Source organism: Daldinia decipiens, assembly GCF_022478715.1.
Source record: "Daldinia decipiens strain CBS 113046 unplaced genomic scaffold F4813scaffold_63, whole genome shotgun sequence".
NCBI lineage: Eukaryota > Fungi > Ascomycota > Sordariomycetes > Xylariales > Hypoxylaceae > Daldinia > Daldinia decipiens.
This window is the reverse complement of record NW_026054606.1, coordinates 1-114,763: the sequence shown is the minus strand read 5'-3', so window position 1 is coordinate 114,763 and position 114,763 is coordinate 1. Positions and strand designations below refer to the sequence as shown.

At 43.5% G+C, this 114,763-nt stretch overlaps 34 protein-coding genes across 34 annotated transcripts; 15 read left to right on the top strand and 19 right to left on the bottom strand.

Annotated features, from left to right (window-relative positions):
* The first annotated feature begins 9,065 nt into the window (after positions 1-9,065).
* F4813DRAFT_377466 (uncharacterized protein) lies at positions 9,066-10,349 on the top strand. Its single transcript, XM_049245237.1, has 2 exons — positions 9,066-9,686; positions 9,755-10,349. Exons 1-2 carry the CDS (start codon positions 9,256-9,258, stop codon positions 10,089-10,091), a joined length of 768 nt encoding a protein of 255 aa, XP_049094601.1. The 5' UTR covers positions 9,066-9,255; the 3' UTR covers positions 10,092-10,349.
* Positions 10,350-10,379: 30 nt separating this feature from the next.
* On the bottom strand, positions 10,380-12,886 carry F4813DRAFT_305295 (tannase-domain-containing protein). The gene is made up of 2 exons (XM_049240814.1): positions 10,922-12,886; positions 10,380-10,814 (listed from the first exon to the last, which is right to left on the bottom strand). Exons 1-2 carry the CDS (start codon positions 12,649-12,651, stop codon positions 10,721-10,723), a joined length of 1,824 nt encoding a protein of 607 aa, XP_049094600.1. The 5' UTR covers positions 12,652-12,886; the 3' UTR covers positions 10,380-10,720.
* Positions 12,887-13,507: 621 nt separating this feature from the next.
* F4813DRAFT_305293 (MFS general substrate transporter) lies at positions 13,508-15,550 on the bottom strand. Its single transcript, XM_049240813.1, has 4 exons — positions 15,318-15,550; positions 14,804-15,241; positions 14,210-14,690; positions 13,508-14,159 (listed from the first exon to the last, which is right to left on the bottom strand). Exons 1-4 carry the CDS (start codon positions 15,399-15,401, stop codon positions 13,690-13,692), a joined length of 1,473 nt encoding a protein of 490 aa, XP_049094599.1. The 5' UTR covers positions 15,402-15,550; the 3' UTR covers positions 13,508-13,689.
* A 2,126-nt stretch (positions 15,551-17,676) lies between these two features.
* On the top strand, positions 17,677-18,803 carry F4813DRAFT_305238 (uncharacterized protein). The gene is made up of 2 exons (XM_049240812.1): positions 17,677-17,988; positions 18,051-18,803. Exons 1-2 carry the CDS (start codon positions 17,840-17,842, stop codon positions 18,373-18,375), a joined length of 474 nt encoding a protein of 157 aa, XP_049094598.1. The 5' UTR covers positions 17,677-17,839; the 3' UTR covers positions 18,376-18,803.
* On the bottom strand, positions 18,591-22,021 carry F4813DRAFT_377461 (uncharacterized protein). The gene is made up of 8 exons (XM_049245236.1): positions 20,768-22,021; positions 20,648-20,713; positions 20,399-20,591; positions 20,171-20,343; positions 19,962-20,110; positions 19,559-19,909; positions 19,254-19,488; positions 18,591-19,168 (listed from the first exon to the last, which is right to left on the bottom strand). The coding sequence occupies exons 1-8, from the start codon at positions 21,525-21,527 to the stop codon at positions 18,864-18,866; spliced, it is 2,232 nt and encodes a 743-aa protein (XP_049094597.1). The 5' UTR covers positions 21,528-22,021; the 3' UTR covers positions 18,591-18,863.
* Positions 22,022-22,362: 341 nt separating this feature from the next.
* On the bottom strand, positions 22,363-25,067 carry F4813DRAFT_305147 (uncharacterized protein). Its single transcript, XM_049240810.1, has one exon. The coding sequence runs from the start codon at positions 24,817-24,819 to the stop codon at positions 22,627-22,629; it is 2,193 nt and encodes a 730-aa protein (XP_049094596.1). The 5' UTR covers positions 24,820-25,067; the 3' UTR covers positions 22,363-22,626.
* F4813DRAFT_305184 (uncharacterized protein) lies at positions 25,067-26,002 on the top strand. Its single transcript, XM_049240811.1, has one exon. It carries the CDS (start codon positions 25,315-25,317, stop codon positions 25,855-25,857), a length of 543 nt encoding a protein of 180 aa, XP_049094595.1. The 5' UTR covers positions 25,067-25,314; the 3' UTR covers positions 25,858-26,002.
* On the bottom strand, positions 25,997-27,532 carry F4813DRAFT_400903 (S-adenosyl-L-methionine-dependent methyltransferase; the record flags this gene model as incomplete). Its single annotated transcript, XM_049248329.1, has 1 exon — positions 25,997-27,532. The coding sequence occupies one exon, from the start codon at positions 27,530-27,532 to the stop codon at positions 26,321-26,323; it is 1,212 nt and encodes a 403-aa protein (XP_049094594.1). The 3' UTR covers positions 25,997-26,320.
* Positions 27,533-34,808: 7,276 nt separating this feature from the next.
* F4813DRAFT_377452 (Homocysteine S-methyltransferase) lies at positions 34,809-36,685 on the bottom strand. Its single transcript, XM_049245235.1, has one exon. The coding sequence runs from the start codon at positions 36,414-36,416 to the stop codon at positions 35,412-35,414; it is 1,005 nt and encodes a 334-aa protein (XP_049094593.1). The 5' UTR covers positions 36,417-36,685; the 3' UTR covers positions 34,809-35,411.
* Positions 36,686-37,332: 647 nt separating this feature from the next.
* Positions 37,333-40,192, top strand: F4813DRAFT_304987 (uncharacterized protein). The gene is made up of 3 exons (XM_049240809.1): positions 37,333-39,746; positions 39,796-39,839; positions 39,939-40,192. Exon 1 carries the CDS (start codon positions 37,600-37,602, stop codon positions 39,490-39,492), a length of 1,893 nt encoding a protein of 630 aa, XP_049094592.1. The 5' UTR covers positions 37,333-37,599; the 3' UTR covers positions 39,493-39,746; positions 39,796-39,839; positions 39,939-40,192.
* Positions 40,193-41,439: 1,247 nt separating this feature from the next.
* On the top strand, positions 41,440-42,777 carry F4813DRAFT_400901 (uncharacterized protein; the record flags this gene model as incomplete). Its single annotated transcript, XM_049248328.1, has 1 exon — positions 41,440-42,777. One exon carries the CDS (start codon positions 41,440-41,442, stop codon positions 42,715-42,717), a length of 1,278 nt encoding a protein of 425 aa, XP_049094591.1. The 3' UTR covers positions 42,718-42,777.
* Positions 42,778-43,307: 530 nt separating this feature from the next.
* Positions 43,308-43,700, bottom strand: F4813DRAFT_383880 (uncharacterized protein; the record flags this gene model as incomplete). Its single annotated transcript, XM_049245994.1, has 1 exon — positions 43,308-43,700. One exon carries the CDS (start codon positions 43,698-43,700, stop codon positions 43,308-43,310), a length of 393 nt encoding a protein of 130 aa, XP_049094590.1.
* Positions 43,701-45,802: 2,102 nt separating this feature from the next.
* Positions 45,803-46,720, top strand: F4813DRAFT_304958 (ADP-ribosylation). Its single transcript, XM_049240808.1, has one exon. The coding sequence runs from the start codon at positions 45,925-45,927 to the stop codon at positions 46,435-46,437; it is 513 nt and encodes a 170-aa protein (XP_049094589.1). The 5' UTR covers positions 45,803-45,924; the 3' UTR covers positions 46,438-46,720.
* A 284-nt stretch (positions 46,721-47,004) lies between these two features.
* On the bottom strand, positions 47,005-47,580 carry F4813DRAFT_383878 (uncharacterized protein; the record flags this gene model as incomplete). The annotated part of the gene is made up of 1 exon (XM_049245993.1): positions 47,005-47,580. One exon carries the CDS (start codon positions 47,578-47,580, stop codon positions 47,005-47,007), a length of 576 nt encoding a protein of 191 aa, XP_049094588.1.
* Positions 47,581-50,274: 2,694 nt separating this feature from the next.
* F4813DRAFT_394512 (uncharacterized protein) lies at positions 50,275-51,260 on the top strand (the record flags this gene model as incomplete). Its single annotated transcript, XM_049247577.1, has 4 exons — positions 50,275-50,374; positions 50,431-50,784; positions 50,839-50,962; positions 51,020-51,260. The coding sequence occupies 4 exons, from the start codon at positions 50,275-50,277 to the stop codon at positions 51,258-51,260; spliced, it is 819 nt and encodes a 272-aa protein (XP_049094587.1).
* Positions 51,261-53,096: 1,836 nt separating this feature from the next.
* Positions 53,097-54,694, bottom strand: F4813DRAFT_383877 (cyclin-domain-containing protein; the record flags this gene model as incomplete). Its single annotated transcript, XM_049245992.1, has 3 exons — positions 53,097-53,273; positions 53,423-54,507; positions 54,544-54,694. 3 exons carry the CDS (start codon positions 54,692-54,694, stop codon positions 53,097-53,099), a joined length of 1,413 nt encoding a protein of 470 aa, XP_049094586.1.
* Positions 54,695-59,013: 4,319 nt separating this feature from the next.
* F4813DRAFT_394510 (proteasome A-type and B-type) lies at positions 59,014-60,067 on the bottom strand (the record flags this gene model as incomplete). The annotated part of the gene is made up of 6 exons (XM_049247576.1): positions 59,014-59,332; positions 59,412-59,652; positions 59,732-59,766; positions 59,826-59,840; positions 59,900-59,945; positions 60,034-60,067. The coding sequence occupies 6 exons, from the start codon at positions 60,065-60,067 to the stop codon at positions 59,014-59,016; spliced, it is 690 nt and encodes a 229-aa protein (XP_049094585.1).
* Positions 60,068-60,370: 303 nt separating this feature from the next.
* Positions 60,371-61,922, bottom strand: F4813DRAFT_377428 (ERV/ALR sulfhydryl oxidase domain-containing protein). The gene is made up of 4 exons (XM_049245234.1): positions 61,882-61,922; positions 61,222-61,826; positions 60,749-61,114; positions 60,371-60,686 (listed from the first exon to the last, which is right to left on the bottom strand). Exons 2-4 carry the CDS (start codon positions 61,551-61,553, stop codon positions 60,668-60,670), a joined length of 717 nt encoding a protein of 238 aa, XP_049094584.1. The 5' UTR covers positions 61,554-61,826; positions 61,882-61,922; the 3' UTR covers positions 60,371-60,667.
* Positions 61,923-63,159: 1,237 nt separating this feature from the next.
* Positions 63,160-65,187, bottom strand: F4813DRAFT_400889 (subtilisin-like protein; the record flags this gene model as incomplete). Its single annotated transcript, XM_049248327.1, has 6 exons — positions 63,160-63,925; positions 63,985-64,022; positions 64,077-64,458; positions 64,524-64,616; positions 64,668-64,853; positions 64,912-65,187. The coding sequence occupies 6 exons, from the start codon at positions 65,185-65,187 to the stop codon at positions 63,734-63,736; spliced, it is 1,167 nt and encodes a 388-aa protein (XP_049094583.1). The 3' UTR covers positions 63,160-63,733.
* A 3,233-nt stretch (positions 65,188-68,420) lies between these two features.
* F4813DRAFT_304548 (uncharacterized protein) lies at positions 68,421-69,860 on the top strand. The gene has a single exon (XM_049240807.1). The coding sequence runs from the start codon at positions 68,854-68,856 to the stop codon at positions 69,352-69,354; it is 501 nt and encodes a 166-aa protein (XP_049094582.1). The 5' UTR covers positions 68,421-68,853; the 3' UTR covers positions 69,355-69,860.
* Positions 69,861-71,441: 1,581 nt separating this feature from the next.
* On the top strand, positions 71,442-72,446 carry F4813DRAFT_394506 (uncharacterized protein; the record flags this gene model as incomplete). The annotated part of the gene is made up of 1 exon (XM_049247575.1): positions 71,442-72,446. The coding sequence occupies one exon, from the start codon at positions 71,442-71,444 to the stop codon at positions 72,444-72,446; it is 1,005 nt and encodes a 334-aa protein (XP_049094581.1).
* A 295-nt stretch (positions 72,447-72,741) lies between these two features.
* F4813DRAFT_400884 (WSC-domain-containing protein) lies at positions 72,742-75,240 on the bottom strand (the record flags this gene model as incomplete). Its single annotated transcript, XM_049248326.1, has 1 exon — positions 72,742-75,240. One exon carries the CDS (start codon positions 75,238-75,240, stop codon positions 72,742-72,744), a length of 2,499 nt encoding a protein of 832 aa, XP_049094580.1.
* A 2,125-nt stretch (positions 75,241-77,365) lies between these two features.
* Positions 77,366-79,115, top strand: F4813DRAFT_377413 (uncharacterized protein). Its single transcript, XM_049245233.1, has one exon. The coding sequence runs from the start codon at positions 77,404-77,406 to the stop codon at positions 78,952-78,954; it is 1,551 nt and encodes a 516-aa protein (XP_049094579.1). The 5' UTR covers positions 77,366-77,403; the 3' UTR covers positions 78,955-79,115.
* Positions 79,116-79,209: 94 nt separating this feature from the next.
* Positions 79,210-81,279, bottom strand: F4813DRAFT_377411 (Dihydroorotase). Its single transcript, XM_049245232.1, has 10 exons — positions 81,048-81,279; positions 80,976-80,988; positions 80,871-80,897; positions 80,748-80,813; positions 80,603-80,681; positions 80,469-80,552; positions 80,241-80,359; positions 80,118-80,181; positions 79,913-80,057; positions 79,210-79,842 (listed from the first exon to the last, which is right to left on the bottom strand). Exons 1-10 carry the CDS (start codon positions 81,176-81,178, stop codon positions 79,485-79,487), a joined length of 1,086 nt encoding a protein of 361 aa, XP_049094578.1. The 5' UTR covers positions 81,179-81,279; the 3' UTR covers positions 79,210-79,484.
* A 506-nt stretch (positions 81,280-81,785) lies between these two features.
* F4813DRAFT_400882 (sulfate permease) lies at positions 81,786-84,431 on the top strand (the record flags this gene model as incomplete). Its single annotated transcript, XM_049248325.1, has 5 exons — positions 81,786-82,107; positions 82,162-82,307; positions 82,370-82,913; positions 82,968-83,824; positions 83,880-84,431. Exons 1-5 carry the CDS (start codon positions 81,825-81,827, stop codon positions 84,429-84,431), a joined length of 2,382 nt encoding a protein of 793 aa, XP_049094577.1. The 5' UTR covers positions 81,786-81,824.
* Positions 84,432-85,155: 724 nt separating this feature from the next.
* On the top strand, positions 85,156-86,241 carry F4813DRAFT_383868 (POZ domain-containing protein; the record flags this gene model as incomplete). The annotated part of the gene is made up of 5 exons (XM_049245991.1): positions 85,156-85,217; positions 85,287-85,327; positions 85,358-85,413; positions 85,558-85,612; positions 85,670-86,241. The coding sequence occupies 5 exons, from the start codon at positions 85,156-85,158 to the stop codon at positions 86,239-86,241; spliced, it is 786 nt and encodes a 261-aa protein (XP_049094576.1).
* A 420-nt stretch (positions 86,242-86,661) lies between these two features.
* On the bottom strand, positions 86,662-88,394 carry F4813DRAFT_394500 (ankyrin; the record flags this gene model as incomplete). Its single annotated transcript, XM_049247574.1, has 5 exons — positions 86,662-86,768; positions 86,828-86,935; positions 86,997-87,395; positions 87,458-87,683; positions 87,744-88,394. The coding sequence occupies 5 exons, from the start codon at positions 88,392-88,394 to the stop codon at positions 86,662-86,664; spliced, it is 1,491 nt and encodes a 496-aa protein (XP_049094575.1).
* A 639-nt stretch (positions 88,395-89,033) lies between these two features.
* Positions 89,034-90,188, bottom strand: F4813DRAFT_304438 (uncharacterized protein). Its single transcript, XM_049240806.1, has 3 exons — positions 90,134-90,188; positions 89,772-89,987; positions 89,034-89,672 (listed from the first exon to the last, which is right to left on the bottom strand). The coding sequence occupies exons 2-3, from the start codon at positions 89,884-89,886 to the stop codon at positions 89,542-89,544; spliced, it is 246 nt and encodes an 81-aa protein (XP_049094574.1). The 5' UTR covers positions 89,887-89,987; positions 90,134-90,188; the 3' UTR covers positions 89,034-89,541.
* Positions 90,189-90,999: 811 nt separating this feature from the next.
* Positions 91,000-92,175, bottom strand: F4813DRAFT_383866 (uncharacterized protein; the record flags this gene model as incomplete). Its single annotated transcript, XM_049245990.1, has 2 exons — positions 91,000-91,839; positions 92,017-92,175. The coding sequence occupies 2 exons, from the start codon at positions 92,173-92,175 to the stop codon at positions 91,000-91,002; spliced, it is 999 nt and encodes a 332-aa protein (XP_049094573.1).
* Positions 92,176-92,982: 807 nt separating this feature from the next.
* On the top strand, positions 92,983-94,688 carry F4813DRAFT_377399 (putative D-lactate dehydrogenase). Its single transcript, XM_049245231.1, has one exon. It carries the CDS (start codon positions 93,460-93,462, stop codon positions 94,513-94,515), a length of 1,056 nt encoding a protein of 351 aa, XP_049094572.1. The 5' UTR covers positions 92,983-93,459; the 3' UTR covers positions 94,516-94,688.
* On the bottom strand, positions 94,674-97,703 carry F4813DRAFT_304401 (uncharacterized protein). The gene is made up of 4 exons (XM_049240805.1): positions 97,578-97,703; positions 97,246-97,460; positions 96,450-97,171; positions 94,674-96,385 (listed from the first exon to the last, which is right to left on the bottom strand). The coding sequence occupies exons 2-4, from the start codon at positions 97,268-97,270 to the stop codon at positions 94,832-94,834; spliced, it is 2,301 nt and encodes a 766-aa protein (XP_049094571.1). The 5' UTR covers positions 97,271-97,460; positions 97,578-97,703; the 3' UTR covers positions 94,674-94,831.
* A 3,434-nt stretch (positions 97,704-101,137) lies between these two features.
* On the top strand, positions 101,138-103,591 carry F4813DRAFT_304305 (MFS general substrate transporter). The gene is made up of 5 exons (XM_049240804.1): positions 101,138-101,568; positions 101,641-101,685; positions 101,744-101,952; positions 102,015-102,177; positions 102,238-103,591. The coding sequence occupies exons 1-5, from the start codon at positions 101,446-101,448 to the stop codon at positions 103,198-103,200; spliced, it is 1,503 nt and encodes a 500-aa protein (XP_049094570.1). The 5' UTR covers positions 101,138-101,445; the 3' UTR covers positions 103,201-103,591.
* A 3,071-nt stretch (positions 103,592-106,662) lies between these two features.
* F4813DRAFT_304273 (uncharacterized protein) lies at positions 106,663-109,202 on the top strand. The gene is made up of 4 exons (XM_049240803.1): positions 106,663-107,380; positions 107,467-107,668; positions 107,737-107,937; positions 108,004-109,202. The coding sequence occupies exons 1-4, from the start codon at positions 107,070-107,072 to the stop codon at positions 108,757-108,759; spliced, it is 1,470 nt and encodes a 489-aa protein (XP_049094569.1). The 5' UTR covers positions 106,663-107,069; the 3' UTR covers positions 108,760-109,202.
* An 87-nt stretch (positions 109,203-109,289) lies between these two features.
* Positions 109,290-113,358, bottom strand: F4813DRAFT_377382 (phosphoribosyl transferase domain protein). Its single transcript, XM_049245230.1, has one exon. The coding sequence runs from the start codon at positions 113,131-113,133 to the stop codon at positions 109,699-109,701; it is 3,435 nt and encodes a 1,144-aa protein (XP_049094568.1). The 5' UTR covers positions 113,134-113,358; the 3' UTR covers positions 109,290-109,698.
* Between the last annotated feature and the right edge of the window lie 1,405 nt (positions 113,359-114,763).

Below are 114,763 nucleotides of genomic sequence, written 5' to 3'. Positions count from 1 at the left end.
TATTTTAAACATTTAAAATAACCTTTCTTATAAAAGAATTAAATTTTAAATAAATAGTATTAATTAATATTAGATTTTTTATAAGTTTTTTTACCTTAAAAAAATATTAAAAAATCTTTAAAAAACCTTAAATTCCATACCTAAAAACTTTAATTTATTTTTATTTATAATATTAACTTACCTTTATTTAAAATATAAAAAAAATTATATTTAAGTAAAATCAATTTTATAAGTAGTTATAAATTAAATATATTATTTTTAATTATATATAAGTTAAAAAAAGTTAATTAATGTAATAAATAAAAAAAATATAAATATTTATAAAAGTTTATATTTATAGTTATTAAATATATAAATATAATATTTAAATAAATTTTTATTATAGTTATTATAATTAAAATCTTTTTAATAATTAAAAAGTTAATTTTGGAAATAATAAAAGTATATTTTATTTTTAAAAATAATATGTTAAAATTTAATATAATAATATAAAATAATTTTTATAAAATTAATTAAATTATTAACCGAAGAAATATTTTATTTTAAAAGATGGTTAATAAAGGTAGTTATAACCATAAATATGGTAAAAACTTACTTAATAAATTAATCGAAATAATAAAGATAATTAAAATTAATAATAATATAGTACGGCGTTTACTAATTTAAACTTTATAAAATTTATTATTAATATAATATTTTAAACCTTAAAAAAAGGATTTAATAATTAATAACATATTAAAATTTAAACTTTTAATTTTATAAATTAATAAATTAATAATTTAATCAATAATTTTAATTTAAAAAATTAAAACATTAATTAATTATTTAATATTACTATTAAGACTTATTATAAGATTTAAAAATAAAGATGTAATTATAAAATAATATAATTTAAAATAAATATAATATACATTAATAATATTTAAAAATTAAAATTATAAAACCTTATTATAATAAAATATTATAAAAAAAATAATTAAAATATAAAAAAAATAATTAAAATATAAAAAAAATAATTAAAATATAAAAAAAATAATTAAAATAAAAAGGTAAAATTAAATATAAAATTAAATATAAAAAAAGGTTATAAAAAAAATTATAAGAAATATTTTAAAAAAAAATCCCATATTTATATAAATATTTAAATTAAATAATAATAAAACCATTTTTATAATAATATAAATATTATTTATAATAAATTAAGAAATTTAATATATTATTAAAATATTGGCATAAATAAACCTTAAAAATATAAATAAATCCATTTTTCTTATATATATACGATTTTTATACGGGTTAAAAAATATAGCTTTATATTTAATACGGGTATAAATTTATATTTTAAAATATATAAACCTGTAAATTATAAATATAAATATCTTTATAACGTAATAATATTATAATACTAATATATAAATTACCTTATAAAAAATAAGTACGGAAATATAAGATATAATCCTTACTTAAAAGGTATATTACATAATATATAAACTCCACAACTGTAAGTATAATATAACCGCCATACCGGTTATAAATAATTAAAACATTAATTACTTTTATTATATAAATATTAATTATAAAAGAGATATATTTTTCACATCTTATATTAAAAAAAGATAAATCTTTTAATAATACTTAAATTATTATATATGTTTAAATAACATTAATAACTCTTTAACATTATATTAATTATTTCGAAAATATTTTAATTAATAAATTTTAAAATTAGTTTAATAATTCATTTATTATTTTTAAAATTTATAAATATTTAATATCTTTAATTATTTTAAATAAATAATTTCAATTTATTTTTTATTATATTCTTTTATATTTTATTTTTTCTTAAGTTTTTTATAATATATTTATTTAAATTAAAGATATTATTAATTAAATAAAATTTTTATTAATTATATTATAATTAACGTTTTTAAAATATATTAATATATTTAAAAATATTATATAAAAATATTAAATTATTAATTTTTAAAATTTTTTTTCTTATTTTATAAATATTTTATTAATTATTCTTTATAATTATTACTTATTATTTTTTAATAATAATTTATATAATACGGTTAATATTAATTAAATCTTTAAAAATTTTAATTTTTTTTAATTTAATATTTTAATTAAAAAATTTAAACATTTATTATATATAATCTTATATAAATTAAATTTATTAAATTTAATTATAATTTTATTAACTTATATTATTATATTTAAATATTATATTTAATTTTTATTAATTTTATTAATTATCTTTATAAATTTAAATTTAATTAATTTATAATTAATTTTAATTTAACCTTAAATTTATAAAAAATAAAATAATTTTATTATTTTTTTAATCTTTAATTCTTTATAAATTTTTATAATTTTATTTTTAAATTTTAAACTTTTATTTACTTTAATTTTTAATAATTAACTATATTATAAGATTATTTTTTTTATAAATTTTATTACATTTATTAATTTTATTATTTTTAAAAAAGTTATTTTTAAATAATTTAATAATTATTTTTTAATTTTAATAATTATTTTATATTTATAATTATTAAATATATATTATATATTTAAAATTTAATAAATTAAAACAATATTTAAATTTAAATAATTTATTTTATTTAATAATTTATTTTAATTTATTTTTTAATATTAAATATAAATTTTTATTACATTTATAATATATTAAACTAGTGCTGGTGTATCAGGTGACCTTGACCTTGATCATGTGATCATATTCTTAGTATAAGTACCATTTATGGTCGCACACACCCATTTTACATAATATCATTTACTTTTAATATAAGTCATTCTTTTCTTTCATCATTATCATTTAAAAGTCCTTGATATCAGGTTTAATAAAACTTGATCCAAGGCTAAAACGTTTAAGTTTTATGCAATAATATTATTATAATTAATAAAAGAAATTTAATAATTAATAAAAAAACTATTTAATTATTTAAATATTAAAATATTTTTATTATAAAACTATTAAACCAAAATTATTAATATTATTAATAATAAACTATTTAATTACTTATATTACCTTATTAAATAAAAAATAAATAAACTATAATTAAATTTACATAATAAAACAAATTAAACCAAATATAATATAAAATTAACTAAAAAAGCTTAACTTATAAAATTTATAATAAAACTTTTTTTTAACATTATTATTATTATTATTATTTTAACCTATAAAATCTTTATTATTATTTATTAAATTATTTATTAAATTAATTTAAACATTATATTTTAAAATAAATAAATTTACCAAAACCATTAAACTTACCAACTCTTTTTTATTTATTATAAAATTTATATTTATCCTTTTATTTTTATTATTTTTTATAAAATTATTTATACCATTATTTATATAACTTATATTATTATTTATATTTTTTATTATATTACCACTTACATCTTTTATTATAATATTATTATTATTATTATTTTTATCGCTATTAATATAACTATTACCTTTAAAAACCTTATTTAATTTCTTTTTTAATTCTTTTTTTAATTCTTTTTTATTAATATTTTAAATATTTAAAATAACCTCTTTTATAAAAAAACCAAATTTTAAATAAATAACGTTAATTAATACCAAATCTTTTATAAATTCCTTTACTTTAAAAAAATATTAAAAAATCTTTAAAAAATTTTAAACTTTATATTTAAAAACCTTAATTTATTTTTATTTATAACATTAATTTACTTTTATTTAAAATATAAAAAAAAACGTACTTAAATAAAATTAATTTTATAAATAATTATAGATTAAATATACCATTTTTTAATTATATATTGTTGGATTGACTATATATTACGTAATAATATAAAAGGGAATGCAAATAACGATTGTGTTTTAATTGGTTGTATTAAGGTAAGAGAAAAAGGGTTTCCCCGAGTGGGGAAGGATATTTATTGTACAAATGCGTGGGCTGTGCGTGGGCGGTGTGTGTGGGCATAACCCTGGTCATGTGACCGTTATCCCAACATATATAAATTAAAAAAATAAGTAACATAATAAATGAAAAAAAATATAAATATTTATAAAAATTAATATTTATAATTATTAAATATATAAATATAATATTTAAATAAAATTTTATTATAATTATTATAATTAAAACTTTTTTAATAATTAAAAAACTAATTTTAAAAATAATAAAAATATATTTTACCTTTATAAATAATATTTTAAAATTTAATATAATAATATAAAATAGTTTTTATAAAATTAATTAAACCATTAATTAAAAAACACTTTATTTTAAAAAATAATTAATAAAAATAATTATAATTATAAATATAATAAAAACTTACTTAATAAATTAATTAAAATAATAAAAATAATTAATATTAATAATAATATAATATAACATTTATTAACTTAAACCTTATAAAATTTATTATTAACATAACATTTTAAATTTTAAAATAAAAATCTAATAACTAATAATATATTAAAATTTAAACCTTTAATATTATAAATTAATAACTTAATTAATAATTTTAACTTAAAAAATTAAAACATTAATTAATTATTTAATATTACTATTAAAACCTATTATAAAACTTAAAAATAAAAATATAACCATAAAATAATATAATTTAAAATAAATATAACACATATTAATAATATTTAAAAATTAAAATTATAAGATTTTATTATAATAAAATATTATAAAAAATAATTAAAATATAAAAAAATAATTAAAATAAAAAAACAAAATTAAATATAAAATTAAATATAAAAAAAAGTTATAAAAAAAAATTATAAAAAAAATTTTAAAAAAAAACTTTATATTTATATAAATATTTAAATTAAATAATAACGAAATTATTTTTACGGCAATATAAATATTATTTATAATAAATTAAAAAATTTAATATATTATCGAGATATTAACGTAAATAAATTTTAAAAATATAAACAAACCCACTTTTTTTATATATATACGATTTTTTATATAAGTCGGAAGGTACGGCCCCATTTTTAACATAAGTATAAATTTATATTCTAAAATACATAAACTTATAAGTTGTGGGTATAAATACCTTTATAATATAATAATATCATAATACCAACGCATAAACTACCTTGTAAAAGGTAAATACGGAAATATAAGATATTATCCTTACTTAAAAGGTATATCGTATGATATATAAACTTTATAATTATAAATATAACGTAACCGTTATATCGGCTATAAACAATTAAAGCGTTAACCATTTTTATTATATAAATATTAACTATAAAAAGAATATATTTCTTACATTTTATATTAAAAAAATAAACCTTTTAATAATACTTAAGTTATTATATATATTTAAACAATATTAATAACTTTTTAAGATATATTTATAAAATATATTTTTAATTTATTAAATTAATTTTAAAATTATAAAAGATTTTTTTTAATAATTTAAGGATTTTTTTTATTTATTTTATAATTATAAAATTTTTAATTCATTTAATTATTTAATTAATGATTTATTATATTTAAATTATTTTTAAAAAATTTAAAATTATAATATTTTTTTTAATTTTTAAAATTTTATAAATATATTTATTTTTATATAATATTTATTATTAAAAAGATTATTTAATTAATTTTATTTTTTAATATATATTTATTAAAAATAATAATAATAATTTTCTTATAATCTTATAATAATTAATAAATTAATAAATTAAAAATACATTTTAATTTTATATAAAATATTAATTATTAAAATAAAATTATTATTAATATATTTTATTTTAATAAATATAATAATTTCTTTTTTAATTATTTTTTAAATATATTATATTATTTAATTTATTATTAAAGTGTTAACTATTCTTTTTATTTAAATAATTATATATTATTTTAAAACTTTATTAAAATTTTTATTTAATGCGGTAATATTTAAGATTATAATATTAAAATTTTAAATATTTTTAAGAAATATATTATTATTTTGGTAAATAACTTTAATTTGTTTAAATGTATTTATTTTATTTTATTTTTAATATTTAATATAAGTAATTATACTTAATATTTAAAAGGATTATAAAAGTTAAAAAGATGGTTTTAAATGAATCTTTGCCGTATAAATTTATTATAATAATATAAAAATGGAATAATTATTTTAATAATTTTATAATAAAAGAAAAAATAAAATAAATATTTATATTTGTTATTTATATAATTATAATAAAGCTTAAATGTAAATTAAGTTTATAATTATTAAATAATTATTTATATTATTTAAATATATATAATAATTTAAATATTATTAAAAAATTTATTTTTTTAATATGAAATATATTTTATACATTTTTTTTATAATTAATATTTATATAATAAAAATAATTAACGCTTTAATTACTGATAATTAATATAACAATTATATTATATTTATAATTATAAAACTTATACATTATACAATAATATATTATTATAATAAAAATTTTTAAATTATTATAATAATAATCTTTTAAATTTTATTAATTAATATTAATAAATACATATATATAATAAAATAAATAATAAAATAATAATTAAAAAATTAATATTATTAAAACAATATATTAAAAATATAATTTATTTATATACACATATTTTTTTTAATAATAAAAATAAAAGTTTTTATAAATCATTATATAATTATTCATAAATTATTAAAGTTAAAAACAACGCCGTAATTAATTTTAAATAATTACCTTTTATATATTATATAACATACTTTTTAAATAAACATATAATAAAATTACTTAAATCGTAATATTTAACATTTTTAAAGTTTTTTTATAATATTAGTTTATTTTAATCTTATTAGTTTTTAAATAAAATTTAATTGTAAATAATTATTAGTTATTAATTAAACGTATTTTTATTTATTGTTAAACAAGAGTTGGTATTTTTTATAAAGTATAACATATTACTTTAACGTTTAAATCCTTGTAAAAAGCTTTAAACAGCTGATAATAATATTATATTTTAAAAGAATTATAAAGATTTATTAATCGGATAAGATATATATAATAAATATGTAAAATAAAACCATAAGTTATAAATATAAAAAAATAACGAATATATTTATATTAAATGCATAATTAAATGATAATAATTGTGGTTATTTAATTAAAAAAATATAACGAATATTAAACTTTTATATAACTTATGATTTAAGATTACATAATAATACCCTTGCTTTTAACGATGTAGCATTATATTAATTTATTACGATGGTTTTTTTTAATTTATTAAAATGCGTGGTATTATATAATATTTTTAATTTAATTTAAACTTTACGGTTTACTGTTAATATTAATTTAATTTTAAAGCTTTTTGTTTAAATTTAACGTAATTGTTAAATATAAAGAATTATAAACGTTTTTATTATATTTATTAAGCTTATAATTGTTAAAGTTAAAAATAACGCCGTAATCGTTTTTAAATAATTACGTTTTATATATTATATAATATAAACCTTTTTAAACTTAACCCCACGCACGTGGTAACACGTGACTAAATTATATAATTAATTATTTTTTATATTTTAATAAAAACCTTATAATTTCAACTTTTAAACATTATTAATACACGTTATATTTATTTTAGAATACATTATTTTATAATTATACTTTTATTTTTAAATTTTATAATAAATTTTATAAAAATTAAATCGATAAATATTATATTATATTACCGTTAATATTAACCGCTTTTACCGCTTTAATTAATTTATTAAATAAAATTCTTTTCATTTATATTTATAATTATTTTTATTAATTACTTTTTAAAATAATTTTTTTAATTAATAATTTAATTATTTTTATAAAAAAAATTTTATATTATTATATTAAATTTTTATATATTACTTTTAAAAAAATTTTATTTTTAAAATTAACTTTTTAACTATTAAAAAATAATATATTTAATTTATAATTATTTATACAATTAATTTTATTAAAATAAAATTAAATTAAAATTTTTATATATAAAATTTAAAATATCTTAAAGACTTTTTAATATTATATTAAAATAAAAAGGTTTATAAAGAATTTAATATTAATTAAAACTATTCTTTTTAATAATTTAATTTATTAAGGTAAAATCGTGGGAACGCATGTTATACCGTTATTTTACATGAGACTAAGGATTTTCAGGTTACCTGACATGGCTGACTAATCTGACAGTTACCTGGTATGGCTGATTAGGTAATCTGATAAGAATGAAGTACGAAGTAAGTCTGCCGCCCCTCAATCCGCATCTATCTGACCTTCCAGGTTAATAGCAAAGCAAATCCAACTTACCTACACCATTCCTTCAAGACCCCGGTTAGAAAATGCTAGGCCTTGTTGGGGCTTTCTGTACGCTTGGGTAACACAAAGCCCTTTTGCGATTGAGTAAAAACTTATTCATCCAAGACATGCATGAAATAGTTGCAGCCTGTGGCGGCGGACATCTCGTAATGTAGTATTAATGATTGCTATCTACGGAAGCATTGACCACGGGCCTACAGCCTTACACGCCCTAGGCTTACATGCCTAGGGAGCTGAGCCGGAGCTATATTGGTTGAGTAAATCATGACTCGATCGTGGCTCCTTGGATCGTGAACAGGCTAAGTAGGTTAGGTAGTATTAAAGATATCTCAAGACGGCTACATGAGCGAGGCACCTATGTTTCAAATCTCGGTAACATCAAGTGACTTGTATTTTTCAGGCCCTTACATAACTAGTGGACGCCACACAGAGCTGACGAGCTGTCTCGGAAAATAGGCCGAAGGATTCTGTTCGACCATCATGTATTTTGATTAACCCCTGAAACAGGTCGAAGGATTCTTCCGTATAGAACCGCAGGTGACCCAAACAGCGGGATCTTCAAAATCTGCGGACAGATTACCTACAGTACGCCCAATGAGATGAGCAAGCCTTTACAAGAGAAGCCAGTGCCGATAAGTCCTCGGCTGCCTAGGAACCTGGGGTTATGGGCTTTGGTTTTCTAGTTTGAAGATTGGGGGCCCGATGACAGGGGCTGCTGTGGTATCGAATTCTCAATTAGGGAATTCAGGAGCGAAAACAGTAAGTCTACACACATCTGATGTGACACAAACAGCAGAGCGGATCCTTCATACCTTTTCTTTTTCCTGTATATTTCCGTTTGTGCTCTCCTCAAATGTCAACTATATGTTAACCAACTTCCACCGGTGAGGTAGATACAGAGTCATCTATATCATCATAAGCTAGAGGGCATGATGTCGCCCAACAATATCCAAGACGAACCTGCTGGTTTAGAAGTTGCTCCAGTGTCAGATTTGCCATATGTAGTGGAAGGACCGACTATCATAGAAAAGCCACACCACGGCACTCAGTATGTGTACGATCAGCAAATACCGGGTTTTCAGGGTATGGCTCAGCAGAATGCCTACTCGAACGGGCTATATTCCTCCCAAGGGTATCCTATTCATAGCCAGGGTCAGCCACACTGGGGAGGTTCTCAAGATGGGACATACCTCACCGACAGGACTCTTCCTATAGCATCGAGTAGTAAAAGAATATGTGGATTAAGAGTGAAGACTTTCTGGTTGATAGTTGGCCCGCTCATTGCCATCATTATTATTGGTCTGGCAGTCGGCTTAGGTGTGGGATTGGCTACTTCACACAATTCGAGTTCGAATTCTGAGTAAGCGATACCGATCAATCCCTTCATAATATCATGATATTATGATACTTGTACTAATACGCAAGCAGCGCAACTCCTACATCGTCACACCCCTCAAGCACGACCGGATCGGCGTCAATCGCGTGTCCGCAGTCAAACGGGACGACATACGAAGGGGCCGGTAACGACCCGTTCCTAGTTCTCTGCAACGTGGACTACAACGGCAACTGGGAAGGCAGCGGAACAACAGACATTGGCAACGAAGAGACAAGTTCCGTCGAGGACTGTATTGATATGTGCGCGGGAAACTCGACTTGTGCCGGCGCAGGCTGGGGTAACTACAATGGACATTATGTCTGTTGGATGAAGGGAAAGTTGGGCTCACCGCAGGAGTCCCCGAATTGGTTCTTCGTGATTAGACAATGAGTCGTCAGGGTTTAGGGAATTAACTACTAGGGAAAGTATCTAGTAATGGGCGTCTAAACGGGCTGATGGGATGGGTGGTAGCGCTGGATTCGTTTCGTATTATAATATGGTCTATATTCGGTTTCTATCTATTTTCTTGTATTTATTATATATACCCTCAAAGATACCCTCGACAGGGACTTAATGCTAAGTAAAACTCCTGGCATATAGAACCTAAGATCTGATACGCCACATTTATCTACACATTGATTTTTGAGGCCCCTAATGATGTTTCGAATAGCGTTTGATCCTTCTGCTTACACCTACGGCCATACCAAACATGTCTTATATGTAGGTAGGTGTGTATCTCATTGGACAATTCGATATATGTAGGTAACGCAAGGTAAACTTACCACAAATATGGGCAACTGGTCTAACACATCCTTCACGAGTATATTCAAGCAACAAGAGACAGACCAGTCCGTGAATAAGGGCTACGAGTATGACCAAGCTATGACATGTTACTTACTGCAAATGCTCATCCTCTAAGTACCTAAGCTACATACATCTTTATGTCGCCTATATGCAATCAGACCATAGCATCCTCACTGGATTTAGACTAACTAAACGTGTAATTATGACCTCAAAGTTCAGTCCCCGAGTAACATATCTACGATGACCGAAAAGGGGTTCGTATATGCTAGCGAACCCGCGCTGTTCGCTACGTGGCTAGAGTTATCACCACTAGAGGTATAGTTAGCAAACAGAGCTAGAGGGGAGTGAAAAGGCATGAAGGGGAGAGAGAGGGAGAGAGAAAATAAAGAAGAAAGAACACCAAGAAAACCACTAACCCACAACTCCAGCTCGCAGCCTCGTCTATATTCCCCGTCCCATCCCACTGCGCCGTATCGGGATACGCACAAATCGGCCGCTGCCTCAGCACTCCCGACGACGGCTCCTTCTGGCTATTCCACGTCGTAGCAATAACCTGATCAACCGGATTCCCATTCTCAACCCAGTCTACAAGCGCGAGCAAGACGTCGTGTTGCGAGTCCGCGAACCCAGGCACCGAGTACGTGTCGTTTCCCAGCGAAGCAGCCTGGCTAGCGCCGCCGAAAGCCCACGGCGCGTCGACCTCTGTTAACCCGCAGTGTTGCATCCCCGGGATCTCGAGGCGGCGGAAGAATTCGCGCGCGGCGTTTACGTCGCCGCCGCTCGTCGTGTCTACCGCGCGTTTGTAGTACAAGCTTCCGGCTGTGGTGGGGACCAGGCCGTCCGAGGCTCCGTGGTATATCAGCATCTTGCCGCCGCGGTCGCGGAACGTTGTTAGGTTGTAGTTGTTGGCCGTGGCATTACCTGGATCCAACAGCTCGGCTAGCTGGAGTATCGAGTCGTTGTACTGCGATGCTTCCCACAGCGGGTTATCTAAGAGGAAGTATCGGATATATCCTAGGCCGTACGGGCTTGCGTCCGAGTAGTTGAGTACCGTGTACATCTGGTTCTCAGACCCGGGGAGTAGCCCGGGCATCACGCGCTCGCCGGTCGAGTCGAGTGTAAATCCCGTGTACAATTGTTTCAACGTGTCGATCTGCGCGTCGTTCAGACAGTTGTCGGAATTGGCAAAGTTGGATGCGGCGGTACTGATGCCATTGCTGCATCGCAGGGCGTCGTAGTTTACGTTACACTGTTCTGGTAGGCTGATGATGCCGTCGGAGACTCCGTCGATGTCATCACACTGGCGTACGACCTCGGCACCGATAGGCGGTAGCGTTTCCCAGTCGATATGCTTAGGGTCGTCGGCGGGCCAGTTATATGTAGCAATCTTGCCAATCCAAGTATTGAGGTGGCTTGTGTACCAAGCCGGAGCACCAACAAGTACTCCGTCAAAGCTACCGGGGGAAATCTGTACCTCCTTGAGCCCTTGTCGACCGCCCGTCGAGCACCCGCTATAGTATGAATGGCCGATGGGCTTTGCGTAGTAGGCTGTGACGAGGTTTTTGCCTAATAGAACGGTACCATGCAGGGAACGCCAGCCCCAATCTTCCTTCATCTCGGGGTTATTGAGGGCCCAGTAGATATCGCCAGTCGTTGAGTTATGGCCCGTATCCGTTGACACAACGGCAAAGCCATACCTGACACCGGCGCCCATATCCAGCCAGTTGATACCGCCTCCGAATCCTCCATTTCCGACAGTGAGGAAACGACCATTCCACTCTGCCGGTAGGAATATTCCGAATCTATATGATGAAACCGGCGAGGAAACGACGGATATGATAACAGCGCATAATTCTGGTAAGTTTGTTGGCGGGATCGGGTACATGAGATCCGTCAAAGGCTCGCCGAATGTGCCTCCGGCGCTGACGTACTCGACCTTCTCTACTTTGGTCGCGATCGGAAGCAAATTAGCGAAGGCCGCGACGTTGCAGTTCACGCCGCTAACCTGCCTACGGCCGTTGTCGTTATTATTGCTGTCAGCATCACTCCTCGCTAACGTGGAAGAAGCGAGAGTAGCAGCTAAAGCGGTCACCGCAAGGGTTCTAACAGAGAATTGGAGAAGGCCCGAGCACATCATCGCGAGCATACCATGTTTCCACACTGATTTGCAATAAAAACTGCTCGTTTGGGGAGCGAGCGATTAGGCGTGCTACTTCAGGCTCAGGTTGAGATAATATATGTGCCACTGGGAACACACACCTATCAATATGCGTTGTCTACCTACCTATGTACCTATATACTCGTCTTCGTACACCTGCTGGCCACGCATGACCAAGCTCATGGGCCACCTTGGCATGAAAGAAGCTGTGCAAGGGAGGTTGGGGGTACAAGTCATATATATAAGACCTTGGCTCAGCGTGGCATCCCTGTGTGATCATATAACTGACCATATCACTGGTGCCGCAAGTCCCGACCTAGCGAGATATTATCTGGGGTAGACTGGGTAGACTTAGAGATCTATATCCGCCCGAACGGTATACCCCCCGGGGAATATAGTAGTGGAATGGTCTAGTTTACCTGGCCCTGGCTAGACAGGGCTGTTTCTCCAAGTCGCTTATGACCTCGTGCCCTTGCTTGCATATTTGTATCTATTGTCAAGTGCGGGGTTTCTTACCCGCGGGAACAATAAAGATTGCATTCCAACCCCGGCTAGAATCTCAGTATTTACCAGGGTATTTGCTTAACTCCGAGCTACTAACCGGGCGTTTCCGAATGCAGGTCCCAGCTAGACATGGCGTCTGTCATCATAGGTATGTCTAGCATAACCCTTCGCGGGATTCCCCATAATTTCCGACGATTGGCCAGGCCAGAAAAGCTTGTTAAGAAGCAAAAAGCAATGTAGCTTGTGTAGCTGGATGTCGTAAATATTGTCGCTAGTTTGGAAAGTGGCTTGGCATGATAGACCCTATTTAGCTCGAGGAGACTGATGTTGATAAAGTATAGGTACCCAAGGTAGCTTATGGTCTAGATTTTCTGAGGAAATTAATTTAGATGCCTATATATTCTCTTGGTGCAAGGTTCCTACGATTAAAAATGATATAAATATACTCCCTCATACTAATCTGAGAGCTACCACTAACGTTCAAAATGAAATAAACAGCTAACAGTATTTCATAAGCGCACATCACAACTTGTATAGTCTGGGAGTTACGCCCTCAGCGGCTCCATTTAGTAGAGTGCGATTCTTTCGCCCGTAGTAGTATCTCAATCCGAGAGCACCAAAAGCTACGAAGAAAAGCATGGCACAGTTCACACCATGACCAGTTGGGTAGCCTTTCGATGCTTCCTCGGCCTTGTATATCCATACTCCTGGAATCTGTCCGAGACCCGCGCCAATACTGACATTGAGCGCCACGGCTAATCCAATGGACGCCGTGCTCCACATGTTCGAGGTCAGCCAGCCAAGCATCGGCGGAATGCATCCGAACGCTCCAGCGGTCCCGACGATCAAGCAGCCATATCGATGAGTGTAAGCATCGGGCGGTAGCACAGCAGAAGCCAGGAAGCCCGCTGCACCGATTAATGAGGCAATAGCACAATGATAACCTCTAGCGTTAAAATGATCCGCCGACCATGAGAGGAGAATTTGGAATACTGCTTGGTTAGCATCGAGCACTTTTACATGTCTCACATAGGAGACTTACCATAAGCAGCGGCCCATGGAGGCACTGTCATTAATTGAGCCTCTAGATCGTGGAAGCCTAGACCAGCGACGATCGAAGGTGAGAATAATGAGAGAGAACTAAATGGCAATGAGACCGCGAAGTAGATAGCGTAGTGCCCGCATAGCCGCCAGTCTGTAAGCGTGTCTTTGACATCGCTCCATGTCATAGAAGAAGCTGAGCCTTTAGCGCCTTCAAGATACAATCGCTGCGCGGCCAAATCCTTCTCGGTTTCTGAGAGCCAGGAAGCTCTCTCCGGGTAGTCTGGTAGGAAGAACCATACGAGAATTCCTGATAGACATGAAGGGATACCTTCGAGCATAAAAAGCCACCTCCAAGCAGACAAGCCGCGCGTCTGGTTCATGTGGCCGACTCCATAAGCGATTGCTCCGCCGAAGGCACCGGCAAGAGTGGCGCTTGCGAGGATGAAAGCTACTCGAACACTACGCTCGTCGCTCTTATACTATAAGGAAGCTTGAAGTTAGTAATTGCATCTGAAAACTGATTATACACACTTAAGGAAGAAAAGCTGTTCGTGATTTTCATCCTGTCTTAGGGGTTCTGGTGAGAACGTACCCAAAATGTTAAATAATACACTAGCCCGGGGAAAAGACCGGCTTCGAAGGCGCCTAGTAGGAAACGGACGCCGGTCATCTGGGCATAGTTGTGGACACCGCCCATGCCAATGGTAATAACACCCCAAGAACACATAAGGAAGGCAAGCCATCTAGACGGGCGAAGCTTCTTGAGTAGAATATTTGACGGGACTTCGAATAAGAAGTAGCCGATCAGGAAGATCATGAGCGCGATGTTGAACTCGTAATTCGAAGTATCAGTCTCGGACTGCATATCATTATGGCTCGCTGAATTGAGGACTTTGGCGTTGCCGATGTTGGAACGGTCTAAATAGCAGAGGAAGTAGATACCCGCGGCCAGGGGCACGATGCGCTTGTCTTGCCTCCATAGCAAATTTCGCTCGGGGGCGGAAGAAGCGAGGGCGGTATTAGCTACCTCCTAGTGGCTGTGAGAAACTGTGTAGTATAACTGGGGTTTATCTGTTTGCTTGTTTGTTTATTTGCTTGCTACTTACATCCTTCAAGTGTCCCTCTTCGATCTCCTTGGCCTCGGGGCCGTTGTTCTTCTCCAAGTCGCTATGAGTGTTTTCGGTGGCCATTGCGAATAGCTAAGCTCCTTGAGACGAAATAGCCAGGTGGAGAAAAGTTCCAAGTGGGGAGTGGAGTATAGAAGAAGGATTGGAGAGGCCTTCGATGCGTGCTGGGGGCAGATATGGGGTTAGATATGGGGTCAGATATGGGGTATGGGGATGAGGACACTCTTGTAAGCACTAGTCTAGGTCTGGAGAACAAAGGATAGCAGTAAGCTCGATATAATCCATACAAGCCAAACAGATTAAACAGGCCGGGGAAGTATTGCCCAACGCGGGGAAAGCCTCGCCATCGTGACCAGAAAAATCAAAGACATCCCACCATATTAGGGCATTTTCTACGTAGCAGACGGCTCCCCACGGCTGCTGAAGCTCTCCATAGGACCGAGAATCTAGATCCGTGTAACGTAAGCGCTTTGTGTTGGACGTTCGAAATCATATCACACAGCAATACCACCACAAAGGGTAAGAAGCTCGGGCTAGTCGGAGCATGGAATCTCATTAGTATCTCCGAATAGGGACTACCAATGGGCGGGTACCGTGCCACATTCTCGCATAGGTGTTGCGGGGGAGACACAAAGATAATGGCAAAGAATATTCGTGGCCCATATTCGGATTGGAGCAAGTAATCATCTCGAAAGCCAGATAAGCCAGGTAAGCCAGGTAAGCCAGGGAGGACTAATCAAAAGGGGCGTAGACTACAGTCTAAACTCGGCAGATAATATTTCGGCCGAGACGAAAAAGTTGAGGCTTATTTGAGCTCGAAGCTACCGGCTATCAACCGTTCCCTAGTGACATCTCGAGCAGTAGCGTTGAGCTAACAAGTGAAGCTAACAACCTAGTGATCGATGCAACGATCATCTCTTTTCCCCACAGGGGTTGTATTGCGGCTCCGAAATGTACGAGACGACGGCCTCAAGTTTCTCGCAACGAAGTCTCTTTCTTGTCGTGGTAGAAAGCTAACCGATCATCTATGGAGCTTAGTAATGTGAAATTGTAAGGACACTAGTCAGTCAGCCACGCGATCGCCTCGTATAGACAGCAATTTAGCGGACGCCACATATTGTTAGTAATGGTACCTAGGTAGAGACAAAGCTGATACTACCTGGTAATACTTCAATACATAGGTACATATGTAGGTAGGTAGGTAGGCAGGTTCGTTTTGCCTCTTTGATTACCTAGGTACATATCGCATGTATCTTCGAGAGTAAACCAACTAAAGACGCAATCTTAGGCGGAAATTAAGCAAGTCAGAAGTGACTATGGTTTTCGAACGATAAAAAGAAGATGCGAAAAGAAACAAGGGCGAATTTACATAGACATCTAAATAAATGAGTTCGAGAATAAAAGTCGTATAAAACTTGCCATTACATCAAGTAAACAATCATCATGTTATGCAAACCAGAAGACAAGATCTGATTGATGAGAATATACGACGTAGAGGCAAATGCCGGCGCCATCAATTCAATCCCAAAACTCGTGATTCCTACTCGTAATAAAATAATAAGGTGATTGATTGGTCTAGGCAATGCTTAGTAACAAGCAAGGGGGTATCAACACGAGATGCCTTATTTTTAGCAGTGCTAAAGAGAAGATGAGGGGACGTTTTAGGGCGTTTCATTGGTGCTGTAGCCCCGGCTGAGCTGCGCTACTGCCGACTCCAATTCCACGTGCTGCAGCCCTACAGGAACTACCCTAACTAAAGTCCCCTAACCTAGTTAAGTCTTAGCTAAACTACGTGTACCTAACAGCTCCCTTCACCTTACGTACGTAAATTCATTTCTTCTCGAGCAAACTGCTGATGCCATCGGTATGGACATCACAAGGTTATTTAGTTGGATGACTTTACGAGTCACTGCTGAACTGGTAGAGGGATTGTTTGCTACGTTTAGGAAAACTTGAACGAAGTAAGGGAGTAAAACTAGGTACCTAACCTAGGTAAAGACCACACTCTTGTCTATCCAGTATCGTCAAATATCCTGCTCCTCACCGAGCTTAATATCAAAGCGAAATTCGCAGCAGCAGTTCCGGCGCCGACAACATGGGAATTAGACACAGAATCATAACCTAAAGCTACCCGTGCGGAACCCCAGAATGGCCGTAGGATCAGAATTGCGGCGCTTGTGCTATGTGGCATGACTTCATTCCACAGTCTCACTACGCCGCCAAGCCAAGGAATAAGCATCGTAAGCCAGTCAGCGAATAAGGGATTGTGAGGCATTGTGAGGCACTGTAAGATATAGCAGCACTGCCACGAGAGGTGCGGTGAGGTAGACGTATATATAATAATAGGGTTCATTGCTGTTCTTGTCGAGGAAATAATTCCATCAATCTACCAACTAACAACAATATCAGAGACACACAATCTTCTTCTTCATCACTCTTAATAACTTAGGTACCCACTCACGTACACTATAAGCGCCATCACCAACCAATCAAAAGCAAACATGAAGTCTGTCTCTGTTCTCTCATCTCTCCTCCTTGGAGCCGCCTCCGTCTTTGGAGCTCCCGTGACCGAGAGACAAGTCGAAGCTCCGACTGAGTTCGACATCACCAAGTTCAGCGCCAACACCTTGCCCCACGGCACCGGAGCCTTGTAAGCCCCCTTTTCAACCCCTTATAAACCACCTACAACACCAATACTAACACTCCCACCAGCATCTCCTTCGATGTCGCCATCCCCAACACCTCCGTCTCCACGACTTGCGGGTACTCGGACCAATCATCCGTCTCGAAGCTCCCTTCGGTATCTCTCCGAGCTTGTGATGACCCGGCCTTCGAGTGGCAGTTCCACCAGGACCCGTCGCAGCCTGGAACCGAGGGCCGCTACCGCGTCCTCGTGACCTACGCCTACGACAGCCCCAAGAAGGTCGCCGGCTTCCACGAGTGGCCTGCTACCGAGTTCCCCTTGGAGAACTTCGGCTCCACCGTAGCTACCTTCTACCGCGGCGAGCCCGACTTCGTCATCACCAACGTCTCTTAAAGTCAAAGCCCAGTTGAGGCGTCGAGAATTAATTCCTGCTTGTTTCGTCGGATCACTTTTCTTGATAGAGTATATATAAGCATAGACACGCTCAGGCTACATATAGATCTTCATCTGCTCAGAGCTAATAAGGGGGTTGCTTTGAAGAGGAAATCTTAGGGAATGGTACTGTTCAACTTTACAGCATTAGCAATTAATAATAAATACCTAGTCCCTTTTTTGCTACTATAAAACTTATCAATTGAATGTACGACTAAGCATCTACGAAGTTTCTCCTCTGTGGTGTACTATGCAATAGCTATGTACATCTTTACGGCATGAGCCCCTGTTCTAGCCATAGTTTCGTCTGTCATCATGGTAGACGTTTGTGCAACGGCATGCATTCAGTACCTGTAACTCCTCGAAACTCAGTGGACATAATATCAACTCGACCGATAGCTGATATCAATGAGCTAGTCCTAACTTCGTGAAATCTCAAACCTTCAAACTTATCCACATAAATCTCCAGGTACTATTGTAACGTGAACAGTAGCATCGGTGTATAGCCTGTTCGTAGCAGTACACTCAGCACCTGGCCTGATTCTGATCATACCATTAGGGCCCATCGAAAAGTCTTGGCCGTGAATAGATATCTGCAGTTTGCCTGACGCTACCGAACATAGTCGGAGCTTATTGGCGCTAGAACCCCAAAAGTGAACTGTCCCAGGCTTGATGGTAATGACCTGGAAAGAAATATCGCGGCCAATCCGGACGGCTTGGTTTTGGGTCAAGTACGAATTCGAAAACGCAAAATCTGGGGGCTAGTTAGCAATGTACCTAAAATATAACACGAGCCCTCGAGATTGGCTACTCTAGGATGGAGATGTTTAGTGACATACTATCGACCGCTTCACTCTGCTCGTCACGAATTCGACCTGGTGCAATCTCCCACGTCTCTAGTTCAAGGGCTTGTGCTGGATTCATGGTACTTGTATGTGCTCGGCTCGCAGTATGGTCTCCATTTTGGGCATTTGCAACAATGTTAGGTTGACGGGGAGAGTCGGATCGCGGAGAGCCGCGCGGTGTAACACTTTTCTCCTTTGGAAAAGTACGCGTTGCTGGTTTCTCCAACTGCTTCTTACTGTTAGCTAATCCAAGCTGACCTGGTTCTGCTTCATCAAGTGTCGCATGAAAAGAGACTAACCTCGAGACCAACCTCCGGCTGCGAGTTCTTCTTACGTGAATTTATCCTTGGGCTATCCTCTCTCGTGGGAGCTTCCGTGCCCAACATGCTGAAGGTAGATAGAGTTCTACTCGACCTTCGGGCCTTTGTAAGTCCGTCTCTATTATCATCCGATTGGGAAGAAGATGGAGTAACAGATTTGGACAGTTTCAGGTAAGAATTGAGAGAGGGTTCCTTCAGAGGTTCGGTGGGATCCAATGGTTTGTGAGACACTACCTCAGCAGGCATAGCCACACCGACTGCCTTCAATTTCCTAATGATAGATAAGGTGCCGTCCCCGTTGTCGTTAAGGAGTGAGGCTCTGTGGCCACGCTATAGTCGAAGTGAGCTTCATCAAGCTAGCCCCCCAATCTAGGGTACTCACATTGAAGTGGGCCCCAAGACCTTCAAGTTTTGAGAACAGCACGCGACACGAGCGTATCGGGCATATCCACGGAGCATCAGGATTATCATGAAGTGCATAGCCCCGGGGCAGCAATGCACCAGAAGTGACCTGGGTTTCTCCAGATGGAACTAGTTAAATTACCTAGTTAACGTCTTTGTAAAGACTATGCGGCAACCGAAACAACTTACAGGTCCAGATATGGTAGTCCCAACCAGTCTTAGTTGCTTTGGCTGGGTTGATAAGTTTTCTAAGTGGAATGTCATCATCTGTCTCATTTCTATCCTCATCAATTAGTGGCCGCCGGTGACGTGCTAAATGATTATGGTTGACACTAGAGACCACATCAGTATCATTCGACAAGCTGTTAGAAGAGTTAGTGGGATTGTATGTTGAGTCTTTAGAATGGCTGTGTGTACCTAGATTCTCCAAGTCTGACAACATCTTTTGAGCGTCGTTTCTGGGATCCTTTCAATATGCTGCGTTCATGATTTGCAGGCACCAGTTCTTTCTCGGAATACGTCTTAGATGACGCGGCGTCAATCGTTTCGGAAGGAGTATTTGTAGGGTTAGCCTTGCGGCTCTTTTGAATGTGTGAATCCCGGGAGGCTCCTTCGTGCTAATTGTGAGTTGGATTTAACTTTCTAGGTGGGTTATTCAAGTCTAACCTGGTGGAGGGGAATCATCTCGCTTCCTCTTAAGACCTTTCTCTTGCTCGTCGGAAATGCCAGGACCTATGTCTTTCGTTAGTAGTTTCCAATATGCCCCCACTTATGTCTAAACTTTACCGTGTGGGTGACCATTGCCCAGTTGAGGAATTGTCTGTGGTGCTGCTAGGGGTGGTCTTAGTTGAGATTTTATTATAGGGGGCTCCTTAGCATCTTCCCCTTGTTTTGAAGCATCAGACAGCAAGTGATTTCCTTCAAGAGTCTGTAGAATATCGCTAACAATCCTAGTTGGTTCAGGGCTGATGGGAGAGGCCGAGATTACTGGCTTATTACCGAATGGCTCTGATGACTTTTGGGTCGGATTGGGTTTGGAAATCAAGTGAGGAGGAAGTGTCCGCTTAGCGGTGAATACCCGTTTAGCTGGGGCTATGGAGGTTAAACTCTTTGTCGGAAGCTCGTCTTTTACCAATAGGCTAGGTGCTTTACGCTTGTCCGCGATTTGCATTGGTGTTGTGGTAGTTTTACTACCTTTAGAAGCCACCGTAGACCCGGGCAATCCAGTAAGGTGACATTGCCCACTTGATTGGGGACTCTTGTGCTTGCCATCACGGCTAGCTGTAGGCGTAAGTGTCGATGTAGTCTTGTTTGTCAGTATAACTGGTGATTCGACAAAAAGTTGCGAACGGAGTTGGGACGACATCTGGGCTTTGCGGATAAAGAGATGGACTTCATCTTGGGTTGCCACCTGTAGTAGATCTTGTCGTAGCTTCTCTGAACTCAAAAGTCTCTCTTCAAGTGCAGGGGGTATAACTCTTTTTGTGAACGCCTGCCTTAACTCATCCATATCATCCAAGCCATCTGGCTTTAATGAGTGACCCATCTTGTATAATAATACGAGTGATTCACCACCATAAAACGAGAACGCATCACATAGAAGGTCAAGAGAGTTGAAGAAGAGGGTATTGAACACTCTATGTGTTACCGCAGTATTCTTTGCTGGCTTCAAGACTCTTGAAACCGGTACAAATAGTTAGCCTGATCAAACGTATCACGCCTTGAACATTTGCTTGCGTCCTTTCTTGGCCAAATAAACCAGGCTTGAAGTCGGATAGTTGTCTCATCCAGTGATCTCTCGAATTAAGAGAAGAAGAAAAAGGCACAAATATTCACGACGACGGAAAGCGCAGTGAAGAAGACAAAACAAAAAGGAGAGAATTAGGGCTAGGTAGATGCGATCCCTTGAAACGTGCCTTATCGTTGAGGGCGAACCACGTAGAATAGGTGCCAACCCATAAAGATTAAGAAGCGAAATGAAATAGTTGTGTGAATAAAAGTTGTAAAAGTTGTGCCGGCAGTGACGTAAATGCTATTTCTAAGGCGCTGAAGGCCTAAGCGTTGCTGGACAACGCGTGAATAGTAGCGCGTTTGCAACATACGATAAGCCTCTTATCGGTATAAAAGGCATGAACGATACGGGAGCCTACAGTGCAAATTCAATGTTATATGTCACTAAGAACCCCTCTAAATTCAGCTCCACCATAGAAGATCCATGGATGTTTAACTTCGTTCAGGAGGTACCTACATTAGGTAGTCTAACGTTTGGCAACCGCAACGCAGAACCAACCATCAACCATAAGAGAACCCAAATGGGAATTCGATAAGATACATATCTTCAAAATAATGTAGGTACCGATTAGATACCTTAGGTACCTTTAGGCTAGTGAAGCTTCCTATTGAATCAATTGTTTGACTATTAACTTAACTAGGTTAATACTTATTATCATTTATTATATAAGTAGTACTATATAAGTAGTACTCCCGATATAGCATTTCATCGGGATGTGTCTCAAGCTATTCTCAGCTTCGTGTATCAAACCAAACTATTAAGCCTAGGATAACTCAGTCATCAAGACCATTTGTCGGCAGGATAGCCTTCGTCAAACGATATTTGCTCCTCGGAGAGACTTTTTCTTTGTCGTTTACTTTTTCCCTTTTCCCTCGGCCGCCGCATTTGCAAGTGTTAAATATAGCAATCCCGGAGAAGTTTTCTCTCGGAAAATTGAAGACCGCTTCTTCTCGGCATCTACGCTACCTTCAGCCTCTTCTTTACCTTGCTGCGGTATACAAGCTATAGTAATATCATCGACGATGGGATCTACCGGACTAGACTCCAGAGAATGAAGGGTTTTCTCGATAGATTGCTCACGGGTGTCGCTCTCGTTGTCATCCTCTTCTTTCTTGTCAACTTCTTGCAAGCCATGCTTGGCATTTTCTGTTAAGAGGGACAGAGGTAAACTGAATGGCCTTAGGCCTTTTGAATCGTTATCTCGTCTCTCGAATGACCTCAGCCTCTCCCTCCAAGGGGGATCTTTCACCGGGCTCATTTGCGGAGTTGTATCCTGGTTATCATTCGATATGCGTTGGACGAGTAACGGTCTGTGAAAGTACTTCCTCCCTCTCTCACTCTCCGAGAGCCATCTTTCAATGCCTACACGCTTGGCTTCATGTGCTTCATCCTCGCTATTTCCCTTGGCGGATCTCCCCAAATCTTCTTCCACTCCAATGATGCCTTGTATCTGTGCCTCTGCTACTGCTGAAAAATTATCCTTGTTCACTCTCACCATGTCACCCTCTTCTGATCCCACGTGGATAGCTGACTCCCAGTTTACATCATTCAGCAATTCTGAGAAATGTCTTCCCTTCAGCAGTTTTTTGCTGAGTGCCGCTCTATACGGACTATAAGTTTTGTGAGGACGGTTCTGGGCGGGTGGCTGCAGGTGTGACTCTGGCATGAGGTTTAAGTCAGAAACATCTTGTTGTTTCTGATCGCTGGGTAATTTCGGATCGAACGTTCGTTTGTTCTGTGGAGGTCTTTGCCAGCGTTGGCAGCGAACCACCAGCGCGGCTATGTGTTTCTCAGATGCGTTCTTCTCAACTGCAGTCCACAGCGCCCACCAATCCTTCGCCCTGGCATAGCTCTTCATGTGCTTCCTAAGCATCGCCTTCCATTGCTCATCTTCTTTGCAATAACAGAAATGTATCGCCACGTACTCGGCCCAAATTGGGAGGCATGCAGCATTATCAAACCCTAGAATAGCGGAAACTCTCCCGTTGTGAATCAGAATGTTGGCAGTGGACAAATCACCATGGGTAAAGACGCAAGGTGCTGATTCTGGCATATAGTCTTTCAAAATCTGAATCAAGTCCTCGCTAACGTTTTTGCTCTCCAGTCGTCTATTAACGGCACTCCATACTTGTTCATCAGACCTGAACGGTCCAAATCCTTCCTGCGACGGACCGAAAAGATGACCATGGCGTCTCACAGGACCACCGCCAAGAGTCGAAATCCTGTCTGATGTCATTCGTCTCCATTGATCCATGTGCCGTCCAACCTCTTTTGCAATCGTTTCCTTTTGATCGTCTCGTAAGTCCCACCAGATATCATAAAGCCGCTGACCAGGAACCCTCTCGGTGATGGTGATTACCTTCCGGTTCTCCTTCCAACCAGCTATTATGCTCGGCACGGGCACTCTTGTCGCTTTCCTGATAAGCTCCGTCGCTAGGGTTAGAGTAACGTCTGCTTCTTCTGACCATTCGTCGTCTATTTCCTCGGTCATAACATACTTGTCGCCGATGAGCCAAGTATGCGTCTCTGGGTCGTTATATCCGAGCTTCAGACTGCTTTTAAACGGCAGGGAGTCGAGAGCCTGACAGTATGGTGTCGTGCAGGCGGGGCAGATATCCTTGACATCGGAGATGTCAAAAAAATCCTCTTCGATTAATCGCTTTCCGTTGAAATGCACCTCGCCTGCCTCCCTCAAACTATTCTTACCCACATTGCCAGCTGCGGATAACCATTTGGCCGATGGTTGATCTTCTTGTATTATTACGTTTCGGCCCATGATCCAGTCAACGATCCGGTGCACTTGAGGAAGACTTTTAAGTCCCGCTTGGCTGGGATTCTTCCATTGAAGTTTAAGCGGCAGGATAAGATTTTCAGGTTCTGTAGCAGCTGACAGGTTGACGAGCGGGGGAGCTTCAATCTCCTCAAAGGGAAAATAGTCGAAAAGAGATTCGCCGCCCATCGATGGCGTTTTCGGCTCTTCGTCATCGCTAATGAAACCCTCCAGGGGCTCGATAAATTTTAGACCTCTCTCTCCCGTCATGGACATAATAGATAGGTGTGTAGGTGAATCGATATAGTAGTAGCTATTACTTAGAGCAGGGGTTTGATGAGTTAAACCCTATTAGATAATTATTTTTAAAACTTGGAGGGGTTGCAGGCTCGACTCGACGGCTTGCAGAGCGAGGATAAATCCGAGTAAGGAAGTATAAGGAAGTATTACAAGAGCAAGCCGTAACGGTTCAGGAACCAAACAGCTTTCGAAGCTTAGAAAGGCTATGAGAAGGCGTCCGGGTTTTTTTTTCTCTTTCTCTTTAGGCGAGCTTTCGATAACTAGCTAGGTACCTAGTGTCATCTGCACATTTTCTGCTCTATCTCCGCTTTCCTTTCTCGACTCCGGTTGTGCGCCGCAGATGTGGTCCCCATACGTCTGCGGACCCCTCCTGGAATGCCGCCACCACTCCACAACAAAGGACGTCGGCGGCCGCAAACGGGGGCGGATCCATGACGATTGAATCGCACGGATGGGGAAGAGGAGTAATATATGGGGGGTTGGGTATCAACTGAAATTGACCCGTCAATGATTTTCAGGTCATTTGCACAATTTGTGGACTTTCCGGTCCAGATTTTGCCCCTCTTGCAAGCGAGATTTTTTTTTCTTCCGGTCAGCTGTGAATACATAATAGGAAGTATGTTTGTGAGCGCCTCTTCGGTCATAAGGTCAATTATGCAGTATATCCGTGTAAAAATAGCGAAACGCGGAACTAAGACCTTCTTCGAGGAATATCTAGGTAAATATCAATTATTATTATATATGCAAGGTACGACGGACCGGAAAATTGTTCAAGGGCCTATTCCCAATATTATGCATGACGAACGAAATGTTGAGAAATATTTGTTGGATTCACTACCACTATCGCCTATGTACTCTTGTCGTGTTAAAGCGAAGCGAATACCACGACGCTCTCTATCAGTTGAAAATGAATTTGAACTCCGGCTGCACTTGGTATTCAGGAGTCAAAGAGAAACCAACTCCCACCTGCCCCTCTTGCTCCAATGGCCACCTTTATTCGTGAACGTAGAATAAAACTGTCCTGTGTAGTGCGTAGCGTATTAGATATAAGGCAAAGGCGATGAAGCAGAACAAAACTCCCCCTCCCCTCCTCTCCCAATAAAAAGCAACGCAATATGCAGAATGCTATTAAGGATAAAAATGCCGATCAATGCTTTGCCAGAATCTAAAAATTGCTTTAGGGATAGAAAATCGAATGGAAGGCTAATGATGAAGGATATTGCTATTTGTCGTGATGGAATGGTGGAGGTTCGAGTCGCCTATAAATAACTTCTGCCCCTCTCCGAGAAGAATACCTAGGATAGATGGAGTGTTGTATGTGTGTGTGTGTGTGGATTATGACGTTCAAGTTTGGAGAGCCCCATACCAAGAAAAATGGACGGATCCTTCCGACTGCCGATGACTGCGCCTCAAACCTGCCTGATAAAATTGAGAACGTCATTTGGCCCCTTTCTATTGTACCTATTCTCCAATCTCATCATACTGACGGCTTTTCCGCAATGATCCGATATGTCGTAGTAATTAATCGCATGTTGTCCATCTTTACGAATGCTTGGCCGTCAAGACATAATCTATCGATGAGGACTTTGAAATGAGGAGGTAGAGCGCGTACGCGAACGAGCCCGTGAATGACGCGCCTGACGGAGCGAAAGTATATATCGACTTTGTCAATGAGCGGAGCCTGTAGGCCGCCTATACTGGGGTTGTCCGATCTTGAAACGGAAAACCCAGCATCAGTGAGAGCCTTCTCAAAACTGGCCGGTGTCGGAGTGCCGACAGCGCCGACCAGAGGCTTCACGCGACGCATGAGTCCCGCGTGAACAGGATCCTCCGGGTTATATGGCGGCAGGCTAACCCAATCTAGCAGTGAGAATTTGGCGCCGGGCTTCAGTACGCGATAAATCTCTTTAAAGGAAGCCGAAGGGTCCTTGCATAAACTGAGCGCTTGGATCTCGTAGAAAGCATCGAATGATTCGTCGGCAAAAGGTAGAGGCAAGTCATTTTGATCGTGGACGACGAACTCGTTGCTGAAACCGCACTGATCGTTCCATTCCTTTGCCTGTGCAATTTGGTTCGCATCGATGTTTAGGCCGGTTACATGAGCTCCGCTGAAGCTCGTCATATGCGCAGCAACACGCCCACGTCCGCACCCAAGATCCAATACCTTCATCCCCGGTTTCAATCCGATATCCCTCGCGACAGACTCCTCGTAAAGTAGCTGATTGTCGAGGACTGACGCCTTCTTATCCATCAGCGGTGGGATGTACATCTTCTCCACATCGCCGAGACTACAAAGATGGTTCAGCACCGAGTAGTAGGCACAAAGGCAATCTCCGACACGCTGTTGGTAATTGGGACCAAAGGCCTTGACCATCTCCTCTTCGTTGGCCCAATCCAAATTGTAGATCTCATAAGACGCCATGAAATCATCTACTTCCTTGGGAGTCAAGTTGTGAATGTGCTTGAAGGCCTTGATGAATGTCTTCCACCTCTTGGGCGAAACAGAGCGGTCGACCTGGCCTTGACCGTCATGACTACTGCGTTGTTTTGGTAGCGATGACGTATGGAGCGAGGAGGCGAGTTTGACCTTTTCGGTACTCGTCTGGCTGGAGCGAGAACTATCACTGCTGTCGTTCCGATCCGGTATCGCAGGAGTGATAGCAGGCTGAGAGACAGTTACGGTGGCCATTGATATCTAGCTCACCACGACTACTTGGTATATGTACTCTAAAGCAAAGAGACGAGGTAAATAAACTTTGGACGGATGTTGTACGGAAATGGATGGAGGGGACTTGTACCCGTACCTGCGTTCGTGGGTGCGGTTTGATGTGTGTAGTGGAGTATAAGGTTAGGTACGCGTTAAGACGGGTTAGGTATAAGTGAGAAGGGCGAAGGGGGAAAGGGAGTGTTTGTGTTGTCCAGGTATTGCGTGTGTATTTCTGTCTGTTTGCGCAGTCTAGTAGAGATTGCCAACGAGAAGTAATGTATGAGTGTTGGTTTTCACATAAAACACGGACGCGCTGCGAGATCTTTTGAAATGACGACTATGAGTCAAGCCTGTTATTTTTTTTTCTTTCGCGGGATCCCAGTTAGTAGATCACCGTTCGAATGTTAAGGGTCTCCCTGTCGTATGATTGGGAGATGGTTCGCTCCGGACGACCCGAAGGAATATTATGTAGGTTTAGGTATTAGGGTATGTCAGTAGAAGAGATTAGGTATCGAACTGCAGGTGAGCTAAGGGGGAACTAGGGGAAAAGATGTAATAATAATGGAAATAGGGAAAAAAAGGGGGATTATTAAGTTCTTGAAAAGCTCAAAGTGGATGTAAAGGACAATGCATCCGGGTTTACTTGAGATAATGCAGGGCCAGCTACGTCGATTTGCATGTAGGCCTGTACGTGTATGTCATATACATGTCAACTACCTCCTAAGGTAGGTACATAGGTTATCTCAAGTTTTAAAGTTGAATTAATGCAGGCAGGCAATCCAGGTTAATAAAGTGATTGGGGCAAGTCGGTGACTTGTATTAAGCGGCTAGCAACAACATACATGTAACATACGGTATATACATATATAGATATACATGTAATGTGGTGACCCAAAATGAGGTCAGCATGTACAATACATGCTGAACTAAAGGCGGCTCCAAACAGGGCATGTACCGTACCTAGGTATCCATCGAATTCAAGTTACTGCCTCCCAACCCCCTACCCTTCCGGCCGGTTCCTTACCCACCCCCACCTGCCACCTCGGACAGGTCGGAGCTGCTCGCTTTTGCGACCAGAGGTAATTATTTCCGGCTCGAACGGTATCACCAGTTCAGCTAAGTGCAGGTGCATATTGGAATTTGCCTCTACATAATGTATTGGTTAAGATTATGTACCCCCCTAGGTAACCATTGTATTTATTTATTGTAATACATAGGTAGGTACCAGGTAGGTAGGTACCTACATAACCTACATATGTGCATACATCATGTACAAGAGGATACCTGCAGCAACAGAAGGGAACACTTAGCGGCCACATGGGAAGATCGAACCGAACCGCCAATCCTTTCTAATCCCCCAATTCAGACTCGATTCCACCTTTCCCTTTTCCCTTTCCATGTTAATCCATAATTCCATGTTCCCGTTCAGGCATCGCACCGAACAACAATCAACAAATCAACAAATCAACAATAAACAATCAGACCGTTTTCCCCGATGCGCCATTTCTTACTTCAATAAGGTTCTTATGTTCTTATGTTCTTACGCCGGACTAAGTCAACTGACCGATTCTTCCCTTTGTTTTCCCTGCTTTTTTCCCTTTATCCTCGCCTTCCCACTATTTCTTCTATTGTTCCTGGACTCTTCCTTTCCCTCCTCTTGTAGTTCCGCCTATTCGCACCTATCATATCTCCACCGAACCTCGGCCATGCGACATGACATAGCTTATAAATCAAAATATTTTTTTTCTTCGTCTCGTGCTTCGGTAGAGTAGTTCACGAGCCGTGATGCATACATAATTAACCGTGTTCGTTTTCGTTCAATGCAGAGTAGCTGATGTTATTACTCATTCGGCATTCATGCAGAGAGTTGCGGCATTTCGTATCGCGTACAACTAACATCATGAACAATTTCAATGCCGATCGTAGTAGATCCTACAACTCCATTTGACACTCCCGATCTCGTCATTCTGACCGCAGGACGACTGATCGTTTCCGTGTTGGATGGTGTAAACCGAAGTTGAACCGTACATCCAGTCTAGAATTGCTGACCTTCTGTTACACCTTCGTCTTGATCTCTCTTCACCTTTTATTAAATGAATTTGGGTGCGTGTAGCTAGATAGGTAAGAATTAAACCTATCTTTGTCTAAACTACCTACCTACCTAGTTCATATTATTTGTTTACGCTTCGCGAGATTTCAACCATCCAGCCTAAAACTCGACGAATATGGCACATCTTCGATTATCCACCTTACATACCAATTAAGTAATCAAGAACCTCCTCAAAGCCCTCGTTTGAGCATGCGGCTCTTGAGTAGTGCTATAATATACGTCGAATTAAACTTTTGGTTGCATTGCTACAGTTCCAGTGACCCATCCCCAATCTTGGCTACGTATTACTGTATCGAACCCAGATCGGCACCCTAGATGCGAGATATGCCGCTGCAAGATGGGCATAGGCCGCGTGGCAAGTAGAGGGAACTGCCGAGAGGCTTAGAGAGGCTTAGCTAACAAGGTAGAGGGGGGGATCTCGAGCCAGTTTCTAGAATACACGGAACAGGGAAAGCGACGATAGGTTTCCATTGGAAGATAGAGTCAAGTTTTGATAACGTGCTGCACGTCATAGGTCCTGAGGATCGATCTCCATTAGAACCTCTCGTACTAAACTCTTAGTAAATGCCACGAGCAACTGCATGGTTCCAGTCTACTTAGAGTAGGTATATACCTAGTAAAGTAAGTAAGAGATAGATCCTATGCTTATATATATCTAAAGTATTGGCCCCCGAAGAATAATAAGCTTAATTGATAATATGCGTACATGTTCCCCGGGCTTATAGCTTGTTTCCCAGGAAACACGATTAAAGATTTATTAGCTACTTATTAGCTACTTACATTCCTTGTGAACGCTATAAATTGGCCATGTCCGATATCGTATGATCATGCTGATATGGGCTATTTTCGAGCTCTTGAGAAGCCCTACCTTCTGACACCCCCTAAACCTGGGGATAGAACAGGTCACAAGGACACCAGATACCCTTCAGGGGGGTTATTTAGCGAATTTAGGGTTAAGTGTTCCTTTAAAAGACCCTTTAGCTACTATAAGGCCGTAGATCGCTACTGTTTCCGCTGCAATGTTCCCTTTCTTAGTGAGCAATGTATTTGGGGGGTTTTATACTCGAGTATTAATACTATCCATATACCACAGTTGCATAACCCCTTATCCTATATTAGAATAGATCTTGCATATATATACCTTCTAGTACGAAAGTAAGGTACATAGGTTCTTACTCCTCAAACATCCAACTTACACGAGTGCAAAACCGCTAATACCATTCCAACAATTGATGCCCCTATTTTCCGCACGGCCATATCACACACATGCGAATGCTAGTGATACGAGAATACTATTACTTGTTGATATTATACAGTTCTTTGTGACACTTGATTTGCACTTAGCAGTTGTAGCCTTAGACCCATTCACAGACATACGGCGATCCCGTAAATGATGTCTCCTTTTTTACCGCAGCATATATACGATACTATTGTTGACTTGCAACTAGGCTTTGAAATTGCTCTAATATTATAGTATAGCTTATAGTAGTCGACATCCATAGGAACAGCCATTGGCAAACATAACAGGTAAGTTCAACTTAAAACGAGGTTTGCTACCTTACATCCTATTTTAAACTTGATCATATATTTAGATAAATTATTTTTAACAACTGAGAAAGGATCTAATCTTTATATACTTGCAGTAATTACTTTTATCATTATCCCTTCGAGAATTCTGGATAGTTATATGCGATACAACCCCGTGCTCACATCAATTCTGATTTCCCACAACTCGAGATCAGTATATGAAACGACGCAAAAGAATCTACTAAGATCATGGCATTTGATGGCTGATTAGAATCGGGTTAAACAATAGCTTAGACTAATAATTTGCCACTGAAAAAAAAATTCGTGTAAACCCACAAGTACCTACTAAATATGACCTAATGTTTCCTGTAGATTATCACTTTCGCTTCAATCAAATACCTGATGTAAAGCTTTGGGAAGTACATTATAGACTAAGTAGGGTTTGATCGAGGGAATAGAGAATGATATTACGAGAAATTAAGGGGTGTGCTACACATGAGCTTACGGTGGATAAATACTATTTCAAATAAGGTCGCATCATGTTCATTCCATTTAATTGTTAAATCTATTCAAACGAATCACGCCAAAATGGAAATCCTTAAATGGCATACGACAAAAGAGCGACCAGTTGGTTGTTGTGAAGTAATAAATTATTTACATTATCAAGTTAACATTAAAGGTCATGCAAGAGGGCCCGAGCTTCTCAGAGCAATTCATAGCTTGGAGCTGGCAACATCATCTCTTGCAGAGAGAATAAGAGTACAACTATAATTGTATTCTGCATGAATATAATCCCGTCATTTCAATACCGTGATACGCATAGTAACATGACCACATCACCTCGTCATTAATAATCCAAGTCCTGTTTAAAAGAGACCAAAAAAGACGGCGGCAAAAGCGACCAGGGCACCGGTAGCACTTGATCCTGTGATGGCAGCACCGGCGGTAGGGATAGCAGTGGGGGCAGGAGGGATGGTAGTGGAGGCCGGGTAGGTCGAAGAGGCCTCTCCAGTAGGGTATCCAGCAGTCTGGCTCGGGACACTGAAAGTTGTGTTGCCATAGACAGTGGATAGAGTTGCGGGGCTGGTAGAGAGAGCAGGGTAAGTAGCGGCCGGCTGGGTGCTGCCTTCGGTAGTGTACGCAGGAGTCTCGGCCGGGGAAGAAGGGGTATCAGCAGGGTAAGACGGGCTTCCAGCAGGATAAGAAGGAGAGCCAGCAGGGGACGAAGGTGTTTCGGCGGGGGAAGAGGGAGTTTCAGTCGGGTAAGAGGGAGTCTCCACGGGGGAGGAAGGATATCCCGCGGGCGACGAGGGAGCCTCTGCGGGATATGAGGGAGCCGGTTGGCTGTTACCCTGAGTAGGGTATTTAGGAGTCTCAGCCGGAGAAGAGGGAGTCTCGGTGGGGTAAGACGGGCTTCCCGCAGGATAAGAGGGAGATCCTGCGGGATATGAGGGAGAAGCGGCAGGGTAGGTTGCCGACGGGTAGGGAACAACAATAGTGATAGCTGATCCAACCGGGCAGTCGGTGACACTGGGGGCGCACGAGGTGATCGTGGAGATCAGGGTTGTGTACTTGGTCAAGGTTGAGTCACCAGGATAAGTGTTGATACCGGTGGTCGGGTAACCGGGAGCGGAAGCGCTCTTAGATCCAGTAGGGTACGAGGGAACGGAAGCATTCTCAGACCCAGTAGGGTAAACGGGATAAGAACTGCCCTTAGACTGGCTGCCAGTCGGGTATGAGGGCGTAGAGATACTCTCAGACTGACCACCTGTTGGGTAAGAAGGGATAGAGACACTTTCAGACTTGCCGCCGGTGGGGTAGGGGGGAGCAGGAGCACTCTTAGACCCGGTAGGGTAGACAGGGTAAGAGGGAGTAGAGACGCTCAGGGTCGGGTAGCCGGTGCCGAAAGAGACCGTGGGGTAGCCAGTGGCGCTGTAGGACTCGGACTCGGTCTCCGGGGGGCAGTCATCCTCCTCAGAGCTGGTCGACGAGGCAACCGGGTATCCGGCTGAGGAAGAGGGAGTGATGACGGGGTACCCTCCGGCGGAAGAAGAATTGGTAGGGTAAGGAGCCGAGGTAGCGCTGTAGGACTCGGTCTCAGAATCAGGAGGACAGTCGTCCTCCTCGGGGTAAGAGGTCGTAGCATAGTTGGCGTTTACGGAAGCGACCAGCAGGGCACCGGCGCTAGCATACTTTAATAGGCGAACCATCTTGACTGTCTAATTTTTCTTCTTCACGTACAAGCGAATGACTGAAGTTGGACTGATCAAGTGATTGATATGCTCAAAAGAGGAGGCGATATAGCGTGTGATGGGAGAGGAAGAGGAAGCAGGAAACGGTGCAGGTTGGACAACATGAGCTTTATAAAAGAAAAAGTATTGCTAGACTCTTGGAGTCAGCTATTATCTTCTTTCATACCGTTCCGGCAACCTGGTTCGTTTGCCAAGATCTCCTCTTCGCGGGTCCCTCTTTCGGACCATTGCAGTTTATTTAGAACAACATGCAGGGATTGACAATGCAGACATAGCCAATGTCAATTTCGGCTAGGACTGGACCGCGAGAGAAAGAACTCCACGAGGCGTGATATACAGGCACCGGTTAGGGGTGAGTACGACGATGAAAGAAACCCGATGTATCATGTACATGCGACCTAGTTGGGCAAGTCAGGCTGAGAAACCGGTCTCGCCATATCTTTCGATCTAGAAGGAAAATACCCGCATTTATGGAATAGTGTATTTTGAAGATATCGTCTTATTGGCGGAATCGTAGATAAACTAGCTGGTTATCCACGCTGCTCAAGCCCGCCTCGCGCTATTGACATTAATGTCCTTGGCTTAACAAGCTTCCCCTCTATGTACAAAGGTTAGGTTAGATAGGTACGTACGGAGAGCTACATCTTAGCTACATCAGTAGAGGGCCTCGGTTGTACACAAAAGACTGTGCAGAGAAATGTTAGCCACTGATATCTCGTTGTCTAAAGAGGAAGCTGGTATCCAAAATGGAAATAAAATACATACATTACATACCTCCATGTACATCACCCATCTGTGTACTCACATGCCTGTACACTATGTAGGATGGCAAGATGGATGACACATAGATATCGTGATCTTGATTCGTAAATCTTGTTTATTACCCCTGGCCTAATGCAGGTCTCTTCTAGCTAACGCATTTACATAGAGTCTTCGTCATGGCTTATCCGGAATTTACGAGGAGCAGACGGATATGGGTTAGTCTAAGACGTGGGGAAAATGTGTACACCGAAGCCCGAAGCTGAATATTGATAAAAATTCGACGCCAATTTCAAGTCGGGGAATAATAGCAGCCTAAGAGAAGAGATTTACCATTGATTAGTGTTAGCATTAGTGTTGGTACATCAACTAAGTCGTAGAAGTGATGGAAGACTACGTCCAATATCACATAAATGCGGAGCTGCGGGTACGGGCTTGATACTTGACTGGCGGACTGGCCTCGATCAGAAAAAACAAAAACATGGTGTTTCACAGTACCTATTTACATTGTTCTAGACGACTTATCAAGATCGAAACCCGGAAGCAGAAGCTCATAACCGGTAAAACATATCGTAACAAAAAGAAACATAAGGAAATACTCAGGCACGTACCGAATAAGATAAGTTGTCTTAAATCATGAATTGTCGATCAGTAACGGCATATCGGGATATGGAATATACCTATCCAGCACGATTGAAGTTCTTATGATGGTCAGTAGCCGTCGGCTATCTGTTCGCTTTGTCTAAAAAAACATAAAGCCGACAAAGAACAAGGGCATGCGCGGTCTTGGTAGTGTTCCATGCGGTATGCATGGCAACTTTCTCGTCCGTACAAGGTGACACATGGTTTAATATATCTCGAGGAAAATAGCCGTTACCAGTTGATTGGATTGCGGCTCTGTACCGGCTCCGCCCTCTTTCCTTGGATAGAAAACGAGGGGGAAATATAGCAATCCCGATGTTCATAATATTTATTAACAATGCGCATAACGGAACATAGCCGAATGGCAAATGAGGGTTTTGATTGGGGTCGCTTTGATGATACTAATTAGGTACCGCGAATAATGGCACGAAGCCTTCTAATATTGTCATGGTTGGCCTTGCAACAACCGCCAACCACGATGGAACTCCAACACTGTCGACTTCGAGCGTGAACGACCACGTCGGCAACTTGGTGCTCCCACGAGGACTAAATCAATGATTAGCCCCCTTGCTTAGGACTGCATAATCATGCTTCTGGTGGCACTTACCATGGGAAGTGGTTGGCTAGCTGGTGCGCGCCAAGTTTTTGTTGTGGTGTCGTACACTTCACCCTTGGTTCCATCAGGATAAAGAACCAGGCTGGGTTGGGTTTTGAGTTTGCCAGTACTTGTCAATCGAGAAACAGCACTTTCATACATATTAACCAGCTCGGCGACCTTGGCCACTTTTGTGCAATTGATGCCAATTCCCCACGGGGTAATATCCGAATAGTCTGAGCTTAGGAGCACATCCACCACTTGATCGACAAAACTACCATCAGGAAGAGTGTATCTATCACCGGGAAATACACAAGATACCCAAAATGGGATATTCCCATGGAGAAGTGAGGGTGTATTAAAACCACTTGGTGAAGCACGCGTGAAGAGCTTTCTGATAGCTTTGATTTCGTCTAGTCTGGGGACAGTTTCGAATGCGATGAATCCAATACGAGATCCAATGCGATCGATCTGGTCGAATAATCGAATGCGGTCCCTATGCCAACCGACAAGCTTTTCTAGTGAGTCATGTTCCGTATCGTATTTACCACCATATTCTTGACTCGGAACCATGGTTGCCCCATATGGCCCAAGACTAAGAGCAATATGAGCATTGGGCACCTTGACTTCTTCGGCAATGGAAACAGCAACATCAAGGAAAGGTACAATATCATCGCGGGAAATACCCAGCGGGTGATCGGGAGTTTTAGTTCGTGCAAAGGCCTCCGCAGATACTTGATATGTTGCTGTTAGCAATATATCGACGGGGATACTGCCAAAATCTCCCTGGCATAAACGGAGGGTCTCGGGATCATCAATAAGAAGATGAGACGACCATAATGGGGTATTTTCATCAAACTTGACGCCGCACTTATCCTCGAGAGATGTCCCTAACCCTCCATCGAGGAGCAAAACGGGTGCAAGCTTGTTCTGTGCCATCTTGTTATTTTCCGTGCGGAACTCTTCCCATAGATATGTCATGTATAGCGTTCAAATTGGGTAAGCTGAGAAGAGAAGTTAGTCTACTATTGGCGATGTAAGCGAAGACTAGACAGCGAATAAGCTAATTCATAACGAATTATCAACTTTAAATAGTAAGGCTAGCAATATTCATAAGTTAGACGCGTAAGACACACATGATGTAGACATCACGTGTATATTGTCCTCATTAAACAAGTTGATGTGTGAAGGTCAACTTTGACGATTTAACCTAGCGATTTAGCGATTTGACAAGAGATCGGAAGGTCGGCATAGCGGGGGGGGGAGGGGGGGCTTGGAAGGTGCAGGGCCTCATCTGGGCACCTGCAGCCCTGGAAGCGGGCATTCACATCGGCAGGGAACACCCAGAAACGCCATATGGATGCAGCTGAAAGCATTGAGTTTTCGGAGAGGATCAACGGAATTCCCGGTACTAGACATGGATCTTGATCAGATCATTACGAATGAATTGGTCTGATTTGCCCAAAAGCTTCCGCTAAGCTTTAGTTATCCGTTAGCTTATGACCTATGTCGCAATCTTCACAGCCACAGCAACCCGCATACAATTACGATATATGGGTTAGGTACATGTCAGATGCTCAGATGCTGATGGACAGAACCCAACCGGCAAAGCGGCATTGCTACATATAATTCCGAGAAAGAGAGAAAAAACACATTTGACGCGCTGTCGCGCAAATGAATTCAATTTTCCAATTTCCCAATTCCATCTCCTCTTCTCTCTAATTGGAATCACATTAATTTCATGTCACGCGTTTTGTCGTCCAGCGTCATCTTCATTCGCCATAACCATTATCTATCATTGCCAAGCCTGCTGGCAAGGTAAGGCGACCCGGAAATAAGCTCCCTTTACTTTTTGTTTATCAGTTCCTGCTCCTCTGTCATTTGAGTCGCATCACTGCTTGTGTGGAGAAGCGCAAGCCTACATACCGTCACTACCAAGCAATTCTCCAAACTACCACCGCCGCCTTGGCATCCATGATTGCCCTTTTCCAGAATTTCGAACCAACGAACCATAACAAGGATCTTGCGAATTCCACTAACGAACAGGACGGTTTCGTCCGCCTTCGCTCCTATCTTCGGAACCTGCAGATAAACCGACAGGAAGTACTGCTCTTGACATCATTCGGCATTACGTGCTTGGCATTTAGCCATTCTGTTGCCCGACATGTCTGCTCGCGTCGGAGAAGAGGCCGATTCGACGCCTCGTAGCCAAGACCCGGTGTCGCAAGAGGGCGCTAACGGGGTCAATGATGAGAAAAATGTTCGACAGGTCTCCGACGACCATCCAACCCCTGAAGACGGAGCTCATCCGCGTCCTGACGCCGATAATGAGAAGCCAGACGGTCCTTTTCCTCGTAGCAGCACACTCAAGCACAAATTTAAGGAGCAAAAGGAGAAGATCAAGACTAAAACTAAGCCTCCCGGTGGCTTTGATCCTACCCCGATCCCTGATGCTCCCCCGGGTTATACCGTGAAGTTTACATTTCATCGCGCCGAGAATCTTCCTGCTGCCGACCTTAGTACAGGGTCGTCGGATCCCTTTCTAACTGCCACCTTAACAACTTCACTACCCAAGAGACATAAGGAAGACCCGGACCTCGTCTACCGGACGCGCACGGTTAGGAAGACACTTGAACCTCAATGGGAACAGGAATGGATTGTAGCCAATATCCCATCATCTGGATTCAAGTTGAAATGCCGTTTATACGACGAGGACTGGCCGGACCACAACGATAGACTAGGCAACGTAACAATTCTAGTCAATCGCGTCAGTGAGGATTGGGAGGGCTTTGGACTCGAACCCAAAGAATTTGAGGTCAAGAAGCGCAGCGGTAGCAAGCGTGCCTACATTCTTAAGGCCTGCATGAGCGCATTCGCTAAAGATGTCTCATTGACTCCGAGGCTATATATAAGTGCTGTTGTTTTGGGCAAGTCGGATCCGCCTTACGGCCAGATATACACCGTCGGCCCAACCTATTACTTCAAACACTTCTCACCCATGATAGGCCGAATGATGGGCATAAAAGTGAATAAAGACGAGACTAGCGACTCACATGAATCTGATGCGAATGCGGCGACATCTGTGTCTCAGGAAAATAGCAAGGAGGCGGAAAGGAGGGCTCAAAAGTACGACTTCCAGGCCAACGAAATCCAGCTTGCCGGTCCGGTCCCGGAAAAACTATACCATAGATATGTCGAATTTACGCCCATCATTGGCCTCTTGTTTAGGAGTAGGGGGCTACGCGGTAAGATTTTGAACAAGGCTCTTCACCACCAGCACCACCGCATATACAATTTCGATAGGGGTACGCTATTTGGTACTTTCGAGCCGTGCTCAGAGGAAGCTAGCCTTCAATTCCTGAAGATGGCACACTACGACGAAGGTGGGCGGATATTCACGTATGTCATTACACTAGATGGAATCATGAGGTTCACAGAAACTGGAAAGGAATTTAGTATCGACCTTCTCAGTAAACACACCATGCATAGTGACGCCGCCATATATATCGCTTGCTCCGGAGAGTTCTTTATCCGTAGGCTGAAAAAACCTAGGGTAACCGAGGATCCTGAACCTGGCGAGTCTACTCACCCGGAGGAGCTCATACAGGGCGGACCACCCAAAGAGCCTCCACCGATTAGGCCCGAGTATTACCAGTTGATCATTGACAACGATAGCGGTACTTATCGACCTGATAAGTCGGTGCTGCCAGATCTAAAGAAGCTGCTAGAACGTAACTTCCCCGGTTTAGATATCGTGGCACTAGCGTGCGATGATCCGGAAGACCAGAAATTGAAGGCGGCTCAGGCCAAGGTGAAGAAGAGGGAAGGCCGCACGATTAATATGGTGCTAAACCGTAGCCCTAGCGCGAGCTCGTTCAGCTCCGATGACATCAGCGACCTTGAGGATATGGAACGATCTGGAGAAATAGGACGTAGGAGTAAAAGGGAGAGAGCGTGGGACCTGCTTGAGGAGCCGAGGCGGATCAAGGAGTTGGCAGGTAAAAAGCACGCAGATGCGGTATCAAGTGGACCGAGCGGCAGTGGTGCGGCCACTTAACGAGTCGACCTCTTTTTTTTTGTATCCCAACTTTTCTTGAATTTGTTCCCTTTCGATTTTCCGTGGGGGAATCGGCAACCGGCCGCTTGGCATTTCGAGTACGATGGACGGCTGATCTGGCTCTAGTCACTAAAAAAGTCTGACTGGTCACTTTTTATGACGATCTTCTGTACGAATTTTGATTCCCCAGTTATTTTCTCTCATCAGATGGAACGCGTCTCATGATGTGGGCGTATTAACACCTATGATGCTTTGTAATACCTATTCATACTCGTTCCCATTCTCATTCTCATACTGAATTAGGTGAATAATGAACCAATGAAAATTTCCTCTGTTTACCTACATAGGTACCTACCTATCCGTCTATTTCTAGTATTCCTCATTCCCATTCTGTACTATCGGAATCTAGACTCTGTGGACCTTCATGCGTCGCTAACGAATTTCAGCTCCCCACTTGGTCAGGGGACAACAGACATCTACTACATACATAGGCTCTAGCAACATTCGAGACCGCAACATTGAACTAGCAATGTGCCGCGTCGTTCCACCACGTGTCGGATACTATTTACGTGGTTCCAGACGGTGCGTAGCCGAGTCGTCAGCGATGAAATGCCCCTATAAGACGGATTTTCCATGTTACGCGTCAATAATAGGTTAAATAACGCTATGTTCTAAAATCCATCCGCCTGAAGTTCTACATGGCGATTGCCTATAGCATCCTTAATCATTAACTAGCATTTTAGCTCAACTTGCTATGAAGGGATTGTATGAGCACATTAGCCTTGTTCCGTTCTGCCGTAACAGCCTGTTAATCTCGAGCCGAATAAAAATATCCACGGAGGAATTGTAGTAGGGATGCTAAGGACCCCTCGTACTTGCATGCTTGTTATGCGACCTCTTGTTCCCCTTTCACCCCGTACGCTTAAGTTGATATGTTTACCAAAAGGGGTCACATTATAGGCTGATAATTGAGGTTCTATTAGCTGTCATCCTAAACATGAGACAACATTGCCAATATTCGCACACCTTTGGATACATAGTAACTCGCCAGTTGTGATCTAATCTACCCTGATATATGAATTTAGGGATAGCCTTGTGCTCGACGTCTCAGTCGCCGATTTGAATAACGAGAAGAGTAATCTAAATCATAATTTACCATGCGTTCTACCCAATCGTCGGACAATTGCCACTACACAACCAGCACATAGCTTCGCAGTTTCTGGGTGTGGACCTATCATAGCAGGTTGGTTGCTACAATGCAAGAACGATATAAAGTATTATCTTCGCATATTTACGAAAAGCTACAAACGTCAGTTGAGATATAACTTCTAGTATACATGAGGATCTAACACCTTACTCATTTGTCATAGGGTAGGACTTCTCATCTTCTGATATTCTAGTGCTGGAGGGCTTGGCCTTCTCTCTTCGTCACGCTATGGTTTTCCGATTTATTCCTAGAGACGAAATAAGCAACGCCTAGGGCATTGATATGTATTACAAGAAACTCTGGCCATCTTTAACCCTTTTGGAAAACTGGATGAAAGTGCCTATGTTTGAATACCTAAGTAATACCTCCTCCTACCTGAATATCTGATTATCAACTCACTTGTTATATATACGTGTCATGACATTCAGATGCGAGCATTTATTTATTTATTTAGATAAATATTCGGTGGTCTCTAGTCATGTTTTCTGAGTTGTTATGTTTGATAATCAAGGTGACTCGGAAAATACTCATGACGTGTATCGCATTACTGTTGGTACCACTGTGGCCGGAATGGATATCTGGGTTGAATACAGCGCACGTCTCGGGAACTACACAAGTACGCATTTGCATTTGATTACCCAAAAAACCCTTTGGCCCGGAGTATTCTTTAAGTTGCAGTTAATATACTACATTTTACCAATTCTGTGTTCGCATCTTCATTCAACATTTATCCCTAAGCTATGGGCGAGAAGTTCGCACATGCCCGCGAGGCCATTGTCTTCGCCCGCGAAAATTCGACGTATTACAAGAGTCTATACCAATTGGTTCAGCAGGATGAGCCAGATCTCGAGGACGTGCCAATAATATACCCAGATGACTACTGGAACTCAGCAAGAACTGATCTTTCTAGTGTCATGACCGGACCATTCACCACTGGGAATATTTATTGTATAAGTGGCCCTGACAACAATCTTGAGATTGTGCAACTATCAAAAGGAGAGGAATTCAAGCTCTCCAGGGCTAAGTCTATCTTATGGCAAGGAATTCTTGACCCTGAGAAAGTAGAGCGAGTTGCAAATATTATGAGTCCCCATGACCTCCATCTCAGCTTTTGGGATACGGTAAACACATCCAATGGAATGCTTGTCCCAGAGTTAGGAGTTCAGCTATTTATATCGAATGAAAAGACAGTGGACAGGATTATAGAGGAAGTTGAAAGATTCCAACCCAGCGTCGTATTCGGATCGCTACCCGACATATTTCGGCTTAGCGAGTATCTTAGCGAAGGGCATAGCACATTGCCATCGGTACGAGCCATTCTATACCTTGGAGAGGCCGTACCCAGGGATGTTACCTGGTCGTTGCATTCTGGATTCCCGAATGCCAGGCTGTATGCGCCGCTCTACGAAAAACCTCAGCTAGGCCCCCTGGGGTTTCCAGGTGCCATTTCGACTATGATTGACCGGGATATTAACCCAATATACAGGGTATGCGATTATGTTGCGGTCATGGAAATAGTGACGGACGATGGTGCCGTTATTAAACAAAGTGGTGTTAAAGGAAACATTATCATCACGCATCTGATACGTCGCTTGCAACCTCTAATACGATACCCTATCGGCGACGTTGCGGAATGGGTGGACTATGGCTCTCGAATTTTCAAGTACTGCGGCAAAGCATCGACCAAGATCAGGATTGCCAACACCATCTTGGACTGGTCTACATTGAAGGATATCACCAGCGACGTCATGAAGACCGATGTTAGTGGGCGATTCCAGTGTGTTCTACGCCTTCAAGATGGCTGTCAAAAGCTTGTTCTCCGGCTGGCATATCCGAGACCGTCAGAAGCGGGAGAATTTCGCCATAATATTGAAAAGACGCTATGGAAAACATCCTCAACATGGAAAGGTGATCGTCAGGCAGGTGCTATTTTATGCCTTCGCTTGGAGTGGGTCGACAATATATTACTTTGTGTTGGAGAAACTGGAGAATTACTCGATGTAGTGGATGAGCGTTAGGAAATATCCGAGAAGTAAATCCTAGCAGTCGAACCCACCAGATATAAGTGGTAAATTAGGGCATATGTACAATTAGTCTAGGGAGCACAATGAATAGTCTCAGATACGATGCTTATTGTGTATAAATATTTCAATTTTTGATTCCCAAGTTTTATGAATATCACTTTAGTTAGAAGTTGCGTCCTTACACAAGGTATAGCACTAGATCTTCCCAGGCACTTCTATATAAGGAAATACAATGAATCACAACAGAGAGAATGAGGTACTGTCATCTGTGCTACAAATTTCAACGATATAGTAACAAACTTCCAATAAAAAATGAAAATAAAAGGGGTTCGAAGAAAATCTATTGTAACCCTAACTAAAAAAGATGCTCTCATATACTTGCTACACTATAAACACATGAACCGGAAGAGTGAAGGGAACGCTTCGTGGAGACGCCACAAAAAGACGAGAGTTGAATTCTTTCCGCCAAAACCCAACGCCATCGATGAATTGTCTTTGTGGCATCTCAACCCAGACAAAAATCCTCCTACGTTCGAATGTCGCCCAGTTGCTGACGATGGTAGGTTTATGCGACCAGATCCGGCCTACGCGCCAGTGACTATAACACACGTGCCGTGCTTGATAATATCGTGGAGGCCATCGTGGCAGTTGATCTTGTTGTTGTCGTTAGCGGAGCATCCGCCGATCTGGAGGCCGCCGGAGTCAAGAATGGCGGTGGGGGCGCCGCTGTCGCCGGAGCAGCCGGTGAAGGTATACATAACCTCACCGAGGCTGAACGCCTGGTTACAAGGGGATTTTGTGAGAACATCTAGGACTTGCATGCCGGGGCATGCATGTTCGCCCTCGACCCAAGTGACCCAGTGATTGGTCTGGTCGTTGTTCTGGAGTTGCTGGCCGAAGGCGACTGCTTGGGCACTCGCAAGGCTGGTAAAGGCGGCGATGCCTAGAAGGACGAGAGATCCGACGTTTAACTGCATGATGGAGTAATAATGGGATTAATAGCGTGGGTTGTTGACGCGAGCTGTGAGGCAGAATAAAACGATTTGATGATTATAGTGGTGTGAGGGAGCTGAATGAAGAGCTTTGGCGGTGATGATGATGATGATGATGATGAGGGAATTGAATCATGGAAGCTGGAGAGACACGACCTTTATATTGATATTTCGAATGGAGGCAGGTAATCCATTGCACCTCGTCTTGACTAGGCTCGCCGTGGTTTGTCATAACGAGAACGTTTCCGCCAAGCGTAGAGTAAAGTAGCTTGTCTTAGGATTTCGAAACCAGTCGAGTATGGCACTTGCTCTAGCACCACTGACGTGATGTCGATTGTCTCCGTATGGTTGTATGATCCTGCTGAGCCGTAATAATAGCTATCGTGAGATGGCGCCGGGTTGCCATGACGATGCCGACCTTGGCGTCCCTCGCATGATGGTGGCACTGTTTGCGATCAACGAAACATAGACCCAAAAAAGCACAGAATAGGAATCCATCGATACGTCGATCTTGTATCGTTGCAAAGTGGTGGAGGCCCGAGCGGTAAAAATAGCAATTGACGGACCAGTGACTATAGGTATTGTGATGGACCTTTATTCCCAGATCTGCTAGATATTCCTACTACCTAACTGTGCCACCTCAGCTGTATTCCTCTACGCCCCTGCCTTACATCACGGGCCGTCACCACATCATGGTCGATGTGCTTAATTCAACGTCTCTCGACAGAAGTCAGAGAAGTCAGAGAGGTCATACACATGAATGAGAACATACATGCAACACCTATTTTGATTCAATAACCAATGAGACAATTTCCCACGGCTCAAGATTGAGGTTTTGTGATTGAGATATTCTGTAGAGTTTACTCAAACCGTGTTACGCGGTCCAAGCTTGTCTATAATAGACAGAAAATGGAAATTATATTCTATTCCATGATGTAATATTACTATATTGTTTGCGACCCTATTAACTTTGCTCTCGCGCTCGATATTCCTTCACGAGCGGCAACAAGGCCGGCGTGTATCGAGTAGCAAGAGCTGAGGCCGTCTCTCCCCGTGAGGCGATATTATAAGTGGGCACATCCGTTCGAGCCTTACGCCCGTGGGGGGGTAAGGCGAGCATGCGAAGGGAACCGAGATTCCGGGCGACCCCTGGCGGAATGGGGCAGCTTGACGGTCGACAGGGGTGAGCAATCGACTGCATTGGGGAAAGGGGGCAGGCCGAAATCCTCCAAGGGCGCGCTAATATCGAAATGCCCGTGATCGACGACGACTACGCTGATCAGTACAATAAAAAAACACTAAACGAACACAGGCTCGCATAATCCTTATCAGACGCTTCAAGTACTTACAATATATATATAAATTTTATGCATTTCAAAGCATTAAAGTGTATAGTCAGTACCGAGGTTGGCTTCACTGCACACCCTAAACCCCAGAGCCTCATTATATGAGATCTGCAGACTTATTCTTGGTAGCCAATGAGCGAGGGATCCTCCATTCCGCGCTACTCCTCCAGGAAACGCCGGAACTCTTCAACCGCATTGCCGGTGCACGCTTAGTTGAGCTGCTATATACGCGGGTGCTGGAATTTTGGCCTGTGCAATTCCCTGCTGCATGGCCTCTTTCTGCTGATCAGCAGCTGGATCAGCCAACCTGGGATAAGGCTGAATACACAACCCATTGTCTTATACGAAAGCGAAGTTTACCGCCATCCTAAGTCTATAATCCTACACATCTTTGGCGATGACGACCACTATGACTATTGCGTCATTGAGCGTCTCTATCAGCAGCTTTATTCCCCCGTATATTCCACCTGATCCTTCTATTAATCATTACTATATTACATTACAATCTATCCCAACCTCCGTAGCTTTCAAGCAAGTAGTGTGCTTAGTCCACTTGATCCTTCTATCAAGCTTTATCATCCTACATTACAATTCGTCTAAAACTGCTGTAACTGTCTGACACCCTGTCAACTCTTCAACATGTAACTGAGATATCAAAGTATATATACTAGTTAACTAAAGCGTATAAGAAGTTGTTGTTATTGCTCTGTGACTTGAATATTTGCAATCTTCAAACCAAGCCATCTATTTCATCTTGACACAATTTTCAACTCTCCAAGGCTTTTTACATCTCCAAGCCACTTCATCTCTCTGAGCCTCTCAAATCTTTGACGTTTGCAACCAGCAAAGCAAATCAGCTCAAAATGTTCGGTCGTTCCTATTTCACTTCCTTCGTTTCTTTCCTGGCGCTACTAGGCCCTGCTGCAACTACCGAACTGTATCGCATGGATTTCCGCCCGCCTGTGCAGGTCAAAAATGATGGAGGCCTTTTGAGCCGTAATCCTGAAGGGGACGGCTCCGTCATTGACCATGTCAAGAATACGTTGGGAGACGATGACCCATGGGTGTCGACCACGACCGATTATAACGTCGCTAAAGGAGGTGCCACATCCCCTGGCAACGTCTATGTTTACTACATCGACCCATCGGGCCTCGATGCTGTTGACACTCTTATAGCGTTTCAGGAGGCGGGCGAACCACACCCTCATCCTGGTGAGAAGGAAATTTCAATAAAGAGCTCTGTCCCTTGGGACCACATAACCAAATGGGACACATTCAAGAGGAGCAAGAAGACCGCGACCACGACCAGGGAAGAATTTGAGCAGAGTCAGGGTGGGAGTGCCAAGGGACGTTCCATCCGATCATTCGTTGCTTGAAATGAGCCGTCTTGTTGATTACGGCGCGAAACCGCCTGCGCTGGCTGTCCTAAGATGCCTACCTCACAACGCCGGATTCTTTCTCTAGATATCAAGTAGCTCCGAACGTCGTGTATGCATAAAAACACTTGCTTTTCATAGAAACACTCGCTTTTCCAATACATGTTCTAACTTTCATTTCTTTTGAGTCTGTGTTGCTTCTTCAGTAGCTGCCTTTTGACAGTGGGTCGGTTAACCCGGGAGAAGAGGAATATTGCGGCGCAGGAGTTGGAGACCGAGGAGAGACTTCTTACGATCCGGTGCGAGATTATCTGTCTGTAGCACACTGCAGAGCGAAAGCGTCTCTGTGTAAAAGGGCTCCTAGTAGCAGGTATTTCGGAGTCGGAGCTTGTCGAGGGTGCCTTAGGGAGGTTGTAATTCTTACGACATTATTAGGCAATGATAACAGGTTGCAGTATAATATTAGGAAAGATTGACTATCATCTCAGCTAAATGTACCGGAAAATAACCCTAATATGAGACAACTCTTCTGTGATTGCCGGATGGCCTTCTGGGGGCGCTAGTAATCTATTTTGCATCCAGCTTCTTATAAGCACTAGGATTCCAAAACGTTGAAGACGGGTACTGGGGGAGCGTCTCAAACTCGCAGTGGAGGTGGCCTCTGGACAGAATCACGGCTTCCTTTTGGGCCTGCTCTGCGTCACATTGCAACCCCGCCTTGTTCCCTTCCCAGGTGATGCTTTGGATCTTTGCACTCCCGTCATCATCGTTGCTTGGTTTTGGAACAATGTGAAGTATGTAGCACTCCTCCTGCAACCAGCTTCGAATGATGTGAATAGATATGTTGCCATTTTCGTCCGGATCCTCGACTAGTATGTCCCATTTGTCGTCCATGCTTCGAGATTTGACCCCGGCTTTGAGCTTTTCCACGTCTGCATCGCTGATGGGCAGACCCCAAGGTGCTGTGAGAGGCTTCTTCATGGGCTTCTTCGAGCCGCGCTCATACGCTGTTGAAAGCCACTTCCTCATCTCCTCCTCCTCATCTACATCGCTGTCCTCATCCTCTTTCACGTCAGATTCGCTGTCCATTGTCGGAAACCTCGTTGTAGGCTCCTCCTGTTCCGCATTGCTGTGCGACGTCATCCTGTAATTTGTCATCCTGTAATTTGCGTCGCAGAATGTATTGGCTGTGATAAGTATTAAAAATCCAAGGAGTTAGACGGTCATAGGAGTTAGTAGTAAATGCGCTGATTGACTTGGGTAGAGAATCTAGGATCTAGGAGGTAATGGGGAAAGGAGAAAGAAATCGAAGTCTATATGAGGTAGCTTCGGGGTGGCAAAGGGTGAACAGCACACTACCTAATACATATAAATACACCAAACCTATAGGATTCTTAACGTTGCAGGCGTTGTCCCCAGCATACGGAAGCAGCTGAAGTTTAGCGCGCCGGCAAATTAAGGTGAGATTAGGTACATGTATGTATTCTGTGCCTGTTAGCGTCAGTCCCGTCTTAGCTTCAATGCGTGTGGCATCACAGGATCCTATGTACATAGGTACCAAGTATGACGTCAGGCGGATCATGTAGTGAGCACTGACCTTAGTTTAAGTCGATTGCCACGTGCTAATACCTACCTAAGTGTCACAGCAAATGTAAGCTTATTTTCTTAGCTGCCAAGAGGATTCACAAGCCTGCCAATAAAGACAAAGGACAATCCAGAAGGAAGGTTAATGACGTACCTATCTATACCTTAAGACACTACATGTACCTAGGTATATTAGAGCACTTAATCAGGAACACAAGTACTTTTCGAACAGTTGACACTGAAGCCGAAAAGAAGCCATTGGGGACTACATTAGGTACTTTGAACTAACGGGTTTTTAGTATTAGTACTTGATAAGACCACTAAGTTACACGGCCTCAGATGCTTCTAGGTAGGAATCAAACACGCCCTTTTGGCATGAACTTATAAGCTCACTTTCCCCGAAATTCAATGCGCACTCATACACCAAAAAAGCTATAAGATATCAAAAACCGCTGAATATAGCCATCTTAGCCAAGATATCAAACCACACCAATTTACCCAGCAGCGCCTTTGCTGCTGTCAGTCGGTGAGAAGATGTCTGGCGGAGAGATATTTGACATTGTCATCTCATCTGTACCTGGATGTGTTAGGTTCTGCCAGCTCAAACTATCTGTGGGGAATCGATCTTTGAATGGGGGTTGTGAATCTATGATTTTCGGAAGGTAATGAGGATGTGTGTATTGTCAAGTCTTGCACCATGTCTTTATTTCTGACCGTTGTATCCTTGAGTTCTTCTCTGGGAGAAAGTGGTAGTGTGTTTATCTTCCAGCATCTCCGTGTTCTCTTCTGACCAGTCCGAGTAACGGCCATCTTGACCTTTTCCGCTGTTTCTTTCTCAAGTGGCCCTCTGTCCATCCAGATAGGCTTTGGCCCATATCCTTCACAGGTGATTTGTAGGCTTTCGCATGTCTTGCAGTTCAACGATGAACCCTACTGACTAAATCCTTAGAGCCCATAGGTACCAGGAGCCAACGTGGGTGCTGGACCTGTAAGTTTAGAAGGGAAAAGTGCGATGAAAACAACCCAATATGCAGTCGAACTTCTGGACACCTACTTGTCGTGTTTCCGTTTCGTCTCTCCTCCATGTCGTTGGGTACAATAGGATAAAATGGTGTAATACGACGCTTAATTTTTGGGTTACCCATACCTACCCAACGTTCGAGGTATTACTTTTCTATTATTCTGGTGGGACGACATAGCACCTCTAGCAGCTGATTGAAGCTGCCAGCACTTACCCATGAACCCCGTTGCAGATTTAAGACCTCGAGTGCTTACATGAAGCTTATGATTGTGATGCTCCTGCTATGTGCGTATTTATCCAATTTCATTATAATCAGCTTCGATCCTTGAAATTGACTATTTTTAACCTTGACACCAATCAACCTTGCACGCGTGCTCACATTCGCGGTCTATGTTATAATAGCTGTCTTCTGGAAGAATGAGACTTTGCTAGCTGCTCAAGCCTTTACTTCCGTTTCTTTGATAACCCTATTGACAACACTTGTGGTGGTCTTTATTTAAGCACTTCCGCCTGTTGTTAAATGCCTTGGTACCCTGGGCCGTATACAAGAGTTCTGCAACTATGGTGGAAGGCCGGATACCGAAGAAAATCTGGACAACAATGGACAACAGATTACGGCTGACACGGATTTCTCGTCCCCAGTGACAGCAGCGTCTCGGCCTACCCGAGTCTCGGAAAAGGAACATATCTCATTCCAGGGTCATAGCTTCAGTTGGGACAAATCCGACTCTCCAGTCCTTAGAAATCTCCATGTTAATATCCGGCGAGGGGATATTACAGCCATCGTTGGTCCAGTTGGGAGTGGAAAGTCTGCGTTTTTGAAAAGCCTCCTAGGCGACATGGTCTCCCTTCCAGTAATATCCGAGAAGGATGTGGGAAGACAATGGACGAGGGAGCCCATAGCGTATTGTGCGCATCAGCCCTGACTTGAGAACAGTACAATTCGGCAAAATATAATCAACGTATACCTATATTATCAACAGTGGTATTCTACTGTGGTCTCTGCTTGTGGACTTGATACCGATATAAAGCAGCTAGAAAAGGGCGACCACACTCGTGTTGGTAGTGGTGGACTAAGTCTGAGCGGTTGATAGAAGCAGATAATTGTAAGTTATTCCGGTGGCGCTGTATCTTCGATGACGCTTGCTAACATGCTGTTCCCCTGAAAGGCATTAGCACGAGCTACCTACGCTCGATGCGGAATCGTACTTCTCGATGATGTCTTTAGCGGCATGGATGGCCACACCACCGACCTTGTCTCTAGTCGTCTACATGGCCGTCACGGTGTTCTTCGCGATCAGCACAAGACAGTAATCCTCACTACACACAACCGTACGAATGATTTATCTTAAGTGCTATTGGTAGTCAAACTAATTCATAGTATACAGACAAGATCATGGCACTTGCCAATAACATGATTGTCCTCGAAGCCAGGCATATTATTGAGACCGACAGCCCCACTACTCTACTTAAAGGCGACGGTTACATCAGCAAGCTTGGATTCGAGGCCAATTATGATGAGGCCGAACAGACCTCTCGAACTCCGGATTCGTTGCTTGCTGTCGAATCAACTTGGGCGTCCAAGGACAGGGAAGGGGAATCGACGACAGCACTCACCGATCTGAGACGCAAAAATGGATGCCTGTCCGTCTACAAATATTGCATTGCTAATGCCGGCTACAGTTCTGTCACCTTGCACGTCGTCTTTATTATACTATGGGTGTTCTCTACAGAGTTTTCACGTAAGATTGGACGACCTCGTTCTTCGAAAATGCACAAGCTAACTGTTAGGTCAGCTGTTGTTGTGAAGTGGTGGTCTGAAGCGAACGCCATAAAGCCAAATCAGGACATGAGGATGTGGCTTGGTGTTTACGCCATTCTAGGCGTGCTTGGGACTCTAGGAGCTACTGCTGCTGCGTGGTAAGATGAAGTCTCCCTATAAATATCGTCCCGATCGTACCTTTGACCTTCTCTTAGGTTTGCGTTAGTTTCTATTATATCGTACACGGGAATCCATCTTCACTCCGATCCGTTACAGCAGCCGAGTTACCTGCAAAGTTGCATTCAACACTGGCTCAACTTCATGCTTGATCTCTTGGTAACCGTGCTCGCCATCGTTGTAGTCGGCACTACTGTTACTTGGCATGACAGATCCAGCGCCGGCAGCGTAGCGCAGACATCAGTCTTGTCATGGTCATCAATTTCAGCTAAACGCTAAGAAGTCTCATTGTGAACTGGACGAACCTAGAGTCCAGTGTCGGTGCGGTTGTGCGAATCAAACGACTCCTGGGTGACACAGAATATGAGGATACCGAGAGCTGAACAGCTGTTGTGTCTTTAGAATGGCCACAAATGGGTGCTATTGAGTTTGTGAGTATATCTGCATCCTACGGGTAGGGAACAATTCGTTTCAACATAGACCCTTTCCACAGCGTCTCGGACGATGAGATCACTCAAGCATTAATTCAGGTTGGGCTTTGGAATACGACCGGCCAGCCACCCTGATCAACAGCACTACAAAATTCGCGGAGTTATACAGGTCAAACGGTGGCTAAGGTGACTTGCGCAGATATCCAACCCGCTCCCACACAACCTTAACGTCGCTCTTACTTAGGATATAGGCCAATTGGGTTTTAGCATGTGAATAACAGTAAGAAAGTGTTCTAATATGGTTAGTCACTGATCATATCCATAAAATGGTAACGTAGTGAGCGTGCCGCCGTAGGGTCCCTTGTACTCGATCGTCTCCTCACTCATGTACGACCTTTATCAGTCATCGTCTAATCACAGTAACCACCAAATGCTATGGGCGATGTCTCAAATTACTATCATTATATCTTCAATCTTTGCCGTAGGCCATTACTCCTAGCTAGCCGCTAGCTGCAGACGGCAACACTACTCATCATCTGAACTAAGGAACAACGATCGATTTTAATACATATGGATGAAATTCGTCATTTTTATTCTAAACTCTCATCAAATCCGCTACCTTCGTGGCCGGATGAAGGAGAACATGCAGCTCAGCTCCAAGTTGAGCAAGCCCACGAGCAGACTGCGGGATCGAATGATGAAAAATGGACTATAGGAATATGTTTGTTTTATGAATTTGAGGAAGAGTAAAACGACCTTAAACGAATCATCGTATTGTCTATATTGAAGTCAACCGCCTTTACATCCATATTTGCAAAAACACTAACTGTCGGGTTGGAGTAGGCCCACAGCCAAGCTCCGAAGCTTTCGGCGCTATCCGGTCCCGGTAAAGGCCCGCTCAACTGCTTCTCGCTCGGCCCCGGGCTAGCCGGTTGGAGCGTGCGTCGGTCTTCTTTCTCTAACAACAGTGCGGCCTGCGCATTGCCTCGGAGCCGCTCAAGCTCTGCGGCACAATGCTGCGGAGCTTGAGCTATTAGCTTTTGGAAATGAATTCAGATGCATTTAATACAAAGCTCGAAAGGCTGCGCACAAACAAATTTTTATTTCGAAAAAGGAAGCTTATGACAATAACCCTCATAAATTCGGGCATTGCATGTAAGCTGTACCATTATAACCCCTTTTTATCCCAACCTGTCCGATTACTGTTATTGTTTTATTACGCGAGGTGATATCACAAAACCAGGGATCTTGAAGAATACATTTTCAAATTATCTCGTAAAGACAGAGGGGGAGTTTAAGCCCGAAGGAAATCTATTCCGGGTATCAAATAAGAGTGACAATAACTCAACCCTCTCCGTTTCCGCCTATAAGGGGCGCATAACCGACCTAAACTCATCTTACACGGAACCGAATCCCCAGGGTTTGCCCCATGCAAATCTGATACGACGACCAATTAATCTCTACGTCGGCGGAGTCGAGGTTTCTTTCACCCTGGACTCGACAACCCTGCATATTCCAGCTTCTTCGACGGTCCCTACCTAGCCATAGAGATGGGGCATACGCATATAGAGGATCGTGAGTGATTACTTATTTAATAGGTATAAATGTAATCCAAGCAGGATACCTCTAGCAACACTCATCTTGTCCCAGAACTTCCTATCCCAAATATGATCGACTCGTAAGCTTACTCGGCACCGCTCACTGGCCGCGAACGCTGAGCAACTACTTCTCGAGCGTAAAATTCGACAAGCATCGTAGCATAAGCTTCCAGATCCTCGACAGGTACAGCAAGTCGGAAGTCGTTTAATAGAAGGAACTGTAGCTCGAGATGGTTGAGCTCAGCTAACGGGAGACCACCGACCTAAAAGGTGCACACGTATTAGCATAGGTTACATGGAAGATATTGGAAGAGGTATGTATAGATGTAGGCAATAGGTAGGCATCGGAAGGGGTTATAAGCGAAAGGGAGCTGGAATGTGAAGCAAATAGGCATTTGGGGGAGCAACTCACCTTAGCATATCTCGAATTAGTGTAGAAAACATCCGAGAAGAATTTGCTCGCGCAAGTGACACCGGCAATGATTAGGCGGTGTATGTTGAAGCTGTCGACAACAAAATAAGTGGCGGGTGAAGCGGGTGGTGGCGGTTGCGCCCTTGCTCGCTTCTCTCGACTCCTTTTCTCTCTCCCTTTTTCATCTGGGTCGTCGTAGACGAGATCGGATTCAGTTTCGTTGCCATCACTGTCATCATCTCGCATCTCCCTGTCATCATTGCTGCCGGGCTGCGTCTCTGCCACCGGGGCCTGAGATCGTAGGGATTGTTGAGTCTGTGACTGTCTCCTTGCTGCTTCTGCCTCCATTACCATAGTATTCACCCGCTCAGTCATTCGGTCGAAGTAAACTAGAAGACTGAGGAACACCTCGTATGTAGTTGGGCAGTACTTGTGAATCCTGCTCAAGTAACTCAAAATCGTGATTGCCGGCACGTTTTTGCCGTGGAATGCAAGAACAGAACTGCTCAAAGGACTCATCGAGGTGCCTTCGCTGTTATGGCTGGCTGCGGTCTGCTGGTGGGTGGCGTTTCTATGCAACGCATCATGCTGAAGATCATTGGTGGTGGTGATTTTTGTTAAAAGAGCAGCAACCATTTCAATGATATCACCTATCGGCATTTGGCTGATCTCATACTTCATCGCCTGGAGTGGTGGGTCGTTTAATATGCCTGGTCCATTGCCTCCGTTCATTAGATCAGCGCGAGCAAGACTCTGGATATGCGCGAGATCGCGCACATAGACAGTGTGCCCTTCCGGTGAAGTTGAGGTATTATCGTCATTGACGCGTGGGGTCGGAGATTTGTATGAGTCGGAATCAGGAGATGGTTGCTGCTGGGTAGGTGTGGGCGTAGAGCTACTGGGTACTACCGACGTAGTCGCTTGGGTCTCCGATGCTATGTATTCCGAAGACGGGCTCGCATTCTGTGCTCTTACGCGTGCAGAAGCGGGGTTCGGCGAGGAAGAATCAGGCGGCGTGGGGAACCTTGAGGCTCCGCCAGTGGATGAGATGTATTTTTGCTCCGTCCCTGTTCCTGTCCCCGTCTCTGTAGATTCCCAAGATCGTTTAGAAGGTGTCGCACTAGGCACTGAAGGTCGGTAAGACGCGGCTGAGATAGTGGGAGAGTAAACCGTCTGAGATGGGGTTTCGCGCGGTCGGTTCCTGGAATCTGACCGATAGGAAGATTCGCGAGATCGCGAGTGTTCGTGAGGTAAGCTAGAAGCTGCAATCATATTATGGAGGCGCGTATGATCCGAAACGAAATCTCCGATTATAGCAGCCATCGTATCGTCTTGCGAAAGGTGTAGTAGTAAGTCTAGTTGGTTGATTAATGTGCGAAGTGGATATCGCAATCGAGAATTATTAAGAAGCCTGAAAAGAAGCGGGTATTAGTCAGTGAATGTATTAGTTATAGTTGTCGTATTAAGTTGTCTTTTGTCGTGTCTGGTTTTTGGAACGAAGGTAGAATGAAGGCGATCCGACTCGACTCAGCTCAGCTCAGTCCAGTTAAGTGAAGCAGCCGATCAGCAGTTCGGTGACTCGAGTCCAGCTGGTTGGCCTTCTTCTGCTTCGCCTTCGCGCGCAGTAAACTTCTGGATCCACGAGTGGGGAAAACGGGTAAACAAGAAAATGTGTTCGGGCCACAATCTCGACAGCCCAACGATCCACGATGAGGCAGATAAGGCCACAAAAATGGTGGAACGCCCCATATGTCACTGTGGTTCCAAGTGGCAAGGTTCACGGTTCCATAGGTACAACGAGATGTAAAAAAGCATCATGGTTGTTTTGTGCCCGAAGATTTGCTTGGCAAAGATCGAATGAATGAAAGATATGGGCAAGCTTGACCAGTAGTAGAGATAATGACTAGGTCGTGAGGTGGATTGTCAAACTGAATGACTAGATGTATAGGTGGATGGCCCAACTCTAGCCTCACTGACCAACAACAAGGCGCATTTCACAGCTTTCATCATATTCCAGCATATTTACTGGTCCTATTCGCCAACACCGCCTCCGCCCCCGATTAGAGGGCTGCGTGAATGGTAACGGATTGCTAGGAACGGGAGGATAATAAAAAGACCAGATGACGGATCCGGTGTGCTTGCGCGAAAGACGCCAGCGAACCTAAGTTCAGGCACCGGCCCGGACGCGGGACATGGACGACAGCGAGACGAAATGTGAAATCATGATGCTTACCTATTCTAATACTAGTAACTGATGGCGCCGTAAGCATAAGCTTTTATTTTTCGGTCGCTATCGAATGAAAATATGCGATGCGCACAAAAAGTGATTTTTTTTTTCCGTTGGTAGATCAGTAAAGATTACCAAAGTTCGGGCGCAACGAGAGCCTCAAAAACGCTCGAGCGTCGCAGTCGCGCGTTAGTGGAGATAATAGTAGATATCAATGCGTCCGTTTGCAACAATGAATAATACGGAAATTAAGAAGGGATATTTGATCGGCGCAGGTACCTATCCCAAACCTAATAAGTAACAAGATCCGTAGATGATTGTTGCTTTTGATGAAAATGGGGGACGATTTGAGAAGGATAGATTGCGTAGTTGTAATTGTTGTAGTAGTAAAGTTTAGTGTTAGGTACGTAAGGTCGGGTTAAGATTTCAGGTTCAGGTCCAGAGTCCAGAGTTCCAGGTAAGGTAAAAAAGAGGTAACGGACTAGCAGGCTAACCCCCGTAGCGGTTGGGGGGTTGTTAGTTTCAAGATGCAGGTGGCGGCGGCGAAGATTGATGCGACAGATAGAGCAGGCATACGTCAAAGCCTCAGATCCAATGTCTCGGGGTGCAGCCAGGGTGTGCTTGCCTGTTATCTGCTTGCTGATAGGACCACTTTGGGTTTTTGTACCGAACAATCAATCAATTGATGCTACGGTACCAGCAAAAGAGCAGAATAAAATAAAATATAAGATAAACCCCGACTACCGAATTGAAGAAGTTAGCTTAAAGGAGGAATAATGTAATAATAACACAATAAATAATGACAGCTCCGGTTGCGCGCGCTTTAATTCAATTCTGCGTATGTATTTGATCAAAACAGATAAAACACTAAAAGCCACAGGAATATTCTCTTCATTCCTCAAATAATAAAAATAAAAATCGAATCTACAAGAGCTACAAAAGCAAAGATGGCAGGAGTAGCAATAAAAGAATACGAGGTCGAGGAATAAAAAGGCAAATTTTAATAAGGAGACAGCGGCTGTAGATTAATAAATCAATGATAAAAGAAAAACATTCAAGTTGGACGAGGAAAAAAAAGGGGGGGGGAGGGAATAAGCAAAGATGGTGTTGTGATAGGCTGAAAAATCGATACTTTAGAAGAAAATGATAACTTTTCGTCGGCAAGTTCTCTTTTACTTTGTTTTGGCCTCTTGTCACTTGTCTCGCACGTGTTCGCGATGCTTGGGATGGATGGGATGGCGGACAGGATCGCTCGAAGCCCGGCCCCGGAGCTGCAGGTAATAATTGCGTCTTAACGAAATGGGGAATAGTAGTGAGGCGGTGCACAGTCGCGGTCAGCAGCTAATGCACGGGAAGCTCTGGGCTCTAAGCTTGTTGGTCCGTTAAGATTTTTTTTACTTGTGATACTCCGGTACAATGTCTACCGTGGAGTGGGAGAAAAGGGGGGAGTAGACTGATGTAAGTGACTGATGTAAGTGAATAGGAGGTGGCCGATATGTTGTATCTTCAACCTACGTCATCTCGACTCTCTAGTACATAGTGAACACTTACAGTAGTTTCGTGCAGCAAATTACATAGGTACAGCTTGGCATGCTTTTAGGAAAAAAGCGACTTGCGCCGATTCAAATTTCAAAGAGTCGAGTCAGCTAACTAGGTAGGTACCTATGCTATAAAGATACTGACTTATGTAGTTGCATGTACGTATGTAGTAGCTGTTACGTAGGTTTTATTTATATCAAAACTTGGAATGCAACAACGTTTCCAGGGCACATCCCGCACTAATTACGAACAGGACCCTTAAATACGTTGGCTAGGTGGTCTAGCAGTTCACGCTCGCCGGCAAATTCGGGTCCGTCGTTCTTCTAGCCCGGTCCCATTCTCGGCGTCTACGATTCAGGGACCTCGTTCTAGATTAACCCTTCACGTCGTATGCCGATCTCATCCCATGATTTTCACGAGCATCTTCAGTTTAAGCCTTTATGATCGTGTGGTATTTATTGCTGTCGATTTCCGACTAAGATCTCTTGGTCTTGAAAATCCACTTTCCACAGATATACTTAGTATAATTCCATACTCATACCCATGTAACTTAGGTGTGTAGGTAACTAATATCATCCCGCACTCTATCCCCGTGCCAAGAGCCTGGCAATGGCGGGTGCTCGCTCCCCCCTGTCCGACTCGAGAGGCTGACAATCCAGCGTCCCAGAAATTGAAAAGCAGATGATACTTGATGGCATCATCGTGCTCGTGGGCTTTTTCTTCCTTTACCCCCACGGGTTTTTTTTGAGTGATGAGATAAGAAAATAAAAACACGGGACGGGCCTTTTGGCTAATAAACTCTTCCTTGAACTCGCCCATCTCCCCCTATTCCACCGCTTGAAGAACTTCCCAGGTCGAATACGGTGAGATGCAGGGTTCGGAAAATATCTTAATACTTGTTCATTCCTACACTTGCTTTGCAGCAACACTTGCCAAGACTTGACGTTGCTCTCTATTCGGGTTTCGATGCTTAGGCTAAATAACGACCCGAAGGAAAGCAGAAGAGTTACTCCCGCGGCTTCATTTAGAGTACCTACGTTAGGTAGGTGATCATGATCACACCTCAGGTGCGTTAGGCATCGTTAACGTAGCACTGATGACGATAGACGAAGCGGGAGGCTGGTTGGTTATATTGCAAAGCAGCTTCGAATCAGATACTCTCATCATTTATCGCTCTGCCTCGGAGGCTCAGCCAAAATTTCCTGTCCATCCGGCCGCAGAGCCAACAGGTAGTACAAGCCGTCTAATCCGAATCAAATTCCCACGTAACCCGGCTCACCCCGAGATTAACCTCCACCCTATCAGCAACGAGATTGCAATATGATAATGAGGTTAGGATAGGTCGGTAGGTCGGTAGGTCGGTTGTTAGAGTGACTTAACTACTACATTAGGTACCTTCACTCGTCACTCAAATTGCCATTCTATTGGCAATATCCCAGATATCCCAGATATCCCATCGTGCCATGTGACAACCCGAGCTAGATGATTTGTTCCATATCGTACGTATATCTCGTTCACCGCCTGATTGTATGCGCGCTGCCAAGGATTGGTGCTCAAAAATCCCCCAACCCTGCAGCATTAGAGAATCCATCTGTCCATTCACGGGGTGTTGCCACAGATTGGCTATCTGATCTGATTACCCAAGAGATTGGAAATCTAATACACCCCATTGCAAAGCTTCTATTGACCTCATATCAAATCATCGCCGCGTAGCTCGCAGTGGCTACGACACGTGAATTCGGGTGATATTATACAGATATGGAGATGCATGCTCAACCCTCAAAGCGCTATTGGGTCTCGCCTATGTTTCCATGTCTAATGGGGTCTATTGATGCCGCACCTCGTACTTCTCGTCAGGCAAGTACAGGTGTCTATCTGCCCCTTTCTTCGTCAAGACAACCATACGGATAACTCCTCCTGAGCTGCCATCCCACTTAATCGCCTCGCCCAGCGCACCCTTGACGAAGTTGACAGCGTCCTGCTCTTCCATCCCTTCTTTCCAGTTCGCATCACAGTAACCGTAGATGTAAGTCGAACCGGAACCGCCGATCGCATAGGATTGCTTGTGTAGAGAACCCCCGAGAGGAATAGAGTAGACCTGACCGCCGTGTCGCTCATCCCAACCCGCAATAATGAGACCTGCGCTGTAAGACACAATCACATTAGTATCGGCGTCAGCGCCAGCCTCACAGATGGGCTGCAACATTATATTTATGAACATACCTTAGACGGTCCTTGTTGGAATAGCAGATCTCTTGGAAGATGGCTGCGGCCGTCTGGGTAGTAGGCGGTTTGCCGTTTCGCATCGCGAACAGACCAAGCTGATATTGGACTATATCAGCCACGGCTTGTGTGTCGGCGGCCGAACCAGATCGGCAGCACCAGATAGTGTCATGGACTTGGGTCAATTTGTCCGTAACTCGGTTCGCGATGTATGCTCCGGTAGTAGTTCTCGAGTCAGCACCTGAAAGCGGCCGGTGATGTCAGCGTGTTTTCGCAAGCGTTTCGCAAGGGGTTATTGAGAATAAAGTTATCGCACGCACCAAGAATGACACCATCCTTGAATGTCACAGCCATGCTAGCACCGGGTTAATTCACCATCGTTCTCCGGTCATAGGTCGGTAAAGTTGAGCTCACATCGATGTTCCGAGGCTAATAACCAGTTAGTTGACTGGTTGGTATACTCTTTTGGGTTGTTTTATGCTACTTACTTGACCTCGCCCTTCTTTAGTCTTTCCATATCCACATGGATTCCATCTATTTTAACAACTTGTTAGTCTAGCTCTGCGCGCCTTGGTTGAATCTGTCCGGATCCGAGTCTCGATAGCTAACGATCACAACGTACCCTCATTTAAGACACCCCTGTTACCAAACTCCATATTATAAACTGGAGGCGGGATAAAGAAAGATGCGCAATTTCAACAAGCTAATTTCGGAGGAATGGCTGTAAGAACAAGGTTTTGTCGTTATCGATAGAAGATGTGGTGGAAGAAGCTGAAGAAGCTGAGTGGGTTGGTGAAAATGTGGTGGAAGAAGCTGAAGAAGCTGAGTGGGTTTGACCAAGCTCAAGGCAGCTCCGACGCGCAAGGCTGGGGTCGGAGGTCGGGAGCTATGTATTGTGAGCCTTGGACACAAACCCCATATAAAGGTCACGTGGTCTTAATCATACACATATGTGATGATAAGATATATAAATCTGGAATCGATAAGATACTGAGATTTGATTAGAATTTATAGGTTGACATGCGATGCAACAAACAATATGTTGCTATTCTAGACATCGTAAACGCACATAAACTACAGTCAAACAGATGGGATCTTTCTAGTCTTTTCTGTGTGCTCTCCATGCCAGAGGAAAGAAAAACCAACACAAAAGCGCTTAACTAGTATATCCTATTCTCAGATCAAAAACCAACCACCAGAAACTCCTAATCGCTATGCTTCCAGAAACAATGTATTGATATTGCGTAATTACATATCTAGCCACCCCTAGTCAATCTAGCCAGAATGTTAGTATATGAACGATATTAAGTATGGCCTTCACCGAGGAGAATACTCACCCATCCTTTTCCAACCTCAGCTCTCCTATGCTGTCTGCAGCCTCCTTTTTGTCATCCCCGCAACCGCATTCATAGAAATCCCCGAGCTTCTCAGGAGTACAGTCGAAGATGGGCTTCTTCAGCCTCTCATTAACCTGGTTATGTACGAAGCACGCCCATCCTGCGGCCGCGCTGCGCGAACTGACTTGAGGTGGATACTGGGCGAGAAGCTTCTGGAAATGTCGCGCGCAGTCGCCGCATGGGTACAGGCGCGCGAATAGTTGGATGAATGTCTTAAGCGCGAGGGAGTCGTCTTCGGTGGGCTTATCGGGGAATCGCGCCATCATGGTATGGAAGAATTTCCAGGTCGAGCGGCCGAGTTCAGCTCTGCATAAAACCAAGACAAGTCAGCAAAATTCACGACACACATTTCAAGCTATAATATCCTAGATGACGTATGCATTGTTCATTGCGGAATTGGGAAGTATACGTACTTGATGGTGGCGTTTTCAAGCTTCGGGGCAATTGCACCTCCCGACAGGATTCCGCTCGACAGTGAAGGGAAGTCGGATTTCGGGTCTGGGATTACATTCGCTTTCGCTTCTGCTTCCATATTTGGTTTCGTACCTGGCGCCGTATCTATTTTTGTGCCTGCTTTCGTATCTGCTGTGATCGCATCTGAAGCACCTAACGGCCGTTCGGTCAAGCCCGCCGCAGGTAACACCTGTCGTATTTGCTCGGTTTCCCCGCCGAAACTTGTCATGAAAGACAAGACCAAGAAAACCGCGACCGCCAAGATGACGATGACGGAAAGATGCCGCGCCATTTTCGGACGTGGGTAGACGGGTGTTGAGGTAAAGACGTAGCTGGAAATTCGTATCGCGGATCGCGGTGTATGGCCCGTCCAAGAAGGAAATTCCAGCTAAAAGGGTTTAATACTGAAACTCGTTTGATAGTAATTTAAGAATAATATTGAAATGTGGTGAATGAAAGAAACATTAGACGATACGTTGAATCGTTGAATCGTTGAATCGTTCGATCAACGTCGGGTGTTAGCATTTAGGACTCAGGAGGTTTAAAGGTTTCAAGGGTCATTGTTCTAGGCTAGGTTAGACAATGTGATATCCTCAACCAGGGTCTAGGAGGTACGCTACCATAGTAGTGGATCTCTCCGAACCAGTGGGAAACCCTAACCCGATACAGAATTACCTATCGTGGAATCACTGTCGCACGAGCAAGTGCCGGGGTACGGAATACTTTCTAGTGTCTCCACAGTTGTGAAATGTGAAATGTGAAATGTACCTGTTTACATGTGGGAAAGAGAATGATGAAGCTGTAACCCGCGAACTCGTGATGTTTAGGTACTTTAGGTTGTAAAGGAACTTTTATTTTAATGTCTCGCAAATATTTGCAGAGGTTTGAATTGCTCAAAAACATAATGGTCCAACTCTCGACAATAACACCCCTAATGTCATCCCTTCTTTCATAACATAGGTCATACAGCTACCAGTCCCGTCCAAACAGAAGTAACCCAAGAGCGCTTTGGTTTCGTCCGCTCGACGTCTTTAGATATTTTGAATGATATTACATAAACTTTGAAAATTGAATAGTGAAGAGTGAGTATAATCAGTGTCTCGTATACAGATATTTGTTGGTGTAGAATAAGCTACTAAGGATGCCTAAGTACAATTTAAAATGGCATCTTGATCTCACCTCGTAACACACTACCGGTAATATTCATAATACATGCTAGAAAATATAATATATAATCAGTATAGGTGACTTCGTTGGATAACTGGGGTTCTTCATGAATGAACGGGGAAGCCTGACTTATATAATACACGTTCTTGGTAAGATAGATGACTCGTGCCATACCAGATAGCAGTTCCCTCGACCACTCATTTAAACAATACATACTCACACAAATTGCTTCACTAGACGGTGATGTATGTTTCCTATTTCACTTGAGCTAGTATGTCTGGGGAAATATTCATTTAGCCCTCGAAAAGGAGCCACAGAATTACTTTAGATTCCTTTAACGATATCTTTCTTAACAGCCGTTTTTATTTGGACTTTACAATTAGTTAGCTCCTCCATATTTGCCTTATTGGTGGTATAAATACACGACCCAATACAATTGCTCATATATGAGCACTTTAGGATATTCTAATCACTCCATCCGCGATGCCCTTGTATGCCAAGAATCAGCATGGATAGGTGCGCAAGTTCCGTGTAAAATATGCGAGGTTTTCTAATGTGCGTGGTGTGGTTTTTTCTGTGTAGGGGTGTCGTGCTCACGAGAACGCGTCATCATGGAGTATAATGAATGATTATACGTCTCTTAATGGCTAGGGTCGTTGGATTGTTATATTCCGGCGGAAGATTTACCTTACTTATTAATTTGTACGAAACATATCTATCTCCTTGTGATTGCTGATCCTAGAGCTAGAAATCCCGAATACGCTGCGGCATCCTGAATGCCGGCCCCAACGGCGCATGAGTGATTCCCACTTATATTGGAGAGTGTTAATAGCAACATTGCTAGGTTACTGTGTTCTAAACATCCACTCATTTAGGTATGTATACTCGATGTGCGGGGAATCTCATAAATATTTCAGGGGTTGAAGACACGGGCCATGAGATGAGATTCTCAATGTATTAGTCAATTATTATGTCGCGGCTAATTCGTATGGTATGTAGATGCAAATCATGCTCCAAGAGAGGTAACCAATGGCAGCGTATATTTCTACCCTTCCTAGGCTATACGAATAGCCGTGGAGACGAACCATGTCCCCAACAAACCCACAGGTCCCCGACTTCGAGCTATTATGTAGCATTGGTTCTGTTTAAAGGTCTGAAAGCTACATGCTACCCTCGATATCTAGAAAATATAAATGGGTAAAATATCGGAGGTTAACAACATGAGGCTATCACCACCACGGTCCCATGCAAGCATCACTACAGCAATCCCATTACAGAATAGCCGCTAAAATCCCTGCACATCCTTTATGAAGGAGCGCCGTTGAATGCCAACTTGTTGACAGTGCCGGACGGAATGCTAGATAGGATGCCGCTGCTGGCAGTAGAAGCGATGTAGCTGCAAAGCTCCTGGGGGGTCTTCTTGCCCTCGAGGGCAAGAAGATAGGCACCGAGACCAGTAATGTGGGGGGTGGCCATGGAGGTTCCGGAGATGGTGTTCTGAGATAAAAATCAGTTCAAGCGCCTAATGTAGCGACTAGACTAATAAATAAACTCACAGTGTTCCCGTTGTTCCAGGTGGAGAGAATAGAGCTTCCTGTTTAATTTGTTAGCAGAGTTAATATTTAGACCATAAGTTTGGGATAAATACCAGGGGCGAAGATGTCAACCACAGATCCGTAGTTGGAGTAACTGGCACGAGCATCAGCCGAGGTAGTAGCACCGACAGTGCAGACGCTGGGCTCAGAGGCAGGCGAGGAGTTGGCAGCGTTCTGGTTGTCGTTACCGGCGGCGACGGCCAAAAAGACTCCAGCGTTGATCATAGCCTTGGCAGCGCTGTTGATCGAGGACGAAGAACCACCGCCAAGAGACATGTTAGCGACGGCACCGGCCGGGCAGGATCGGGTCTTGACGTCGGAAGTAACGAAGTTCATGCCAGCAATGACACCAGAGGTAGAGCCAGAACCGCTAGAGTCGAGAACCTTGACAGCGTACAGCTTAGTCTTCTTCGCAACACCGTAGGTCTTGCTGCCCTGTTAGGAAGAAAACGGTTAGCATGCCGAATGGGTTTGGCTTAGGGGTAAGGGGGGCGTATTACAATAGTGCCGGCAACGTGGGTGCCGTGGCCGTTACCGTCAGCGTTAGAGCTGTCGGCGTAGTTGGCTAAGAAGGTAGCGCGACCCTCAAACTCCTTAAAGCGTTGTTAGTAAATATCGATAAGAATCTCACGAGTCATGCATACCGAGTGCGTAGTGTAAATACCGGTGTCGATGACGTAGGCACAGGTGTCAGCACCGGCGCTGGAGTCGTAGACATAGCTGCTGCTGCTGCCAGTCTTGTGGGATAGACGAGCAATGCCCCAGGGGGCGCTGCTCTGGGTGACATAGGCGTTAATGCTCATGACAGCATCCTGCTCGATGAACTCAACCTGCGGACTGGTTAGATCTTGAGTGGGTCTTGATAAACGGGTCTAATATGTAACTTACGTCGGGGTGGTTCTGGAGCTGCTCGAGATGATCGGTCGTCAGGGACGAGGCGAAGCCCTTGAAGCCCTCGACGTTGTAGACGTGGTCGGCATCACCCTGGAAGGTGCTCATGGTCTCGTCGAGAGCCGTGATAGCGGCATTCTCGTAGAGCTTGACAATGTACTTGCCCTGGATGAGCTGAGATCCTCGAGGCTTGATGAGGGGAGCTGGCGCGGATCGCTTAGCCGGGGCAGCGAATGCCAGAGGCAGGAGAGCAAAGAAGGCGGCGGTACGCATGTTGGAGCAAGTCAAGGTGGAAGTGCTAAGGGGTAATGATCTGAAGCTGAGTTGTCTGTGAGTGATGAGGAACAGAATCTTTCCTTAAGTCGAGGGCATCACGACTATTTATCAAGGTGACGACTTCATCTGAGCCTCGATATATCTCGTGCTCGTCGATCATGACCTTCCTGGGTAGGAAACTCGCAGATCTCCTATACGGCATTAGGGTCTTATTCGGCGATATAGTCGGACATGCTAGATGACGATGTAGTTTATAATAAGCGGCCCTCCAGGAAGTATTGGCCAGCCGTAGCGAGGGACCCTGATGACTTAGACGAAGTTGTCTGTACCTTATCAAGGACCCTTGTTCTTCAACCGCCCTGCAGCGCTAACGTGACATTCAGGATGAGATCTTAACGTTATTATGGGCTGGGGAAGCGCGGTAGTTAGTAGAGCTTGTTTCGTAGGGATGAAGACTTGTCCGCATTGTTAGGAGGAATTGGCGGCGGGTGTAAGCTCTTGGGACGTCTGGGGCCTCTAAGCTTTCCAGAGTTGAGGTCGTAGCCCATGACTTAGAGCCTAGATTCGAACCGGGGATTGGAACAAGGATGAGGTCAAGTACATAGCCCTAGGGATGTGGTGGATTCGGGCGGCCGGTTGCAACACAGGCTAAGAGTCGAACCCAATAGCGTGGAGAGAGAAAATCTAGTAGGCAGTATCATGATGTTGTATCGGACATCTGCGCCAAGCCGTTGCTTTTCTTGCGAGAAGTAGTCTTGAGCTCACGTCGCGTGGTGCCCAATGGGCGGCCTTCCTAATCCGGTAATGAGCCCCCCTTATGCTCCCTTATGTTCTCCTTATCAATGCCCAGAATATATAAAGGGCCAAGAAGCCAAGACTGAGCTTGTTTCTCGTTCCAGATTGCACATAGTATCTCGAGTGGAATTCTACGGCTAGTCCAGCAGGCTTTTATATTATATTACAGGTGATACGACATGATGTGATCAACTCTCGCTGCCGCAATTACCGAGCTGTCGGCATTGACAGCAGCTGTTTGCAGGTTTTCTCACACATACGGAATAGAAATATATAGAAATATATATACTATACCTCAGAGAGTATAACGTTATTCGTATTCATTATGAGTGATCAGAAACGTGTAAGTTGATAAATAGCCTCTATCAATGAGCAAGCCACGGGTATATATAACGTGATCAATCTCTAATATATTCTACATAACTTCACCGACCTATCCGAGCGCTGAGTTTGGTACATCGCATCTTCTAAATTAAGCTTATATAAAGCCCCGTCCGAACCAGAAACTAATTACTCATAGAATGCCGGGACGGACTAAGCCGAAAACTACGGAGGAGCCCCCTCGGCGATCACTTACAAGTACCGCGCCTGCCCCGCATTACGACGGTGCTGTATAAGACGCTGAGGCGTTTAAGAGACAACTCGCAGCCAACTTGCAGATGCAATGCATCATTCATGTACCAAAGAAAGGTATTGTGCGGTACATAAGTTGATAGCGCATGTGACAATACATACATGACTTTGGACGACTAGCCCTGAAATCTCCAGCAGGGCTTCTTTTCCCCGGCCCCCAGCCCCCAGCCCGTCCCCCCTGTAAAGATTTGAGTGAAGATCACACCCTCTTCAAGTAAACTCATAAACCCGTCTCCAGTCCGAACGGTATCCGGCAACGTGTGCCGCCAGGTCCAGATTCAACTCGGCGTTGCCTACTTACACTACCACAATAATTTTAAGAGATGCCATCATAGCTATGGTAAGTACGGGCTTTCACGGGCCCTGAATAAATCTCTGTTAGCTCGAATATACTCTCCTGGCCTAGATACTTAGCGCCGTACTAAATGCCGCCGCATGCATCAACTACCATCATAAGGCTCGGTACTAATTCCGGCCAATTCATATCCGTTAGGGGGGAGAATATCACCGTTGGACGGACCCGTCTGACGTGCATCATTATTCCTAAAATTACAGGAGCGAGGCTCTCGGGATGCCCTGCTTTCCCCTGTTTTTCCAGCGATCGGAAAATAGAATAGCTTTCCACGAGTCAGCAGCGTAACCCCGAGTGCGCGCCTAGATCTCCAATCGATCCAAACAGATCACAAGCCGACGATCCGCTACCTTCCCGAATAAGGTCGAACACCCAGCACCATGTTAGCGCACCCCATATAGTTCGATATGTGTAGGTAGGTACCTAGGTGGTAAACATTTTCACTAGCTAGTTGTAATTCAAGCCAAATTTTTGCACCGATGCCATCATCGAATGTTCGGTATAGTCTTTTTGTATACTGGATTAGTCGCTACCGACACAGCCGATGCAACGATGCTATTCACATAGACTCGAGGAAGTTGGTAGTTCCACAGCGGTCGGGCTAACTTACATTGATGCTACGTATTGTGATCCCGTGCTTCCTCTGTTTACCGAGCTATTACGTTTACTATTGAGTAAAGTCGGGGAGAGACGCTTCTTATCGTGCATCTGGTAAAGGCCGGCCGGGTTCCACATGATAATGCATTGAAGCCCAGAGTTTCAAAGTCTTGTTACTTCTGCCTATCTAGGTAGGTATACTCTCATATCAGCGAGAATGGTCCTTCGTAGCCCAGAAGAGGCTATTCCTATTTACATGTGTAAGCCTCCTCCAAGATGTCTTGATTCTACATTATATATGACTTCTCTAGTGGTAATATCTATTAATACAGGACGGAAGAAAATATAACTACTAACGATCTTCGGATATTTTTTAGCAGCATAAATGATAGTATGAATATATGCAAGGAGATGGCAGGTAATTTGGGGTGCTTTGTCTTACCAGGTTTTGACAGTCGGAATTAACTGCATCAAAGTAGATAAGGCACAGGCCTAAACTACAACGTCAGTAGCATCCGAAGTGAACGTTGCCCGACCTCACGTGAAAGACAAAAATATGAATTGCATGCATGTATGTGAGGTGGGAAGATAACTCGATGGCACTGACAAGGTCTCACAAAGCGCATCTTTAATAAACTTGACCTGACTGGCCAGGGTAGCTTGCAGCTTTCCATGATAGGTAATTACCAAGTCTTAGCTGAGCATTGATTGGTGCTACTCCTTGCAGCTCTATAGTGGATAATTATCTCAGACCCTGTCGTACCTCGGAAGCACAAGTAGATATGATAATAGTCAAGTTGGGAGACTTTTTTTAGATGAACCTACCCCAACACACGTGCTGAACAATGTAATAAAATCATATAGGGGGCAACTAAGGAGGCGAGTGGCAAGATCTTACTATTGCATCAAAAGTAACTATTTACTCTTAAACTCTTACTTAATAGTTATATAGAAATCGCCGCGTTTCAAACCCCGAACAAAGCTTTTGTTTATTAACAACCAGCAACTTCATGTAAACTCTATACAATCGTTGTTTATATCAAGATTTGTATACATTCTGTCATGTTTCCAAACGCATACATTGATTTAAAACAACTGTGAACCTCGTGTATATTTGAGTTGATACAAAACATATCTTTTGTACAGTTCGAGTATATCATATAGGTCGATCTACTGGCAAGTGCTTATTCTCTGTCATTATATTATATCATCCACAACGAATAACATACCATATCATACTCCAAAAGTCTTACTTATCAAAGCAAAACCACAAACCAACAATCAAGATGTCTGTTGATTGCGACCATACTGATGATATGTTGAAAGGCGGGTTGATTGTCGGTAGGACTGTGCTAGGTATCCTTATTTGTCTTATGATAATACTGTGCTTTCACGACTGCTACACTATCCACAAGGGCGCTAAACTACTGAAGAGGACAGCTCAAGCACAACGGTTAACGCGAGACCTCGAAACTCAGACGCAAGCCCATGAGCAGACTTCGCAACCACCACCGCGACCCTACGCCGGTGATTTCTCAGGATTCGACTTTTCCAGCAGTCCCTATCATCAAACTACTGTACCTGAGCCATCCCATCGGCCTGCGCAAGAGCCTAATGGTCGCCCGACTATGCAAAGGCGGCAGACAGTTGATGATGGGATAGGTACCCCAGAGCTGCGAAGAAAACCTTCATTTACCAACATAGCCAAAGGGGAAAGGTCCACAAGACAGTTACTTGCGCACCCAGAAGAGTTTGAACTCGATGACATTGATCTACGTAGTAGCTAAGGAATAAGGCGAGTTCATCCACTTCAAAGCTATTGCTTTTTAGATACTTGAAATAAAAAAAAATATGTAAAACTATTTATATAGGGTTTAATGTGGTCGTTACATTTGTACAAGGACTTGTTTGCAAGAAGATGTGTATTGAAATCAAAGGCTTTGATTTTGTAAAAGTTTTCTTTAAATCTAAAAAGGTCGAAATTTTTAAAAACAACCTCATGCAAGAGGTCTCGGAAGAGTGCTATCTGAGGTTTAAGATAATCATTTCAACATTTTAATCTAAGAAACTGTGAGAGGGTCACATCACTCGCAAGCAAGTATATCAAAATTACAGAAAGAAAGGAGAAAGTGGTCCTTCGTGGAGAGTTTTCAGGGTCTTCCGTCAGACTACCCGGCGGTCCCCGCGTTCGGTATAGTCTCCAGGGGTAACGCCATGGCTTCTAAAGGGCCTGTCCTGTGACACCTTCTAGTCTCAACACGGCAAGTCTCACCCATTCTCCCTCCTCCTCCTCTTGCTCAAGATGTGGCAGCACGAGCCACCCACCCCCTTGCTGCAGGTGGTACTCCATCAGCCTTTACGATAGCCGGGGGCGCACCTGGCAGAACTGGCGCTCGTAATACCACGCGGCAACAAATCTGGACGAGAGGACAGGACTCAGTATTGTAATGTTCGCGGATATCATCTTATACCCACTTCTGAGAGGCCCTGCGGGCCCGCCTTCTGACTGACAGAAGGCTAAGTTTTTTGCGATTGTTTACGCCTGCTTATGGATAGATTCATCCCGGGACCAAACACACGCTACTCATACATGCTTCCCGACATTAGGTAGCTCATTGCGTGGTGCGCCATGTATTCCCTGACAAAAAACCGCCCGCTGCCCCGGCGTACACAGGACTCATGTGGATTTTTCGGTTGTTCTTGGCATGGACGCGAACATGCGCTGCAGGAGTCGATCGCGGAGTGATTGGTATGATGTCGTGCTTATCTCGTGCCGAACCACTTGGAATATGCTGCCGCTGCTGCCGCTGCTGGCGACGCCGTCGCGGCCGACAGACATGGACGCATTGAGGCTGGGATGTGCGAGCTTGTCGAGAAGCGATGTGGGAATGTCGGCCACGTAGAGCTGCGTTGGTTTCGTCCTTTACGTCGCTGACAATCAATCGAGCCTGCTGAATCTCCAAAAAAAAGAAAAAGAGGGTTGGCTAGTGTTTGTAATTGATCTTAGAAAGACATGCGACAAGGATGGGGACGGAGAACTCGGCAGCAGCACGTGAGAATGGCCCTTTTCATCGAGGTGTAGGCCTTGTCACAACTGCGGGAAAGGAAGGGAGGGGGAATGGGGAACTCGACTCACAGGAAAAGTCTCATTACGTGCTGCTGAGTTTGATCTCGAGGTGTCCTCTCGTTCCTTCTGGGCCTGAGCCAGGGCAAGCAACACCGCAACGATATACGGGTCGCAGAGAGGGTAATTCGGCGAAGTTGGGTCTGGCAGAGTGTAGTGATGGGCAGGTTATTATGCTTCAGCTGCCCCACGCCAAGCTGAGCTGTGGCTGGATTGCCCTGACCAAGGCTAAGTTACCTTTTAAACAGACTTGCCATGGTATGCACTGATTGGCTATAATCATGTATATAATTGGGTGCTAAAGGGTAAAATGTATGTAAATTAGTTATATTTATTGAGAAGGGGTTTATAGTATGTATTACGGGATGGTTTATTAGATATAGCAGTGAAAAGTTGATGTATTTCGGAACTACGTGTAATTAAGTGCCTCTCTTCTTTGAATCATGTAGCACCTAGCTTGCTTTTATTTTTTAACAAGAGGTAAACTGCATATTAGAAATCGATCAGTGAAATATAAAGGACAAGCAACGATGCCGAGTTACTACTGTTTTATACCTTGAAAATAATAGCATTGTTATGTGCAAGACGATTGTTACGTACGTGACATAATTGCCGTATAAGTATACCTCTAAAATAAGATCGAACGGGCAATATTTTAACAGAGTACCTAAGGTAGTTTTGATTCGTAGCTACTTTTACGTCTATTCTTATTCATCTCGTGCGGATATTTCTCGTCTAAAAAAGTACATGATGACGATGAACGAACCGGACTTCATGAGGAGTAGGATCGATAGGGAAATTAATGAACTTCAAGACTGGTTAGTGGGACGTCTGGATCCACAAGAGGCTATTCAACGTCCAGCTATCATTGATGTCCAATGTTACCCTAAATCGGACTTCCCACGAGAGATAGAGAATTTTGCCCTAGGTTCCGAAAGAGCACCCTATACACATCAAAAATCGCAGATTCTGTGTGTATTTTGGCATTTGTTTGGCACATTTGGGTACGACGTACATCACAAAGACCATTTACATTTGCTAGAACCTACAAGGAAAAAGACAATAATTGGTAGAACTGCGAAACTCTACCCACTGTATGATGGCGAGAAGCCTATAGATTTCCATTTCCTGATAAACTACCATTTTCGAGAACTGGAAATGCCAGATATTGAGGTACCTCAAGAGGATACAGTAGTTTGGTGGCCAAACATCATAGTGTACCTTTCGGAAGTATACCGCACCATGGTACAGATGGACCAGACTAGTCAAGACGCCATGCAGAGGTTCTTTGGATTCTTTGCGCGGCCATATGTCCGCATGCAGGAATATTGGATTATGATCGACGAAAAGGTACATAACAGACCTACTGAAAAGGATTTCACTGGTGGACCAGATGCTATTGATCAAATATACGAGAACAAGCCGGATGGTGAGATGAGAATCAAACTAAGAAACAAATTTGAGGCGTACATATCCCGAGATGTAAGCCGATGTAGGTTAGAAGATATTATTGCTGTGAATGACGTTGAGGGCTTGACTGCTACACAAAAACGCAGGCTTCGTACGGTGGCAGCATACCTAAAGTTCTGGGGTGACAGTGCCCCGGTAACGCCTCGAGCTGTACGATATGCTCGCCCGGGAGAGAAAAGCCAAGGTGAACCGGCTACTATTATTGATCTCGTTCATAAGTTGGATATGAGGGAGCCTAATGATCGAATAGGGCCCAAATTCTTCCCTGCCATCAGCCCTCGCTAAATAGGGGCACTTAGCGTATCAAGGCTTGAAGGCCTGCGAGAAGAAATATATTTTTCCCGAAGATAGATATATGTATATTAGTTACGATATTATGTAATGAAGATGTCTGTGTTCGTCTATGAAATATTAATAGAAGACGTAGTTAACTAGCATTAGCGAGCATGTTGACTCTTATCTGATTCTGGTATATAAAAAATTTGAAATTCGGTTGTAATAAAATTAAAGCCTGGGTATTCTCTTAAAACATTAGATATGAACTCGCAGGGACATTATTGTGACTTAATACCAGAAACATCTAAACATTATTAGCCTTATAGATGCTGACCCTGGAACTGCCACCACACCACTCCGTTATATCTCCTTCACAGGTCATGCTACAGTCGCCTTCAGCAGCCTTCGTTGCTCCATTGAGAGGACCTTCGTTATTACAATAACATTCTTGACCATACTCAACGCCCATATAAGTATACCCCTTTCCCATGCAGTAACTTGCGCATTTCTCAACCGTCAACGTACTGTCGGTGGTCGAGTAGCTCGTGCTGGTTGTGCTCATTCCTTTACCTAATGCTCTACCATTCACCCCTTCGGTATAACAGCCAAGGTAGGTATATCCGCTACCGCTGATAGCAACTAAGTTACGCGTGGGAACATATAGCGTGTTATTCCAGACGGAAACTCTGGAGCTCCCACCACAGATTTGAGTTGAATTGCCTTTGCATGCTATGCTACAACCCTCTTCGGTAGAAACCGTCGCTGAATCCTTTGGGGAATTGCCACAGTAGCACTCTCCGCCGTATTCAACACCGAAGAGAGCGTAGTTCTTGCTTTGACAATACGAAGCACATGAGTCTACTGTCATGGAGTCGCTATAGTAGAAATCCTTGGCCAATGTACGTCCATCCGAGGCGCTGTCAGTGTAGCATCCGAGATAGGTAGCGGTCCCATTTGCTGCTCTCAGTACGCCAGCATTTTCCTGAACCGACGCTGTCTGAGTGGGCTGTAGTGTAGCAGGTTGGTATTGACTCGGCGAAGCTTGAGTAAGACTCCAAACACTTAATTTGAGGCTGCCACCACAGAATCCGTGTGAATCCCCTTTGCACTTCATGTCGCACTGACTACTATCTGTGATGAGAGCGCCTGTATTAACATTGCCGCAATAGCACTCCTGCGAATATTCCGTCCCGGCTAACGAGTATCCCTTGCTTTTGCAGTATGATGCACACTTCTCATTCGTCATTGCTACTGTGTCGAACAGGCTATCGCTACTCAATGCTCTATTGTTTCCACCTGGGTCGCTGAAACAGCCCATGTATGTGGCGCTACCGTTGTTAATAGTCGTGGTATCAACTAAAAGCGTCGTTATGGATTGCGAATAGGAAGTGTCGTTCCATATGGCCAAGAGGTTTGGTGCGCCGCACCACTGTGTTGCATTACCGGCACATATCATCTGGGATGTTGTTGAGCAATTCATTATAGTTGTGCTGCCAAAGGAACTCCCGCAATAGCATTCCCTCGAATACTCGAGGCCTGCAAAGGGGTAACCTTGAGACTTGCAGACTGATGTACAGTACTCAATGGTCATATTGTCGGCTACAGTTGAGTGCCCACTCAATGTCCTTGAACTACCGCTATCAGCTGCACACCCTGCGAATGCAAATTTACTACCATCAAGCTTCTGCCCTATGGAAGGGTTAAACATAGTATAGGACTCGCCATCATCGACAGTATTAACGGAGGGTGTGTCGTCTGGGCATGCAAGCTGAATTGCTCGATCTGGGCCAGGTGTAACTACGTTACAGCCGGGGAGACATTCAATCATTCCCTTGACTTGCTCGTTAACAATCGGTTTACGCTCTGGGCAATTGGTGGCATAATAAGGGGTCTGAGACTTGGCTAGCGGCGGGCATTTTGAGATCTGACCGTTGGAAGAGTCGTCATTAACGCACTGGTCCAAAGCATCGGTAAGAACTTCTATATCCCAACCGTTCATGAAATCTCCATGGAAACCGAATCCCGTAGGGTCACCATTCGCGAAGACGAATTGCCCACCGGCCTCCTTATTTATATCATTCACACCGTAGATGATCTCGAAGAATAAGTGCGCTAGCTGTCTTGGATGCGAGGGCGGGCAGACACCATTGTCGATACCGGACATATATGCTACGTGCGATTGGTCAAGTTGGTAACCTTGCCCATTCCAGCACGATGGGAATTGTATCTGAGCACGAAGACCATTGCTGCAATCGGTGCGGAACATGTGGTTCTGTTCCGGGATGGTACCCGAACTATCAAGGCATGCGAAGGACACGCGGTCAGAGACCAGACGGCTCCCAGAGTTTCCACCGGCCGAGTAAGTAAAAGATGTGGTATCGTTTGATCGGAGGTATGGGTCTCCTGACACCATCCGGAATCCGGGTGGGAAGGGTTCAATTTTAGACCGATTTTCGCCGCGCCCGAGATAGTAGACGACCGTCCCGCCATTGGGAACTTCTTCAAGGCTTCCGTTAGTATGCTGATAGTAGAGCTGCGGTGTCCAGTAGATCGATTTGTCGTCTTGCACTTCGCACGAGGTGCACTGCGAGGCAATTAGGTCCTCATACGTGTTTGATAGACCAAAATTGCTTGCTCCGGAGACCTTATGTACATGGGCTGAAACAGTGCCGGGGGATACGTTAGGATCCAGTCGGCCAGTTTGGATAATAGAGCAGGACATGCGCCAGTAGGCGTCTACGCTGTGAAAGCATGCAGATGACGCCGCTAACACGCCCAGTAATACCCTTCTTGAGTTGGTCATGCCGGGCAATAGTGTAATAATTAATTGTGAAATAAGATTTACATATTCAACGAGAGATCCTTCTGCTTATAGATTTTCCTCTGAACGGGCGGATTCGAAAGCATATGTGCGCTATACACCTTGCGCGAGTAAGCACACAAGGACAGGCCGCTTCCATTGCCTCTTCTGGCCAAGGTAGAATTTCAAACACTACGAAATGTCTCTAAGACACCGACTCTGAGAAGAAAGTGCTAGTTTCAAGTGGGGATACTTAAGACATATTATTTCTGCGGTCTAAAGCAGTCGGTAGTTTGGACCTATGCCGCTAGACGGGCCAGAGGATCCTAGTGAATACCGCAATGTCTCGCTTGGTCCTAATAAGAGGTAACCTCAATATCTATGTGGTGCGGCCGTCTGTTAGAGAGACAATGCTCGCGCAACGGTATTACCGACCTAGAGATCGTGTGTGTTTTAACCTTTGACTAACGCTGTGCTGGGAGTAGATAATTGTCTAACCCCTGAGCTAGGTCATATACCAAGATGGGACTGGTATTTGCAAGAAATCTACGAAGTGAGGAGATTGAAAACTAAAGTAGATAATAGTGTAGACCTTGAAAGGGGAATGATCCTATGACTTTGTAATATCATGACTGAGTCATGCTACCGTCGACTACCTAGATAGGTAGCTAACTAAACCCAGGTCGAATATTCTACCCTCCTGACTCGTACTTCTAGTTTACTCCTAAGCCAGTAAAGATTTTTCATTGGTTACCATATTCCCGGGGAAGGGTATGCTGAGTACGTATCCACATAAACAAGAATGAGAAGCCATGCTAAGTAGAGCATAGCCTTTCAATAAGCCTTCTTACCGAGAAGTGGGCACACGACAAAGTTATTAGCAGAGACACGCTGAATAATGTATGCTGACTTCGGGACCGAAGAGTTCATGACTGGCGATTCCTAAATTAGAAAAGTAGGACTGGGTGGTTTAGTAACTCTTCTTGGTAGGTTGATTCGTGCAGATATTGAAATATAAATATCGTAGCTAGGGATTAGAAGAGGTAAGGAGAACTGACTTAAACATTGTATCTTATTAACTCTAGCTAATACCTGGATAAAGAAGGCAAACATGCCTGAAAATTGGAAAAGTCCTCATGTTTCCTGCTATTTTCTCAAACTCATGTTCTCCAGCTGCGAGAACTTTATAATGCACTCATTTGAAACTACCAGGTTGATAGCTTCCTATTATGATCTCGAACTCTTGGAAAAGCGAGAATGGGAATGCGCATAAGAAATATGTGAGTTGAAAAACTTTTACGGATCCTTGCAGATGGGGAGGATATGGTTTAAAAAGGCTCCATTTAAGCTACCATTTTCACTGTAAGTGCGTCATATAACAGCAAAGCTCAATCTGAATAATTTAACTTTGAAAGATCTTGTCCTATTCTGTTTAATTGTTAATATAAATAGGTAGTATTAAACATTTTCGTTACGTTGTACATATGTCTTGGCTATTTTTAGTCTATTCCGAGATGAAAACTTTTTTGTTGAAGACATTATCTACGGGCTTTTTGAACTGATATTTTATCATTCTGCGTATGGTTGCAGAGATAAAAGAAAACGAGAAAAAAAAAACTTCTTTTAAGTACCTCCCATGGGGATATATAGTAATGTTTATGATATATCATACTTTATACATAGTTCCCATCATGAATAACTAACAAAAATGCTGCCTAACGACGTAATGCTGCTCCGTCATAGTTGAAACATTTCCAGCCGCAATTCATAATGAGGTAGGGTAGCATAGTGGCCAGGGTCTGCGCCGTACACGGCAATTAACTGCAATTAACTGGGCCTAATGCAGGGGTTAAGAAAGATGCCAAGGGCGGGATGGCTTGAGCTCATGCGGATCATGATGATCATGATGGGACCCGCGATCTGGTGTATCCTGGTCCTAACTCCGTACGCGTCACTGACTTCCCCTTTTCTATCCAACAAATTCTTTTCAAACAATTCACGAGAAAAATAAAACCTGTGTGTGGTAGTGGTATATGGTCGAATAGTAACAAAAATAATCCCACCGTCCACTTAATAATATTAGGACCTGAACCAGCCAAGACTAGAATGATTACCCGATTTTTTCTCGTTTGCCTGCCTACTACATAGCTCCGTTAGGTGATAATTATGACGCTCATCGGTAGTCCACGAGGCTTGCGATCTTTCGTTCTTCCAATTGGGCTCATTGCTATTAGCCTCGTGGCCTTGGCATTATACCGTGGTATAGGGGGCGACAATGGCTTTCTACGAAATCTCTCTATGATCAACAATGGAAAAACAAACCAAGCTAGCACCCACGAGAATCACCGTCCGACAAACACCCATGCACCTCCGAAGTACAAGGAAACACCAACTTTTGCGTCCCCTTCTGCGACCGATCCATTCCCTCTTCTCACGAAGTCGACAGCAACACCTCCACCTATTCCAGAATACAACATCCCCCGTCCTGGTTTACATCGAGAGTACGGCCTTTCTTATACCCCGCCGCTCTTCATTGGATTCACCCGGCAATGGCCAATGCTTCTGCAGTGCGTGGTCGGGTATTTAACCGCGGGCTGGCCACCTGAATCTATCTTTGTAGTTGAAAATACAGGCGTACAAAATGCGAATGCGCAGGGAAAGCTTAGTCTACAAAATCCCTTTTATCTCGATCACGCAACGTTACGCAAGCTCGGGGTCAACATTATACAGACGCCTGTCTTGCTGACTTTCTCGCAAATGCAGAACTTCTTTCTGAATACCGCGTTCTCCCGGTCCTGGCCATACTACTTTTATTCGCACCAGGATGTGTTAGTATTTTCGTTCGAGGATGGGCCTGACACGCTGGAGCGTGATGGCGATAGGAACTGGTTCTTTTATGATGAGAAAGAAGAAGCGGATATTATGCGCCCAGCAGCGGCTGGGCAGGATGGATATAAGACTATTTATGAGAACTGCTTGCGCGAGCTAAACCAAACCTTGGAGAGGGAGGAGCGCTGGGCCTTCCGCTGGTTCCAGTATGATCATCTTACGTTAGTAAACAGAGCAGCGCTGGACGCTGTAGGCGGATGGGATTCGCTGATGCCGTACTATGGCAGCGATTGCGACATGAACGCGAGGTTGGAAATGGATGGATGGACTATGAGGTATCGTCGTGTGGGTATAATTAACGACGTATCAACGGTATTGGAGGATCTGGCTGCACTGTACCGTGATCCGAACGTGATCCCTCGATTTATCGATCCGAATCCGGCCTTTGCGCCAAAGGAGCAATCCAAGGAGGCGCAGAAGGAGCCACCGAAAGGGGAACAAAATTGGACGAATAAGGAACAGAGAAAAGGTAGGAAAGGGGCGAAGGCGGATGAGAAAAGGGACGACGGGGTTAATGGTACCGAGAGTATGAGTGTTGCCAGGTCGATAGAGTATTTCCGGGAACTGGTTAATGTTGGTAACGACATGGGCGCGTACAAGTATCGCGACAAGAAGAATTCTCGAAACTCGTGGCAAAACAGCCAGCACGGCGGAGTGGGTGAGCCCTACTATTATAACCCGGAGGGATTCGCGGCGTCGTTCTGGATCTTGGCTGAGGCTGGGCGTGAGGTCTTCCGTCAGAAGTGGGGGCACCGCGAATGCAATCTGGTCGAGGAGACAGCACTGAAGTTGGAAGATCAGTGGCTGGTTGAAAAGGACTGGGAATAAGTACTATATAATATATATCTACGGGATGTTGATTCTAGAGGCGTTCTGCTCTATAGAGGGGCTATTTAGATGCTGTAATGATATCCCCCAGGGGATTCTTGGGCAGTAGTCAGTAATTATGTGTCGATAAAGGCGTTATATTTGTATTATAACTAACGTCTGTATATATTATGTATTTACTCATTTATTTCTATGATGCCTTTTCTTCACCAACAGACGTTGATACACACTCTAAGGCAAGCCCATCTAAGACGAGCTAAGGAATTTATATTTAAACAGGCTTATGTATCTGATCAACTATAGTTGAAAGGAAAGCAGACTGGAATCGGCACCTAATACACCTAAAGCCTCATTGATGCATGCTAAACATACCTGCAAAGCTATATTTTCATGTGGTTAGAATATGGCATCTTAGAAACCAGACCTGACCTTCTATTGGAGATACGAATCGACTTTTACTACCTTTCCCCTTTTTCATATCTTAGTCCCTAACCCCTTCTCACCCCCCGTCCCAACTCCGGTCTCAGTCATCACGCCTCTTCCCAACTTAAACTAAATACTTCAGTCCCCGCCTTGGAAATTCCGACCTCAATGCTTCCATTCTTGCTCGACACACTTGTTGGTATCTTCTCTCCTTTTCTTTCAAGCACGAGTTTCTTACCCGAGCTTTCTGGAAGTTTATAAAAGCGCCGTCCAAACTGACTGAGGAACCCGGCTAATTTCTCCTGTGTGACATCCGCCTCCGTAATCACACCACGGTCAATAGCCTCTTCGAGAGCAAGAAGAACGAGTTGCGTCACGTAGGGTTGTGTGTACACGCCAGCTGGCGCTTTGCCTTGCTCAGCAGACGTTTTGGACTGGAGGGGATGGGGGGCACTATCACTACCACTGATACAGTCACAATTAATATTGACATTGACAAAGCAATAAGCACAGGAATTTCTAAGGCGTAACTTACAAGAAGAACTTTGGATCACTGCTGACAACTGTTCTGACTAGTGCGTCCCTATCTGTAGGCTTCTTCGGGATTGGTTTGCAGAAGGCAAAGGGGTCGCAGTGGGCTTCATCGGAAGTGAGATATAGATGGTGGGCAGTGATTGTAGCTAGTTAGAATCATATTAGCATTAATCACTGTAAGAGTGAAGAGAAAGGATATATCAAACCACCGACGGTAGGCCCGCAAGCCCGCACAGCTTCAACAGCCGCAGCAGTAGTACAATGCTCAAGCTAGGGCGTACGTTAGTGATTACTTGAAACTGAGCTCGGAAGATACGTGTGAAACATACTACGATGCGTAGATTTGGGAAACGCTCATGCAGCGTCTTAAGGGTTGGAAGGAACGCTTCTTCCAGAGTTGTACCTTCTGGTGCAAGGGACTCTAGGACTTCTCCATGAAGATTCAGCACTAGAGGCACGTGGGTAGCTTTGTTAGTTGGGTCTATCCTGAAAGAAAAGTGAAGAACTAGTCGAAAGTAAACACGGAAACGCAGAGCTTAGAAGATGGTATTGTGTACCCAAGTCGTGCTGTTCCATGGCGGCGAAGGTCGCATAGAAGGACTCGAGATTCGAGACGCCAGATTCAGAGTTGGTAGTTACCCCTGAAATTCGTCAGCTCCATATGTTTGGGAACGAAGAGAATCACATTTACCTTGAGGATACATCTTGACACCTGTGATACCAGCTGCTGCAGCTTGGGCAATGACATCGGGTGTTACAGAGGGGTGAAGCTAAGAAAGAATTAGTGAGGTTGACCCCTATTATAGAAACATAGTAAATAGTGGCAGGGAACTTACGAAGAGTGACATAAGAAAGTTCACATCTGGGGCTATCGTTTGTAGCTTAGATTGGTATTCTAGCACCTTTATTGCAGTTAATCATTAGTATTCAGTAATTCTATACGGTCGGTTTATACACACCTGTTTAACAGTCGTAAGGGGTGGTATCTAGGTTTGATCGTATTAGAGTGTACAAATTCAGGTCTTCTATAATATATCCAGTGGGATTCAATAAGGCCTACGTACAAGATTGGGCATGCTGTACTCCTTAGTCAGCTCGCATATTTCCCTTGAAGAAGTCAAGTAAAGAGGCCATACACAAATACAGTGTCAACACCACCCTGGCGCACGGTAGGCACCATTAATTCCATTAGCTCGCCCTGTCGCAAATGCACATGCATATCTGCTGCGGCCGGCAGCTCGAGCCGTTGAATCTCTTTCAGCTGCATCTTGTGAGATTGTTATAATACGTTGCGATGAAGATTTCCCTGGGTAATAAGAGGGGTTTACGGTCTTGAAGAAAAATGTTTTTTAGAACCCTTAAAGACCTCATACCTTTTTTAGGTACATCACAAGATGGAAGTAGTGCCAAAGCACAGACCATGTATTCTAATAGTTAGAAAATCACGTGAGCAAGCCGTGTTAAGGGGTAGAAGATAAAGCCCCTATTTACTGAATATATTAACTAAGAGACAATCGAGTAGTTAAAACTGGAACATGACTAGACATATAGGTAGACATGACTTGGTTTTACTTACCTCTATTCTTATAGGTAACTAGGTACTTATGTCTTGTATATCAGGTAGTTTGATATAAGTTCTTCGCTCCGACCAGTTAATGGTTTTCGTTTACGAGTAACACAAATGGGTTCACCATTTAAAACGAGTGAGTCGCGGAGCTTTCTTTTGTTGACATAGATAGATATTCCATTATCACTTATTGTTACTCCTAACAATGTCCATTAGTAAGTAATGGTAACCATCCTGCATGCCATACTTATTGTATTCTGTTCTCTGGTAAATTTATCTTTTCAGCGTCTTCTTCATTCTTCCATCCTCTATCCCTAGGGGTTTATTGTTCCCAGGGCAAGAACTCATGGCCAAAATGATGGGGAAGAATTTTTTGGCTACCGTGAAAATGCTCGGTGTAAAAGGCAATGCTGATGCGCATTTAACCCCAGATAGCCTTATCCAGCGTAGTAGCGAAGCGATTTCCCCATTCGAACCATTCATAGAGCAAATCCCAACAACGAAAGAATGGATCCTAGAACAATTTTCGAACCAAATCAACCCTATTTCATACTTCCAGAGACTTTTCCCTTTCATTGGATGGGTCCGACGATATAATACGCGATGGCTAATCGCCGACCTCATTGCTGGTAATTTCCGGTCCCTTTTCCAAGTATATTCCAGTATGATCTAACCATACTTAGGTTGTACACTTAGTCTCGTGATGATCCCACAGGGGTTGTCTAATGCGATACTAACGAATCTAAGCCCTGAATTTGGGCTTTTTACCACGTTTGCGGGTGCTTCGTTATATTGGGTTTTCGGAACATCGAAGGATATTTGTGTTGGTGTATGTAGATATGTCGTTTTAAGTGTGTGCGATTGAGTAATACCTTGCTAATCTTTGAATAGGCAACCGCCGTAATATCTCTTCTCGTTGGCAAGACGGGAACCAGTGTTATCGAGAATCACCCCAAGTTTACTCTGGAAGAAGTTGCTAAAACTCACGCATTCCTCGCCGGCTGTGTTTTTCTTATCCTTGGCCTCTTACGATTAGGGTGGATCATCGAGTTGATACCTCATGTGGCTATTTCGGCTTTCGTCACCGCCGCCGCAATTACTATCGCTCTTGGTCAGGTGCCAAACCTTCTAGGGATTAGGGACGTCAATACGAGGGGTCCTGCTTATGGAATCTTCATTGATATATGTAAAGGGCTCGGCCGAATCAAACTAGATGCAGTGGTGGGACTTACAGCCTTGTTGCTATTGATGTCCATAAAGTGGCTATTCCAATACTTGGCGGTGCGGAAGCCTCATCAGGAAAAGATGTGGAATACACTTGCCTCGCTTCGACTGTCCTTTACTGCATTCCTTTACAATTTTATCAGTTATCTGGTTAATAGGAATGCCCCGCAAGAAGAGTTCAAGTTCCGCATACTTGGACACATCCCAACAGGTACGTATACCATCCTAACCGATAAGTAGGTAGCTATTAGCTTATTTATGGCAGGTTTTGGTCACATTGGGCCTCCGACTTTTCAACTCGAATTAGTGAAAAGTCTTCTATCTGAGCTTCCGGCTATAGTAATTGTTATCATCGTTGAACATATTGCAATTGGCAAATCCTTGGCTCAGAAGAACGACTACAGCATAGTACCATCACAAGAACTAGTCGCTATCGGCGCAATAAATTTAGCTGGCCCGTTTATTGGTGCCTACGCTTCAACGGCTTCATTCGGCGGTAGCGCTTTGTTATCGAAGGTCCGTGTTAAAACACCCTTGGCCGGGACTTTCAGCGCCGTTATTCTCGTCCTTGCTTTGTATGTGTTAGGTCAGGTCTTATACTGGACTCCAGTTGCTACTATGGCGGCTCTCATAATACATGCCGTGATCAATTTACCCACGTCTCTTGACGAGCTGCGTAAATTATGGCTGATATCGCCACCAGACCTTGTCATCTACATTGTCGGACTCCTGGCGTCTATTTTCAGTACACTTGAGAACGGAATCTACCTGACTACAGCCTTATCTGCGTGTCTCATTCTCGTCCGGCTTCTTCGTAGCCAGGGGCAGTTTTTTGGACGCGTTCAAGTTCAACAATACCCAAATTCACGCACAAGAAGTTCAGTTACAGTTGGTGCACCATTTACATGGGCAGACCCTCCAAGAGATACTTTCTTCCGGCTTGATCGAAAGGATGCATCTAACCCATCTATATATGTTGAATCTCCCCGTCCAGGGGTATTCATTTACCGTTTCCCTGAAGGTTTCAATTATGTAAATCAATCCCAGCATATGGAGTTTCTTCTGGCATATGTAACAAAAGAAACCTGCCGAACTACGGTACTTGAGTACAAGAACCCCGGTGTGAGTAAGATTATATCTAATAAGGGAACAGTATTTACTGACTTTTATGGCTTAGGACCGACCGTGGAATGAGTGTCCCTCTCGTCCTCAAGAAACATCAGACCAGCCTGGCTCAGAGACTACCAAGCCAACTCTCAAGGCGCTAGTCTTTGATTTTTCTACTGTGAGCAACATCGACGCCGACGCAATAAATGGATTGATTGTTCTTCGCAAGCAACTAGAGCGCTGGTCATCCCCGGAAACTGTCCAGTTACATTTTGCAAGCGTAGATGACCGCTGGGTGCGTAGGGCGTTAGCTGTAGCCGGGTTCGGTTATCCAAGGGGCAGAGAGTTGGAAGCCCCTACTCCCTGGAACCAAGTATTCAGTCTTGCAAAGAAGAAAGCAATGGAAACGACTTGTACAGCACTAGGAGAATCCCTTGTCGAACCTTCGAGGATAGCTACGACTATGGAAAATCCAGAAAATGAACAGTCTGGTATTGAAGCAGCCCCGATGAGTACTGGACAACTGGCAGTTACGCATGGTATCAACTATCCGAACTTTCATGTAGATCTGACGGCTGCAGTTCGGGCTATTACTGTGTTCACTACTGAAGACGGGATCTGATAATATATGGAATGGAATTTAATTATATTCTTTCAATCGTGTGTAACTATACAATAACTATACAATTTCCCTCGACTTATGTATTGGTTGTAGTAGTATTATTAGATATAAATACTGTTCAAGGCTTCTCTCTGGTTATCAAAACCTTTATTTGTTATTAGGTCAATCTAGTAGTTTACTCCTCTGAGCAGGTAGGTACCTAGGTATGTAGGTAGGTAGTTAACAGCACGAGTAAAAGCGAGAATAAGACTTTCTGGGTACCTAATGCTTAGAGGCCCCTATGCAGAACTTCAAAGCAATATTTAATACGAACTGACCTAGGTACCTACCTATATATTAGGTACCTCTAGGTACCTATGTACTTAAGACTGTTTCCCTTAAAATGCAAAAATAGAACCTAATAATAAAGTTAGTCACCACTGAGGTACAGACTTATCTAAGGCAGTTACGAAAATTATAGCTTCTACCTACATCAATAAGTTAGGTAAGAGGTACCTTTCTATGTCATTAAAAGGAAAGGAAATCACTACCACCCCTAGGTACCTACAGAATCAGGTACATACCTTATGTACATGTACGACATCACGCTATGTACAAAGGAGTACTTGGGAAGTCTGACTGCCAAAACAAAATATATTTCAACTTAACCTAATCAACACCATCCATCTATACCCAGATAGATGAGTAGACATTTAATTAGCACCAACCACTCTACACCCTCACCATGTCAATTAGAATTCGATACTATCTATCACCTGAGGCTATGCTCTCTGAGTCCGGCGAGGAGTAAGTCTAAATTACAGACCGAAAATTCCCCATTCCCGCCTAACTACGATTCTAACTTAGATATGGCAGGCTATTAAAGTCTGGAATGTTTTCAGATGTGAGAGTCGAGTGTGAAGACCGCGTCTGACAACTTCATAAAGCCATTATCTGCCCAAGATGCCCCTACTTTAATAAAGCGTTCAATGGCCACTTCAAGGTAAATCACCAGCCCTTGACCAGACTAGACCACTTCCACTGTCACAATATATCATGGGATAATTAACATACATCCCACACTATAATATTACATACGCTAATATTCGATTATCAGGAAGCTTCCACGGGCAAAATCACCCTTTAGGATCAAGTCCCCGATGATATAGATCATATTATTCATTTTCTATACACTGGAAAAAGTGTCCATCCATCGAAGCTATCGTTTTATACTTGACTAATATACGATGACAAACTAGTTTCGCCGAATCTAGTTGAATCCCGTCATTGCGACATTCTTGAACTGGCATATTTCTTTCAAATCTGCAGTTTGGTGAAAGAGATCATATCAATAATCGACCTTAAGCTGGAAGGGATGGTAACGCGTTTTGAAAATGCGGTAGCACGTTTACAAAATGTGTTTCAACAACCCATAGATCTAAGAATGGTATTTAATGACGAGGAAATCGGGTATATATTCCGAGCGATCGAGACTTCATATACCTCAGACTTGCCCTCATATGCACCTCTTCAAGATTTAGTCAAAGACTTCATAGTCATGACCGGATATCGAATTATCAAGCACGACCGGTTTCTACTGACCTTGAAAAATATTCCGGATCTCGCTGTGGACGTCGTGAAGCTTCTACAGCATGCAATAGTCGTTCGTGAATTTCCTTCGGAATGCAGGAAATCTGGGCGCAAAATCAGAGGTGAATCGGTATACAGTCAGTTGGGGAGAGACACTAAACGTTGTGGTTTAGCCGAACGCACGCTTCGTAGCATATGCGGAGACTGCCAAAGTACCTGCCTGTCTATTCGAAGTGAATAGTAAGTTCCGGGGCGGCTATTCTAAGTGGAACCAGACTGTTGAAGTGTAAAAGACACATTGATCGCGTTGGCTCATAACAAAGCTCTCTATGTGCTCTTCTCGGTTTGCGCCCTAGGGTGAGGGAGGATATAGGTTAAAAAATATAATGTCACATATTTAAATTCTTCGGGATGGCACTTCTTATGCACAGTGATGAAATCAATTTAATAAGAGAAGCTTTATTTACATTCACTTAGAACAATTACAATTTAGTTCATTGGTCTGCTAATGATTCCATTTATGAATCAGAATAGAAAGCTTTTGTTATGTAGAACCCCACAACATCAAGATTCCAAGGCTTGCATCTACCCATCATCGTCATTTTCTGTGATGGGATCCCGTCGGAGTCTCTAGAAGCCAAGCCTCAAGAGTACATATCTACTATACAACCACTGATAACTCATCAGGGGGTACGATGGTAACGTATACCCATTGCTCAAGTTGATCCTCATCTTGCTTGAAGTCCTCAGATTCTTTATCTGACCGATCTATGACGAGGATATTAGCTTTAATCATGGATGGTGGGTGTATGCGGGTTGCGCATTACCGCTGGAGCAGTAGAGGACTCTCTTCAGCTGCTTGTCGTTTCGTAGACCATCGAAGAACTTCTTCGAGGCTTTGGAGTTTCCGATTCGGCTAACCTGGAAAAGCACGGCTTATAAGTCTACGTTAGCGACAGTTGCTATTAGGATAGGTGAGAAATATGTAGCACTTACCCTCAATCTCATAGCCAGCCTCGATCAGCCTCTTACCACACCCTATGATTGCATTTCTCAACGTATCTAAGGTCTCTGACTCGTGGCACCCATCGGTAATTATTGACACCAGCAAGGGACGTTTTAGTTGCTTGTTGTCTAGCTTGTCGTACACTAGCGGCTTAAGAATCTTCGCGATTAGGTTCGTTCCAATGTCTGTATCCCCAGTTGGTTGCATGTTGGTCATAACGGTCTCAACTTCTGCCTCGCGGAGTCGGCTTCCAGACACGGAGCTATTGGTGAAACGCAACTCGACACCATCTTCATCGGGTATAATAAAAGTGGCAAACTTTGTAATTCTCTTGGCTAGATGTTGCTGGGCGCTGATACGGTTGCCTATGGACATGGATATACTGTCGTCTAGAATTGCGCGTTAGCTCTAACTTTTGCCTTGCCAACTTATAAATGCTGTGCTCGCCTACCGCAAAGGATCACCTGTTGGTATAGTGACACTTTTATAAGATCACGGATATCTTTGTCGGACTTAAGCGTCGATTCAGGGGGGTTCGCTTTCATCTTGGCCGCCTTCTCGACAAGTGTATCGAGAAAGGGATCGTCATTCTTGAAGAAACCATCCATGCGATTTTTTAAAATGAAGTTGATAATTTCACTCTTATATTCCTCCGCTATGTTGCTTTCTTGGGCTTCCTGCAGGCGAGTATTAGCTAGAAGACAAGGTGTGGTAATATCCAGAGTAGGAATACTAACATTGGAATGACTTAGAATCTTGATCTCGCTAGACTCTTGGCTCGATTCGATGATGCCCTTCAATACGCTTGATGTAACAATGTAAAGCCAAACTATTAAATGAAGGATGAAGGCAATAATCTTCCAAATGATATCCATGAGAGTTGGTCGCCCCTGAGAGCTACTATTAAGAGCATCAATCATAGCGTCTTTTTTCTTCTCAAAAGCGATCCTAGCTGCCGTTTCTCGGTTGGAATTCTTCAAGGTTTTATCCGCACCGAGATTAATGAGTTGGCGGACGGTATTGACATCTTTCCACTCGGCGACAACTTTCATCAGAGGTGTATAGTTGGCGTCCCCCGAAGACGGCTTGTTGATGTCGGCGCCGTGAGCATGGAGTAGACGGATGATCTCGGCGCGGTCCTTCTTTTTCATTGAACCCATCGCGGCGAACCATACGGGGGTGCGGTCGCCTTGGGAGAGCTTAGTCGCCGATGCATTATTTTGTAGGAGTAGCTTAACAACATCGGTATGACCCTTCAAGGAAGCCGTAGCAAGTAGAGTCAGTCCCGTCTCCGGGTCTATAGAGTCAATATCGAACGAAGAGGTTTTATACTGGTCCAGCTTGTACTGATCCAGTTTTCCATCACGCGTATCTTCGAAGATGCCCATCGTGAATGAAGGCGGACGTGAAGGTGATGAGAAGATGGGAGGTGTCTAGACGGGAACTGAGCTGAACCATGTGGAATAGAATAATCCTGGCTCTAGGCTATCCATATCGATTAGATGCATTGCTAAAGCCCAGCCTTTATTGCCAAACCCATTGCTATCCTTCCCAAATGATTTGTCGCGCGATAATGAGATCAACGAAATTCCTGTCGCGATATCTGTCAGTGGAGGCAATCGTAACCGAGCTGTACGTATTCAAGATGTTGCATTTGGTATCTGGCACCTGTTGTGTTATTATGACGTGGAAACGTGAGTACCATAGAGCCTGACGATGAACATAAAGCTTGAAGCCTATAAGTTGGACCAATAACCAATAAACATATTGTAGCCCTGAACTCGAGTATTAGGTTGACAACGAAACTTATAACAGAACTATTGACGCGAGCTCATTAAGAAAAACCAGTATATGCATGTTAATCATCGCCATTGTTGTTATCTTTAATATCGTGTGTGTATGGATGAGTGTGATGGTTGGCTAACCTAATATTCCCCGTGTTATCTGTTAGGCATAGAATTGGAGGTAGGTATGATTTGGCAGCCATCCTTGCGACTTTGATAGAATGTAACCAAGTAGAATTCCTGCATAATAGCCACCGATAATTTTATATCTTGTAGATATCATGAACCATCCTCATCTTTCGGGGTCTTCTGAAGTGGCGCCAGGGAAATATACAAGGAAGCAGAGGAAACTACCTAGTAAAGGTGAGCATGGCCAAGTAATTATATGATAGTTCAACAAGTTTTGCTTGATATGTTATCGAATGAAAGCGGCGCTAAGATATTTAGAGCTCGGCCCCTGTGGGAGACTTGCCTATCAACGTTGCTGGAGGGTGAAGATATTGACATAAGATGATTTTTAATGGGCAATTATATATAATAACTATGAAGGATCTATCATATCTGGTGATCGTAATTCCCGAATATGTGACAATAATAGAATCTTCATTCCGTCGGGACCCCTAACCTAAGCCAATAAGACATCATGATTCCAGTTCATACCCGAGCCTGAAGAGAAGCCAACCAACGCCCGCGACCAAGTCATCAAGTCATCTATAACAGCCGTGGTGATACCATGATAAACGATATGTGCTTAAATGATGCAGAAATCGCATGGTAGCGGGCAGGGGATACAGAAGCAGAAACGGCCCGGACAGCACGAACTACGATCTCCGCCGCGCAAGTTTCCGTAATCGGGTTGTTCAGGCTGAGGGCGCTGAGGATCTGTTTTGAGGGTTAGTAATATATTCGTCTTATGAGCTTTTTATTCTTTGCCAATGCTACTATGGTCGGATAGCAATGGAGGATATATATCGGACATACCCATTGCTTGAAGTGCGACGGGTTGTGTCGTCTGGACGGGCTGATGAGCCGTCGGCGCACTGGATTGCGCGGCCTGGTCGTTCGTCATTTGGGGACTGGGTTGCGATGGCGACATATTCGAGGTGTAATTGCGTTATCGTACACGGAAGAAATACTAGTACTGGTTGGTTTAAAGGGGTAGTTGAGCAGTGTTGAAAAGTATTGAAAAGTAGGTACCTAGGTTCAAAATTTAAATATGAGATGAGTTTAAAGCTTGAGTCTTATGTATGTTTTGTGAGGTGAGCGGTGAGTTCGTATTGAATGCATGAATGCGCAAGGTAAAAGTTCATGTTTGCGCGTAAAATCAACTAAGAGGTACCTACATGACGTCACTTCTTCGTTGGCTAATAACTAAGCCACCTTGAACCAAGCCAACCTCTCTAACTTACGGAATATTCCTGCAATTTTGTTTTTGCACAGCCAACTTTTATTATTAGTCAATCGCTTCGCTTCCGTGTATCTTTCTTAATTCACCCATGTGTCTCCGTTTCAGAAAACGCGACCTTGGCTACGTACGATATATCTAAACAGCCGGAGCGAGCATACAATAGTATTCAACGTTACTCTTGGGGCGCGGACCTCGAATAGCCTAAGAATCGAACGAGGGATAGCATCGTCTTCTACGTGGAGCGCGTACACGGGAAACTAGCCGCGTAAACCCTCCGCCTCAGCGCCGGGTCGAGATCTTCCAGGATACGAAGTCCATTAGCTTGGAGCCCCAACCCGGCGCCTAGCCGACTGGTGCTGACCTTCGGCGTGGCTTGCTCCGTAGCTTGAACGGTAGCCGGGTTAATGTTATCATAGATTTTCACCTCAAGGGGTTGACTGGCAGGGATAAATTTGCGGAACGCGATGGCGGTGCTAAGGCTGCTTAGACCAGCCCCAATGTTGATCACTTTTCATCGTCAATAGAGACCTAACTTAGTTTAGTATGGCCGACAGAAGTTGTTGAGAGGTAAAGCATGTAACGAGATTTCACCAAGTGCAGCGATATCGTTCAAGTAAAATTGGAAGATTAATTCAACGAGCCATCCTGTGACTCCTATGTAGACTCAGACCTGGATCTACGCACTCCCGGACAAGTTCGGAAATCCAACTTTTGATTGGACACCGTTCTCATCTATTGATTTAATGCCGAATGGGTACAGAATAGTAAAAAGAAAGCTATGTACAATACATATTTCCAGCCTCAATATTGAGACGAACTCTTCGGATGCCATGGTAAGTGCTGCGATATCTTGGGGGTCCCTTCGTCTCCTTCAACTAACAATGCTACTCTCTTTATATCTGGCACCCTCTGATTATGACTCAGCTCATACCAATTTGCACGGAACGCAGTACAGAAACCCTCCCAGTACTTAGCATCGCATAACCTAGTTCCACAGGTTGTCATCCTGTTGTATGATTTCTTTGTTCGTGTTATATGGCATTGCTTGTAGAAGCTAGAGAGCGTATCTACGCGCTTGTGGTGTTGACTGTGCCAAGGTCCATCTACGATTTGGTTCATCGTCCGAATCATCTCCTGATCATCATCTAGGTCAACCACGACTGGCATACGTGCGGATAACCGTTCGCAGATTAAGGTGCTCGCCTGGGCCGGAATACTCCAAGTCTCGAGCACGAAGCTGACCTGCTGCATGTTCCAACATGGACCGTAGCTCAAAGATATCTCTTCTACAATCTGAAAGCTGCCGTGATCGGGTGTTAGGATGAGTCGTTGTACATGCCCTAAGATATCCTCGAAGCTCATTCCGATCATGAAGTTGCCGTTAATCATGACGCTGTCGCGATCTGGGTCCATGTACGTCTGTACGGGGGTATGAAGCCACTCAGAGCATCGTGGCGAGGGGTACAAGAGACTCCTCGATTCTTGACAGGCATGCGACACCCTCATACGTCTCTTATCCATCGTAACCATCGAGCGTGGCTCCGTATCAGGTATAGGAGATCGCCAACGAATCTCGAATATCTCCATCAACTTCGGCCCGGCAGCTAGATGCCAGATTTTGTGACGAACATTAGGGGGAAGCTTCGTCAACGGGAAGTTTTCTATTTTCGGCGGAATACTATTGGTGTTTTTCTCCTGACGTAGGGCGCTTAGTTCGCTTCGTAGCTGTTCGTTCTCGAGCTTGAGTGAGGAAAGCTCGGTCTTGATCGATGAAAGGGCATCCTGTGTCTCCTGGAGTGTGGCAGTAATATTGGCGACATTTTTGGTAAGACCACTAGCCACATCGATGAAGCGGCGAGTCTGCACAGAGAGCTGGTCTAGCTCGACTTTGAGGTTGTTATTGTCGGATACTCCATGTGTGCCATGACCACGCCCGTCGTTCCGGACCTCGCCAGCCTTGCTTGGTGGGATTCTCATTGCGAACTAGTCGTTGCTGATATGAATGAATATAATCATTCAATACCTGGTTTTTGGAATTGTAACTCTGTTCTAAATATGGGCACCTGCATTTATCGTACGAGTATATTACTATATATGCGACAAACTCGGGAAAGAATCGAGATTGATGTCTTTTCCCAAAAAGTGAGATGAACCTGGACAGTTTCAGGTGGGTATTTGATGTCGACCCAACATGAGATACTGCAAATCACATGCAATATGCGGCTGTGTAGCATAAATACGCACCACGGAGCCGAACCACGTATCTACCAAGGTGTAAGACTCCTATTTCAATAGTGAAATAGTTTGGATGATTTGGGCTTAAGAGTATTACGTATTCTTACGGTCTGTTATTCTAATATGAGCGAGAAAGACAGTAGTTCATATAAAATGTGATGAGGTGGCAGCACGTTGGCGACAGACATGATTTCGTGGTTGTCTCTGAGTCCATACAATAGGTAAGTGCACGGAACCTCAACCACATGCCTAAGACAGGTAAATATTAATACGTGATACCCCAAGCACCTATACATTCATTCGTGTGAATGTTAGCTTTAATGGTCAATGCTTAACCTAGGTCGGCATCCAATAGAGATAACGTTAGATGTTGGATTACATGTGAAGGGTTCATGAAGGGGTACCTTATATGTGATATGTAGATATATTTTATATATGAATATCGATAATCGCAATAGGCAGTGCTATGCGCTATCCGGAGCTCACCCCGCCAATTCCAAATCTCAAAATTCCAGACTACTTCCTTCCCATTTCCCATTTCATTTCGAGCTTTCACTTCTTAATTCATGATCACAAAATTTACAAAATATGGGAATCTTGTTGATGCACATTCTTCATCGCATGTGATTTATTCGTATATTCTACAAGCTACAGCACACAGAAATATACTATATACTCCGAGATATGCTATTATTCATATTCCTACCCATGACATCAATATTGTGAAACTTCAGCTGCCAAGATGCAAAATGAGCCTACAGATGATTGGGAATCCTCGCACCAAGCTCCGTCCAAGAAACCAAGAATGCTTATTAGAAACCTTAGATACTAACATCGATAGTTGTGCCCAGAACATTGGCCTTCTCACGTACCTCTAGGTGAAATCAACTAGGTTACCTATCTGAGCCAACACTTACCACCAACATCATCGCCGTAATCATTTTCTTGATATCATTCTCCCTAACCTCTCCTATTCCAACCTATTGAGATCATCCTGAAGTAAACCAAACCCCTCATTACCTCACCATGCAGCTCGCCGTCTTCTCCGCTAAACCCTACGACAAGAAGTACCTCACGAGCACCCGAGCGACAGAACTCGATAATGCCACCAATATCGAAGTCGTCTACCACGAATTCGCCTTGTCTCTCGAAACAGTTCCTCTAGCAAAGGGAGCAAGCGCCGTCTGCGTCTTCGTGAACGATGATCTCGGCGCCGACGTCCTTAAGTCGCTACATGCGAGTGGTGTCCGTGCAATCCTATTGCGTTGCGCCGGATACAACAACGTCGACTTAGAAGCTGCCCAACGTCTGGGTCTCTTCGTCGCCAACGTGCCGTCTTACTCTCCCGAGGCTGTCGCTGAATTCGCCGTTGCCCAAATCCAGACGCTGAATCGAAATACCCATCGCGCATACAACCGTGTTCGCGAAGGAAACTTCAGCCTCCAGGGACTACTAGGGCGCACTTTGAACGGAAAGACGGTAGGTGTTATTGGCACGGGTCGCATCGGTGTTGCATTCTCCCGAATCATGAACGGCTTCGGGTGCCGACTACTAGCCTACGACGTCTTCGAAAACGACGACTTCAAAAAGTACGGCACGTACACGGACCTCGACACCCTGCTCTCCGAGAGCGACTTCGTTAGCCTTCATTGCCCATTGACGGAGAAGACGCGGTATATCATAAACGACGAGACACTGTCGAAGATGAAGAACGGAGCTATGCTAGTAAACACTTCGAGGGGCGGGCTTATCAACACCAAATCTGTCATTGCGGCCTTGAAGAGAAAGCACCTAGGTGGCCTGGCGCTGGACGTGTACGAGGGCGAAGGGGCGCTGTTCTACAATGATCACTCGGGCCATATTATCGATGACGACGAGCTCATGCGTCTGACTACCTTTCATAATGTCCTCGTGTGCGGGCATCAAGCTTTCTTTACGGAGGAAGCTCTGCGCGAAATTGCCGAGGGTACTATCCGTAACCTGAGCGATTTTTTGCATGACAGGCAGTGCAAGAATGCTCTCGTCCAAGACCAAGCTGGGTCGGAGGTTATTAGAAAAGCCTCCGTACCGATTCGGATCTAGAAATACAAGGGATTATTCTGTAGGTAGGTCATTGTGAGTGCCTAAGTAAGGGTGCGTGAAGGATTCATATACAAGCATGGCGGCATTGAATAGACTTTCAAGAAATTTGGTGTCGAGTCCAAAACAGCTACCGCTAATAGTATTAGATAAATCACTATGAATGAATCTATAACAGACGCTTCCATAAGCCGTCAGTACAAGAGGCCTTGGTCTTAATCCTAACTATCCTATACTCCGACTGCTTGTATTAATCATGATACCGAACTCGCTTGCCAGGGTCCATATACTTATGCTATACGTATCTAGGGCCGGCATCCTATCTCTTGTAAACCCCATCAATCGTATAATCTTTATTGGGACCCTTCACCGTGTACCCCAGCTTCCACTCCTTCAAGTTCACGGCTTTGAAGTTGAATTCGTAGTGCACGTCGTACAAGTCATCAATGCACATATGACTCGCCTTTGCTAACCAACCCTTCTTCCCCTTCTCCTTATCCTCCGCTGCGGCACCTGTAGTCATAGGCGTAGTCTCGCCTTGGACTTTCATGTCCGCCTCATCAACCGGAAGCAGGAACTCCACCTCATGGAACAAGTAATCCGCGCGTTCATGGTCATCCATCCGCGAAAACCACACGCTCAACACATCACGCGCCTCATCATATCGCCATATGTACCGTCTCGTCGCACGGAACGTTAGTATAGGATTGGCCCGCGCCGTGAATACGCCATCCTCGATGTATAGATACTCAAGTCCGAGACCCGTGCCCGAATCCGAATTTGCCTTGGATACGAGAGACGGGGATAGCCCATCCTCGGTTCCATCTCGTAGTAGGAAACGCGCTGTGCCAGAAAACCGCCCGCTTGGATGCGATGGTAGCCGTGAAGAAATCTTACGCTCGAGCCGCCACTCGCCTAGCAACGAGCGGAATATAGCGCCGGCGACAAAGCGGCCGCGTGATAGCCCAGCTAGCGCCGTCTCGTGCGTCGCTAGTAGATTTGCCTTTGTCTGCTCAGCAGCCCGGGGGTTCTGAGCGGTAGCTGCGGAGAAAGAGGGGTATCGTGCCGGCGTCAAGATATCCATGGACTTACCTGTGGCAAGGGGTGGCGTATTACCTACAGGAGGGCTAATAGGGATGTCGAGAGCGCGTGAGAATTCTTGCATCAGGAAGGAGTAATCTCCCATCGGGAACTGCGATACACGCGAGTCGGTGCGTAAGGCCAGTGTCCGCTCGATAGTGTCGTCTTCTGCAAGAGCCTGGCGGAGGGCTGGGGCTCGGGATTGCGGGTCATTTGATGCCCATAACCGTGCGACGAATCGAGCCTGCATCTCCATGACGCCCCAGTAAGGCGAACGGTACAGGCCTACGAAGCCCAGAGTGGGCAGCGATGGGTGATGCGTTCCATGGAAGGCGAGCGCAACGGGTAGGTTAGGGTTCTCAGGGGAGTATGAAATGGCCTGAAGGACGGATGATGGAAGAAAGGAAAGCGATAAAGAGGAGTCGAAACCCGTCGCTAGAACCACGGCGGCAATGTCGGAGAGTTTCCTGTTCGCCGGAGAAATTATAGCAACGTCCCCTTTTATAGATGACAGTTTTCCTTTGGTGACTTGTATAAATTTAGATTGTACGAAGTTCATATAGTATGAGCTCATAGCTACGAATGGTTGCTCATTAAATAAATGGCCGTCGATCTTAGTCTTCGGCGAGAATTCAGACTGATCGGTGCCCAAGACAGATTGGTAGATCGAGTTCGAGGTCTGTGCCGCTTCGAGGCCTATATGACCTTGACTATTTGTTAGGGGGTGTGGCCGGTTGGCTAGATTATATGAGGGTAAGTCGCATGGGAGAAACGGTGGCGCCGACGCGGCCGGCTGTTATTTGGTTACTATTCAATATTCATCCATGGAAGTCCAAGACATAAGAACGTCTGCCTACCTTTGGAGATGTGAATAGTGGGAAGACCCATGAGGGTCGGTTCGTGATGTGATGAATAGAGTAGCTCTGAGGTTCTTGGAGGAGTTGTTCGATTATCTTCTTTCCGGGTGAGTGGATAGCAGATGAGAGATGTGTCGCGATAGTTGCGGCGGTCTCAATTCCAGACATCTGTCCACCGACGACAAGTATCTTTCCACTAGGATTACTTGACCTTTCTAGGAGGCCCTTAAGATCTCGGTACTCGCTGCTATGGATAATGGGTACGTCCGCCTCTTTCGGCACATGATCCGGCCATATCGGCTTCCCAAAGAATCCTGTAGTGACGAGCAAGTAGTCGAATGTAGCCGTCTCTGATCCTTCACTTGACTCTGTCTGTACATTCCACGAGCCATCATCTTGTAAGTCGACTTTCACAACTTTATGTCCGAGCCGTATATCAGCACCGCTGTACTCATTGATATATCGTTCTAGGTATTGGCCGACTTGCCATGCCCTGGGGAATTGCGGAACAGAGTCCTGCCATGCGAAGTCGCTAAATTGGACGGTATGTTTGCTTTGGTTGGTTACCATAAGCGGATGTACAAGACCGCCATCATCATCCTTTCTTATGGGCCACAGTCCACCGATTCGGGACTGGGCTTCGAAGATGGTAACCTTGAATGAACATCCCGGCGTATCGTGTAGTAAGGTCTTCGCTGCTACAAGACCAGAAGGGCCAGCGCCTATATCGCATATGAGCAAGCCAAGAACTAAAGTCCGAGAAGGAGAATGGGTGAATAAGCATTCACTGTCTTACCAACGATACAAACAGTTTTAGCCATGATCCAGACCCGAACCAGGGTCCGGGATGTACGGTGGAATCGAGTAAAGATCGTTGGGTGTCTGCTTCGGGAAAATAAACGAGATGAATAAATATAATGTATCGGACTTTGCGAAACCTTAAGCTGAATACCTAGGTAGATTAACCTATTCTTATTTCTTAGAATATTTTAATAGGTGGCTTTTTTGCAACTGGCTTCAGTTAGCACTAAACTAATCATGATGAGATTCAATGTTTGGTCCAGGTCCCAACGAAAGCTGATACTCGTATACATGTATGAATATTGCGTCACTTTCACTAGTTCCTACCTTACGTGGGCAAAGTAAATTAAAGGTAGAAATAACCTAGATTTCCAGGTGGCGCATCAATAAAACGCCGATTGCCGGCGCAAATCTTACCATTGACGCATAAAATCAACGGACAATTTACACAGTAAAACTTTCACTTGTGAACCGCCTTCAATTTCCTCTTCATTGCATACATTAGGTAGGTACCTAAGGTACCCTACATCTACTTATGATTATATATAATAATTACGATTCGTCATGCGAGAAAAGATCTCGGTCTTTATGTCTATTGCAGCTGTCCGCAACAGGTCTGTCGCGTCTTCGACTGCTGCGTGTCAAAAGCCGAACATCTAACTCAACGCCCAACCCGAGACATCTCGCTAAGCGTAGCAGTTATTTCCACCATCAAAGGACTTGATCCTAGTCTTAGACGGGGTCGTATTAATCAAGTCTTAACGGTCAACTACATGTTGACCCTGTCTTCTGAACAATAACGGGAGACAACATAGGAAGAAGCAGACACCCACCCGGCTAGAATAAGATCCTCAGATGTGAACGGTCTCGCAGGCGCTCCCGCATCTCGCAGGATCGGCACGTGCTCGTCGGAACACGGCCGTTTCTCCCTCAATGCGCGAAGGCAAGGCATGCAAGCCCAATCAAGTTACCGTGCGCCATGTAGTAGACTGCACTTCCAATTGTGATGAACCTTTCGATGAAGCTCGACATAATCTACTTCATTATGTCAAGTATAACAGTATGCCGCGAGCAATCCGAAGGTTTCTAAGGATTTACAATATATACCATATTTAGGCCCACCGTATATCTTGACTTCAAATATTCAGAGATATTTACCCTCATATAATAATAAACTACAACATCATCCCTTACGATAGAGCTTACGATAGAGGTGCTTAGACTAGTCTAATTTTAGTACTTTGCTGAAAATAGGCGAGGGACCCTCGGTATCCCAGAGCCGTGGTTCATCCCTGGAAGTTCATAGATTGGAATTCGGAGTTTGGCGATCACAAGTAGCCAGTCTTGTATAACTATCAGAACTGTTAGTGCTCTTTACTTTTACGTGGACACGTAGAAAGCAAACTGCATGAACTGGCTCAACGGAGAGGACCGGCGCTTCTCTTGCGGCTTTACAATATCTCAGACCCATATCTTATTACAAATTGTTTACGAGCCCTTCGTAAGTACCTAATAAAGGAGTAGATGAATTGGCCGAACGGGAAGCTGCGTAAGTCCCGGTCTGTCCTACAGTATATATGCCTGAGAGTAAAGAAGCATGGTATATCCAGGGACGTCTCAGTGTTCAATAGTCAGATTAAAGAAGGACTCGTACGAGGATGCGCCAGCTGAAATTATATAAATCGGTTTACTTGTGCGACAGGAGCCTCATGTTGTGATAGGAACCAGAAATCTGGGACGGGTTCGCTGTCGTATGCTATGCAGGCTTACCATTGTCGTGCATACAAGGCTGGGACCGAGTGCCAATTATGCTTAAGATAAATAGCACAGAGAAAGAAATAGCGCACCAGCAAGACCAACCTCATGTCTAGAGATCAAAGGGTTTTTTTTAATCTTGTTGTATTCGGGGGTTCCTTTGAAACCGCTACCTATTCTCTGATTATAAATGATGATTTGAAAAGTTGGAGATATGCAATAATCGAGACTCCTACCCCAACTGCTCAACAAGCAGCTCGGCAGAAGTTTTCGTCCGTTAGTCCCGCTGTGGATCCCGCCGGATGGGGTCAGGTGGGGACCCCCGCCATTTCACTGGATCCTTCAACGCGGGGAAGTTCGCCCGCCTGTTCAAGTTGGTAAAGGACAAACAAGGATACAAGGACAAAATATGTCTGGGCAGCTGGACAACTGAACAAAAAAAATACAAATGCGAGTTGCTAGACCAATACAAGACGCAAAAGCCGGTGGATCCGAATGACGATGTAAATGGCCGAAAATGTAACTTCGGGTCTTTAGCTCGGTAAGGTCATTAATTCTTGCCTTCGGTATTGGCTATCGTCTTGTTCGACAGCGAACTATTTTAGTCCCAATTACCACTATGCTGTAACCACAGCACACCGAATTCATTTGAAGAAATTGTCTTGTGAGCATTGGCGGTATAAGGAAGTAAGGTCGAATTGACTTACAGTTGGCGTGGACAAACTTCACCAGGTCATCTTTTTACGTGTACCTCGTTGGCGGTGAACACAAGAGACGCGTGACCCGGTATCATCTCCCCTTTGATTGATAGGTAGCGCAAAATGTCTACTACAACATGACCCTGTGAAACCGTGCTCTATGCTATCTAACACGAGGCGGCGAAAATCGTGGCTCCCATTTGACAAAATATCCCACACGCCGGTCTAGAGTCATACAGACCAACTAGATCGGAAAGTCTATCCATGCGGCTGAAACATCTGAGACAAGATTTCCCAAGAACATTATGTTAGACAATGTTGTGATATATCGATGTTGGTTACCCCCAGCTGGGTATTTAGGGCAGAAGAACTTCCTATGTAATGGAAGGTTGTAGGACGTGATGTCTTCAGCGGTCTCATAAGCACGGAACTTTTCTACTATTCTAGCTAGGTTACCGTGTAGCCTTTCTATAATCACGTTCATCATATCAGTTTGATATCACTTAGCTATTAACCAACCAAAACTTGTCTGAGGTCATGTATACGATGGACCCGCTAGAATTAACCCCTTGGCAAGCTTGGGATTTGTTTACGGCACACCCGATCCAGTCGACTTAACCAAAACCCCATCCCTTAACCTAGTGTTCTTATCGGCGCAAGCCTTATTAGTTAACGTACATCACAGGGGTCCTACGCCGCATCTTGGCTGTGGTCCATGGTAGCCCTTGGTCCGCAGAATGTAACATGGCTGCCTTTCGAGAACTAGTTGTTGTCGCACTGAGAGTATTCTCTAACCTTCTCGTCTTAGTTGTTGCTCAAGTATAAGGTCCTATCGTACGAGATGGATTTTTAGTATCCCTTTGTTCCAAATCCGGTTGACCGGATGGCAAACCTTTTATTCTTGGGATATTGAGAATATCGTGGCTGCGATAACAATGGATGTCATGGCATTCCATTGGACGAATTGCCATGCCTCAGGTACATGACACATTCTCGTAGTCCACGTTGTTGTTATCATTCCAGGTGCGAGCTGTCTCATAGACTAATGGAATACCAACTCGAAAACCGACATGTGTAAGTAATCAACTGTATTAGACAATTTTCAGCGCCCACGTTTCCATATGAATAAAGAATCATGTATGTCAGCCAGTTATCGCTTAGCTACCCCCCCCAAAAAGAATCCCCATGTCATCTCCATTTAACAAAGTGCCGATCCTTCCTCCTTCTTTCCCCCCTGGTCACCTCCATTGCTACTTCCTATGTATTTGTCAACTTACAACGCAACTTCTAAGACTACGTACATGCCCTTTAAACTTTATACATGATTAGGGCTAATAACGCCTCCCGCGCGCGCTGTGCTAAGTACTTTCTTAGCGGCCAGCTTCTTTCTACCCACCTCCGTCTACACCTACATAATTCTATATAATGCAAGGTGTGTTCGGTAGCCCTTCATACACCTTCATATACATATCTCCCGCTCCCTTCCTTCGCCTCATTTCATTGATACCCACTCAATTGTTTTGGGCGTCTTCAGTTTGATTATCCTCAATCAGCATTAATCTCGCTGTCCTAAGTTTGGTTAGAGAGCAAGGAAGATATTTTGCGCCAGTTCAATACCTTCTAACCTAGAGGTGTTGCCTTATCTTACATCCTCTGTTTAACTTGACTTGTTTAAGTCAAAGTAGCAGATCTGGACGAGGTATTTCTTATTTCAGTACGGTGGACGACGTTAGGATACCATCATGAGCGACATTGAAAAGCATTCTTCACCCCACGATTCTCAAGATGAAGGGCAAGGCAGGGCTCTCGACGGACTCCCACCCGACCCCGACGCTCATCTCAGCCAAGAAGAGAAAGATGAGATTGTAAGTATCACCGCCGCAATACGGTGCTATTAGATCTAAGCCGAGATCCTTTCGTGCTAACAGTTATATTAGGACCGCAAGCTAGTTTGGAGGCTGGATTGGATACTAATACCTTGGGTATGTTAGCAACAATGTGGCGATCCGTAGGCCGCACGTAGCTAACATTAGATCCCAGCTTTGCATCCTTTATCTGCTTGCCTTCTTGGACCGGACCAATATCGGCAATGCGAAGGTTGCGCATCTTACCGACGACTTGCATTTGACAGTGCCCGAGCAGTACAATATGACTCTCACCATCTTCTTCATCTCGTACTCCGTTTTCGAGCCAGTAACAAATGTTCTGCTTAAGAAGCTGCGGCCATCCGTGTTCATCCCAATCATCATGTGAGTTGCAGCCGTGATTTCCGGATCCTAGCCGACGACAAGCTAACGCCGTGAAACCTAAGGATACTATGGGGCGCTTCTATGACTGGTATGGGCTTCGTCTACAATTATTCTGGTCTCATGGCCGCTCGGTGGTTCCTGGGTCTAGCCGAGGCCGGCCTCTTTCCCGGTATTAACTATTATCTGTCGTGCTGGTACAAACGTTCCGAGTTCGGTGTCCGTGCTGTAAGTCGAAAATGTCGGGTCTTTCTATAGTCTTTCGTCCGTGTTGCTAAATTGTTATAGGCTATATTCTTCTCAGCGGCAGCTCTCTCCGGTTCATTTGGCGGGCTGCTTGCGGCCGCGATAGAACTGATGAATGGTATTGGTGGCCGGCCTGGATGGGCGTGGATATTTATTTTGGAAGGCCTGCTTACTATCGTGTTTGGCGCCGCATCTTTCTGGATGGTCCATGATTTCCCTGATCAAGCTCGGTTCCTCTCGGAAGACGACCGCACCCGTGTAGTTCGTCGACTCAAATTGGATCAACAGTCTTCAGCTGAGCACGAGGAATGGAAAATGAGCTATCTTATCGCCGGTCTTAAGGACTGGAAGATGTGGTTAGGCATGGTAATTTATATGGGTTGCGATATGCCCCTCTATGCCTTTTCGCTCTTCTTACCCAGCATTATCCAAGAGTTAGGCTGGAGCACAAGTACTGTCCGATCCCAGCTTCTAAGCGTTCCCCCTTACGCCGCCGCCGCCGCCCTTACCGTTATCATTGGCTTCATCGCCGACCGAACTCGTCAGCGTGGCCTGTGCAACATTCTAGTTAGCCTGATTGGCATTGCTGGTTTTGTAATGCTTCTAGCCTCTACAGACCCTAGAGTTAAGTATGCTGGCACGTTCTTCGGAGCTCTCGGTATCTACCCTTGCATTTCGAACACTATCAGCTGGATGGCAAACAATATCGAGGGCGTATATAAGCGAGGTGTAGTATTGGGCTTTGTGATCGGTTGGGGTAACTTGAACGGTATCGTTAGCTCCAACATCTATTTCAGTCCGCCTAGGTATCTCGAGGGTCACGGAGTCATTATCGCTTACATGGCACTGTTCCTGTTCGGTGGCAGCGTGCTGATGACGACATTACTTCGTATCGAGAATGGTAAACGACGACAGGGAAAGCGCGACTACCTAATCGAGGGGAAAAGTACAAAGGAGATCGAGGCCTTAGGTGATAACAAGCCTGATTTCTTGTACACAGTTTGATTTGCGATTTGGGGTGGCCGGCGTATTGATATGGACAGACGTAGGATATATAGGGTGGCTCTTGGTCATTATCTCCCTAGTCTCCAGTATGTTTTGCATGGTGGCAAAACGGAAGATCACCGTTTCCTTCGATACTAGAGATTAAGGCAAGGTGGATATATATAAGCAATGCTTCCCTTTGAGATACGGTTTTCACTGTCACATATTACTTCCATAGTCCAGAGAAGTGTCAAAAATACTAGAGGACGGGAATAGGAAATGTCCACTGCAATGCCATGTTCGTCTAACCAATATGATTCCTAAACATCATAGTTGCTTCAGTGTGACCCCTATCCTTTAGATTCATTTTCTAAACACCTAGGATTCTCCAAATGCCCAAGTTACTTATGGTCAGGTATAATCATATACCCCTATCCTCTACGAATTACGATAACCTATCATATGTACTCGGCCATGTCATCTGTTTCTGCTAGCCTGTCTGTTCACTCAATTTAAAATGATGCGGACTCTCTGTAGATAGCCTAGTATAATCAGACTACCTAAGTTTAGATAATCGTATTTAAACCCCCTTAAGTCGAGCTCATCTAATAGTGACGGTGTATAGTGTTAGCTAGTATAGTTGGCATCATTTGAGTTCAAGTCTTAGGATTGGAAAAGTCGAATCCTGGGTTGCACAACCTTTAATTTGCTTTAGAAATATTTGGGCTTCGGAGATTTCGCGTGCAACGTATTCCTTTGCCTGGAAACACAAAGAGTAATAGTGATACAGATGAAACTACATCAAATTGTGCTGGATCAGGGGACCCGAGTCTTGATTCGGATAGCTTTTCTTTTGGGTTCTTTAAGGTCCCGAAACAACGTGGTACGATCAAGGGTCTTAGAGCCCTCGTGGAGTGAATGGAAATAGCCACGAGAAACAAACGTCATGACATATACCAACCTATGACTGGCATCAAAGGCACCTACATGTACATAGGTTAGGACAACAGTGATGATGCAAGAAATGCCGTTTAATCTAAGATGGCATTTTCTACCCCCGAAAATCAAAGAGTTGGTTAGCCAATCATATCGCATAGACTAGGTACTATCCGCCACAAACGGTAATGTCTTAGATTACATAGCGCTGAATGTATATACTTCCCCCGCGCTAATATTGGATACCCACGTTTTATTGAGTCCACCCAGTCCATCCAGTCCACCCACTAGCTTTTAGCGTCTTTCCACAGCTTTTAGGTAGAGCCGTCAAAGCATCTTTAGGGGCTTTATTGTCCGAGAACGTCCACGTGTCTGCATGGTTTATACAATAGATGTTAGATGCCTGAGATATGTCCATATGTATGTACCTAGGTAGTTATACCTACCTTAGTAGGTAGGTATAGATACCCAAAGTACCTATACAATCGGAAATTCGGGTCCAAGACAGTCACGGGAAGCATTGAGTTCTATCTGCAATATTCCATACATATTGAAGTAGGTAACCTTGGAAACGTAGCTGAACAACTCATTCTGTGACCGAGACGCGTCCAGTACGCTCAGTCAGAGCCCGTTCTGGTTGGTTCGACCCCCCCTCGAGCCGGCAGTACTTAGCCTCGGTGCATTTCATCGAGATGTGAGGGTCTTCTGCTATTGGACTAAGACTGCAGGATGCATCATGTGGTGTAGCAAACAGCTGTCCACCAACCCTTCTTGATTAATACATTTGCGACCTCCCTAGGGTTGAGGTGCTGAAAGATATTTCTCCGAGCGCATCGCTTCAACTTATTTACAAATTCTCGGAGGTCGGCCAGAAGCTTTCGGGTCATCTCAGAGCAGTCGTCACAAGAGACTGTAACTCCGGCTGGGCGACGCAAGGGTCCCCGCCTGTAGAGATACATAACCTTATGTTCGAGCCTCCAAATTCTTCCATCCACTCATCGCCTGCCAAGGTAGGCAGGCTATTTGTTTTGCGTGGCGTTTACCTCGACCTGTGAGGAATCTAGCCACTCGTCCAATATATGAGAAGCTTGAAATTCTTTCGAGATCCTAAGTTGCACTTCTACGTATCCGTTATTCTATCGGGTCACGTCGTTGGTCGTTGATTTGGTCTTATTAAGTGAGGCTTAACCGTATATCAATGCAGGCTGTGGTGGTGTGTTGCGACTGATGAATTATATACCTACGTATAGAGTCGCAATCTCCCTGCCCATCTTACCACCTAGGTAGTATTCTCTCTATCTACGCGTAGTCCAGCTGCTTATAAGCTGCTCGAATGAACGTCTCGAGCGAATCGAGCAAGCAGATTCTGAGACAACCCTGCTTTTTTTTTTTTCAGAAGGAATATAAGATCCTTTAACAGATAGACTGTCACCTTGGGAAAGACTTGAGATCCATTACTACTACTAGGTATGTAGGAGATACTCAGTCCGTTTGCTAGATGTAAGTGTTTCCTGTATTCCCCGAGACACCAAGATAATTACATGTATTCAGCATAGGTAGGTAGAATGTAACGTTCAAACGTCAATGTACCCTTTTTTAACCTTGTCGTTCTCATGCCAATCATAATCAGTGCCATCATAATAGTCGGTTTCTCGAGTGGATACTACTACATGTATAGATCGTTTCCTTGTTGTATGACAATGGGAAGGAAAGTACATGTACCTATACTTATCTTTCAGAGGTATGAACTTCCTTGTAGCAATGGTTCAAATATTGTATATTACGTCTATACATACATAGGGCATACATACTTACATACATATGGAAGGGACAGACAGCTTACCCATGTAACTTTCTCATAGTCCCGACGTATCCACGTACCTTACTCCTCCTCCTACATGTCTCCTATATGTAAGTCCATCTTTCACGAACTTACATGTGAACTTACATGTGTGCAGACATCCATATTTCCCGTCTGTTACCTGGTGTATAATCAGGTGTACAAGTAGCCGAGTATCCAAGGCTGAGGACGCATCTCAATATGCATCCACCCAATTGGTGATATCTCCTCGGATACCTATGCGCATTACATCCTCTCGTCCCCTTCTCTACTCTTGTTATGATGCGACACCTAGCCATAGAGCTGATTTACATCTGACCGACAAGCGAAAGCTGCGGCTACGTGCGTCCCCAAGCTTGTTCGACTTCACTTCCACTCCCATTCAAACTTCTACGTCCATCACGTTATACGTTCCCTAAGGGTACTCGCTTTGGCCTGACTCGCTCGGCAACTCAAATCTAATTCTTAATTCGACCTACATCCTGCATCTCATCTTCTGGAGATGGTTCCGGCTTTCGAACGACCGATCTTTGCCAATTTTCATCCACTCTCCCTCCCTACCTCATACTACCTACAATACTGTCCATAAGGTCACCAGCTGCAGTGTTACATCTGTTAGGTATATCAGCAAGAGATGGTGAATACCTTTTTGTTATTCGCCGAAGCCGATATCCGTACTTAACGACGCTGTTGGTGGTCTTGTTCTACATACACACTGGCTTACACTTCTATTTGTACTCTTCTCCCTTCACCTGGAGTTTATCACCCCACAGTTGACGTCTTCACGCCTGTGTCGAATCAAGTCTATTCCACCATTGCGTAGCAGAAACAACATAAGCCGCCAACTCATCGAGATATAGGACGGTCTTCCGTGTACGGTCGCAGTATTGACCCTACATTATTGAGCTCCAAAATCGAATTCGCTTCATATATGGCGGGGGCACTGTGACCCCTAATAGGCTTTGCGTGGAAGTTGGATACATATCTAGCCTCGAACTTGAACGAAGAGCAGCACCATATAGACAAATCTCTACTTTACCCCGGTGTGTAACATATGTAACTGGTAACCCCCTTATGCTGATACATCTGCTCCAAGCGCGTTACAACAGCTGTGATGGAAGAAACGGTACACAGTGACCCCGACGGAACTGGCCAAAGTATTTCCCCGGGGGAGCTTACAAGAAGTCACATCGAAACTATCGTGATATTTGAGAGACTGGGTGCCGCGTTATCTGTTACTGGAGTCCTTCTTATTTTCGTTGCTTATGCAATCTTCAAACGACTTCGCACCGTACCAAATACCTTTATTCTCTTTGCGTCTTTTGCGAACTTGGGGGCGAGCATTGCCTGCTTAATAGGGTACTCAGGGGTGTTGGCAGGATCAACTAGTCACCTATGCCAGGCTCAGGCCTTCATGTTTGAACTGTGAGTCCATTAATAACAGTTCTCTCTTCTCCGGCCCCTTAGAGTAGAGAGCAAGATACTAGTGAATTACGATTAACGTATGCTAGATTTATGCAATCGGATCCGTGGTGGTCCTTTGCCATGGCTGTCAATGTGTACATGGTCTTTTTCTTCTCCGCAAATCCCAAAAGCTTTCTTCGATACTGGTGGGCGTATTTCCTCGTTTGTTATGGGATACCCTTCATCCCGTCGTTATGGCTACTCGTTGTCCGCGGAAGTGATGGGCAGATTGTATACGGCAATGCGACAGTATGTCACTGTCCAACATAGAACCCCTTACGATCGATTACGATCATCTATACTAACGCTAGATTTAGATATGGTGTTGGATAGATAAGGACTGGTCCAACCTGCGCATCTACACGTACTACCTCCCGATTTGGGTCTGCATTATCCTTTCTACTTTCATATACGCAGCTGTTGGTTATTACGTCTTCAAACAGCGCAACCAACTGCGTAACCTGTCTCTTAGCAATCCTGCTAACGACCCCCCGGCGCCGCGTGACTCGGGGGAGAAGGTAAGTAGTTTAATTAGTATATAAAGTTTTGAATAGCCTAGGTGTGAATAACTAAATGGTTATCAGACGCTCTTCACGAACGCTGCTATTATGGGCAGTATCAATCGAGAGGTCGTGCAGGTGACGACGGTAAACTCAACTACCGCATACTCTGTCAGTGGGCCATCGTTGACCAGTGCCACGCCTACTAATTGGTTGGACGGACCACTCGACGACAAGAATAATATGGATAGCCCTCTGACACCTATATCGTCGCAAAATCCATACCATACTACGATCACACGTATCACCGCGGATCCGGTGCCGCGAGAAGGCCTCTGGGCGCGCGCTCGGGGGAATTTCCAGCGCTGGCGCAACCGATTTAATCATATGGATCCGGTGAAATTGGCGTACCTACGTACCTCGTTCGTTTTCGCGATCAGCGTATTCGTGACATGGACGCCGAGCAGTATTAACAGGGTGCATGACCTTGTCTACGCTGAGAGCGCTAGTTTCGCACTGAACCTGGCCAGCGCCGTCGTGCTGCCTCTCCAAGGTGTCTGGAACGCCGTTATTTTCTTCTCAACTACGTGGTCTTCTTTACGTCAGGAAGTCCGTGCTCGGCTCGATTCGCGCAAGGGATTACCCCGCGGACACCATGATGCGGTAGCCGTGCGCAATGAGCGCGAACGCGAGCGAGCCTTAGAGCTGTCGAGACGAAAGACTCGGGGACATACTGATGATGCTGGAAGTGATCTTAGCGCCTCAGGTTCGCTCGGTGGTAACGCTACGAGCGGCGGCACTGTTAGAGTCATGCGCGGCGGATCGCTTACTAGTATCTAACCTTAGATGTAAGATGAGAAGTACCTAAGTCATACTTGCAGGGATCCGAGGGCTGGTGCTAAAAAACGAATATATCTACTGTGCTTATTTAGGTACGGTAGGTGGATAGGCGGTCTTGAGGATTAGTTAGTTTATTGGTTAAGAAGTGCGTACATGCGTCGGTCAACTTGTCTTCGACAGCCACTTTCGCTTCTTGGTCTGGTCTGGAACTTGAGGTTTGAATAAAGGTGCTTGAATAAGACAGGTCTACACGGAAGCTCACTTGAGTATAGGGTATACCGTTTTATACATGATTCTTGCGAGAATTGTTGAATACTACTAGCTAATCCGACTTGTGATCATATACATGCGTTGTTAAGTTATCGCTAAGACTATTTGGCTTACGACCTAATGTTGTTGAACACTTGGATGAATAGATTCTGATATTTTACCACTTCTCAATATTACGAGTTTCATAGCCTGTCCAAATCTGACGAGTTCTGAACTCACTGAGTTGACTACGAAAGTATAGTTGTACAATACAATAACGGATGAATAGGTACCTAGCCTACGACTAACTGCTTGGTACTACTCTCGTAATGGGCTGCATGTGTAACTAGGTAGTCTCTATCATATTTAAATGTAGTAGGCAAAGAATATGCGATGAGTCGTAGCTTGCTTTTATGCCAATCAACTCAATATTTGAAGAGGTGGTTGTAGATAGTAATCGCCAAGCCGTAGCGGTATTTTAACCCCTAACATCTTCCCCTAGAAACTAGAGGCCCGTGTCTTAGGGATAGCTTCTGCTCGATGCGATGATAACTTAACGTCTGTTATAACATGTACCTACATCTAAGAGATTTTCGTACATATTTTAAGATTCAGAGAGACCTCGTTGAGAGAGCAACGTGACACTTACTTCCATAGTCAGGTTAGTTCCATCTATTCCTCGTCCCCTTCTTACGCACCATCGTAAACCAGAAGGCTTCGAACATCGACTGTCCCAAACCCACGCCGGCGTAACAATTCCCGGCCACGATGAATAGGGAACTCGGCTACAACCATGATGCTGATATTTTCAGCTCTAATGCCGGCATTCTCCAGCAGCTGTAACATCGCGCAAAGCGTTTCCCCCGTGGCAAGCACATCGTCTACCACTACTACTGACACGCCCTCGGGGATCACGTCCCGCTCCATCTCGATTATTTTCTCGCCCGAACCGTTGGATGTTGAAGACGAAATATGCGACGAGGACTTGGCGATGGAGATGGTGGGTGGGGGAAGCTTCCCGGCTTCGCGGATCAGCGCCAAGGGTACATTGATCTGCGCAGCTAACGCCGACGCGAAGATGAAGCCACCAGCCTCGCAGCTCACCACCGCAGAAACATTAGCCCAATCGCCGGTGAAGTGCGTTTGCAACAGAGATGTGCATAGAGCCAGACCGCCGGGCTGCTGCGAGATGTCTAGTACATGACGGAACTTGATATCTCGGCGTGGAAAGTCGGGTACTGGGCGCACCATATCGGCTAGACGCTGTAGGTCTTCGTGAAAGAACGGGAGTAGGGAGTATTCTACAAATTGTTTTATTACCTCATCTCCGGCCGTGTTATTGTTGAATATGAAATTAGGACGGTAGTTACTGTTTTTTTCATCACCGCTACCGCCTTGACTCCCTCCGCGAGCCCGCCGCATCTCTTCGCTGGCTTGGACACGAACTTCGAGCAGTCTGCTGTGCGGCACCAAATACGACAAGGTTGCAACAGGTGCCTCATCCCTCACCCCGGTGATTAGAAGCACATCAATTTCTTCTGCGCCATGTACTATGTTTAAAAAGTGTTCCTCTGGTAGCTGAGGCCGTCGCCGTGTCTGGTCTTTCCAAAACGCCGTCAATGCTGGCCGGTGCTGTTCCTTGTAAACACGATCTAGGAGTAGGCGGTTTAGGTCGGCGCCACTCGCCGCGACGTATTCTCTCTTGGTCACATCGCTGATGCTAGCTGCACACGCTGCTAAGCCTTTGCTCTTGAGTTCGGAGACCCAGATGTTGGCGCAATAGTCCTTGCCAGCACAACTTTCGCCTGTCACTAGGACGATAAGTTGGGGTTCCCTCGGTGCTTTTAGGAGCGGACAGGCGTAAGATAGCACATTACACAGATCAAATTTGCGCTTGAGGTGGGTTAGGCGCGACCGGTTTGGCCCGAATGCCTTGGTAGCAAGAGCGGCGTCCCGGGGGTCCGGTCCGAGGTCAGCACCGTAAACTCCGCTACTCAACGGCAGCAAGCTGTCGGCGACGCTGTAAACCCAACGCATGGCAGCTCGGGCAGTTTCTGTTCCATCTTGATCGCGGGGCCAGACTCCAGTTACCACACAGGCAAAGCTCCAGTCTCGACAGCCAAAAGCGGTTGCATCGCTCGTAATGTCGCTAACCGCTCCACCACCGTGGAGCAGATGGAGATAGCAAAGTGGTGAGGGACGAGTTTCAACAGCCCTTATTAAGATATCAGCGACGTCCACTGTTCCGATATCGTTTAAGAATAAGCATCGCTTAAACGAGGAGGTCTTGCCACCGCCGTGTCCGCCGTGCATTCCGGACATGTACATCTCCGTCTCGAATAAACCAACGCCGTCCACTACCTTCGAATTTTTCTCCGGCCCTAACATTTCCCTAACAGACTTGAGCGTGGGTGTAGGTGTTTCTAAGCTGACCATAGCCGTCGAAGATTCGAACATAGTTACACCAAGATGTAGTTGATCAGCATCCCAGTACAGATACGCGTCTGCCGAAAAGTTCCGAGGAAGATCTCTAGCGACAAGCTTATCAAAATCACTGAGCTTTCGTCGCGCCTCGATGTTATCTTTCAGCGGGAAAACCCAGCTTCGAGCCAAGTAGGTTGGAGCTGTGTGGGCTTTAAAAGTCACGCTGATAACGATGCCAAAGTTGGTGCCAGCACCTTTTATCGCCCATAATAAATCGGCCTCGTTCTCCAGGCGCACGGCGTCGGTTGGCCGGTATTGGCTTGGCACATGGCCAACGTAGAGCACTTGGCCAAAATCGACACTGACCACTACGGCGCCGATGATGGCATCGCACGCGAGCCCATGTAACCTAGCTAGGTGCCCGATGCCGCCTTGTAACCACAGCCCTGCCCCTACGCTAGGACGGGCCCCCAAGGGCACTGTGAGGCCCTCCTCCATGGCCTTGGTGATAATATCCCCCGTCTTACAACCCGCTTCGGCGACAACGAAGGCACCAAAATCAGACTTCTCGCCCCCTTTAACCTCCCCAGTCGCATGGATATGAACTTTATCAAAGGCGGACATGTCCACCGAGACTACATTAAACTGGAGACACTGACCACTATGACCCCCACCAAGAACGGTCAGACCGACTCCATGTTTCAACGCCCATCTAACGCAGTACTGAACGTGTTGGATCTCTGTCGGTCGGATAATCGAAGCGGGGTGGTGGGAGTTAGCCTCTCGGTTCTTGACTATCTTATCCCCCTTCACTAATGGTACATGCGCTGTTAAATCTGCTAAAGCGGTCCCATGTTTGTTAAAGGCCACCATGACGTCGGATGAGCTGAATAGGAGATGTCCTGCGTGGGCTTCGTCGCGACGGCCTAACATACGACACACCTTACGCCATTCGGATCTGATAGCCGTGTCTACATCTTGAGTGATAAATCCTGCGATGAAAGCAGCGAAAAGGTCCACTGCTTCGTCATCGTCGGCCACGCTGATGACACCAGTGGGGTAAGAAGCCGTCCGATGGCATACCAAGCCAGAGAGGTCGAGGGTCTCGTCGTGGTGGAAAACTACTACCATTCCTCCTTCTCGCTGCTTATCCAGCATTCTCAGCCCCTTTTCAATGAACTTATGATGAGGCTTCATGCCGTATATGCTGTGACAAAAAAGGATGACGTCGTATCCACAACTATCATCCGTATCCGTCCCGGTACAATATCCAATGCGATCATCTAGAACAAATGGGACTTTATGGATACTTGGTCGGCTTTCTAGGTAAGGTAATGGGGACTCCGTCTTCGCGGGAGAATTGAACCATTCCTCCAAACTGGCCGCGAACAAGTTGTTAGGCTCAAAGGCATCGTACCTTTTAATTTTACGTCTCATAGGGCTAGGTAAATATCCAAGTATACTCTTCGGCCCAGGTCCGATTTCTAGCACAGAAATACCGGCACGCGAGTTGAAGAGCGGAGTTAGTAGCTGAGATAGTCGAGGGATAATAAAGTCTTGGTACGTCGTCCACCCTAAGCCTTGTGTAATAGTATCGAAGGCAGCACTGTACTGCGTGTCAGATAACAGCTGCGTGGGACACGAAGCTATTTCCGTCGCTCTCTGTCTAAGGGCCCTCTTGAGGGTGCTGATAGTAGCCATATCGGTTTAGCGTAAGTGGATTTCGCAGATTCCGGTAATGATCGGTGTTAGAAATGAGGAGTTGATGGTTGTATAATACCCTGAGTTTACGAAGGGTTATTGTGGCGGACTTTTTTTCTATGGGAGAAAGGCGTCCAAAATAGGTAATGGGATTGCTTAAAATGGAAGGAAATTACTGTATTAAGAAGTACCCCTATCAATTTTTGCAAAAAGTTAATTTTAAAAGATATAATTGAAAAAATTAAAAAAAAAAAAAATGGGATACCCTTATCGAGTTTTGCGAAAAATAAAGGGATTATTAGCCACACCTACAGCTACAAGGTTAGCCACAGGGCTACTAGGTCACATGGTATAGTGTTACAAGTCACCAGGATGTCCAACACTATTTAATGGGTCTCAGGTATTAAAACATTAACATTTTTTAATATAATTAATATGTACACTTTTATACAAATTACTATGGGAGGGTACATGATTTGAGAATAGCTTTATATTTAATATATTTAATTTTTCAACTGTTTACCTTTAATATTACGGCATTTTAAAGCTTTATTATACATCGTTAAAAATAATGTTTTTAAAAAGTCTTTAAAAACAACTTTTTAAACGGCTATAATAGCTTTTTTTAACCTTAATAACGTCAACGATTTTAAATTATAATGAATATTTAATTAATTTTTTATTTAAGCTTATACGTTTTTAATAAAGTTTAAATTAAAGTTATACGGCGGTTATTTTATCGTAAATATATTAAAGTTATTAAGGTATTTTTAAGTCTTTTTAACCGCGTGGTAAAAAGCGTTATCGTGTTAAAATATTATACGTATAAAAAAGTTATTTAAAAATCGTTTAATCCGTAATAATATATAATTATAGTATTTTTCGGCCGTGATATTAAATAAGACTTAAACGTTTTAACCTTGGATCAAGCTTTATTAAACCTAATATCAAGGACTTTTAAATGATAAAACTGATGAATGAAAGGAATGACTTGTATTAAAAGTAGATGATATTATGTAAAATGGGTGTATGCGATCATAAATGGTACTTATACTAAGAATATAATCACATGATCAAGGTTAAAGTCACCTGATACACCAGCATTAATTTAATATTACTTTTGCTTTTTAACCATACGAAATAAAGCTTTTTTATTTTGTTTTAAAAGCATTAAATAAAACTTAAACGTTTTAACTTTAAATCAAGCTTTATTAAACTTGATATTAAAGACTTTTAAATGTTAAAACTAATAAAAAAAGGAATGACTTGTATTAAAAATGGATAATATTATATAAAATAAATATATACAATTATAAATAATATTTATATTAAAAATATAATTATATAATTAAAGTTAAAGTTATTATCACATAATTAATACGTATTAAATAAACGTTATATAAGGTTTAATTTATTATATTATTAATTATTTAATTAATTAAAGTAAAATTATAAAAATGTTGAACAAGACTTAGACGTCTTGGCCTTGGATCAAGCCTTATTAGACCTGATATCAAGGACTTTTAAATGATGAAACTGATGATGAAAGAAAGGAATGACTTGTATTAAAAGTGGATGATACTATGTAAAATGGGTGTGTGCGACCATAAATGGTACTTATACTAAGAAT

Excerpts from the sequence above, each read along its gene's own strand:
- F4813DRAFT_377466 (XM_049245237.1), top strand. The coding sequence starts at position 9,256 with ATGATGTCGCCCAACAATATCCAAGACGAACCTGCTGGTTTAGAAGTT. Across the intron at positions 9,687-9,754 it reads AATTCGAGTTCGAATTCTGA|CGCAACTCCTACATCGTCAC; the intron begins GTAAGCGATACC and ends ATACGCAAGCAG.
- F4813DRAFT_305295 (XM_049240814.1), bottom strand. The coding sequence starts at position 12,651 with ATGCTCGCGATGATGTGCTCGGGCCTTCTCCAATTCTCTGTTAGAACC. Across the intron at positions 10,815-10,921 it reads GCTGCGAGCTGGAGTTGTGG|TGGTGATAACTCTAGCCACG; the intron begins GTTAGTGGTTTT and ends CTATACCTCTAG.
- F4813DRAFT_305293 (XM_049240813.1), bottom strand. The coding sequence starts at position 15,401 with ATGGCCACCGAAAACACTCATAGCGACTTGGAGAAGAACAACGGCCCC. Across the intron at positions 15,242-15,317 it reads AAGAGGGACACTTGAAGGAT|GAGGTAGCTAATACCGCCCT; the intron begins GTAAGTAGCAAG and ends CACAGCCACTAG. Across the intron at positions 14,160-14,209 it reads TCCATGGGCCGCTGCTTATG|TATTCCAAATTCTCCTCTCA; the intron begins GTAAGTCTCCTA and ends CTAACCAAGCAG.
- F4813DRAFT_305238 (XM_049240812.1), top strand. The coding sequence starts at position 17,840 with ATGAAGTCTGTCTCTGTTCTCTCATCTCTCCTCCTTGGAGCCGCCTCC. Across the intron at positions 17,989-18,050 it reads CCCCACGGCACCGGAGCCTT|CATCTCCTTCGATGTCGCCA; the intron begins GTAAGCCCCCTT and ends CACTCCCACCAG.
- F4813DRAFT_377461 (XM_049245236.1), bottom strand. The coding sequence starts at position 21,527 with ATGGGTCACTCATTAAAGCCAGATGGCTTGGATGATATGGATGAGTTA. Across the intron at positions 20,592-20,647 it reads AGATGATTCCCCTCCACCAG|GAGCCTCCCGGGATTCACAC; the intron begins GTTAGACTTGAA and ends ATTAGCACGAAG. Across the intron at positions 20,111-20,170 it reads GGACTACCATATCTGGACCT|TTCCATCTGGAGAAACCCAG; the intron begins GTAAGTTGTTTC and ends TAATTTAACTAG.
- F4813DRAFT_305147 (XM_049240810.1), bottom strand. The coding sequence starts at position 24,819 with ATGTCCATGACGGGAGAGAGAGGTCTAAAATTTATCGAGCCCCTGGAG.
- F4813DRAFT_305184 (XM_049240811.1), top strand. The coding sequence starts at position 25,315 with ATGGGGGGTTGGGTATCAACTGAAATTGACCCGTCAATGATTTTCAGG.
- F4813DRAFT_377452 (XM_049245235.1), bottom strand. The coding sequence starts at position 36,416 with ATGACATATCTATGGGAAGAGTTCCGCACGGAAAATAACAAGATGGCA.
- F4813DRAFT_304987 (XM_049240809.1), top strand. The coding sequence starts at position 37,600 with ATGTCTGCTCGCGTCGGAGAAGAGGCCGATTCGACGCCTCGTAGCCAA.
- F4813DRAFT_304958 (XM_049240808.1), top strand. The coding sequence starts at position 45,925 with ATGTTCGGTCGTTCCTATTTCACTTCCTTCGTTTCTTTCCTGGCGCTA.
- F4813DRAFT_377428 (XM_049245234.1), bottom strand. The coding sequence starts at position 61,553 with ATGGCGCGGCATCTTTCCGTCATCGTCATCTTGGCGGTCGCGGTTTTC. Across the intron at positions 61,115-61,221 it reads CTTGAAAACGCCACCATCAA|AGCTGAACTCGGCCGCTCGA; the intron begins GTACGTATACTT and ends GGTTTTATGCAG.
- F4813DRAFT_304548 (XM_049240807.1), top strand. The coding sequence starts at position 68,854 with ATGTCTGTTGATTGCGACCATACTGATGATATGTTGAAAGGCGGGTTG.
- F4813DRAFT_377413 (XM_049245233.1), top strand. The coding sequence starts at position 77,404 with ATGACGCTCATCGGTAGTCCACGAGGCTTGCGATCTTTCGTTCTTCCA.
- F4813DRAFT_377411 (XM_049245232.1), bottom strand. The coding sequence starts at position 81,178 with ATGCAGCTGAAAGAGATTCAACGGCTCGAGCTGCCGGCCGCAGCAGAT. Across the intron at positions 80,814-80,870 it reads CCCTTACGACTGTTAAACAG|GTGCTAGAATACCAATCTAA; the intron begins GTGTGTATAAAC and ends ACTGCAATAAAG. Across the intron at positions 80,553-80,602 it reads TGTCAAGATGTATCCTCAAG|GGGTAACTACCAACTCTGAA; the intron begins GTAAATGTGATT and ends GACGAATTTCAG.
- F4813DRAFT_304438 (XM_049240806.1), bottom strand. The coding sequence starts at position 89,886 with ATGTCGCCATCGCAACCCAGTCCCCAAATGACGAACGACCAGGCCGCG. Across the intron at positions 89,673-89,771 it reads CGTCGCACTTCAAGCAATGG|ATCCTCAGCGCCCTCAGCCT; the intron begins GTATGTCCGATA and ends CCCTCAAAACAG.
- F4813DRAFT_377399 (XM_049245231.1), top strand. The coding sequence starts at position 93,460 with ATGCAGCTCGCCGTCTTCTCCGCTAAACCCTACGACAAGAAGTACCTC.
- F4813DRAFT_304401 (XM_049240805.1), bottom strand. The coding sequence starts at position 97,270 with ATGGCTAAAACTGTTTGTATCGTTG. Across the intron at positions 97,172-97,245 it reads TAAAACTGTTTGTATCGTTG|GCGCTGGCCCTTCTGGTCTT; the intron begins GTAAGACAGTGA and ends TATGCGATATAG. Across the intron at positions 96,386-96,449 it reads CACTATTCACATCTCCAAAG|CCGGCCGCGTCGGCGCCACC; the intron begins GTAGGCAGACGT and ends ACCAAATAACAG.
- F4813DRAFT_304305 (XM_049240804.1), top strand. The coding sequence starts at position 101,446 with ATGAGCGACATTGAAAAGCATTCTTCACCCCACGATTCTCAAGATGAA. Across the intron at positions 101,569-101,640 it reads AAGAAGAGAAAGATGAGATT|GACCGCAAGCTAGTTTGGAG; the intron begins GTAAGTATCACC and ends CAGTTATATTAG. Across the intron at positions 102,178-102,237 it reads CCGAGTTCGGTGTCCGTGCT|GCTATATTCTTCTCAGCGGC; the intron begins GTAAGTCGAAAA and ends AAATTGTTATAG.
- F4813DRAFT_304273 (XM_049240803.1), top strand. The coding sequence starts at position 107,070 with ATGGAAGAAACGGTACACAGTGACCCCGACGGAACTGGCCAAAGTATT. Across the intron at positions 107,381-107,466 it reads CAGGCCTTCATGTTTGAACT|ATTTATGCAATCGGATCCGT; the intron begins GTGAGTCCATTA and ends AACGTATGCTAG. Across the intron at positions 107,669-107,736 it reads TTGTATACGGCAATGCGACA|ATATGGTGTTGGATAGATAA; the intron begins GTATGTCACTGT and ends CGCTAGATTTAG.
- F4813DRAFT_377382 (XM_049245230.1), bottom strand. The coding sequence starts at position 113,133 with ATGGCTACTATCAGCACCCTCAAGAGGGCCCTTAGACAGAGAGCGACG.